General features: G+C 41.7%; 2 protein-coding genes and 1 pseudogene across 4 annotated transcripts; 2 read left to right on the top strand and 1 right to left on the bottom strand.

The window, feature by feature from the left end:
* The first annotated feature begins 21,019 nt into the window (after positions 1-21,019).
* On the top strand, positions 21,020-95,107 carry HIBCH (3-hydroxyisobutyryl-CoA hydrolase). 3 transcript variants are annotated; one of them, XM_055121858.1, is made up of 15 exons: positions 21,020-21,149; positions 29,239-29,281; positions 35,572-35,715; positions 37,703-37,787; positions 44,001-44,081; positions 46,737-46,789; positions 57,835-57,913; positions 66,536-66,681; positions 69,283-69,369; positions 71,225-71,283; positions 72,082-72,163; positions 86,483-86,602; positions 88,015-88,048; positions 90,962-91,078; positions 93,067-95,107. In XM_055121858.1, the coding sequence occupies exons 1-14, from the start codon at positions 21,115-21,117 to the stop codon at positions 91,075-91,077; spliced, it is 1,164 nt and encodes a 387-aa protein (XP_054977833.1). In that variant the 5' UTR covers positions 21,020-21,114; the 3' UTR covers position 91,078; positions 93,067-95,107. The 3 variants fall into 3 exon arrangements, with proteins under 3 accessions (XP_054977833.1, XP_054977834.1, XP_054977832.1); XM_055121859.1 differs by lacking the exon at positions 93,067-95,107 and having other exon boundaries at positions 35,575-35,715; positions 90,962-92,148; XM_055121857.1 differs by lacking the exon at positions 93,067-95,107 and having other exon boundaries at positions 21,022-21,149; positions 90,962-92,148.
* On the top strand, positions 46,934-47,036 carry LOC129400209 (U6atac minor spliceosomal RNA; annotated as a pseudogene).
* Positions 95,108-96,760: 1,653 nt separating the features above from the next.
* Positions 96,761-116,114, bottom strand: CXH2orf88 (chromosome X C2orf88 homolog). Its single transcript, XM_055121860.1, has 2 exons — positions 115,727-116,114; positions 96,761-97,520 (listed from the first exon to the last, which is right to left on the bottom strand). The coding sequence occupies exon 2, from the start codon at positions 97,366-97,368 to the stop codon at positions 97,081-97,083; it is 288 nt and encodes a 95-aa protein (XP_054977835.1). The 5' UTR covers positions 97,369-97,520; positions 115,727-116,114; the 3' UTR covers positions 96,761-97,080.
* Between the last annotated feature and the right edge of the window lie 24,551 nt (positions 116,115-140,665).

The following is a 140,665-nucleotide window of genomic DNA, read 5'->3' as shown; positions in this document are numbered from 1 at the left end:
TCTGTGTGTGTCTATGTGTCTGTGTCTGTATGTGTGTCTGTGTGTTTCTGTGTGTTTCTGTGTGTGTCTATAGTGTGTCTGTGTTTCTGTGTTTCTGTGTGTGCTGTGTCTGTGTTTGTGAGTCTGTGTGTGTGATCAGGCCTGCATAGCCAGGCTGGGTATAATCTGGAGTCACCCCAGACCCCCTGAGCATTGCTTGAGAGCCCAACACCCCCTCAAAAAAAATCCCATCTTCGTCTTCCTACTGTGGGGTGGAGGTATGAGTCTGACAGGCTTGGCCACTGTAAGATGGACTCCAGCCTGCGCCGCTGGCCCCCTTGTTCTCAGTGACATGCCTCTACTGTGTGTCCTGGTCTAAGGAGACTGTGACCTCAGCTCCCCTTGACAGGCTTATGGGGAGCAGGGAAAGCCTCTCTGGGCCTCTAAAATGGGTGGGATCTGATGGGGTGATGTCAGAGAGTAAGGTGGACATTGTAGGGTTCGGGGAGTGGTTTTTAGCATCAATTCAGCTGAGCTCGGGCCTTACTCCTGGTTGTGTGCTCCAGGATCACGCTTGGTTATTCAGGGAACCATGTAGGGTGCTGGGGATAGGAATCTGGCAGGGCTGCCCGCAAGGCACTATCTCTCCACCCAGAGATGTGTTTTCCAAAGGCAAATAAAGTTTTGGATAGAAGGGGCATGGCAGCTGACTATCGGTTCTTAGAGGAACTTGGGTTCTCTAAGCTCCCTAAAGACAAGATTTACTGAACTGACATAAAATTACCAAAGCCTGCTGGGTCCCTCAGATTCTCCTGAGGTCACTACCATAGCTGTGTTCTGGGCTTCAACTATGTATCAGGAGTTTTAGAATGACATGAGAAATTTTAAATGCTCTCTAGATGATTCAAATGAGAAAGAAAAATGGGCAGGAGAAAGCATACAGGAAGTAAGTCACTTGCCTTGCATGTGGACCAGAAGTCCACCAAAGTCTTTTGATCCCAGGGCTGACACTGGGTCCCTCAGCGCTGAATCAGTAGTAAGCTCTAACAGTAATAAACTCTGAGCATCTCCGAGTGTGACCCCAAGCAAACAAACAACAAAGAAAGGAAGATAGGAGGAAAGAAAGAAAGAAAGAAAGAAAGAAAGAAAGAAAGAAAGAAAGAAAGAAAGAAAGAAAGAAAGAAAGAAAGAAAGAAAGAAAGAAAGAAAGGAAAGAAGGAAGGAAGGAAGGAAGGAAGGAAGGAAGGAAGGAAGGAAGGAAGGAAGGAAGGAAGGAAGGAAGGAAGGAAGGAGGGAAGGAAGGAAGGAAGGGAAGGAAGGAAGGAAGGAGAGAAAGAAAGGAGAGAAAGAAAAAGGAAGGAAGGAAAGAAGGAAGGAAGGAAGGAAGGAAGGAAGGAAGGAAGGAAGGAAGGAAGGAAGGAAGGAAGGGAGGAAGGAGAAAAAAGAAAAAGAGAAAGAAAAGAAAGAGAAAGAAGAAAGAAAGAAAGAAAGAAAGAAAGAAAGAAAGAAAGAAAGAAAGAAAGAAAGAAAGAAAGAAAGAAGGAGGGAAAGAAAGGAGAGAAAGAAAAAGGAAGGAAGGAAGGAAGGAAGGAAGGAAGGAAGGAAGGAAGGAAGGAAGGAGAAAAAAGAGAAAGAAAAAGAGAAAGAAGAAAGAAAGAAAGAAAGAAAGAAAGAAAGAAAGAAAGAAAGAAAGAAAGAAAGAAAGAAAGAAAGAAAGAAAGAAAGAAAGGAGAGAAAGAAAGGAGAGAAAGAAAAAGGAAGGAAGGAAGGAAGGAAGGAAGGAAGGAAGGAAGGAAGGAGAAAAAAGAGAAAGAAAAAGAGAAAGAAGAAAGAAAGAAAGAAAGAAAGAAAGAAAGAAAGAAAGAAAGAAAGAAAGAAAGAAAGAAAGAAAGAAAGAAAGAAAGAAAGAAGGAAAGAAGGAAGAAAGGAGGAACGAAAAGGAAGAAAGGAAAGCTGAGAGCCTTTGTGCTAAAGCAGTGCCTCACACATCTCATTCCTCCTGGCACCCCTGGGAAATGATCCCTCTACAAGGCCCAGTCGGGTGTTCAGAACAGGCAGTGCAGGCTGACAGTGCTTTATTCGGGAAGACTGGCGAGAGGGTATCTAGGTTCCGGCAATGCAGCCCATCGCTCAAGGGAGGGAAACATTTCAAGTCCCAGCTGCTGGCTTTCTTATCTGCACTTCCCAGACCATCCCAGAAGTCTCCTGAACAAATGACACTTGGTCCTGGAGCAGCAGGGCTTAGAAAGAAGAAACAGGAGCCTGGGGGCAGTACTGGACTTTGATCTTCGTATCTTCTGACTGAACTTCTTGCTTATCCTTCCCAGCCTGCTCCTGAGATCTCTAATCAGTTACAGCTTTCCCACCCACCTACCCATACTCCAGCTTTCACTCACTGACCAGTGCAATTGATTCTTTTCCCTTGCTCAGACCCATCTTGTGAATACATCAAACTGGGATTCCTCTAGGTCTATCTCCTTTATTTTTAATTAGTTTTAGCCATAATGACAGGATGGAGTAATCATTTCAACTTTGGCGGGGAGGAGAGCTGTTTGTCTTTGGACCCCAACCAGTGATGCTCAGAGGCTACTTCAGTCTCTGTGCTTGAGGGACAATGTGGTGCCGGGGATGGAACCTGGGCCTCCAGCATGTAACATCTGCACTCCAGCCCTTTGCTCAATCTCTCTAAACTCGGTGTTAGAAGAAGTAGATACCAGCATAGTTAGAAGGTAAAGGAATTTGATTCTAGAGAGCTGGAATTTGGGGAGGGGAAGATAGAACCAGTAATTACTGGTTTCAAGACACTACTGCTACAGAGACAGTGCTCTTGACCTCACATCTCCATGGAGTTTCACTTGTTCAAAACCCTTCACTGGCTGCCTCACTCTCATAGTATTAAGAGTAAACTCTTAGGTGTGGTATTCAAAGCTCCCCTCCCCTCTCCTCTGCCAACACTTGACCCTCATACTTGACACCTCACTTTTTCATGCCACATCTAGTTTCCTGGTTGCACAAACTTATTTTATACCTTTGCACATTATACATGTTATTCTTTTTGTCTGGAATATTTGTGGTGCTATAATCACTGTATCACTGTAGCACTGTCATCCCGTTACTCATTGATTTGCTCGAGCGGGCACCAGTAGTGTCTCCATTGTGAGACTTGTTACTGTTTTTGGATATCAAATATGCCACAGGTAGCTTGCCAGGCTCTGCCGTGCAGGCAAGATGCTCTCGGTAGCTTGCCAGGCTCTCCAAGAGGGACAGAAGAGTCAAACCCGGGTAACATTGCTAATATTTAATAAAATCTATTTGTATGTTATAATGCAACAATAATACTATAGTATAATGAAATGTTCCACTAGGAAAAAATCTGTCCATTTATTGCATTTTATCTTTATGTATCTATATGAGGCAATAGATGTCAACTAAATTTATTGTCGTAACCCTTTCACAATATGTCTAGGAACAGCATTGCAATACATATCATTTTTATATTTAATCATACAAGACATTTTTAAAGAAATCCAGCTTCAATTTTGTGAATACTCAATACTTTTATTTTCTATAACAATATAATAACTAGTAGTTATTATACACTTTATATCTGTTGTGAGTGTTCATTTCTGTGTTAACTCTTTGGTCTTCTCTCCCTTTAAGATAGAATTAAAATTGGCAGGAAGCTTGCCACAAAGTGGGGATGGGGTGAGGGTGGGGAGTTGTGGGAGTGCAATTAGGACAGAGAAGGGACTGCTATGACAATGATAGTTGGAAGTGATCACTCTGGACAAAAACTGAATGCTGAAAAGGGGCTAAAATGGATATACTTGATAACCTTACAGTAACAGGTGAATTGGAACATTGTATGACAAACTCAGTCAGGAACAACTTTGTAACTGTGTGTCTCATGGTGATTCAATTAAAAATGTTTTCTAAAAAAAATGAGCAAAATTGTGACTTAGGTTAGATAAACTACTCAAACATAAAGTGAATGGATGCCAAATTTGAACATGGCAATAGAAATTAGGCTCAAATTATAATGCCCGCTTAAGTCTTCAAATTTTCTTAGATACAAAAGTTCATCAGGGTTAAAAGAATTTTAAAAGTTGAAAGGATTTGATCACCAACTACATTGTAGTCGAAGGCCATGTGGGGGAAGGGAGTTGCGGGCTGAATGAGGGCTAGAGACTGAGCACAGCGGCCACTCAACACCTTTATTGCAAACCACAACAGCTAATTAGAGAGAGAAAACAGAAGGGAATGCCTTGCCACAGTGGCAGGGTGGGGTGGGGGGGAGATGGGTTTGGGGAGGGTGGGAGGGACACTGGGTTTACGGGTGGTGGAGAATGGGCACTGGTGAAGGGATGGGTTCCCAAACTTTGTATGAGGGAAGTGTGAGCATGGAAGTGTGTAGATCTGTAACTGTACCCTCACGGTGATTCTCTAATTAAAAATAAATAAATTTAAAAATAAATAAATAAATAAAAAGTTGAAAGGATTTAAGATGCAAATATAAGTGAACTGCTTCTTATTTTTTTTTTAATTCAAAACAACTTTGAAACAAGGAAATTCCTTATAAAATTTCTATTCTTTAACTATTTTTAACTTTTCATCAAAGAGGCCCATAAAGAAAAGTTAAAAGACAAATAAATATTGGGCCAGTGAGGTGACTTCATGCAGGAGCTCCAGGTCCAATTCCTGGACCTCATGGCCCCCAGAACTGCTGGGATGACTCTTGAGCAGTGCCTGGAGAAGCCTCTGAGCATCACTTGATGTGGCCCCTAAACAAGAAAACAATCAAACTAAGTAAAAGACAAGTAAAATTATCCCCCTAAATTTCAATATATGAAAGATTTTTTTAAAATCCTCATTTAATAGGGCTCATATAAAAATATAAATATCCTATTTCTTAATGGCAAAATGTAAATTAAGTTGTGAAAACTGTAACTGGACCAACATTTTTGGGGAAGTGAAAACTTATAATGATAATGTACCATCAAATTAAGAACAAGAGAATATTCAGTTGGCAATTAGGACCAGCAACCCTGGAGGCAAAATGCATGACAAATGACCAAACTCGGTACTGAGAAGAACATAAATTGGTTCAATGTTTCCGGAGACAATTTGGCAGAATGTAGTAAAAGCCTCAAAATTCCTTTTGACTCAAAAATTGCATTTCTGGGAATTCATAATAAAGAGGTTGGCAGGTGTTCTGTAAAATCCAGGTAGCAAATACTTTAGACTCCGAGACCACAAATGTCTCTGTTGTCTTTCTTCCTGCACTGATTTTTGAACCACCTCTTTAAAGTAGGAAAGCTATTAACTTGATCCCTATAGAAATATAAAAAGAATGTGACCAAAAAATGCCCTAAGAGCAGTAAAGTACATAAAGAAAAGACTGCAAGAAACTACCTCACAGTGCACTTAGGAATAGTGCAAGGAGAAACCAAACTGAGAGCCATTAGTTACAGTTACAAGGAAAACTTTTTGAAAGTTGTTTAAAGTTTCAAAATGTTAGTCATTTCACAGCATTCGTGGCTATTAACTAGAGAAATACTTTGACAGAGATATTCCCTAATGCTAAGTTATTATCTCTGTCTCTGCATAGAAAATAAAAATCTGAAAAGATATCAACACACTACGTGTGCATTGTGGTTTGGGGGTAAGCATGAGACCAGCTTTTTGATTTTTCATGATGGGTGTACATATGGTAGTTTCCTATTGCTAATATGTATTATTTTTCAATAATGATAAAAGAAAGTTTACTTGGGTGACAAGAAAATGCCTTACTTTTCCATTTTCAATAAGAAAATCCTCCCTCAAACCCCCAGATGTAGTTGTAATCTTTCTGGTGCTTCCTGAATACATAATGGTTTTTTGAATTCCATTGTTTGCATAATTGAAGAATCATCATCATCATCATCATCATCCCGTTGATCATCGATAGAGCAGTCTCAGTAATGTCTCCATTCGTCTTAGCCCTGAGATTTTAGAAGCCTCTCTACATGTCCTTTCCAATGGTGCCTCACTGGAGGCTCTTTCAGGGTCAGGGGAATGAGACCCAGCATAGTTACTGGTTTTGGCATATGAATACACCATGGGGAGTTTGTGAGGCTCTCCCATGCAGGCAGGAAATTCTCAGTAGCTTGCCAGGTTCTCCCAGAGGGAGAAGTAGGCTATAAGATGTCTTCCGAGAGCTTGGTTTTATAGTCTCTGGATGTTGGCCGTTGGTGGGACTACACAGCACCCGGGGAAGTCCCTGGGTATGAACGCCTAGCTACTGGAAAATGGGGGATCTGGGTGGAAGAGACCCAGTCCCGATCTGAGCAGCCTTGGAAATCTCAGCCCCGGGTCCCACACACCTGGGTTCCTCTGCTAGTTCCTTCATTCCTCACATCATGGCAGTGAAATTTCTGGTAAGTAACAGAGCTACCAGTCCTAAATCTGACCCACCTTGTGGATAAAGAAAGACCTGAATATAGACCTTCTCCAGTGGCCAACAAGACTGGACCCCTCCCTACAGAAAGGGCCTGAAGGAAATTACTTGGAAACTCCTCAATTCCTTCCTTTAATCTGATTAACTCTCAGCTAGTCCAGACAGTGATGTAGGCAGGTAGATAGGGAAAGGCCCTTGGCGATGAAATTTAGGTCAATATAAGTTCTGGGAGGAAAATCCCAAGACTGATACGCCCTGTGCGTACAGAAAACAGACCTAATAAGACCTTGAGCTGAAAAATCTATTTTTCAGCCTTCTAACTACACTCTGTGCCTTGGTAAAGCTTCCAAAAGCTAGTCATTCTCTCTGGGCTCTTCCACCGTCTGCTGGGTGGAAGAAACCAATGGGTGACAGCAATAGGTTGTTAGGGTAGAAAGGAGAACCATGGGGTATTTCCTCCCACTTCCTTTCCTGCTTTGGGACAGGGTTCAGTCACGGTTCTTTTCCTCTAAGAGTTCTTCTGGACAGTTCCTTCTGCAATGTTCTGCTAACATGGTCAGCTCCCTTTCCCATTTCATTCATAGAAAGAATAACAGTGTTTTCTTAATCTAAGGGTCTGGGATCTTCAATGTTTCTTACCATTTCCACCTCATTTCTACCTCATCAACTCACAACTGAACCTAACCTCTGACATTTGCAAATTGTTGCTTCAACAAAACCTCTTAGGTTGAAAACTCTGAGTGAAAGTTGGCTCCTTTTAGGGCAGCCTAAGTAATGAAGGAATGCTGGTGAATGCCATATGACACAATTCTCTCATTTCATCTGCATGTTTTCATCTGCACTTTTGGATATTTGCAAGGTAAAAAGAATTTACAAGTTCCTGGGACTGGAGTGATAGCTCAGGGTGGAGGGCATTTGCCTTGACCCGGGTTCGATTCCTCCATCCCTCTCAGAGAGCCCGGCAAGCTACCGAGAGTATCCCGCTCACACAGCAGAGCCTGGCAAGCTACCCGTGGCATATTTGATATGCCAAAAATGTAACAGCAAGTCTTACAATGGAGACATTACTGGTGCCTGCTCAAGCAAATCAATGAACAATAGGACAACTGTGCTATAGTGCTATAAGTTCCTGAAGCAGGAAGTTGCCGTCTCACTGTGAGACTAATCTTTGGGAATGTAACACTATTATTCTCCCCTTCTCCCTTTTTATTTGTTTGTTTGTTTGCAGGGCTGGTGACGGAACCCAGGACATCATATAAGCAAGGGAAGTATTCAAATGTTGATGAGCTATACCCTAGTCTATCTTTATTAGTTTTTGAGAATGCCCCAGTGTATTATTTTGAAGAAACTGGACTGGAGCAATAGTACAGTGGGTAGGGTGTTTGCCTTGCATATGGCCAACCTATGTTCAATTCCTCCGTCCCTCTCAGAGAGCCCGGCAAGCTACCGAGAGTATCCCGCTTGCATGGCAGAGCCTGGCAAGCTACCCGTGGTATATTTGATATGCCAAAAATAGTAACAACAAGTCTCACAATGGAGACATTACTGGTGCCTGCTGAAGCAAATTGATGAACAATGGGACAACAGTGCTACAGATGTAGGCTGTTAGACAAGAAAGGTCCCCATGGCAATGGAATTCCTAGGGTGTAGTAAAACCACCAGGATTAAGGTCATCAGGACCTGTCTTTTGAGCTAAGGGGCCTGATAAGATTTTCACCTGGTGCCAATAGACCCAGAGGAGGCTGGAGCCTCCCTCCAAGAGAAACTCAGCAGGAACAAAGTCCAGGAAAGGAATTTCAAATAGCATGATGGACCACTCTCAACTCTACTCACTTGGCAACCACCCTACCAACAAACTTTTACCTAGGCAGAAGCCTCACGTGGGGGCAGTTTGGAGAAACCCTATAAAGGCCACCTTGAACAAAGGAAGCGTGCGCGTATGCTGCCTGAGCCCCTGTGCTGCTTGTGCCATGCGCCTGAGTACTTGTGGTGGCAAAAGGACTCTTGAGATGTGTATTGGGTCTCTCCCCATCTCTGGAAAAATCCACTTTCTCCCTTGAGCACTTAACTCTCTCCTTTGCTCTCCATCCTTCTCCTTCCTAAAAGCTGCCAAATAAAATCTGTATTTACTTCACTAATCGTCTACTCCTGAAATTCCTTTCTGTGAGAAAGACAAGGACCAGGAAACCCTGGGTAAGGCCTAGGAGTGACTTTCCTTTCCTGCAAAGAGCAATTCCTTGCTCAAGTCTGAGTCCGCAGCTCCCTGAGGGATCAGGTGGTAGGAATCAATTCCTGTGCTGAGTAAGACCAAGTGGACATCAGGTGTGGCTTGGCAGCTACCACATTGGGCAGGGCTGGTGGGACTCCAGCTCCATGCTATGCAGGGGCTCATCACAGACTTTATCTGTCCTAGTCTTCCCAGCTGGGATTGGGTGGCAGAGGAGGATCAGGAGAAAGGGACCGTCTCTCTTCTCCTTGCCTCACATAAGCCACCCATGGGGCCTACTGACTTCAAAATCATAAACTCTAGTGTATAAATATTCAAAACTTGATGGTTTTTGAACCCTTAAGGAAAATAAAAAGCTTATAAGAAGCTTATATGGAGTCTAACATCTAAATGAGATGAAAGTAGGTTCCAGGAATTATAGCTTAAGTGGCGAGGCTTGTACTTAACATGTGTGAGTTCCAGAGTTTTGCAATGATCACTATATCATGTATTACAGTCCTTGATTATACACTTCTGGATTACTGTGCAATTGGCATAGCTTTTTAAATAGCAGCACAGTAGCTGTACACCAAAATTAATTTTTTCAAGGTATTTTAAATAGTTTTTAAAGTTTGTGAAAAACTTGAAGAGTGTGAAAAACAAACTGGAAATGGAACTAGAGGGCCTCATGTTAGAGAAGTAGATTGTAGGGAAAAGGACAAATAGGGCATCATTTCACTTATCAGTGGCATGTGGAGAATAAAGACAAAAGACAACATAACAACAAATGATGGCAAACTGTTGTCCTTGAATTACAAAACTGACATTACTAAGCCATGGGGAGAAGGTGGGAAGGGATAGAAGAGGTAGACTGGAAGTAACATAAGGACATTGGTGGAAAGTATTGAACTTTGGTGATGATGAGGTGCAGTAACAGTAAATGCAGTAAATGTAAACTGCATTTACATCAAAACTGTAAATGCAGGGGTGGGTAGAAGAGTTAGCACAGTGTGTAGAAAACTTGTTCATGAGGCCAGTCTCGTTCAATCCCCAGCATTCCATACAATCCCTCGAGCCTGCCTGCCAGGAGTGATCCCTGAGCGTAGAACTAAGAGTAAGTTTTGAACATCTCAGGGTATGGCCCAAAAACAAAATATAAAGAAAAAAAAAGAAGGGGAGGGAGGGAGGTAAGGGAAGTGAAGGGATGGGATAAACGTGGGATCAGAAAGGGAAAGAGAGTGAGAGAAAGAGAAAGGAAGAGAGAGAGAGAAAGAGAGAGCACAAAGTTTAAGTCACTTGCCTTACACGTGGCCAACCATGGTTTGGTGCCCAGAACCAACAGGAATGACCCTTGACCCAGGGTAAGAATAGCCCCTTAGTACTGCTGTGTGGTGCCCAAAATGTCCCCTCCCTCAGTAAAAGATCATATGCTTTAATAATATTGAAATCATGTTACCTTAACAACAATAAAAAAATTTAAATAAAGGCAAGCATATGTATGTATGTATGTATATGTATATATATATATGTATATATATGTACTTTAATGGCATCACACTCTTTCCGATTTCTGCCTTTAGGATGTGCTTTGCTTGGGAGCAGTAGCACTGCTATAAAACTATTTTAGTCTCTCTCCCCCCACCCTCTCCCTTCCCCTGCAAGACTCTCTCCTCTCTCCGCTTCTCTCTCTCTCTCTCTCTCTCTCTCTCTCTCTCTCTCTCTCTCTCTCTTTTCCCCCCAGTTTTTGTGTCACAAGAGTGGAGCAATAGCACAGAGGATAGGGCGTTTGCCTTGCATGTGGCCAACCCAGGTTCGATTCCTCCGTCTCTCTCAGAGAGCCTAGCAAGCTACCGAGAGTATCCCGTCCGCATGGCAGAGCCTGGCAAGCTACCCGTGGTGTATTCGATATGCCAAAAACATTAACAAGTCTTACAATGGAGACATTAATGGTGCCCACTCGAGCAAATCCATGAACAACAGGACAATAGTGCTACAGTGCTACTTGTATAAAACCAACTATAAATGCTATAACCATTAAGACTTTGGAGCATAATTTTCCATTTCCTGTGTGCTTGTGAACTTTATAAATATTGCCTAACATTGTTCTATAAACTGTTGCTTAATCATCATAAAGGAACATTTCACCAATATAATTAAACATTCCTTTGAAAAATTATTTCAATAGTTACAGTACTATGGTTTAGTAGAAAGATACAATTGATCTTAGTCTACAAATTTTGGGTCATAGCTGCCTAAATCCTTAGGTCTCCTTAGCAATAAGAGTAGTAGGTATCTTCTGTCATGTTAGATTTCCTTTTTTGTATGTTTGGATGGTTTTTGGAATTTTGGGGTCATGCCTGGTGGAACTAGAGCTTACTCCTGACTGTGCTCTAGGATCATTTCTGACACGGCTCCAGGGACCACATGGGGTCAAATCCCATATGATAAAACCCAGGTTGGCTGCATGCAAGGCAAGCACCTTACCCATTGTACTTACTCCAGCCCCATGTTAGATGCCTTTTGGATCCCACCTAAGGATGGTTTGTTAAAGTGGAGTCACCACATTGTTAATGTTGAAACTCTTGGTCACACTCTTCTGATCTGAAACTGGAGGTAAAATAGCTGTACCAATGGCCAGTGATATAATCAAGTATACCTGTAAAATGATGTTTCCATAACCCCTCACCTCCAAAGGACAAGGTGGTGTGAGTTTCTGACTTGGTAAACATAGATGACACAGGAAGAATAACCTGCTTAAAGTGGGCAGGGAAGTCCTACACCCTTTCCTAGACCCTTTCCCTTTTGCTTCTCTTGGAACTGGCTCTTCATGAATTGTATCCTTTTATAATCAACTGGTGGTCTGGTAAGTGCAACGTTTCTATTAACTCTGGGAGCCAGGTAGTAAATTAATCAACTGAGAAGGAAGTTGTAGGAATTTGAGGTTTATGGGGAGTCAGTGAGGAGCACAGGTAACCTTAAACTTGGGACTGGCCTCTGCAGTGTCGGGAACAGACAGGAGTACAGATAGGAGTGAGAAGGCAGTCTCTCGGGCTAAAAGTTTAATGTTGGCCTTGTGAACAGTGCTGAAGTGACATTAGGAGAGCAACACTTCTTTGCTATCTTGTTTTCATTCACTCCTTCCATTTTGATGCTCTGCTATGATTCTACTATCATTGGCAATGTTCAATACAGCTTACCACCATTATTATGCTCTAAAGAACAGGATAGGGGCCGGAGCGATAGCACAGCGGGTAGGGCATTTGCCTTGCACGCGGCCGACCCGGGCTCGATCCCCGGCATCCCATATGGTCCCCCAAGCACTGCTAGGAGCAATTCCTGAGTGCAGAGCCAGGAGTAACCCCTGAGCATTGCTGGGTGTGACCCAAAAAGCAAAAAAAAAAAAAAAAAAAAAAGAACAGGATAGAGGAACACAAAGAAAAATTTACATCCTTTCCTCTAAGGATATAATCCAGAAATTATGCAATCTACTTCCTCTGCTATCACAATGACAGATTATAGTCAAAGGGCTACTTGTTTGGGGGAGAAGGGGCATTTGGGGCCACATCCAGGAGTGCTCAGGGTAATTCCTGGCCTTATAATTAGGGGTGACTCTTGGTAGTGCTAAGAATACCATATGTGGTACTTGGGATCAAACTGGAACCATTTGCGTGCCAGGCAAACTCTTTAAACCATGTACTATCTCTCCAGCCTGTCAAAGGGATTTTAATACAAATTTAAAATGTGTAATTTAGTTTTTATTATGCCTGGTCAAATGTTGACCTAAACATAATACTCAAGAATGAGGGCTGGAGCAATAGCACAGTGGGTAGGGCGTTTGCCTTGCACGCAGCCAACCCAGGTTTGATTCCCAGCATCCCATATGGTCCCCTGAGCACCACCAGGAGTAATTCTTGAGTGCAGAGCCGGGAGTAACCCCTGTGCATCACAGGGTGTGACCCAAAAAGTAAAAAAAAAAAGTGAGTGAGGGGATGAATATTAAGGAGACTACTAGATAATTAGTTTCTGCACATTAATTCTCGGAAAATCAGACTGCCTTCAACTCAAATCCAAATTCCTATCTTTTTCTTTTGTTTATGGTTGGGTTGTTGTGTTGTTTCCAACTCTTAATGATTATAGATATACAATCAGAAAATGAATTCTTAGCAAGTTTTGAACAAAGATTCAGAAAATTACAACATGATCACTGAAGTTCTACACCCACCAAAGTGAGACCACTGTAAAACCTTTTCAATGAACTAAAAATAAAAATGCATCTTTGTGTAAAGGAGAAAAGTCTTCAGATACATAATGGCAGAACTGAGGTGAACTGTAGGATCCCCTAGCTAGTAACAGAACATAGCTTGTGGGATGTGTGGGAAAATGTCCTCCCCACTCCCAACACATTGCAATTGGGTCCAGGAACCTTGAAGAGACATTAGCCAAAACCTCTAGAATGAAGTTAATAGTGCTGTAATAGTTGGCAGCTCTCAACTCTCTAGACTCTCTAGTCAACTTCTTTACTAAGTTTAATCAAACTACGTTGAATTTAGCAATTATCACACATTTCCTGCCACTGTCATCTCATGAACTTGGAATTGATTGAGACTCTAGCTTGTTGCACTATGGGGAGTTTTTCAGCATTTGCCACTTAAATTTCTTTTATTAGGTATATGTAAAAATGAAAACAGCAGGCCATTCAGTGGTTAGCAAATGAGGAAATGTAGGTCACCCATAAAAGACTAGATTTGAATTATTTTCCCTGCGAGAGATTCTTATCACCATATTATGCAATCTCATTTTTGTGTTCCCTTTAAATGATTAACTAATGAAAACAATCTATACTTGCCTTAGGAAATAAATGCATTCAAATGAAAACAAAGCATATCTATAATTCTTTTTTAAATGTAGGGAATAAATGTTCAATATTTACAATAAAATATTTAAAATTCTTAGTTTAGTTTTGATTTTTTATGGTTTGGGGGCAACACCAGGTGATGCCCAGGGCTTCCTTCTCCGGGCTCTACATAAAGAATCACTCCTGGTGGTGCTCAGGGGAATCACATGGGATTCCAGGGATTGAACACTGGTCAGCTCTCTTGCAAGGCAAGCACCCACCTTCTGTACTTCTCAGGCCCTAAATCCTTAGCTTCTCTTTTTTGAAAAGACAGTGCATATTTACTAAACTATATAACCAAGAAAGGGATGAATGTGATGTGTGAACTACACATAGCTGACATGTACATAGATACAAAAGATTCCTTTCTAGAACATTTCAGACGGATCTATTTATAGCTATTTGCAAATACAGGATATGACAGGCTTTTCTCTAGCAAGTCTTCACTGGCATTGGTATCTATTTTTTTTTAATTTTTAAAATTTCATTGAATCACCGTGAGAATAGTTACAAGCTTTCATGTTTGGGTTACAATCTCACAATGATCAAACACCCATCCCTCCACCAGTGCACATTCCCCACCACCGAGTATCTATATTCTATCATAACACGTACAAATCACTCACACTTTATATATGTAAAATTCATGAAATGAAAAGCATGGATTTTTTTTAAACATACCTTTCTACAGAAGTATTGCTTACTGAAGTCCCAGACATACAATTTTGTAAATCCAAGTGTTAAAGTAAATGGACCCTTAGATCTGAGTTCCCCTCTGTCTCATGGGAATAAAACCTGGAATCTGAAAGCAATAGGTTCAGGGAAGGGGCACTGAATTGCCTTGCCCTGCTTTTCATCTGAACATTCCTTCTAAACTGCTTGGCCCAAACCCTGCTGATTAGGTGTAAAGTCCTCTGCGGTTTAGTACAAAGGTTACCCTCTGCACAAGCATACTATCAGTGAGTCATTTCCTTCCATTCTTAAACTTTCTAGAATATTTCTTGTTTACTTTAGCCATCCAGAGAAGACCCAAAATTGAATGTATTTTTGTATCCTACCATAAAGGCTTAAGACTGTAAAATCATTTTATGGCATACTTTGTTATCTTGACCATTTAAATCCTGATTGTTTATTCCTTTTGTGTATTTTATTTTGTGATAAATTTGCCTGGCTTTATTTTTAGAATGGTTAACAATATCATAATCTGTCTCTTGGATATTATGTGACAAGTATGAACATGATTAATTTTATAGGGAATGGTTATGAAGAGTCTTTTAATTTCTCAAACATTTCAAAAATAGAATTTTAAGAGCCTTCTTCAAAATGTCTAATACACATAATCAAATTCTTTTTCTAAACCACACCCATTATATCGCCCCCACATCTTTTATTACCAAATCACTCTGGTAAAAATCCAACAAAAAACTAGAAAGGCAAGAAGAGACAAGAAACAGATCTCTCATATGATGATTAATATCATTTTCAATTTGTTAAGTAACTTCTTTCACTATTTAAGTAATATTTGAAGACCTTAAATATATTTGGGTATTTGGAACTAAATTGCTACTTCCAACACCTTACAATTTAAAAGCAATTGTAGCTTTTCCAATCCCTCACACATATGAAACATTGGACCCTAAATGTTGTAACAAGGTTTTTCTTTCGAATAGAGTACACTAAATGTTAATGCTTACCAATTGCGATTCTTTTTGAGTATTCACAAATGAAATATTATCAATGCAAAGAAAACACTGGAACATTGCCAAAAACATACACTTGGTTCTTTCTATTTTTTTTAATACTTCACTTTTTTTTTCCTTTCAAGCACATTTTTCCCTTATAGAATTTTTTTAGAGTGGTGAGACTTCCAAGCGAGTCTTCACCAACACCACAGGAGTTTCAATGCAAGGGCTTGAAGATATGGTGCTGCTCTGCCCTGAGATGCTACAGGTTACTTGGGCCCCCTGCTAGTGCTGGGGGGTCTCTAAGGCCATAGCCAGTAGTGCTTGGAAGACCTCAAATGCTGGCAATAGGGAATTGAACCAGGTCAGATGCTTGGTTGACACACACTGTAACTGCCATACTGTCTCCTGGGCCCCTGTAGAATTTTTGGACTTTTAAAATAGTTAAATATGGAGCAGAGTGATAGTACAGCAGGGAAGGCACTTGCCTTGCACATAGTTCAGTGCCCAGCCCAGCCCCCCCCCCACCCCCATACTGAGCGCTGCCGGGAGAAATTCCTGAGTGCAGAGCCAGAAATAACCCCTGAGTAATGTCAGATGTGCCCCCTCCCCCAAACAAAAGCAAAACCAAAAACACCCACAAAAGTTCAATATATTACATGCCATACAGTTTTAATTTGGGAATGGCTAGTGTGTAGTAAGCAGATGCTTCTCTAAGGACTATCAAGGTACAGAACTTGCAGACCATGGTTTGACACTGCAAGATGTGGGAAAGAAAGCATAATTTCTAGTCACCCTTCATTTCCCCAAGACATGTCTTGTCTCCTGTTCCCTGTGACTTTAGATAGCCTTTTTGAGTGGGGCAGAGCCTTTGATCTTGACATACTTGACTGCCTCAGAGATCAGCACCTTTTGTACATGTCTATAATACGTTCTCCTTGAAGCCAACACTTAAAACCTTGAGAGAAGGCATCTTTGTAATAATTTACCATACATTTTTAATCAGCAGTAAATGACTTACACTTTTATTCACTGTGAGTCTTAAAAGTCATATATCAGGGCCTTAAGGAATAACACATGAGCTTAGAGTACCTGCCTTGTAAGCAAAATGGTCATGAGTTTAAATCCTCAGTGCCCCACATGTGCTAAGCATGATTTTCACTCTTTTTTAAAGCAATACACTTGCCACCTATGGTAACTCACTAGAGTTATATAGTAGTGTATACTGCGTATACAAAGTTGCAATTTTCTTTAAAGAAATATGCAGTAAGTTTTGTGAGACAGTTGTTTATTCTTAAAAATTATTATTTATTATTACTAATAATACGAGTGGGTTTGGGGAAGTGCTCAGGATTTACTTCTGAGTATGTACTCATGAATCATTCCTGGCAGGGCTCAGGAACCATATGTACCAAATCAGAGTTGGCAGTGTGAAAGACAAGTGCCTGACAACCCCCTTGCTATATTTCCAGATGAGTGACTTTATTTTTAGTTCTTTAAAAAAGTCACTTTTATTTTTTGTTATGCAAATGTTAAGAAAGACTATTGAATAATTGTGGAAACTGAGTCATCTATATTTCCATCATCACCCAATTGTGACTTATGTTGTCGATTGGATATTACTCTCTAGGTTGTTTCTGTGTATACGAATGCAGATATTTTTTCAACAGAAAACATCTTTGTTTTGAAATATTTCTTTTTTTATTAATGCTATCTTTATCAGCTACTATCAGAAGCAATTATCTGGGATTGGATGCTGGTTAATGATCTAAGAAATAAGCCTCCATTGCCAGTCCAAATACACAGAATTTTGGAATACATGTACATTCTCAGCATCACCGAACAGTTGATTAAATCTCAAGGCCTCTTTTATTTTGGGGTCTTGGGACTTTACCTGGGACTCCTCCTGACTTAGTATTCTGGGGTTACTCCTGGCAGTGAGTGGGGGAAATGTGGTGCCAGATATAAAGCCTGGGGGTTCCTTCATGCAAAGCACGTGCTACAGCCCTTGGAGCCATCTTTCAGGTTCCTAAACTTCATGTCCTCTTTTTTTTTTTTTTTGCTTTTTGGGTCATATCTGGCAATGCACAGGGGTTACTTCTGGCTCTGCACTCAGGAGTTACCCCTGGCAGTGCCCAGGGAACCATATGGGATGCTGGGAATCAAACCTGGGTTGGCTGCATGCAAGGCAAATGCCCCACCCACTGTGCTATCACTCCAGCCCCCTTCCCCCCTGCCATGTCCTCTTGATCAAAGGTGGTCCTTTCATAACTTAATAATAAAAACTAAGTTAATCAGTTTGCTCTGCTGAGTTCTGAAAGCAAGAAGCAACTTTGCCACAAAACTGAAATAAATGCCTGATTATTTAAACACTAAGTTGTGAAATTTTATCAAGTAAATTGGAGTCAGGCAAGCCAAGGCAAGTCAAAAATCTCTTGCAAGGCAAGTTAATATGAAGGTGCAGAAAAGGCTCAGAAGAGGTGTGGTTTTCCTCTTTTCTGATCTGATTTACAGACCATGCTTCTAAGTTATCCTGATTGAATTAAAATCTGATCCTATCCTATTTCTGTGTAATTACCCTCAATTAACTGCATCAGCCCTTTGAAGTCTGTTCCTGCCTTCCCTCTCTATTCATTACCACGACTGGAATTCTGGACACCCATGTTTGGTATCATCTGTGAAGTTTTCTATACCTAAAACCATTACTTCTGAAAAGCCTTCTCTGATTTATAGATTATTGTTTGGGGGAGACTTCTACCCAGCCCCCAAGCCAGGAAAAATTGGTAGAGGCAGGCAGGTGGCACAGTGGAGGCCTGATGGAACATAGAAGAGACCTGATCAGAAGTCCTTCCAGAAATGGATGCTGGGATGAATAAGCTGACTGTTCCTGGCTTTGGCAGCGATCTTTAGGGTGGTAGAGTATGGGAAAGGCTTGGTGGGCTGAGGACCTTCAAGGCAAACAGAACCCCTTATTGATGCCTAGTATTGATTTCCAACAAGGGAAAATAAGAGGGAGTTGTTTCCCTTGATATTGGCTTCTAGATATCTTTTGCTTGTTTTGGGTACTTAATTCTGGGAGCATCTGTATTATGACACATTTTACAACCTGACTTTTTTCAGTCTAATGCCAGGTTTATGCTGATTAAGATACACATTGTTATTTGTATGCAAAATATCTTTCCTAATTAGTTAATTAGTATATCAAATTTTATTTGTTGCATTCTTAGCTCTATGTTTTATGAAAGATTCCAGCAACATGTAAATTTCTATTTCTACATATGGAGATCTCCCAAAAATAAAAATAGAACTACCAGATGATCTAGCAATTCCATCCCTCAGTGTCTATCCCAAGAATACAAAATCTCAGTTTTGAAAAGATAAATTGAATACCTTATGCTTATTGCAGCACAACTTATAATAGCCAAGATTTGGGAACAACTCAGGCACTCACTGACATATGTGTAGATAAAGATGTGGTATAAATTTACAATAGGATACTACTCAGTTATTAGAAAAGAGGGAATCTTGCCTTTAGTTATAATGTGGAGGGAACTGGTGTGTGTGTTTGTGTGTGTCTTGCTAAGTAAAATATGTCAGAAGCAGACATATCCAGCAAAATACTGGATTATCTTACTTGTGTGGTATATAAAAATCAAAGTGAGAGAACATACAATGCCCAAGCAAATAATAATAATAATGATAATAATCTTTAGACTTTGGGGGCCGGAGCGAGTACAAGAGTTTATGTGCTTGCCTTGAGTGTGGTTGGCTTTATTTTGAATCCAGGAACCACAGTCCTTACCCCTTCTGCACATCCAGGATCAGTCCTGGAGACCCCCAATACTGCAGGGTTAGCCAGGTTGTGGAGAATCATTGGAAGGAACCCTTAGACCTCCGGCACACTGTTTGGGAAACCCCCCACCCCAGAAAAAACAAACAACCTTGGACTGACCACAGTATTGACATTCAAAATTGCAAGTGGTGGTGTTGGGGGGAAAGAGGCTGAAAGAGTCCAGTCTGTGGTGGAGGAATATTGGCACTTTAGTTATGGATGTGGTCAGGCAACATTGTACCTCTAGTGTGTATAAACCAATGCTACTTATTCAGAAGGAAAATAAAGAGATGCTGTTTTTAGCATTAAGGAACAAGAGAAAACTAGCATTTAGGAAACAATTCTAACAAGGACTCTGATTAGAAGTGTGATTTGAAGGGAAGGATTGGAAGAAAATAATTCAAAAGGTTAAACTACAGATAAATGTATCTTTCTATTTCTTTATGTATATCTTTATATTTCCCTTGCCCTTCTCTTTCTGTTACCTTGTATGATAACCTCAGCCTCACAATGGAATTTGGCACTTTCTAGGATCACACACTTTAATTGTGGTTTAGGGTATAGCAACTGACGTGTGTGTCTCTGTGTGTGTGTGTGTGTGTGTGTGTGTGTGTGTGTGAGGGGGTACCAGGGACTGAACTGAGACCTCCCAACTGCAAGCTGTTTTGGTGCAAACCACATCCAAGAAGACCTTTAAAATGTATTAAGAAACCAGAAAGATAGGACAGCGGGTGGGCATTCACCTTGCATGAAGCCCACCAGGGTTCGCTCTTCAATACCCCATATGGTCCCCTGAGCCCCACCAGAAATGATTCCTAAGTACAGAGTGAGATGTAAGCCCTGAGCACAGCCATATGTCACCCAACTCACCAAAAATAAATACATATTTAAGATGCATCAAGAGTAATGCAGGGCTCTTCCAGGCTTGGACTTGTGCATCACTAGTCGAACTACGGAAGCTAGGGGGAAACAGGAGCTCTGAATCCAGGAAAGCTTTCTAACAGGAAGTTCTATTTCCTTTCTAGTAAACCATGCTGGGTCAGGGGCCCCGTTTGTGCGTGCAGAGTGAGACCTAGGTGATGTCAGATGGTGGTGCTCAACAGCCAAGTCCTCTAGGCAGTTAAACAATGCAATAGCAGGTGGAACTTTTGCAATGCTCGCTGTTTGTCTGCTCATTGGGTGTTCAGTGAGTAAGTCAAAAAAAGTAAATTTTGGTCAAAGTTTTGACCTCATTGTCTAAAATGTCAGGGAGGTCAAATCAAAACTAACTTCTCTTTCAAATTTTTCCATAAACTTTTTTTTCTTGATGAAAGGGTCCTTACTGATGATAAAATATTTGCTCCCCAACTCTGAATGTAGTGGAACACTCTTCCGAATCAACTTAACAGTGATTCTTAGAGATCAAGTTAAATCTGCTTCATTTGAGTAAACTACTTTTTGAATGTAATCTCGCTTTTATTGATAACAGTAACTGTTAGTTTAACTGACAGAGACAACTTTTTTTTTAAAAGCTGGAGACGTTCAATACTGCTTTGAAAATTCTGCTCTGTTGGTTCAGGAATAAATGACAATGTTATACTGTTATCGTGTGTTTCAAACTCAAGATTGCAGTTTTAAACTAAAAATATGAATATTGCAGCAAAGTCTTTCGGTCAGTCTTGGCTAGAAACAGGTCAAGCCTGGACTGTTAGAGCTATTCCCAAGAGAACCTTTGGAGCACAATCTCTTCCCTTGCCAAGAGCCCGCGCATGCTCTCTGCTGGCCCCTGAACCCGGAGGCAGCTCGTCCCCCACTTCGCCCCGCCCCGCCCCGCCCCGCCCCGCCCCGCCCCAGCCAGTCCCTAGGCCACGCCCTATTTTCCATTGCTTTTCCTCCTCCAATCCTTTTCTAGCGTTTATTCTGACCCCGCCCCCTAGTGTCGCGTAGCGGGAAAAACAACAACACATCCTCAAGACCGCTCTGGCCGTTTGGAGGACTTATCATCTATGACCTGTGGCGTAGAGCGGCGGTGGGCGGGTCTGACGTGAGGTGTAAGGAGCCAATGGGATTCGTCGGCCGGCTGCTGTCGCCTGGCGTGTTTTGGCGATGGGGTTGCAGGCGGTGTGCAGGCTCATGTCGAGGTGAGTGAGTGAGCGAGCACCGGAGGGCAGGCTCGTCAGCTGAGCTCGCCAAGGTGGAAAAAAGGTCGGGGGTACCCTGGCCTTTAAGTTTCGAGTGGTCCCCAGAGGCGTCGCCCTTGCCTTGGAGCCCCCCGCCCCCAGTGCCTTTCTTACTCGCCGCTCCTTCTGGGTTTCCTGCTGCTCCGGCTGCTTAACCTTTCCCCCTGCAAAACTTTGTTTTCTTTCCATCTCCGTCCCTTCCCTTTCTTCAGAGTCGACTGTAGTTTGGGGCACACGTCGGGTTTTAAGTTAGAGGAATAACAGGCATCTTTTGTGCAGCCAACAAACGCTCGCGCGTCGCCCCTGCTTGCAGCTATGCTCGTGGAGCGACTTTTTTCGTTTTTTATTTTTTCCAAAAGACTCCAACTTAAGGTCTGGCGGGACACTATGGCACGGTGGAGTCTTTGTGTCAACGATGTGCTAGGCTTTTGAAAGTGCTAGTGATTACATTTTAAGTCTAGCTCAGGAACTTTGATAATCGTCGTTTATTTTTTAAAAAAATAAGTTAGGATGCGTCATTGTTACCTCTATACAGTAGCAGGAAGCAGCTGGGATCATTTGAAGGGAGAAGCATCCTACTCAACCTCTTCTCCTCTTACCCCAAAGTTAAAATTGCTGCCGCCTTTGACCTCTTTGCGTTTGCTCTGAAGCAGAGGGATGGAAGTGCTGCTTTGACTTAACAATCTTAGTGCTTTAGCGGGACGTATCTAACTGTTGAACAGTGTATCATGGTTCTCAGCGATTACTTAATGGGAATTGAAGGGTACTTTTCTTTCTTTCTTTCTTTCTTTCTTTCTTTCTTTCTTTCTTTCTTTCTTTCTTTCTTTCTTTCTTTCTTTCTTTCTTTCTTTCTTTCTTTCTTTCTTTCTTTCTTTCTTTTATCCTTAGTTGTCTTGGAGAAGCAGAAGCAGTGAAATAAAAAAAAAATAGTACTTAGTACTTTTGGGGCCAGAGCGATAGCACAAAGGGTAGGGCGTTTGCCTTGCATGCAGCTGACCCAGGTTCGATCCCCTGTATCCCATATGGTCCCCCGAACACTGCCAGGAGTAATTCCTGAGTACATGAGCCAGGAGTGACCCCTGAGCATCGCCGGGTGTGGACCCCCGCCCCCAAATTAGTTCCTTTAATTTCTTTGGTTTGGTGACTACCATAGGAGGTGCTCAGGGTAGTTTTCTGTGTCTGACAGGTGACTCCCATCAGGGCCAAACCGCAGGCTGCTATTGACCAGATTCCCATGGCCTGCTTTTTTGGGGAAATTGTCAGTAAATAACCAAGCTCTATGCGAGACAAATTGGGTAGACAGATGGGGAAAGCATCTCATTCCCAGAATTCAGAGGAGCTTTATTTAGTCTCACCCACTCTTCAAGCCACAGGCTGACTGGATTGCCCTGTACGAGTTTGGGGCTTGGGTCAGACAGGCCTTCTCCAGTGTCAGCCCTGAACAGATACTGCCTTAGCAGAGTGGATTTAAGGTTGGTCAGTATATGAAGACACACCCCACAGGTGAATTAAGGCACTGGGTGTTGCACAGAGTGATTCTGAGAAGAAGTGGGGCCATGGAACTGTGGCGCTGTTGGGAAACCCTTGAACTCCAGCCTTCCTTGGCTTCCCTTGGCCTTGTGGCATTGTTCTTGCTCTCTACCGGTTACTTCTTAGTGCTAGCGCCAATGCAGCTTTTGTGCATTTCCTCCCAGTCAAACGCCCTGTGCTGAAGATAACTCTCGCGTGTGTGTCTGACCTTGATTTATGTTGAACTTCAGTCTTCATCACAACCACTTAGCTCTCTCATTTGCATTTTACATAAACACTTGCTGGAAACATCTGTATGTAAATTTATAAATATAATAGGAAAGCTACCTTTAGTCCTCACCAGTACTTTCAGCTTGCTGGCACCGTCCTTTATGCAGATTTCTGACGTTATTTTCAGTTCTGCCATTCTTAACTCTTTTCCTGTTGGCTTGATTTTGAAAAGTTCTGATTCATCGTTTGTTCACTTTACGGAAAGTTGGTGCATTTACCGTTCCCCTGTTCAGATATGTTCTTCAGCACATGACCTACCTCCAGATTAATCTTGCTGGAGTTGACTTCAGTGCCTGTTCTTTCTGTGCTCAGAACTTCTCAGAAGGGCGTTCCTACTGCTGGAAGTCCCTGAGAATGTCTCTACCTGGGCTTGGTTTAAATTTACAGTACTTGGGGCTGAGGCTATAGTACAGTGAGTAGGGCATCTCAGTCTTGCACATAGCCTACTGGGTTGGATCCCTGGCAACCCTGAGCATTGTTAACAAGTGATCTCTCAGTGATACCTGAGTGAATCCCTGAGCCCAGAGCCAGGAGTAAGCCCTAAGCACAGACCCCCCACCCCCAAAACAAGCAAACAAAGTTTACAATATTTAATTATGTCCTTGCCTCTAGGGTGTATGTGGGGGAGAGAGGGGGGATCTGCTTCAAGTGCTTAATGAATTAGCCTGGGGGCCAGTTGGTCCACTTTATCTTTTTATTGTTTCCTGAAGCCTTTGAAATAGCAAGAAAGGAGAGCCAACTTGAAATAAATATTTAAACAAAGTTACACTTAGTTACTTTAGCTTTCTCTATCTGCTCTTGTACTCTGCTGAGATACATTGATTGTTGCTTACTCCAGCCCCACTTGAAGTTTCGGAGGAGTTTGGATTCTTTGTTGGTTATTCTTCCAGGCTAGGAGTACAAAACCCAGGGTGAAGAGGCTAAATAATAATAGAGTGGGGTTGTCTAGAGCCAAGATTTTCAGCTGCAGCCCACGGAGTGGAGAGGTCAGATCCCACATCTGGATGCCAGCGGTGGGCAAGTGAGTTAGAACCACTGCTCTGAATCAAGGGGCAGCTCTTAGCCCAAGCCTTGCATTGTTGCCTTGTTAGAGTACAGGGCGAAGGCTCCTGTAACAACCCTTATTTTGTAAAGTGGAAAACTTCACTTTCAGATAGAATATCTGGATTTTTCTCCCCTTTGTTGTTTTGTTGTAGCTGCGCTGATGGGAATCAAACATCAAGGTGCAGGGCTCGCTGCACAGCCTTGGTGCTCACCTAGGGTTGCTTGCAAGGATCGCCAAGGTGCTCTCACACATGCACAGGAATCGTGGTGCTTGCAGATCCCGTAATGGGGCTCACTTATTGTGGGTTGTACCCCAGGGACTGTGATGTAAGTGCAAGTCATTTGTGGTTCGGGGATCACAGACCCCGTGTTTGATGGGGTCAAACAGGGATCCTACCTCTTGGGCTTGCCTGTGTAGCAGTGCTGGGGACTGAAATCGTGACATCACACATGCAGGTGGTGTTCTAAATCCAAATCACTGATCCAGTCCCCTGGGCCATCCCCCAACTTTTAGATGTGTTTGTTGATTTTGTTGAACAAAAACAGACAAAACATTTGTGGACCTAGGCAACCTTGAGGCTGCTCACTTTTAAGTCTAGATTCTCATCTATGCCTCAGCGCTAAGAGGATCTTATACCTCAGTGATTGTGTATGTGGCTTCCTGACTATCTTCAGTCCTAACTTTGCTCTCAGCCTTGTCTCTTTTCTTTTCTTTTCTTTTTGCTTTTTTGGGTCACACCTGGTGATGCACAGGGGTTACTCTTGGTTCTGCACTCAGGAATTACCCCTGGTGGTGCTCAGTGGACCATATGGGATGCTGGGAATCGAACCCGGGTCAGCTGCGTTCAAGGCAAACGACCTACCCGCTGTGCTATTGCTCCAGCCCCCTCAGCCTTGTCTCTTTTTTTCACATGGCTGTAGACTATTTCTACTTTTGTTTGTAGAAATTCAAGTTTAAAAGGGAATTCCTATTTCATTCTACAAGCCAGTGAATTTCCTTCTCAAACTTTCATTACCTGTATCCTAGCCATCCAGTTTTGGAGTAATTGCAGATACAATTATTTTCCTTTTCCTTTTCAATATATACTTTTTAACTTTATGACAACTTTTTTGGTTTTTGTGGTTGTTGTTATTGTTGTTGTTGGGCCTGTGGTGTTTATGGGTCACCCCTGGTTCTATACTCAGCTCTTGCTCCCTAACAGTACTTAGAGATCCATGTGTTGGGTGGGTTGGACCCGGGTTTCCTGCATGCAAGGCATGTAGTCAGCTGTTGTGCTCCCGAGCTAGTCATCCTAACTCCTCAGAATCGTTCCTTTTTGTTTTCACACTTGGTTTAATCAGTTCCATAATTCATTACTGGGCCATGGCCTTGAGTTTCTGCCCTGTCCACTTTCTTACCTTGCCCATGTCTTTTTTATTTTTATTTTTTGTGAAGCAGGATAGCTTTTATTGAATGAAACTTAAACTTAGAAAGATGTTAGGGAGGTGGAAGTAGATACATGTTCAAGAGAGAATTTGGGCTTGAAGAGTAAGCTTACCTTGCCTGCTTTTGTTAGTAATAAATAAAATATTTATTATTATTTTTATTATGTAATTTTTCTTTATTTTCTTTTCCTTCTTGCTATGACTGTTCCACCTGGTGATGCTCAAAGTCCTTTATGGCAGTCACTCCAGGTAGTATTTGGTGCTCCGGGCCCGGTACTATGGGTGATGTTGTGGGGTGGGGCTGTACCATACCAGGGGTCAGACTTCACCTCGGATACACCAGGCATGTTCTCTTCCACTTGTGCCATACAATCTTAAGCCTGCATTATACATCTTTCACAGTTTCATGAAAAGTTAATTTTGTGACCCCCTGTGCTGTTGTATACTTTCCAAACTCTTAACAATAAGACTGTCATCCTTCTTAGTCAATCCTTGATAGCCTAAGCCTGTATCCCAGCAGAGGTTCTGTTAAAAACAGGTTTCTGAGTCTCATGCTAATTTCTGATTCAGTCAATCTGAATGTGCATTTCCGAACCAGGCGATAAGTTCCCAGGGTTAATGATGGTGCTGGTCTGGGTGCCACATTTCCAGAACAGTTGCCCATGGAACTCTGCCTGGTCTGGCACTAGCTGGCACATACCCATACTCATCTCTTCCACCAGAGGGCAGTGTGGGGCCTGATGGGAAGGAAGGAGAAGCCCTTCAGTTCTGAATTTCTTGATGATTGTAATTGTCAAACTCCATTTTCAAGAAAGAAAGTTTGTTTCTATTAAAAGTAACTGAGAATTGAGCTGTTATGAACAAATAAAATATTACTGCAAATCTAACTATAAACTTAATTGCACCTCGTTTGGTTGGTTTTCTGTTACAGGCTTTGTGGTGAATGGTCTGGGAGCCCCCTGCCCTCCCCCTTCCCCGTGGTTGTGTTGATGGGTGGGGATTCCACACAGTCCTGGCTGTAGTGCTTTCCAGGGGCACATGTGCTGCTGGGGTTATGCTTCTTTAGCGCAGATGCTCTCGTCCCAGGTTCCCTGTGGTGCTCATGCACGTATTTGCTAGGGCTCACATGTCTTTGTAGTTGCATTTCCTAGCTGGGGTCACACCCCTTCAGTCTGGGTGCTCATATGCACCTGGCTGTGTATGTCCAGAAATTCCTCGTGACCTGGGGATGTTGCAGCCCTTCAGGCCAGTGCTTCATGAATGGCATGTGGTGGTGCCAGGGAGCAGACTCCTGGGGCAGACTCTGTCACTGAGCTTGCCCTGGAATCGCAAGTCCTGAGGTTTCTTGACCCCACAGTGCTATTCTTAGTCCTTCCCTCTTGTTTTTGGTAGGTTTTCGTTATAGTGGAATAAAATGATCCTTCAAATAAATTGGGACTTGAAGTAAGCCTGAATTCCTCTCTGTTTACTCTTTATGCCACGGGCTGCCCTTCCTTATGTAAGACTTGCCAATCTGGCTTCCCTACCTTTAACCTTGAACTGGCATTTGGATACTTGCCTCATTAAGAATTCTTAGTTATTCTGGAAAAGAAAGTAATTTTTTAAAAAACTGTTGCTGTTTTTCACTGGTACTGGGGGGAGGGGTGGGAGGTTTCTCCGAGTGGTGCTCAGGAGCCTTGGGGTTCCCTCATGACAGTTCTTGGCAGTTGCGGGCCCAACAATGCAGTTCTTCTCTGGCCCTGGGGTGTCAGGGAGTACTTGGCCACAAGGGGGTACTTGGGGGCCACCAGGGAAGCACCTACATGCTCCGGGAGCCGTGTGATTCTGAGGATATAACTGGGTCAGCTGCATGCAGGTGTGTCCTCAACCCACTCTTTCAAGCTCCTCCTCCTCCTTCTTCCCTCTAAAAAGAAAAAAAAAATGTTTTTGGTTGGGAAAGTTTTAGAAGTGGTGCCTCTTAGAAGCTGTCACTCACATACTAAGTCATTGTGAAAATCTTCTATACAAAAATGCCTCTGAATAGGCAAGGACCTGTCACTTCAGATTATTGTTGGGAAACAGGATCTTGAGAGCTACAAGTACAGCTAGGCAAAGTGTTTGCACTTTGGGATCATTTTGGGAATTTCAGACAGGACACCTATGTCCATGTTTTACCTCCACATTTGAACTGTTCTTGTGTCTTTGGGATATTTCCAAGAGGTCATGGGTGATTCTAATGGACAGACAAGTTGTGGAACCACTGGGCTGGGATAAGAATATTTTTGAACATCTCCTAGTGTGGGTCAAAATGACCACCCCTGGGACCATTGAGATTACTTATGGATATTTTTATTTCAATAGTTTTGTCTTTTATTCAGAAGTCTCGTTAGAATTGGCTTCATATAGCTTGCGGTCTTTTCATATTGACTTTTTTCTCTTTTTTGCTTAGAAATAATATATTTAAGTTTCTACTATGTCTTCTTATGGAATGCTATATCATTTTTTATTGTTGTTGAATAATACTACATTGTATAAATGTGTCACAGTTTGTTTATTCACCTAACAAAGGGCATTTTAGTTACTTCCACATTTTGGCTGTAATGAATAAAGCTATAGTACACACATGTGTCAGGTTTTGTGTGTTTGTGTGTGCACATACTTTTTCAGCTAATTTGGATAAGTATCAGGGAGCACAATTGCTTGACTATACAGTAAGGATGTGTTTAATTTGATCAAAAAACAAGAAACTGCCAAACTGACTTTCAGTGTAGTGTAATTTTTTTCATTTCCTCTGGCAACGAGTGAGAGTTAAATACTTTTTTGGAGGCTGGAGAGACATACAGCAGGTATGGAAGGTGTTTGCCTTGCCTGCAGATGGACTGGGTTCAATGCCTGGCACCACTGGCGGTCTCTTGAGTATTGCTGGGAGTGATCTCTGAGCACAGAAGTAGGAGTAAGCCCTGAGTACAGCCAAATATGGCCCTGAAACTCAAAATTCAAAGCAAAACAGAACAAAATTCTGTGTTGTTGTTGATAACTTTTGGTTGATGCTATTGGTTGGGCCCACTAACATACGCCTTGGAGTCCTGGGCCCTCTGAAAACAGGGTGAGAACATTATTTGGGTATCCCAAAGTGGAATTAAAAGAGCTATGCTTGGAATATCACATTTCACTCAAATGAGAGAAGGAATCCAGAGTTCTGACCTCTGTCGACAATCAAGAATCAGGGACACCATCTCGTTTGCCAAGGCATCACCATCAGATGGGCATGTAATGCCATTCAGAGACAACCGCTGGACTAGAGCTGTTACTGACTGGATTCCACGGGATGTCAAAAGACTGTGTGGCCGCCCACCAATGAGACGGTCAGACTTCTTCATCAAAACCCTGAATGAAGGGTTTGAGGCTCTTTGTGTTCCTGGAACGAGCAGGTATCATTGGGCTACACTAGCACATGACAGGGATGAATGGAGACATTACTGGCACCCGCTCGAGCAAATTGAAGATCAACGCGATGACAAGTGACAAGTGACAAATTGGTTGGGCAACATATGGCGGTGCTCAGAGGCTGCTCCCAGTTGGGTGCTCCACCGTCACTTCCGGTGGTATTTGAGGGACCACTCAGTGCCAGGGGTCAGAGGCAGGGCTTCTGCACGCAGAGCAAGTGCTCCAGCCCTTTGCGCCATCTCCCGGCCCTGTTGTCTGAAGCTTTTTAGAAGAGGCTAAAGTGAAAGGGAAAATATACTTAGACATTGAGACGTGACTAACATTACTATTTTCATGGTATTCTCATTTGTTTCAGGTTTAATTCTGCCAGAAGGACTGATATCATTCTGCAACACTTGGTAAGTTTGACTTCACTGTCATTTAGATTGTGAAGTGTAACTAATTGTGTCACTGTTAAGGAAATAGAGAAATAGTGGTAAATTTTGTGGATGTTGGCATGCCATGGTTCCTAATTTTTAGTTCTAAGACTTGATTCATAGACTCTGCAGGTGTCATAAGGTTATTAATATAAGCAAGGGACCTTTAAGTCAATGCCTGGGCTGAAATAATAGGTCTGTTACTTACTCTTGCTCTCTCTTAACTTTCTTTTTGACAAATATAAAATGGGGAAAATAGTATCTACCTTAAGTGCTTGTGGGAATAAGTTACTTAAAAATATATCTTTTAAAAATTTATATATATTAGAAGGATAGTACAATGGGAAGGGCACTAGCCTTGCATGCGGCCTAATTGGGTTAGATCCATATGGTTTCCCAAGCCCCATCAGGAGTGATTCCTGAGTGCAGAGCCAGGAGTAACCCCTGAGCATTGTCGAGAGTGCCCCTCCCACAATGTTTTTAAAGTTAAAAAAACACCTTTTAAAATCTGGTATTAGAATATGATAATCATTTTATTCATGATATCACTATCATATCCTTGCAAAGCTTGGATCTTGTTCATTGATCCCATTGCAAGAAATGAATGGCTGAATGTGTCCACCTCCCACCCCCTAGTAATCAGTGTAATGGTGCTTGGAGTGGGGTCTTTGGGGAGTGGGTAATTAGATGAGGAAGTTGGAACAGGATAAGGTCCTTCTGAAAGGGATCTTGGGAGTACTTCCTTGCCCCTTCTCTCTTCGGATGAAGGACATAGAAGATAGTAATTCAGCTGGAGTCCCGAGGTAGAGCTGGCATTCTGTGTCAGAATCCCCTGATATCCTGGCAGATATTTGAAAACAACAACCTATGCTTTTTAGGGGCCAGGACTGAAGGTGCGAGGGGTGTGCACTTTGTAAGCAGGGGACCTGGTTTGATCCTGCTGTATTATAGCCCCTCTCTCATGTCCTCACCCAGAGCACCTCCAGCATTGTCACTTGTAGCCCTGGAGGCTCCCAGGACTTGGCTGCCGCCAGTAATGCAGAGGTGGCCCTGGTGGTCCCTGGCACTGCAGAACTGTTGCAGCACTGCTCAATTGAACCCATTCGTCTAGCTTGGTTGTCCAAGTCACCAGTATTGCCAGCTGTGGCCCAGGTGCTCTCCTTCCCCCAGGGCCTATGAGGCGCCTTCTGCCCCCGAGTCTTCATACACAAAGTTTGGTCTTTACATTTTAATGGTTTTGCTAGATGTGTAAGTCATGCACCCGTGGTACAGACAGAGCAGTCCCACCACCTGAGACTCCTTGTACTTCTCTTTCTGTAGTCAGCCATTCTCTCACCACCACCCTTTATGCTTCCTGGAATTTTGTCCTTTCACAGAATGACACATTGAAGAGGGTTATATAATAGCCTTTTGGATCAAGATTTTTTCACTTGGGTAAAACGCATCTGCATTGTTGGGTGAACCAACCCTGACTAGGATTCCCATGTGTGTATATACAACAGTTAATGCATTTTCTTGTCGAAGAGCACCTTGGTTGCTTTCAGGTTTTAGAGATTGGGGGACGAGGGGGAAAGCTGTTCCACGTCGACCTACATTTGTGTGAATGTAAGTTTTTCATTCACTTGGGTAAATACCGAGGGGCAAGATTGTTGGGTTGCATGGTAAATCTAAATATAACTTTATGAGTCTCCCAAATTATCTACCAGTATAACTGTCATTTCTCGTTCCCACTACAGTGTCCCTTTCACTCTGCATCTTTGAAGACATGTTACTGTTTGTTTTAAGGTGTTGGTAGTTTTTGGGTTTTTTTTTTTATTTTTAACTGAATGTCCAATGAAATTGACCATCATAAAGCTGTTCATGATTGGGATTCAGTCATACAGTGATCCAACAGCCATCCACTGTACATTACCAGCCACCAATGTCCCCTTTTCCCTCCCACCACCTCCCCCCCACTTTCCCCTCCATGGAAGGCACTTCTTTCCCTCACTTGTTTTGTGCATTATGGTTTGCAATACAGGTACTAAGAGGTCATCGTGTTTGTTCAGGGCATTCAGAACAAATAGCCTTTATCAAGACTATAAGGATGGAGTAGCTTTTTTAACTGGATGGCAGCTTTGGGGTGTGGGTGTGACTGCTGAGGCTTCCAGAAGTACAAGGGAGGTGGGGGGAGGTGGCCCATCCCAACCCTGAGAAAGCCTGGAGATTTTAGTCGCATAACCTGAATATCTGAATTTTCAACAGGTTATTATCTCGGTAAGGTCTGTCCTGAGAGAGTGGAATCCGGCAGGGGTCATGGGGGTGACTTTGGATTGTGGGAGCAAGCAGCTGCCAGGGGCTCTGCTTTGGGCGGGCACCAGGCTGGCGCATCTCTCCCGTCCCCCCCACACTCCTACTTACCCTGGTGTATTCAGCCTTGTGCATATTCGAGATTAACTGCGGCTTTTGATCTTTTTCGAGATTTATTTATGGGTCTGAAAAAAGGCTGATAAATGAGCTTGTGTAGCTGAGCTGGAGGTGGTATGTGGGCATGGCTCCCACATACCTGACTCTTGGCTGTTTAATTTCTCGCAACTTGGCCCTGAGTTGTTGGGGTCTGGCCAGAGGCGCAGCAGCAATTTTGGGGTATCAGGAAGCCTGAAGGCACCATCAGGCTGCAGATGCACTCTCCCCGTGGTTACAGATGGACCTGCTGGCGGCAGGTCAACCCCTGTCTTAAGATTTTAGTTCTTTTAAGGTTTTTTTTTTTTAAGTGATGGCTCCATGACTTGTTTCCTCTGGCTTACTTTTCACATATTTATTTTTTAATTTAAAAGGCACATTGCTTCATAATACAAATTTCAGGCTTGTGCCATTAAAAGATCAACACTTCTGAATACTCCCACTAAATTCATTACTAAGACTTCCCATACTTATTACAGATTCAGACCCTTTTGTTAATGACTTCACAGATTTCCTTAATATAAAGTGAGGTCAAGGAAAGATTTAGGCTGCATTTCATGTAGTTTTAGCCTGAGCATCTGGGAGACTGTCAGGGACAATGTATCTTAACTGACTTGGGAAAGGAAGGAGTGATGCGAGCATGTAGTGCTGGGGAGATACAGCATATGCAGGTACAGTGGGTCAAGCTTCTTGCTGAGCCCCATGCCTCATTAGCATATTAAAGTTCTACTGTGGTGCAATTTTTAGTACTAAAACCAAAAGGATAGTCAGTGAAGGGCCAGTGCTGGATTAGTCCACTGCCTTGTGTTGATTCTCCTTCTGGTGCATCCTCCCCCTTGACTTCTCTGAGTTACGTTGCTCCAGGATGTCGAGCGCAGCCTTTTCTTTTGAGCATGAAATGGGTTTCATGGCTGTGAGGATGCTGAGTCCTAAATATAGCTCCTGTTCTGTCTGATATAGAGGGCTGTTCTCCGGCCTTTTCCCCGCGGGTAGTCACTGATTTGATTTTAGTGACTAACGGTATTTTAAAGAGATTATTTTGGGAAGATGTTATATATTTTTTGGAGCACACCTGGTGGTGCTTAAGCAGTACACCTGGCTGTGTGCTCAGGGATCACTCCTGAGCACTCAGGGGACCATCTGCTGTGCCAGTAGTTGAACCCAGGAGGTGACCTCCAACCCTGGTTTTTAATTTGATGTACATAAAGCCATTCATTTTTTTCCCTCTGACTGTGTATATATTAAAAACACAGGTTATACTTAAATATTACACTTAATTTCTGTTTCTTGCATAAGACTATGTTTCTAGAGTATTTTTTTTTCAATGTAAGGACACTTAAACAACTCTTGTAAGTTACTTTCCATTTACAGATGGCTTGAACACCAGTTCTATTTAGGGTCCCTCCGCATCACTGGGAGTGATTCTTGAGCACTGAACTAGGAGTCAACTGTGAACACAGCTGGGGTAATCCAAATTTGCCTTGCCCCCTCCCTCCCACCAAATAGTATCTGAAAGCATCGTTTGAGTGGGTAGTGAATACATATGGCACAACATTAGAGGAACCATTCAGTAAAAAACTTTTCCATCCTGGGCCAGAGTGATACAGTACAGCAGGTAGGGCACTTGGCTTGCACTGGCCAGTTTAGGTTTGATCTCCAGCTTCCTATATGGTCTCCTGAGCACGAGCCAGGGGTGATCCCTGAGTTCAGAGCCAGGCATAAGCCAAGTGTGATCTTAAAAAAAGGTTTGTCGTTCCTGTCCATGAGATACCCAGGTTTCTTTCCTAGAAGAATAATTTCACATTATCCTGTGAATGCAGCTAGAGATAGTTTGTAAATGCAAGTTTAGGTTTGTGTGTAAGTGAGTAAGTGAAACGCTATTTGCCCTTGAGATTGTTCTAACAGTATATGGAGAAATAATCTATTCTCTTGTCTTAGGGGGGTGGATGGAGGTGGTGCACACCCAACTGTGTTCAGGGCTTACTCCTGGCTCTGCACTCAAGAATCATGCCTGATGGGCTGGGGGGGGGGGGGCGCATATGGGAGGCTGGGGATTGAATCCAGGTCAGCTGCATGCAAGGCCAGAGCCCTCGACCCGCTGGGCTTGCTCCAGCCCCAGCTTGCCTCATTCTTGTGAAAGGCTTCGTAGGATGCATATTTGTCTGAGTATAATATGCAGAACTAATTTTCTACTGATAATACTTTCCACTTTCAGTCATTTTCCATTAAAGAGGCAACTGTAGTATCTGTCCTTATGTGTATTTCATCTTAACCATATGTAAAAATAACCGTGCTGTAGTTTCCTAGGACAGGAATTACTCTTTAGTGTGAATGCTTTTAAACAAGTGTTGGAGTTTTTTTTCCTAGACTCTGTAATAGCGTGTTTCAACAGTATGTCTGTTTCCTTACTTTAAAGACATCACAGGATAGCAGTCTTTGTGATAGCCATCAATTGGCCAAAGATATTTTATTAGTTTTTAGAATTAGTTTTTAGTACTTAGTATAAGATACCATCTATTGTGTTGTTTAACATATAACCATTTTAAGTGACTATAAATCAGTTTTTATTTGATAATAATTTGTAATAGAAAATAAACTCCATCATGGAAATGTTTTTATAAAGGAGAACTTAAGCATTGTGGAGTTAAAGTATGAACTTTCAGATGTCATTATATTTTAGCTAATGGGTGTCCTGCTTAGTTTTCGCTGGCATGCGCCAGATAAATTTTTCTAAGTTAGGCTGACTTTGAATTTCATGTTGTACATTGTCCTCACGGCATGTGAGGATTCAAGAGAGAATTATTTTCCTCCCTTTTTGGGGGTAGCCTGAGTGCTTGGGGAGTCACTGGCTGTAGTACTCAAGAAACCGGAGGATTTGAATTATCTCTCTGGCTCCCCCCCACCAAAAAAAATAAAAGAAATATGTGGTTCTATTAGCCAAAAATACAAATTTCTGGGAAATTTCTATGTAGTTTGTACCTTCTAAGTGTATAAATCAGGACTCATGATCTGTGAAACATGAGATTGCTATGGTATGTGTCCCTCCACAATTATATTGCAAGCATGTTGTCTTTTTTTTTACAACACCCTGACATGTGAGTCTCACATTTTTATAATCTAGATTGGAATGACTTTCTCTGCCTTCTTTCCCACCCCATATTTCTGCAGCTAGATGTCATTCCACTCTTTTAACATCTTAACACTTCCCAATCCATTGCTTTGCCTTTAGCATGTACCATTGTCTTTATGATTCTCATCTCCCTTTTTTAAAAGAATACATCAAGGCCAAGCTTAAATACGGCCTTTTCCTCCAAATTATTGGTGGCTACGACAGTCAGAATGATTTTCCCTCTCTATCGTTTCTCTTCAAAATATATCCTAGATCTTGGTATACTGTAATAAACCAAGAGATGTAAGAGTATTTTACAGGGGGCCGGAGTGAGAGTACAGTGAGAGTCAGTTGCAACTGACCCGGGTTTGATTCCTGACACCCCATTTGGTCCCTGGATCCTGCTAGGAATGATTCCTGAGTGCAGAGCCAGAAGTAAGCTCTGAACACTGCTGGTATGGCCAAAAACCAAAAAAGAAGAAAAAAGAGAGTTTAATAGTTCAAGCAAGTAATTCTTGGTCTGGGTTCTATTCTAAATCAGTTCGTGCAAATAAAAATGAAAAGATTTAAGAATTATGTGTCATTTACTTTGAAATTTTCTATCTGTAACAATATAACTTGTCCATAGTCCTAACACCATATGAGATCTTTGTTTGATGTAACCTGTTATAAAAATCCTGCGAATTTTACCCTAAAATTACTTTTTTTTTCTTTTTTAAAGCAGAGAATGACCAAGCACACAGATGCAGCAGCAGAAGTGCTACTGGAAAAAAGAGGTTGTGCTGGAGTGATCACATTGAACAGACCAAAATTCCTGAATGCTCTGAATCTTAGCATGATCCGGCAGATTTATCCACAGCTAAAGGTTTGTACTAGCTTTAGAGCAATTATAATTATTTCGAGGGCTACATGGCCCCATTTCATGGTCTTGATGGGGATTAGGGAGAGTGGGGGGATATCTGACCAGGGCCTCAATCTGCAGGTCATGAGCCATAGCACTCAAAATATTTAATAGGACACTTCTCTCACTTACCCATGGAATCATGGGATTCTCCAGGATCAGTGTCCATATTTCCATGAATTTGGAACCTCCATTAATTTTTTTCCTTCTCTAGGCTGTTCTTCTGTAATCCTCTTAGCCAGAGGAATTTCTCTATTCCTTTAATCTAATAACTGGAATCAACATAGTTACAAAGTTGTTCATGATTGGGTTTTCCCCATACAATTTTCCAACATCCATCCCTCCAGTGTACATTTCCCACCAGTTTCACTTCTCCCATCCCCTATCCCCCTGAGAGAGAGAAGAAAAACCCACCTCTCTTTCTCTCCCTCTCTCTCTTTCCCTCCCTCTCTCTCTCCCCTCTCTCTCCTCTCTCTCTCCTCCCTCTCCCCCCTCTTTTTCCTCTCTCTCTCTCTCTTCTCTCTCTCCTCCCTCTCCCCCCCTCTCTCTCCTCTCTCTCTCCACCCTCCCCCCCCATTCCTTTGGGTATTAAGACTTTCAGTAAAGGTACTGAAAGGTCATCATGCGTATCCCTTTACCAACGTTCAGTATTCAATTCTTATCCAAAGTGATGATTTCCAACTATCATTGTCATAGTGGTCCCTTCTCTACTCTGACTATCCTCTCTCCTGCCCTCTGCCCTGCCCCCGACTTGTGGCAAGCTTCCAACCATGGACCAGTCCTCCTGACTCTCAATTCTACTGTCCTTGGGGAATAGACTCATACTCTGCTTTTTTAAACCCCACAGATGAGAGCAGTCATCCTATGACTGTCCCTCTCCTTTTGACTCATTTCACTCAGCATGACATTCTCCATGCCCACCCATTTATAAGCAGAAATTTCATCACATCACTAGATAACACTTCTACTTTCACAGAGCTCTAAGTTCCTGATTGTGTTCCCCCTCTTTATTTAACCTAACAAATGGCTCTAATTCTGCCTCTGGGGTATGCATGCGCCTGCATGATCTAATCTGCTTTCACACAGTAGTTTTTGGGTTTGAAACTATTTTGGTTTGTATTTCTAATATTTTGTGGGAAGTGGGTGGAAAGTAGGGGATGGTGTGTAGGCAAAATGGTGCATAGAACATCACAGGGCCCCTTCTTAGCAATTCTTGGCTACTGACTTGCACTGCAGTGAGGGATAGGTTGGTGCAGTTCCACAAGGGCCTTACGGTGATGTGCGTGAGATTCCCTAGGTGAGCCTGTCAGTAATTGGGGGTTCCAGACTCACCCATTGGAGCTCAGGAGGCACCTCCTAGGTGGTACTCTGTGATGCATGGGGGAACTACGCGGTGCCAGGAATTGAACCTGGGGATGGCTGCATGCAAGGCACCTTCACCTCAACCCCTGGATCAATATTTTCCTTAATGAAAGCCTTAGTCTTTTTCTGAGTGAACTGCATGCTACTGTGGAAAGGCATGACTTAAAGCCAGACTCACTTGTGTTTGATACTTAGCTTTGGTTTATTAGCACTTCCTCATACTATGAAATTTTAGCTTTCCTCATACTATGTTATTTTATGTTCCACAAGTGAGTTATTCAGTCCATTTTTAAAAAAGAACTGTGATCTCAGATTCATCACGGCTATTATTCCAGATGCCATTATGAAATCTGAATTGGAGAATTCTCATCTAGCAATACTTTAGAATAACCTCAATTTATGTCAGAAAGGGAAATAGAGTTATGGTCCATTCTTCTGGTTGTGGGTATTCTAAAGCATATACCTTATGTATATCCACATACATTTGCATATATATTCTAACATAATACGTTTATATGTGCATATGTTTATGTCTTCGATGAGTTTGCTTTTGTGATATGTTCATGGCATCTTCTTTCACATTGGATAGAAATGGGAACAAGATCCTGAAACGTTCCTGATCATTATAAAGGGAACCGGAGAAAAAGCTTTCTGTGCTGGAGGTGATATTAGAGGTAAAAATAAAATTTCACTTTTTATCAAAGAGCTTTTTTTTTTAAATCATACTAGAATAAATAAAATATTAGCAAATATTATAATTCTTTGATTTGCTTTACTGTTTAGAAGTTTTTTGTTATGAAGTTATGCATTTTTATGTTGTTAAATTAGAAAAAAAGGGAAAAATTAGAGATCTTTTACAGTTAATATTAAAAAGAGAAAATAACATTTTATTTAAGAAAAAGAATAAGCTACATGTGTGCTTCTGAAATTGAGATATCTTGTTCCTGTCCCTGAGCCACCATAAGCAGAATGTTTAGTTAGGCCATGAGAGTATACTTTCCTGTGAGAACAGATGATACCAAATAGTTTGCTTGTCATATGACTTGAAAGTCTGGCCGTGGTGTGTGCCTTGCTGTTCTTCAAGTGTGACATGTCCTCATGTGTTTCCAGATTGCTTACCATGTTGTCCTATGCTTTGTAATTCCAGTGTGAACATGGACTTAATTAGAGAGTTTATCTAACATTGTCAATATAATGTTCCATATGTTTGAAAAAGCATGCTGAAGGCTGGAGAGGGAGTTCAGTGGACGGGCGCTGGCCTTGGACGCTGCCATTTTAGGTTCAGTCTTTGGAACTACATATGGTCTCCTGATCCCAGTAGGATCCCTGAGTGCAGAGCCAGGACTAAGCCCTAAGAACCATGAGGTGTGACCCAAACCAACAAAATCAAAAGGAAACAAAAAGTAAAATATTCCAAAATGAATAAAAAGGTTGATTGTCCTTTTTTTCTAATTTCAAAGGGCAAATTGGACACATTTAATATTAACGACAAAAGCTGAGTATCAAAGTCATGTATTCTCAGTATTTTATATATATATATATATATATATATATATATATATATATATATATATATATTCAAACCTGTTTTGGTCTTTTGTTTTTATATCTGAAAGTTTGTCCATTTGTTCCTTCCTTCCTTCCTTCCATTGCCCCATACCCCTACCAAAGTTGGTATGGTTCATGGATGCTGTTTGCCTTATATTCTTAGAGGTTTTAAGTTTTAAATAATTGACATTTTTTTGCATTGTGTTATACAATAAATAGTGTCTGCAGTTGATTTTTCAGAATCATAAGATTTTATAAATTGCATTTGGATTAGGAGGAAACAAGCTTGATTTAGGGTGTCACTTAAGTCCTTAGGGTCGGAGAGATGATGGGGAGCATGCTCAGCTGCGGGTGAAGCCAGTGGAACACATGGTTTGCATGTGGGGGCATGAGTTGAATACTTGGAAACACCTGGTCCCCCTGATACCACTGGGAGCAATCCCTAAGCACAGAGCCCTTGATCTCTTCCAGGTATGGCCCCAGACAAGCAAACAGAATACCTGGTAGGGACCCAGAATGTTACTCAGTAGTATAGCTCACGCCTTGCATGCATGAGGCCCTAGGTTTGGTCTCTAGTGCCACCCCCTCAACAATTAAATAGCTCTTAGGATGTGGCTCAGTGATAAGAGCACCTGCTTTGCATTCATGAGACCACAGATTTTGTCCCTTGCACCACCCTACGTTGTACCCATTTGATCCCATGCACAGTTAGTACAGCCTTTGGTAACTGCAGCCAAGTGTGTGTGAGTAATGCAAACCAGCATGAGACACTGAATATCATAGTGCCCATAAAGGGAAGGGCAGGAGAAAATAAAATTCATATTAAACTTAAAGTGGATTTAAAAGTTTTATTAGCTTGATTCACTTGTTGATGGAATTATTTTTAAACTGTTTTGCCCACAGTATGAATAGTTATAAAGCATTATTTTTTAATCTGTAATGAAATTTCTCCTTGGAGTTGGTCTAGTCTTGTCAACATACAGATGGTAAAAGCTAAGTATTGATTTTATCTTCTTTGACTGTGAGCTATTTTCTACATGTAGTCTTAATATTATATTCATGTTTATAACTCAGTAGCACATTGTAGAATTATTCTAGTATACATGTATAGAACATTGTAGTTAAACTATGGGAAATTCATAGATTCTTTAAAAATTACAGGCCGGGGGCCAGAGCGATAGTATAGTGGGCAGGGCATTTGCCTTGCACCATGTGGCTGACCCAGGTTCAATACCAGGCATTCCTTAGCCAAGCCAGCCAGGAGTGATCCCTGAGCATAAAGCTAGGAGTAAACCTTGACTACTGTCGGATGTGGCCCCCAAATCAAAACAATAATAAGAATATAAAGTACAGTCCATTCAATAAGTGAAAGATATCAAGGGTGTGCACATACACACTATATATATATATGTATATTTACATATATATGTCACTGTCACTGTCATCCTGTTGCTCATCAATTTGTTCGAGTGGGCACGAGTAACATATCTCATTGAGAGACTTATTGTTACTCTTTTTGGCATATCCAATACACACGGGTAGCTTGCCAGGCTCTGCCGCGCAGGCTTGATACTCTCGGTAGCTGCCGGGCTTTCCAAGAGGGGCGAAGGAATCGAACTCGGTTCAGCCACGTGAAAGGCAAACGCCCAACCGCTGTGCTATCGCTCCAGCCCATATATATCTCTCTCTATATATAACATATATAGATATATATTTAATGATATGGTGGCTTAAAGTTCTGGAATGCTTGCTTTATGTGCAGGAGCTGCAGGTTTGAATCCCGGCACTGCATTCTACCCTTAGTGGGGAGCAACCCAGATGCTGGTAGTTGTAGCCCTAACTCTTATCCCCCCTGCCCCCCCAAAAAAAATTATGATTCTGAGGTCCCAGGAGATGGCTCAAGGGGCTGGAGCACATGCTTGGCATGCAGGAGACCCAGCTTCCATTCTCTGCACTGCATGGTCCCCACCACCCTTTAGGGGCCAACCTCGAGTCCTTGAGGTGTGCCCCCCCCCAGCAAAAACAAAACAGTACATGAACATTAATTAATTTACATGGAACTGGATTAGAATAAGATCAGAAAGAAAAGAAACAACAACGAAGATTCTTGAGGTAGAGAACGTCACTGCACCAGACAATATTCTTCACTGCTTTGCTTTCAGACTAGGTCAGCATTGGTGAGGCCTCAGTGAAGGACAGTAGATGAGAGTTGGAGGGGCCTGTGCTGGAGGGCTTCAGAATGATAGACTGGGTTACGGGTTTTTTCTCAGAAAGACTAGAAAGGTGCTAGGCTATGACTCAGGTAAAGTGCATGCCTGACATGCATGAGACTGGGGTGGAAGTCCTACAACCATGATACAGACAGGAGCAGAGAAGAAGACTGTGGGTTTTTTTTTCATAGTGTTTACCTGGCACTTTTTATTCACTATTTTTCTTTTCTTTTTTTTTTTTTTACATTTTTTATTGAATCACCATGAGAACAGTTACAAAGCTTTTAGGCTTAAGTCTCAGTCATACAGTGATCAAACACCCATTTCTTCACCAGTGCATGTGTTCCACCACCAAGAACCCCAGTATACCTCCCATCCCACCCACCCCGCACCTGTGTAGCTGATGATTTTCACTTTACTTTCTCTTTACTTTGATTACATTCAATATTTCAACAGAAAACTCACTATTATTATTTGGAATTTTCCCCCCAAAATCAGACCTGCCAAAAAGGCAGCATTTGATAATTTGTTTTCCATTGCTGAGAATGAAGAGCATATGAGGTTTTGGATTTCTGGTATTTTAGTAAGTAAGTCCAGAGAAATTTCTGCCAGAACTTGCATCATTGTAAGCTCGTACCTCTGTTTAGTGGGCCTTATAAGATGGTGGTCACCATGCTGCCACTGGGGAAAGGAAAGGCCAAGAGAGAAGAACCTTTCCCCTCCCGGGGTGGCATGGGGCCATAGCTTAGTTCACAATCTGGAGGCATTTCTGCAAGAAGCTGCTGGTGCTGAAAGTAGTTAGTTGGCCTCTGGGATCAAGGGTGTTCAGCAATGGAGGGGCCGCACATATGCAGCCACTCTGGTCACATCTGGGTGGAAAGCCGAAGACTGTGTTTTGAAGGAAGATAAATCACAGTTCTTGAATGAATCTAGTATCTTTGGTCATTTTTACAAGTAACTCTTACAAAAGGAGAAACACACAACAAATACATGTAATTTAGCCTGTTTTCTCATAGGACTTAAAGCCAGAAAAGGCGTATGAAATAGCACTGGGTGAAAAAGATGTGTTAATTGTCTTAATGTCTGAGGAGCTGTTGATATCAGGGAACTTTAGTTCCCAGGGAATGGTAACAAATAAAGTAATTGACTAGTATCCATTATTTGGATGTTTGCTTTGCAACTGTCTGCCTACTAAACCAAGCAGTCACCCTCTCTTTAAGAAGCTACATTTCTATGACTATTAAAAGATACTGCAACCTTATTTTTCTTCTCTGGTCTCACCTTTTACCATTGTTATATATATATATTTTATATATTATATATATTTTATATATAAAATATTTATATATTTTATATCTATATCTATCTATATATATATGTATATTTTAGTTAACTCTTGATTTTGGGACTGGAGGCATGGCCCAGAGGTAGAGTTCATTTGTGGAGGCCAGCAGGGAAGGAAGGAAGGAAGGGAGGGAGGAAGGGAAGGGAAGGGAAGAAAAGTGGAAGGGAGGAAAGGGAAGGGAACTTGTTTTCCATTGTTTCTGCATGTGATTCTTTGCTCTGACTGAGACAGGGAACCCCCCCACCCCACCCCCCGCATTTTCTAGGAAATGCCTCACTGTCGTTTAAACTGGGCTCAGGCCTCCCTCTCTGGGAACTGTTTTCTAATTGCATCGCTCCCACAGGCACAGCGCCTGTCCTCTCTGGTGTCTGGCCCAGGGGAGGGAGAGGTAGTAGCTTCTTTCTCTCATTCAGCTGAGTCTTTTCTGTTGCTGTCTTACTGTGTGCAGCACCTCACCTTGTATGTGCTTGGTACCTCGTGGTATAAGAAGAATGTAGCTGAACTACTGAACTCAGTAGAACAAGCTTTAGTCTTGTGTGCACAGCTCACAAGCATCGATTTGTGAGTCTGTGTCTAGAATGTGCTGTTAGAATCTTGTGTTAAGGTACACTGTATCACTACTGAATGTTTAACTCAGAAGCAGTCAGAAGAAAGGCAATTTTGTGGCAATGTCTAATTTTAAATTAAGTTTTATTCCTCTCTTCTGCCCCTTTTTTCTTTGTTGCCGCTGATGTTCTGATAACTGGGGGTTGCCATGGGCTCACATCTGTGTGGCCTTGGTGCTTGCCAGGGGTTGTGTTTCAGACCATGCTGCATGTGTAGGCAGCTGTTCTGCTTCCTGAGGTCTGCACTCCTTAATTGGTCTTGCAATCATGCTTGCCGGGAGCCCACAGCTATGGTTGACTTGCCTGGTGGTCACTGCAGCAGTCACTACATACCCACCAGATGTGGCACTTCCAGGGTGCTAGTACATCTTTTGTTGAGTCGGGGTGCCCCCTTCCCCTCCCAGGAGTCATACCCCTCAGTGATGCTTGCACATACCTGGCTGACACACCTGTGAGATTGTTTGCAGACAGAAAGAGCTGTCAGGTTCACACAGTAGACTGACTTGATTGTGTTTATTGTGCATAAAGCACTGGGGATTTGAACTCGACTGTATTCGTGCCAGCGGGCACTGTAAGCCACTGCACTGCTTTTTGGGCTCTCTACTGTTTAATTTACGCAGAGATATTTATAAGAAATTATTAGGAAGTATAGCGTTATAGTTTTGCTTTATGCTATGGATCTGAGGGTAACTAAAATGTTTGTGCCAAAGGGAATGTTATTTTATTCTTTATTGATTGAGGGTCTGTGATGTACAGTCCTGTTAATGATGATTTCCCCTTAATTCCAACCCCTTACCAGTTGCACATAATTCCAACCCCTTACCAGTGTGCACATTTCCTGTTCCCAAGGGCTCCAGTGTCCCTTTCAAGCCCCCCTACCCCCAAACCCAGTCGTGCAGGTCAGTTCTCCCATTGTGCCAAAGCCAACTTTAAAACTTTAAAAAGTCACTCTAGAATTTCCCTTCAGTATTTGGGAAAGACAAGTGAAGAGAGGCTGCTAAAATCTCAGGGCTGAGTTAATAGAGATGTTACTTGTGCCCACTCCAGTAAATCTATGAACAACGGCATGACAGTGATACAGTGACAGTGATTTGATATCATGATTTTTAAAGTAATTTTTGTTGCTGTATTGACTAAAAAACACATTACATTTTTTATTGTTGTTTTCTTTTTTTGTAGCTGTCTCAGAAGCTGGAAAGGCAAAACAGCAATTAGCTAAAGACTTCTTCAGAGAAGAGTATATACTGAACAATGCGATAGGTATGTATGTTCTATTGAGTGCTTTGAAAACTGAGTCAAAGAACCTGCACAGAAAGAATTATTAAAAATGTAATCAATAGGCACTTATTTACTCTTTTATATACCATTTTCCAGACATAAAGCTGATTGAATTATTCTGACCATACATCCCAAAATAATTTATTCTTCAATATCGGCAGGCTATACTAACAGTATATTTGTTATAAAATTGCTATGTTATAAAATCGAAAAGAATGTATTCTAATCATATGTACTTTCTTGGAAAAGGAAAAACTGAAGTCCTAGTTTACCGTATTAAATGAAATAGAATTTCCTAATCCTAAAGGAACTCTGGAAGAGAAATTGACCTTCCATGTTCTATTGGTAGTGGAGCAGAAACATACTTCTCTTTAATGCTGTTTTTTTAAAATTTTTTGTTGTTGTTATTGTTTTTCTTGTGTGCCATGGATTATTTCCAGAGCCTTATAGACAGATGCAAGGCACCCACTTGGTTCTGTTCCATTACCTGAGTCTGTCTTTATTCCACTGCCACACAGTCTTGTTTATAACTACAGCTTTTTAGAGTAATTTAACGTTGGGAAGAGAAAAGCCTCTCTCATTTTCATTTTTCCCCAGGATGGCTTTGACTATTCAGGTAGTTTTATTACTCCATATGAATTTTAGTGGTATTTGGTTCATGTCCTCAAAAAGTGCCTTGGCAATAGTATAGCAGGTAGGGTGCTTGCCTTAAATGTGGCTGACCTGGATTTGATCCCTGACACCCGGTATAGTCCCCTGAGTCTTCCAGGAGTGATCCCTGAGTGCAGAGCCAGGGGGTATAACCAGATGTGGCTCCCAAACAAAAATAAAACCGGGGGAAAAAAAGTGCCTTGAAGATTTTTACGGGGACTGCTTCTCATCCTATCAATCCATAAGCAGGGGATGTGTTTCCATTTTCTTGTGTCTTCTCTTTCTTTCAATAGAGATTTTTAGTTTTCTCTGTATAAGTCTTTCACCTCTTTATGGAGTTTGATTTTCAGGTACTTGATTTTTGGGAGAACAATAGTGAACAAAAATTTTCTTTCTTTTCTTTCCATTGTTTGCATATAGAAATGCCATGGATTTCTGCATTTTGATTTTATAACCTTTACTGTGTGCATGCGTTGTTTCTAGGGAGAGAGAGGGAGAGAGAGAGAGAGAGAGAGAGAGAGAGAGAGAGAGAGAGAGAGAGAGAGAGAGAGAGAGAGAGAGAGAGAGAGGAAGGAGGAAGGGAGGGAGGGGGGAGGGAGGGAGAAAGGGGCTTTTCAAGTATAAATATTATACAATCCACAAATAGTCTTCTTGCCTAGTTGCTGTCATAGGGACTTCCAATAATTTGTTGAATTATACTTGTAAGAGTGGACAACCTTGTCTAGTGCTTGATCTTCGGGGAAAAAAACTTTTAGTTTTTCTCCGAAAAATTTTTTTTCGGGGCTGGAGTGATAGTGCAGTGGGTAGAGCGTTTGCCTTGTTTGCGGCCGACCCAGGTTCGATTCCCAGCATCCCATATGGTCCCCTGAGCACCACCAGGAGTAATTCCTGAGTGCAGAGCCAGGAGTGACCCCTGTGCATCGCCAGGTGTGACCCAAAAAAAGCAAAAAAAAAAAATGTTCTTTTTTTCAGTTGAGTTCATAATGTTAGCTGTGGTTTATGGAAAGTTCCCTTTTATTCTCATTTGTTTCTAGGAATTTTTTTATTTCTTCTGATTGCATATGGTCCCCTGAGCACCACCAGGAGTAATTCCTGAGTGCAGAGCCAGGAGTGACCCCTGTGCATCGCCAGGTGTGACCCAAAAAAGCAAAAAAAAAAAATGTTCTTTTTTTCAGTTGAGTTCATAATGTTAGCTGTGGTTTATGGAAAGTTCCCTTTTATTCTCATTTGTTTCTAGGAATTTTTTTATTTCTTCTGATTGCATTTTTACCTACTGGTTGTTCATTAACAATCTGTTTAGTTGTGAGTTTTACCCTACTTTCTGTTTTGGATTAATTTCCTCTTCCAAAGTGTTGTAGTCTGAGAAGACACTTGATATGATTTTTGTCTTCTTGATTTTACGGAGACTTGTTTTGTGTCCCACCATATGGTCATTTTTTGTCTTGGAGAATGTCCCGTGTGCATTGCAGAAGAATACATATTTGAATTTTGGGGGTGGAAAGTTTTAATGCCTGTCTACTAGGCTCATCTCTCCCATTTCTTCCTTGAAGGTCAATTTTTTATTTATTGATTTTTTTTGCCTAGTTGATCTATCTATGGTGAGAAGTGGGTATTAAAATCATTTATTTTTATAAAATATAAAATTAAGCATTTTAATCAATAAAGAATTTTGCAGATTTTGGTTTTTTATATCTAAAAAACTTCCAATATTTTATATCTAAATATATATATGAAAATTATTTATGTGTGTATGTGTTAAGTGATAATAATGAGTAGATGAACGGGATGGGATTGTTTATAGATTGACATTTCAAAAATGACACATTAATGGAAAATGATGTTTTACAAATTGTGCTTTAAATCTACTTTATTTCATGCAAAAATTTTAAGAAGATAGTTCTATTACATGCAATATGGCTTTCAGAAAAAGTAAAATACTATGTTTCAAACATTTGAAACTAATTACAGCCTTATTCTTTTTTTCAGATTCTTGCAAGAAACCATATGTTGCATTTATTCATGGAATTACAATGGGTGGGGTAAGTGGATCCACTGATAGGAGATGTATTAAAAATAAGTTAATAATTATTAAATGTAAGTGAAGTGATTAAAAGATTTGGAATATACTGTTTGTTCATAGCACTTCTAGACCATCTCAGTCCAAGCAAATTTGTTTTTGTTACATGTTCTTAAATGAGAGAAGGTTAGCACTCCCCTTGACAAGGATGGAAGAGGCTTCGGCCTGCAACACACTCTTTTACCCTTATCTAATTATCAAGTGTTTTAAAACAACAGAACTGTGTATGTGTGTATATTATGGAGATGGAAGAGAGAGAGAATTCATGCTTTTTCTGCTCATATTGAAAATGATGGCTTCTAACAGCCTCAGGAAAGAAACTGCTGTGGAGTTATTTTAATACTGATTAGTGGGGATGTGGTTACCTAAATTGTACCTATTACACAAATATTTGCTCAGTAAAGGCATTTGAATTCCTTGTTTCAGTGTTTGTTTTATGAGTTATTTGTTGGTGCCAAAGATTCAGCACACGGCTTCATGCATTTGAGGTTTGAGCTCTATTGCTGAGTCATACCCCAGCCCATCATTTGGATTCTTTAGTAGTTTTCTAGTATTGCATTTCTATCAATTGACATTTTTTTTGGTGTGTATTTGTACTATTACTAAGAATTATAAAATGTTACTGACATTGTATAACTTGATCTGGATTGGGGAAAAAAAGATATAAGAAATGACTGCAGAAAAATTGTTAAATTGTACAGCACTGCCTATTACACAGATAAGCCTTATTGAAAAAAAGAAAAAGAAAGTGAAAGGTGACAATGGGCTTTCATGACAGCGAGAGGTAGGCTTTACAGAGGTAGCAGGAGACCAGAGAGAAGAAATTGAAAAATTCTACATATTTAGTGTTTCATAGATTAAGTCACTGGAGATGTAAGAAGACAGTCCCCGCTTCTTTAGCAGGACTATACAAAATAATCCTCTTAGACACCAGAAAATTCTTCGATCTTACACATTGTTTTGGGATGTGATTTTACTTGCAGGATCAAAAGCAGTCTATACCTTCCTGCTAGCTGGCAGGTACTGAGCATACGTTGATTTTGCTTTTTTTGGTCAAGAAGTGTTAGAACAGGGAAAGTAGAAGCTCTGTGAAAAATGAAAATTACTGCAGAGTAAGAGGAAGGAAAAGAAGCAGGAATTGGAGGAAGAGCTGCAGTATGACTATGACTACAACCAAGAAAAAGAATAAAAATGAAAATTGGCGTATTTAATCAGATGTACAAAGACATGGCACTGCTGAAATATTGACGCCCTAGGGAATCAGTGAGCTCAGATGAAAGGATAACAGATTTATAAGGAGAATGGGTAACGGAGGGATGGCTGGCAACTAAAACGTAATAGTGGGATTCACATTTTATACCTTTGAAGGTATAGATTTTGGAACCAAATTGAATATTACAGATAAGAAAGTTGTATTCTGTGGAGGATAGACTTGAGAAGCTGGGGCCAGAGAGATAGTACAAGTGAGGTGCTCACTTGCCTTGCACAAGTCCTGACCCTATATGTGTTTCCCTGAGCCCTGCTAGGAGTGATCCTGAACCCTGCTAGGAGTGATCTTAAATGCAGAGCCAGGAGTAAGCCCTGAGTGAGGCTGAGTGTGACCCTAAGACCAAACCAAACCAGACTAATTTGAGAAGCTCTCACCAAAGAACAAGGATACAAATGATGAGAATAAGTGTTTTTTTTTTTTCTTTTTGGGTCACACCTGGCTATGCTCAGGGGTTACTTTTGGCTTTGCACTCAGGAATTAGACCTGGCGGTGCTCGGGGAACCATATGGAATGCTGGGAATCGAACCCAGGTGGTCGTGTGCAAGTCAAACGCCCTACCCGCTGTACTATTTTGCTCTAGCCCCCAAGAATAGGTCTTTCGAGGAATGGATGGGAAAAATTTTGGGAGCCCAGTAAAAGAATGCTAAGTAATTCTGTTAGAGTAAATCAGACACTTGAAAAAGAAGTGATGGTCAGATATAATCAGAAATGACTTTATTTTTTTTAATTTTATTTTTATAAAGTTGTTCACAATTATTTATTGCATTCAGTCTTCCAGCTCCAGTCCCACCACTATTACACCTTCCTATCACCATTATTTTGAATTTTCCTACCATCACCCAAACCTGCTTTAAAGGCAGAACCTAAATAATTTATTTTGTATTGCTTGTTATGAATAATCTGCTAAAAATGATCCCAAAAGTTTTCCTTAAAGGATGGTGTGTGAAAATTGTTGCATCATACCTTGGAGCCATTAGGCCCTTATATAAGAGATTACTAACATGTTGTTACAGGTTCAGCCTCATGTGCTAATATGTATTTCTTTTTTTCACCAAGATTGATTTCTACTTTACACCCCATCAAATGTGGGGTGCTACTCTTGATACATTAGTGGTATACATTCATGGCCATGTGCTCCATGAATTCTAAAATTTTAAATAGGATGATAGAACTGGAGTCAAATTTTTAACTGGAAGGTGACTTTGGGGTCCAGAGGCATGTCTGCAGCTTGTTGCTCTCTTTTGAGATTTATTTGTGTGTCTCTGGATCCTGGCTGTTAATGAGCTTATGTGATAACAGAGGCAGTTCGTGGGCATGACTGCCAGGCTCCTGGAAGAACAGGGAGATGGGGGATGTTACCCATTCCTGACTCCCTGCAAGCCTAGAGATTTCAGTCACAAACACATACCAGGGATTTTTAGCAGATTCATTCTCGTGTGTTGAAAAATTCTACATGTGTTGGGGGCTGGTCCTGAGCCTGTGGAAGTCGACTGCGAGCATGGTGGTAATTGGGTTATGGAGGTTTTTGGCTGCCAGGGCTCTGTTGGGGCAGGTGGTGTGCTCATCCCCTCACCTCCAAGGTGCCCCTGATGAACTTACCCTGGCATGGGGTGTGGAGGCCTAGAAATGACTTTCTATTATATAATAGAACAATTTTTGTTTGTTTTGTTTTTGAGTCACACTCCTGGCTCTGAGTTCAGAAATCACTCCAGATGGGCTTAAACCCCAGTCAGCCATATGCAAGGCAAGTGCCCCACCCTCTGCATTGTCTCGCTGGCCCTATAATAAAACAATTGAAAAAAAAACCTTCAAGCCTGAGATTTGTGTAGTTAATGGTAATACAGCATTTTAGATATACTGGTGAGAAGAGAACTTCACCCATATAAAACCCACATGTGGGCTGCACTCAGCAGTAAAGAATCCTGGCCGGCGGGCACCATAATGCCGGATAATACTCCGGACCCCAAATCGAGCCAATAACACTGGGATGCCCCTGATGGAGCAGGTGCAGTCTCCCCATCTTCTCCAGAATGAATCCCAGCGACTGTGAGCTTCTACAAACATTGCTCCGGTATGTGGGGACCAGGACTATTTCTTTGAACCGCACAGCCTCGTCTCCTGATATACAAAGTGAGCAATGGAAAATAGATGATCTAGCATCTGCCCCTAGAAGGCAGGCTTTTATAGTGGTGGGAATAGCCAAGTGAAATATAATGCCCCAAACTATAGAGTATCTGAACAATTGTCTGCTGTAGAGGCAGGGTAAGGACTGACATGGAAAAGGAGGGGATAATGGGGATATTGGTAGTGAAAAGTTTGCACTGGTGGAGGGATGGGTGGTCGATTATTGTATTGCTGAGTATCAAACATGCGGCTTTGAGCAGAAATGCGCCTGGTTTCAGGAGCCAGACCACCCCAGGTGGGAATGGGTTTTGTGCCTTGGCCTATTTCCCCTGGTGGCTCAGTTGTTGCTGCCACCTTCCAGAGGCCTAGTGACAGCCAGGGAGGGGCCTGCAGTGATGAGGAATTCAGGGCATCACGGCATGGGGGCATAGCCAGCCCTTCCCCCTCTTCCCTTCTTCCCCCCTTCCCCCCCACCCCCCGACCCCTCCTATAAGACCCTGAGTTGCCACCCATGAATGAGCCCTCTGGCTGCTGATCGAGCTGCCTATAGCCATGATCCCAGAGACTCAGAAATGAACTACATTCATATGCTTATTTTATTTTTGGTATTTATGTTTGTCTATATTGTCATTTTTATAGTAGCTTATAAATATTGATCAAATTAATTATCTATAAATGTCAGCATAATGTTGCAAAAATGATTGTTTTGCAATAATGTGAGTGAAAACAATGTCAGAATGCTTAATACACTATAAATATAAGGCATGGTTCAATGTAAAAGAAAAGAAAAATATTCCATACCAGCATTAACTAAAAAAAACTATATGATAGTTTCAATGTCAAATTTAGCATATCTTATTGCAAACATTTTAATTTGAAATAGTATGCTTTATAAATTATAAAATAGATATAACAAAAATTATTGTATGTTTCTAATTAGAGCATTTTCTGTGGCTTTAGTGATGTGGCTTTTTTCTTACGCCTGTTTGTTTTTGAATATTATTATTTCTAAATGAGTATTATTGAGCCCAGGGGTGACATTATTTTCCTCCCCAAAATGGATGACTTTTGTTTTCAATAGACATAGGCAAAGAAAGTAGTATTTCTAGATCATCTCAATCCAGTTAGGAATGGGAGGACTTGCAGGCAAACTTCACTCTGGTTGAGGGCTGGTTTGCATCCAGGCCCTTCTTACTTGAAGATGGAGTCTCTAGTGACCCACTCATGTATCGGATTCTATTTTTTTTAAATTTATTTTATTGAATCACCATGTGGAAAGTTACAAAGTTCTCAGACTTATGTCTCAGTTATACAATGCTCAAACACCTGTCCCTTCACCAGTGCCCATATTTCACCACCAAAAACCCCAGTATAGTTCCCACCCCCAGCCCCCCACCCCCACCTGCGTAACTGATAAATTTCACTTTTCTCTTTACCTTGATTACATTCCATATTTCAACACAAAACTCACTATTATTGTTGGAGTTTCAACACAGACTCACTATTTTTGTTGGAATTTATCCCCCAAGAATACAGCCCTATTGACAAGGAAATATTTGATAATTAGTTTTCCACTCATGAGAATGAAGAGATAAAAAGTCATGTGGCCGCGGTAGTGGTTTACAATTTCTGTATTTTAGTAATTAAGTCCAGGGAGAGTTAAGTTGGAAATTGAATCATTTCCCTTCCTGGAGCAGCATGGAGCAAAAGCTTAGTTCACAGTCTGGATACATGGTGGCAAGCACTCGCTGGAACCCCAAGTCATATAGCTCGCTCTGGCTCCTGCTCGTTCGGCAGCCACACGGCTGTGCAAAGGCATGGCCACCCGGGTCGAATCTCGGCCGGAGCCCAATCTCTGGCCCTGGCCCGAGACTGCCCAGGCGTCCTGCTGTTTCAAGTTCAAAGCACATTTTTTTTTCCGCGCCACAAAGTTCATACCTGCTGAAAGGACCCATAAAATGTCTGACACCATGCCTCCTCCGGGAGGGAAGAGAGACCAAGGAAGAAGGATATTTCCTCCATTAGCCGGCGTGGGGTGTAGCAGATTCTAAATTCCAAGCATTCCCTCACTTTAAAACTTAGCAACTTTTTACCCCTTTAGCATCACTGTCAGATTCTGAAAATAACGTTAGCTACTAGTAATCTATAGGGAGAAGATATTTTATAAATACACTTTAGAAACAACCAGTTTAAAACAGAATTTGAGGTTGAACTGGATTATTTAATGAGTTCCTAGCATATAGTATGAAAATGAAGCTAAAACTGAAAAATGATGGGAATAAGCTGCTGAGTATCTGAAATAACTCTACTGCTATGATATTTTCAAACATTAAAGTATGTTGTGGACCTAGGGATGTGTTTTACATTTGTCTGGGTGCACTCTACGCTCCTAGCCCCTCGAACCAGCATGTCTGGCAACCCTGAGCACCACAACAGTGAAAGTCAGGTCCACATTCTTGGAACATAATAAAGACATGCTCCCCACCCGCCTTTGTTAAGGGAAAGGCTTCCCTTTCTCTGGAATCCTTTAGCACTACCCTGCATGCCTTTCCTTTCCCTTCTCTTAAAGTCTTTTCTGAATTCCGAAAAAGAAAAAAGAAAAGAACTTTCCTTTTTTTTTTTTCCGAAGGGAAAGAAAGTTGTGTCTTGCAAAAACAGTGGAAAGCCCTTGTGTGGAAATAAACAAAGCAGTCCCCAAAAATTTGAGCACACTTATTTTGTTTGTTTTGAGGCCACACCCAGAGTGTTCAGGGCTCATTCCTGGCCCTGTGTTTAGATTCACTCCTGGAAGGGCTCAGGGTCCTTATGGGATGCAAGGGAAGAACCTGTCCACATTCAAGGCAAGCGTCCTACCCCCTATGCTTTCATCCTAACCTCTTGAACACACTTTGTACAGTATTTGATGATAGAGACATTTAATGAACATGTATACACATATATTTGACATGTATGCATATGATTTGAATATTTCAAAGTAAACTATTCAACCAGTATGAACTCAGTAACAGCAGATCTTATGTGCATCGATTATTTACCATAATTGGCCATAGAATAGTCTTCTCAACATTATTGGTGGATTTAGCTTATGGAATGTGTTGTCTGCCTCTAGCAGAATTAAACTAGCATCTAGTCATGAAAAGGTAATTGGAAAATTCCAAGTTTTTGAAATATAAGCAATATGTCTTGAGGGTGGGAAAGAACTCTAAATACTAAGTATATTGCATGCACAAATAAAAACAGATTAGATTTAAAATTAAGAATTTATGCTTATTCCAAGAAACCAGGAGGAGACAAAAAAAGGAAAGTCACAGGCTTAAAAACGGATGATTGGTAGACTTATGGCTTAGAAAAGAATTATCTCGGGGCTGGAGCACAGTGGGTCGGGTGTTTACCTTGCATGCCGCTGACCCAGATTTGATTCCCAGGTTCCCATATGGTCTCCCAGCATCTCCAGGAGTAATTACTGAGTGCAGAGCCAGGAGTAACCCCTGAGCATCGCTGGGTGTGACCCAAAAACAGAGAGGAAAGAAAAAAGAATTCTCTAAAAAAGTTTATATGTATTTTGTTTTATATGAAGAAAATCTGTTAAGACCAGGGATGTAGCTTAGCAGTACATCCCTTACAAGTAGGTAAAACACTTGACCTACATTTTTTTTTTTTGCCTTTTTTGGGTCACACCTGGCAATGCACAGGGGTTATTCCTGGCTCTGCACTCAGGAACCATCCCTGGCGGTGCTCAGGGGACCATATGGGATGCTGGGAATCGAACCCGGGTTGGCCGCATGCAAGGCAAACGCCCTACCCACTGTGCTATTGCTCCAGCCCCTGACCTGCATTTTTAATGCCCTGGGATAGTTGCCTACCACTCAAAGAAAAATTTTTTCTATCAGTATGTCAACTTAGTGGAAAGTGAACAACATTGACTAGACATTCCACAAAGAGAATGCCCAGATAGCTAACAAACTGAAACAAAAAACAAATCAATCATCAAGGAAATGCAAATTGAAAACACACTGAAATGCAATGTATGTTTCGTAGAATGACTAAGATGTTAGACAATTCCAAATATTGTTAAGAATGTGGAATAACAAACTTGTGCTGCTGATGCCTTATAAATTGAAACTATAGTTTTTGAAAAATGTTAATATGTTAATTTTCAACGAATTAAAATAGTTGATGTGACAATTTTATATATGTGTATATATATGTATATATACATATACTGACTATCAAAATGTGTGCACTTATGCAGCAAAAGATTAAACATTAGAATAATGGTTTAATTATTATTTGTAATAGACTCAAGCTGGAATACTAAGTATCTATTTAGAGTAGAATATATTAATAGATTATTATTTAGGGGTCAGAAAGATACTGCAGCTAGTAGGGTGCTTGCCTGGCATGAGACTCTCTGGGTTTAATGTTTAATTCCCACATCCCCATTGGTTGTGACACCCAAACAAAAAAAGAGCCATGACTTATTGTTTATTTATACAAAGGAATTTGTACAATGAAAAATATCACTATAAACATAAACATGAATTGATTAACAGACTAAAGTTTACACAGCAATTCCTTAATGTAAATCGGTTCTTGAGAACTGACTTTATTATTTTTATTTTGTTTTTTTGATTTTGGGTTACATCTCTGATGCTCAGGGCTTATTCCTGGCTCTGCACTCTGGGATCACTCCTAGTGAGACTTGGGGGACAATATTGGGTGCCGGCCATAAAAACATCACTAATGTTCTGGATAAAGAACCCAAACACTTCTAATATTAGTTTCTATTTATTATTGTCATCAACTCAGCTATTCTAGTCTAGGTTCATGAGTGAATTTAACTGATTTTGGCAACTCAGGGCTCAAAGAAGGAACCAACACTCTACAGGAAAGCCCTCAGTCCTCCCATGACAGGACACACACACACAACACACACACATACTCCCCCCACACACACTCCCATACTAACTCATGTTAGGACATGCCAGTAAACCCAATCTGCACATCTTTATTTTGGAATGTGAGAGTAAACCAGAACACTCACAGAAAATCCACATAGACATGGGGGAACACGCAAACTCCCCACAAATAGTGGCCCTAGGAGGGAATCTTTTTTTTTCTCATCCATAAATGATGTTGAATGAAAAATGATAACTTGGTGCAGTTTATATATCAAGATTAAAACAAGCACAATATTAATTTTATTAGAAGTCAGTTATCTGAAAGATGAACAGAGTAGTGACTAATAAATAGGGTACATAAAATAATTTCTGATAACTATTAAGTGCATTTTGGTTCATATGAGTAGTGGTGATAATCATTATGTTTATACACATCTTACTAATTGTATGTGCATAATATGTATCATGTATCCCTGTAGCTATGTATCACTGTCATCCCATTGCTCAATAACAACAAGTCTCACAATGGAGACGTTACTGGTGCCTGCTTGAGCAAATAGCTATGTATACGACGTGTTAATTAAGAAAGTTTGGATCTGATATGTTCAATGACCAAAGTAAAGGTGAGGAAGGCTGAGGACGGCAGATCCTAAAGATCAGGGAAATAAGAGAGGGAGCTGATCATGTAGGATATTGTCAGTCACAGGGAAAAATTTCATACTACTACTACATGATGGAAAGTCACTGGAGATTTGGGGGCAGGAAAATGACATGACACAATTTTAAAAGTTTACTTTCACTGGTGTGTAGAGGATAGATCTTGGCAAGAAGGAAGAGATTAGCATTGGCAACAGATGATAGTGATTTGAGTTAGAATTATAATGGTGAGGATGGTAAAAGGTAACCGGGCCCAAGATACATCTTCAGATTAAAGCTGCCAAAATGGGGTTGAAGATTATATTTGAAGTAAGAGAAAAGTGGGGAATGATTTTAAGTCTGTGATGTCAAAAATGGAATGCATTCCTTAAAAAGGATTGAGCACTAAAATGATCTAATAGGAAGTTCTATGTAAAATAAATAAACTTAATAGAAAATATATGTTAGAATGTGATCTTGACATAAACTTTGTCATACATATATTTTTCTAATTCGGATATGTTTGTTTACTCAAATGTTTATTTAAAGATGACTGTGAGGGTTGGAGTGATAGTACAGTAGGTAGGGCATTTGCCTTGCACGTGGCTGACCTGAGTTCAATCCCCAGCATCCCATATGGTCCCCCAAGCACCACCAGGAGAGTAATTCATTCTTTCTTTCCTTCTTTCCTCTTCTTTCTTTCTTTCTTTCTTTCTTTCTTTCTTTCTTTCTTTCTTTCTTTCTTTCTTTCTTTCTTTCTTTCTTTCTTTCTTTCTTTCTTTCTTTCTTTCTTCTCTCTTTCTTACTTTCTTCTTTTTATTATTTATTTATTTAATTTATTTATTTTAAAAATTTTATTGAATCACTGTAAGATAGTTACAAGCTTTCATGTTTGGGTTACAATCACAAAATGATCAAACACCCATCCCTCCACCAGTGCACATTCCCCACCACCAATATCCCTGGTATACCCCCCTTTCCCACCGTCCCTTTGCTTCCATGGCAGACAATATTCCCCATACTCTCTCTCTGCTTTGGGGCATTATGGCTTGCAACACAGACACTGAGAGGTCATCATGTTTGGTCCGTTATCTACTTTCGGCACACATCTCCCATCCCTATTGATTCCTCTAGCCATCATTTTCTTAGTGGTCCCTTCTCTATTCCATCTGCCTTTGGCCAGGAGTAATTCTTGAGTGCAGAGCCAGGAGTAACCCCTGAGCATCGCTAGGTATGACCTCCCCCCAAAAAAGCAAAATAATAATAGTAATAATAATAATAATAATAAAAATAAACGACTATGAGGTGGTCCTTTTTGGTGATATTCAAGAAGTCAGAGATACATTTTCAGTCAAATATTTATTTTCTAAAATGTGTTTAGTAATCAGTTTTAATTTTTACTTAGTTCTGTTTTGGGTCACACCTGGTGGCGCTCAGGTGCTATTCCTCCTCTGTGCTCAGGAGTCACCCTAGCATTGCTCAAGGAACACGTACAGTGCAGCAGATTCTACTGGGTTGATGGTGTGCAAGGCAGATACTTTACGCCCTGTACTATCTCCTGAGCCCAGTAACCAGTTTCTAATAGTTATATGGTTGCTTCTGTTAAATGGATCTGAGAAAATGATGTTGTTGTTTTACTTGATGAACTATATGAATTCAAAAGTGTGTTCTGTTAATACAGATACTGATTTTTTCTATAATAGCTTATTTGTGTATTTTGATTACTGGTTTTACTCACAGTACTCAGAGGTTCTGGGAAGAATCAGTATTCTGTAATGCTTCATCTAGTTGAAATGAAAGGGAATTGAAGACAAGGACATAAACCACAACATAGAATATTAGTCAAAAAATCTTTGCTATAACAAATCTATTCCACAACAGAGATACTCTTGTATTTTGTTGTTGCTCAGTATGTTCTTCAGAAATTATGTGATTTAGGCTTTACCTCAGTCTCTCCTGAAACCATTTCCTGTGGGATACGAAGATAATTTATTTGATTTATGTCTGTGCATGTGTTGAACTGATTTTTATGTTTTACAGTATTTTGAAACAATTTGCCTTTTCTTTCCCCCCTAGGGCGTTGGTCTCTCAGTTCATGGGCAATTCCGAGTGGCTACTGAAAAGTCTCTTTTTGCCATGCCAGAAACAGCAATAGGTAACAAAAACAAAAACAAAACCAAACAACACCCCCCCCTTTGAAAGCCCCATATTTTAATTTTTATTCATGTCTTGTTTGTTCTTATTATTACTGTAGGAGCAACACCTGGTGGGGTGGGATGGGGACTGGGACTGTGTTGGTTTTGGGGTCGAAATGCCTGTGTCTACCACTTGCTCCACATCCTTAGCCCAGAACCCATCTTCTTTTTGTGTAAACACACAAAAGAGGAGGGGGCCAGCCGGGGGCTCTGTCTCTCCCACTACCTGCATTCGGTAGTCTCACGCCCTTCCCCCACCCCGGGGGAGGTTGATGGTGATGATGAGGCAGGCGAAGGAAGGAACGAGGGCCAGGCTGGTTGGTCTCAGTTGCAGTTTATTCAAATCTCTGTTCCCGTTCTGCTTCTCTCTCTTGCCCCTGCTCACTCTCACTTCTTTTGCATTGAGCTCTGCTTCGATGTCTCCCCTGCTTCTGTCTGTCTCTCATCTCTGTCTCTATAGTCTCTCCTCTGGTCTCTTCCGACTGCTCTGTCTCTGCTTCTGTGTCTTATCTGTCTGTGTTGTCTCCTTTGCTTCTGTGTCTTCCCGTGTGTCTTCTGTGTCTTCTCTTGTGTCGTCTTCTTCTGTCTCCCCTGTCTTCTTCCTCTGTCTCGTTCTTTTTTCTCGTTCTTCTGTCTCCTTCTTCTGTCTTTTTCTTCTGTCTCCTTCTTCGGTCTCCTTCCTCGGTCTCCTTCTTCCTCTGTCTCCCTTGTCTTCTTCCTCTCCCCCTCAGTGCCCCACAGTCTTAGTTTATATAGCAAATTACATAGAGTGGTGACACAAAGGTGGGTTGAACATTAACAAATCAACGAAGAAGGGTAAAATCATTTCTTGAGATTAACAAAAATCTCATCTAAGGAAATCTCATCTAAGGAGATCCGCTCAAGAGTGGGGTCCAAACAAGGGTGTGTCAGGGTGTCAGCTAGTAATCTGCTTAAATAGTTATAGTAAATTTACTTCTAATATTTCTAGCAATGTCATTCTGTATGAGCACAGTAAGAGTTTTATCAGACTTAAAGTTTGGTTCTTCCTGAGGACATCTCATGATATATTCCAGACCACAGTCCTCAGGCCAGGTTAGTCTTCTTAACCCCAGAAGGGTCCTAGTCTCATCGTTACTTTTGGATCATGACAGCATTGTCCATGATCATGCTCTCAACTTACAGTTGAGTACTGTGGCACTTTGGCCTGGCCCCTTTCGATGCCAGGGTAGCTCAGAGCTTGCCCTGGGTCCATTCTGTCCCTCGTCGGGACCCTGCTTTTGCGGTGCTAGGAACTAAGGGAAACTGAGTTGAGAAAGCAGATGCCCAGGAGTAAATATTATTGGAGTCAATCAACTCCCAAGTTACAAAGCATATTATTAACTGTCTTCCTGTGTCCATACAGAAAGGCCATTGCTCTAAGGTAAACTAAGTTCCCTGCAGCAAGGCTAAAAGGACAAACCCCATGTTCTCCTACACTTTTGATACATTTCAGATTATACTATTAAAGGAATGAATGGAATCTGTGTGATATACTGCACTAAAAGACCTTTAAATAAGTGAATTAGGATAAGAAGATTCCTAAGTATATTTGAAAATATATAAGAGCAAAACTAACGGGAGATACTAGCACATTGAAGTAATTTTAGGTAGAAGATTATGAGGGGTAAATATACTTCTATTCAAATCTACGGTCTATTTTGAGTTAACTTTTATATATGACATGACATATAGAACAAAGGTGTAGATTGATGTTTATTATTTTGCATGTAGAGGAACAGTGGTTTCTGTTCCCATACCATTTATTGAAAATGCTGTTCTTTCTTCCCTCATTGTCTTTGCACCTTTGCCTATATATGTTGATCTTGGCACCAACAATCCAGTCTTGATTACTGTGCTTCCTAGTAAGTTGTGGAGTCGGGTCGTGCTAAACCTCTGCTTTTTACTCTAAGTTTTTTGACTGTCAAGATCCATCTATTTCTGTGGTTTGTACAGTAAGTTGGTCAGTTTGTGTATGTTTGTGGTTGGTGGTGTCTCGGGAGTAGTTAGGTCACGCTAGTTAGGTCACACCCTAGGGTACCCAGAGCTTTCTCCAGGCTCTGTACTCAGAGGTCACTACTGGCTGTGCCACTTTATGAGATGCTGGGGATCAAACCTGGGTCAAACATGTGCTGGGCAAGCACCCTACCTGCCGTACTGTCTCTCCAGCCCAGCACTCTTCAAAGCTCTGAGCAAGGTACATTTCTCCAATTAATTATCTTCCTCAATTTTACTCAGCCCAGTTTTTAGTTTAGTTCAGCATTAGTTCTTATTGTTTCTCTCAACACTAGTTTTTACACATCCTTTGTCAGATTTATCTTACGTACTTTCTTTTTTTTTTTTCTTTTTCTTTTTGGGTCACACCCGGCGATGCACAGGGGTTACTCCTGGCTCTGCACTCAGGAATTACCCCTGGTGGTGCTCAGGGGACCATATGGGATGCTGGGAATCGAACCCGGGTTGGCTGCGTGCAAGGCAAATGCCCTACCCGCTATGCTATCACTCCAGCTCCCTATCTTACATACTTTCTGTTGTATAATGCTAATATAAGTGGTAGTTAAAAATTTTAGCTTATATTTTTAAAATTTAATCCTTAGATTAGACAACCTCTTATTGTCTAGTTCTCCATCTTGGAGAACCCAGCAAGCTACAGAGAGCATCCTGCCCACATGGCAGAGCCTGGCAAGCTCCCTGTGGAGTATTCGATATGCCAAAAACAGTAACAATGCTGGGTCTCATTCCCCTGACCCTGAAAGAGCCTCCAACGCGGCACATTGGAAAGGATGAGTAAAGAGAGGCTGCTAAAATCTCAGGCTAAGATAAATGGAGATGTTACTGGCACCCGCTCAAGCAAATCAATGAATAACAGGATGACAGTGATACAGTGAATCCTTAGATTTTAGTTATCAGTATCTAGCAGTGCATCTTTTTTTGGGTGTGAGTCTATATACTGCATACTCGCTAACATCACTTATTAGTCCTAGCAGATTTTTTCCCCTCTAGATTGCTTTGCATTTTCCAAATAGATAATTTTGTCATTTACCAAGAAATTCAGTTTTACACTTTCATTTCTAAATGGTTACTTTTACTTTCTTTTTTATTGCCTTATTGTACTGGTAGAATGAACCCTCAGTATAATGTTGAATGCAAATGTTGAGAGTAAATAGTGTTAGCTTGTTGATGTTAGGGGAAAACTTTCAATCCTGTTGAGTTTGATGTTTGATGTAGGTCTTTTATAGGTTCCCTTTATCGGAGTGAGAACTGATTTCATTTTATTCCCATATTGCTGTATCACTTGTCACTTGTCATCCTGTTGATCTTTGATTTGCTCGAGCGGGTGCCAGTAACGTCTCCATTTATCCTTGTCGAGTGCTAGTGTAGCCAATGGTATCTGCTCGCTCCAGGAACACGAAGAGCCTCAAACCGTTTGTTCAGGGTTTTGATGAAGAAGTCTGACCATCTCGTAGGTGGGCGACCATGCGGTCTTTTGACTTCCCGTGGAATCCAGTTGGCAACAGCTCTAGTCCAGTGGTCGTCTCTAAATTGCATTATGTGTCCAGCCCATCTTTTTGACGCGTTGGCAAACGAGACAGCATCCCTGATTCTTGATTGTCAACAGAGGTTGGAACTCCAAATTCCTTCTCTCACTTGAGTGAAATGTGATATTCCAAGCATAGCTCCTTTAATTCCTCTTTGAACCTGAATAGCGTTCTCATCCTGTTTGTGTAGGGCCCAGGTCTCTGAGGCGTATGTTGGTGCAGGAAGAATGGTGGAGTCAAAAAGATGTGCTCAAAGCCGGAGACCCATATTGCTGAGGATTTTTAAAAAGTAGATTTTGGATTTTGTCTGTGTGTGTGTGTGTGTGTGTGTGTGTGTGTGTGTGTGTGTGTGTGTGTGTAAAATTAATGACATAGTTGTAGATTTTCTTCCTTAATTACTTAATGATATTTTACTTGAATTGTTTTCTAAACATTAAAACTAAGTCTATATTGCTGAGCTAAATCTCATTCTGGTATATCCTAGTTGTTGTTGTGTTTTTTAAATGTTGGGACTCTGGTATAATGCAGTTTTATTTGGAACTTTTGATTTGTATTCATTTATGGTACTGTTATATGATTTTCTTATAACATCCTTACTTTATTTTGGTAGCAAGGTAATACTGGCTTAATTTTCTGGAAGAATTTGTTTAGAATTTCTACCTATACCTTTTTTTCCCCTTCTGTTTGATAGAATTCCATCTAGACATTGAATTTTCTCAGTGGGCAGTTTCTGTCTATAAATTCCAACTATTAACTTTATTTTATTTGCTGCTTTCTTTATTTAAACACTGTGCTCTACAAAGTTGTTCATAATACAGTTGTTTCAGGCATTCAGTGTTCTAACACCAACCCCTCCACCACTGTGACCTGCCATTCCATTGTCCCTAGTTTTCCATTCACCCCCCCCCCAGTCTAAATTCTAAGCAGATACAAATTTACTTCATACTGATTGTTACAACACAATGACAAATGGATTTATCAGAAAGTAATAAAAGTCAGTTTGTGATCATTGTCCTCTCTCACCATGGTGTTACTACAGTCATTGTCTGAGGAGTTACTAAGGCGGTTGGTGCTGTGTGAGCTTTCTTTGTTACTGTTTTCACTCATTGAGCTTAGTGAGCGTCCACACAACTTCCTTATACCATTAGCTGTGCTTCCATTGGAATGTCAGCACTATGAAATTTGGAGATGTCAGGCAGTTGCACATGCAGTCACACATGCAGCCTCATGCTCCAGACTTGTAAAGCTGGGCCGCTTAGATGTCTGAGGATGTGAGGTGTGGGGGCTGCTGGGGCTCTCTGGAAGGGAGGGCCATGGAGTTTTCCGCCCAGTGAGCCATCTACCTTGGATCATTTGACAGTGTAGTGGCTTGTTGAGCTCTAAAACTATTAAATTTGTATGTTTGTTTTTGTTCAAGTTTTGATACTTTTGGTTTTTTAAGCAGTTTGTCTAATTTATTACTATAAAGTAGTTCATAACAGTCCCTCCTTTTATATATATATAGCTTTTGGGCCATATATATATGTATATATATATGTATATATATATATATATGGTTTTGGGCCACACCTGGTGATACTCAGGGGTTATTCCTGGCTATGCACTCATGGATCTAGCCTGATGGGCTCATAGGACTGTAGGGGGTGCCAGTAACTGAATCTAGGTCATGTGCAAAGAAAATGCCCTTTCCACTGTACTTTCGCTCTGGCCCCATATATTTTTCATCTCTAGAATATAGAGTGATGCTGGCTTTTCACTGTTGCTGTAGGTAAAATGTAGCCTCTCTTTTTTGGGTGTTGGAATATTGTGTGACTGAAACCCAGTCATGAACAACTTTGTAACTGTGTATCTCACAGTGATTCAATATTATAGAAAAAAAGAAGTGTCCTCTTTTTGGGGTTCTGTCTAAATAGAGGTTTATTTTTCTCACAAAAGCAATTGGGGGCACTGGAGCAATAGCACAGCAGGTAGGGCGTTTGCCTTGCACGTGGCCAACCCAGGTTCAATTCCCAGCATCCCATATGGTCCCCTGAGCACTGCCAGGGGTAATTCCTGAGTGCAGAGCCAGGAGTAACCCCTGTGCATTGCTGGTTGTGACCCAAAAAGAAAAAAAGCAATTGGTGTTCTATTTTATGCTTTGGTATTTAATTTTGAAATCTTATTGACACACCATTGCACTATAAGTTTCTGTATAGTGGAAATCAACATCCATATATATTATTTCATTCCTAAAAGTCCCATTCTACCCTTCACTTTAGAGTTGACTCATTTTACCTGATTTATACACCACCTTTTCCTTCTGGTAACCAAAATATGCTATTATAATCTAAAAGTTCCTCTTTTGTTCACATATGTAACTCATATAAGTGAAATCATATGGATTCTTTTCTCTCTTATTTATTTCACTTAATGTATTACCGTTTGGGTTCTATCATGTTGCTGCAAGTGGCAGGATTTTGCCTTTTTGTTTTAATAGCCGAGTAATATTTATTCCATTGTGTATATATGCTACCTCTGGTATATGCAGTCATTTGTTCGTGGGCCACTGGGTTGTTTCAAGTTTTTGTTTAATGTAAATAATGTTCCAGTGAGTGTGGTAGTGCATGTATCTGTCTGATTTAGTGTTTTCCATATTTCTTTCTATAATAACTGAATCATTTTATGTTCCCACCAGCAAAGGTTAACTTCTCCCCATGTTCTCCCCAACACTTGTATTTTTTGTGTTATGAATAATATCCTTTCTCAGAAATGTGAGGTGATATCTCATTGTTCATTTTCCTAAAAATAAGAAATGAGTATTTTTTTGTATTTGATCGTCATCTATATGTCATCTTTGGAAGCATCTCTATTCAGACACGTTGTCTGCTTTCAATGGCAAATTATTTTTGATCTTTTGGTCAAGATTGGTAATACTCAGGGGCTGCTCCTGGCACAGTGCTCTGAGAGAGGTCACTCCTGGCATTGCTGAAAGACCACAAGTTTTTTTTTTAATTTATTTATTTTTAATTAGTGAATCACCGTGAGGGTACAATTACAGATTTATACATTTTTGTGCTCATGTTTCCCCCATACAAAGTTCGAGAACCCATCCCTTCACCAGTGCCCATTCTCCACCACCAGTAAACCCAGCATCCCTCCCACCCTCCCCAGTCCTGTCTCCCCCCACCCCACACTGCCTCTATGGCAGGGTATTCCCTTTTGTTCTCTCTCTCTGATTCAGTGTTGTGGTCTGCAATAAAGGTGTTGCGTGGCCATTGAAAGACCACAAGTTACTGGGGATCAAACCTGAGTCCCCTATGCTATCTCTCCAGTCCTGAGTTTTTTTTTTATTTGCTGTTGTTGAGTTTTATGAGGTTTTTTTTGTGTATGTTGAGTATTATTTGCAAATACATGCTCTTATTTTGATCATAGTGTTTCACTATGCAACTTTCAAATGTTATTTTCCCTTTCCTTCATTTTTATTGGGAGTTGAGATTCGAAACATATTTATAAGGTTGATGTCAAGGAGAGTATCACTTACGAGTTCCTCAGTTTATTTATAGTAATCCATTAATTGATTTCTGGGATTGGTGTTAGTGGTCTAGTTTCATTCCTTTGCATTTGGCTACCCATATTTCCCAGCACTGTTGAGGCAGAAATTTTTCCTTGCACATTGTGGCTCTTGACACTTTTGTCATATATCGATTGTCCATGTATGTGTGGGTTTATTTCTGGGCTGTCAGTTCTATTCCCTTGACTTTTGTGCCTGGCTTTATTACAGTACCTTGCCATTTTAATTTACTTTTGCTTTGTAGTATAATTTGAAGCCAGGGAGCATGATACTTCCATTTTTATTCTTTTCTTGTGGGTTGTTTTGTTATTCAGAATGTCTTGAATTTCCAAGTAAATGTCTTTGTTTACTTGGATAGATGAAATCTATTGTAGTAGGAGAAATGGGGATCAAGAATTGTGTTTTTGCCAGGTGGATATCCCAGATGCCTACAATTCATGTGTTCATGTTTAGAATTAAGATCTAAGCTCTTGATATTCAATGGAAAAATGTAAGTAAATATATCATTTGGGAGTGTATTAGTCTGTTAGGCCTGCCATAATCAAATACCACAAATGAGGTGGTTAAGACATGTATTTCACACAGTTCCAGAGACTGATGTCCAGGATCAAGTCATTAGCATGTTTGGTTTCTCCTGTTACTACTTCGATATTTGCATTCTAGCGAGAGAACATCAGGCCTTATTCATTCAAGGCACTTATCTACTGCCCAACTACTGCCCTGGCATGGCTGGGCTTCTCATGAGGTTGTATCCTGGCATGGCCTTTCTTCTGTGTGTGCCCCTGAGTTCTCCTTTCTTATAAAGATGCAAGATCTGATTTAAATGGTCTCACTGAGGGTTAGGACTTTCAGCATGGAAAACTAGAGGGGACACAGTTCTGTCCATAGCAGGGATGAACATTGATTCCTAAAGCCACAGGAGCTAAGGAAATGTAAAATAAAATTTCCCACAGTAGCCTTGGTGTTTTCCATTAAATGTTATTTGGAAAGAAATTTATTTTAGTTTTTACTTGTTTCAGAGATAGCTAAAAACTAAATTAGTTATATTTACATTAGCCTATGAAAGAAGAATATCAAAGTTAATACCTTGTTGTCTTGTATAGGAATGAAACAAAAAATTTTTGAAGGGGCCAGAGCGATAGCACAGCAGGTAGGGCGTTTGCCTTGCACGCGGCCGACCCGGGTTCGATCCCCGGCTTCCCATATGGTCCCCCAAGCACCGCCAGGAGTAATTCCTGAGTGCAAAGCCAGGAGTAACCCCTGAGCATCGCTGGGTGTGACCCCCAAAAAATTTTTGAAATATACCCCAGTTAAAACTGTTTATTGATACTGACTGAATTATACTTTATTTTATACTATTTTTAATTAAATTTTAACTCCAGTGAGAAATGACCATCTGATCTAAAAACACAGTGAATTATATTTATCCCTTTGATTATATTCATTGTTATATCTTTTTCACTTTTTAAACACAGGATTATTCCCTGATGTGGGTGGAGGTTATTTCTTGCCACGACTTCAAGGAAAACTCGGTTACTTCCTTGCATTAACGGGATTCAGGCTAAAAGGAAGAGATGTCTTAAAAGCAGGAATCGCTACACACTTTGTAGATTTTGAAAAGGTAATTCAATACAATTTAATGCTTGTATTACATATAGTTGGAATAATTCACATTCCCTGCACAAGAGATAGTGTGAATGGTTGTGATTATAGGGTTATTTTGGTAGACATGGGTTTGAATCCTGGATTTGAATCAAGCTGTGTGATCTTGGGGAAGGTGCTAAAGCTCTTCAGTTCCCCTTTTCATCATATGTAAAATTATAATAATGATACTTGGTTTTAAGGCTTTTATGTAACAGAAAGCCCAACTCAAGGTGATTTTACCTTATAGTTCCTATCAGGAGACATAGAATATATTCTGTTTCACCTGGCTTACATCACTCTGATTGAACTGGTTTATATCATGGCTCCTTAAACTTTTTCCACTATAGCAACCCTTGCCCAAGATTCACAACCTCAGTTTTTCAAGTACATACATTTTATACATAGTAAGTAATTTATTATCTATATTTAATTTATATAGCTGGTACAATGGGCTGGAGTGATAGCACGGCGGCAGGGCGTTTGCCTTGCACGAAGCCAACCCGGGTTTGATTCCTCCGTCCCTCTCGGAGAGCCTGGCAAGCTACTGAGAGTATCTTACCCGCATGGCAGAACCTGGCTAGCTACCTGTGGCATATTCGACAGGCCAAAAAGAGTAACCACAAGTCTCCCAATGGAGATGTTACTGGTGCCCACTCGAGCAAATCCATGAGCAACAGGATGACAGCGATGCTGGTATAATAACTTGTATAGATAGAAGTAAATATTAGATCTATTTAAAAAATCATTTATATTTATGTTTTTTATTTTAGTATAGTTTTGGTAACATGTCTATGATTGTGTTAAAGTTTATGGTATTGATAGTCAAAGCTCCTTCATCCCCCTACAACTAGGACCTTTTTCTAATGTTCTTATGCTACTTCCAGCTCCTCATTTCCCCACCCCACCCCACTGCTTCGTAATCTGAGCTTTGTAGTCCTAGGACCAGGGTTTGTCATTGATTCTGTCTTATTTCCTGGTTTGTTTTTTTGTTTTGGGGTCGTAGCTGGTAGTGCTCAGGGCTTACTCCTGGCTCTGTGCTGAGGGATGACTCCTGGTGGGGCTCAGGGAACCGTATGTAGTGCCGGAGATTGAACCTGGATAAGCCATCTGCAAGGCAAGTGGTCTACCCACTGTACTATCTTGCTGATCCATACACTACGCATATACTACAACTTCTTGATTCATTAATCTGTCCTTAAAAATGTGTTGTTTCCTCATCCCCACCTCTCCCCATATCATCCCTATTGTACTAATCACTGCAATGAACACAGATATGCATGTATCTTTTTCAATTAATGGTTTTGTGGTTTGGGGGTAGATGCCAGTAAGTGTTGGGTCATAAACTTGCTCTGTTATTATTATTATTTTTTTATTTTCAGGAATGTTCATACTGTTTTCCGTAGCAGTTTTCACTAGTATGAGATGGTAATTGTTGCTCTCATTAGCATTTCCTTACAATAGCTTATGAAGAATAAGTTTCAGATATTTCTTTGTATTTGGGACATTTTCAGATCTATCAAGTAGGTGATTATGTCTTTGTTCCCTTGATTTGTAGTGGGAAGTAAACATAAGTACTCCATGATCTGGAGCAGACACCTTTGATTGTGGTAGAAGGGGTTAAGGATGGGAGAAAGTGATTCATAACATTCTTCTGTCTTTGTCAGCTTTTCCAGTAATAGCATATGAAGTATATAGACTGTACATATTCACCAGCCTTCGTAGGGAATAACAGAGATGAGTAATACATCAGTGAGGATGCATGGGGTAGAGGAAAGTCCAAAGATGCACTGTCTTGGGGCCAGAGCAATAGCACAGTGGATAGGGTATTTGCCCTGCATGCGGCCAACCTCGGTTCAATCCCTGGCATCCCATATGGCCCCCAAGCACTTCCAGGAGTAATTCATGAGTGCAGAGCCAGGAATAACCCCTGAGCATTGCTTGGGCGTGACCCAAAAGGCAAAGATGCACTGTCTTATCTACTAGAGTACGTGTGATAGATGAGAAAACAGAATACAAAGATATGATTGGATAAGAAGAACTCATTTGTAAGAAAGGACAGGAAGTTTTCTTAAAGGTTGCAACTGTAGAAAGTAGTGTCAGGAAAAGGCATCTGGATAGAAGAAATATTTAATGAGAAGACCACAGGGGCAGCAAAGTATTACTTGCGTTTGGAAAGAAGTTCCATTTAACTAAGCATAGGGATAGGTATATGCAGGATGTAGACAAGGAAGTACATGTGGATATATGTATTATAGTGCTATGCACAGACTATAACTTAATTAAGATCTATAATTCATATATTTGATTCCAGTATTACATTTCAGGTTCTCAGTAGCCAGAGCAAAACAGAAATGAGGATAGATCCTCATTAGTTGCTTTCATTTTTCTTCCTTAAGTCAGCCTTTAGAGAATTTCCTTTAAAGAATTTTCCCTAAGGTATACACATTCAACTTCAGTGAAACTTACTTTAGTGATTCAACTACATAGGAAGCTTTAAAGATTAAAAAATTTCTAAGATTATGCATTTCTAGAATATTTCTCATCTTTTCTTTCTTCTTCCTTTTTTTTTCTCCTTTAGCTGGGTAAGTTAGAGGAAGATTTGTTAGCCCTGAAATCTCCTTCTAAAGAAAATATTGCGGGTGTCTTAGAAACATACCATTCGAAGGTAATTTTTAAATTTTCTACTTCAGTTTAATTTATGGGGACGGGCAAGTGATTGAAAAACTAGAAGTTGGTGAGTATAGCTTGTGGGTGTTAAGTGGATTAGAAGTTATTTACTGTTGATTCCCAAGTGTTAGAACAGCTATCTAAGAAACTGATATGGGGAAACTGGACAGCTTATCTGCTTACTGCTGGTGCATTCAGGGCCTTGTCCTATGCTTGTTTGATACTTTCAAAGGCTTTTTATGATACCCTGACATTTTTATAAAGAAGGTCCAGCGTTGATGCTATTTATGGTCCAGTAGTTGATGCTACTAACGGGAAATTCTAGTGCATATGTGTGTGGTATATTGCAAGCTTTACTGTAGTAATCCTTAGTTTTGTTGTCTAGATTTTCTTGTAAGAGTCATGGATCTATAAAAGTGCTCTATGACTTCTAATTAAACATGATGGATTTACTATATGTTCCCCTCACCAAACCTCATTAAAATTGCAGTAAAGGAATAAAAAAGACATAAAAGTCAGTAGAGTAAAAGAGGAGAAAGTGGCAGGTATGTGATGTCAGGGTTTTGGAAGTTTTAAAGCAGAAAGTTGAGAGCAGCTACTTAGTATCTGAGAACTCTGAAAGCTTAACCTGAAGAAGGGGAAGCCAATACTGAAAAGATAGAACAGCCAGTAAGGCGCTTGTCTTTCATGCAGTTAATCCATCTTTGATCCCTAGCCCCACTTATGGTCTCCTAAGCCCAGGAGTGATCCCTGAGCACAGAGCTAGGAGTAAGCCACGAGCACTGGTAGGTGTGGCTTAAAATGCAAAAAATAGTGGCTAGTGCAGTAGTACAGTGGGTAGGGCATTTGCCTTGAAAACAGCCAACCAGGGCTTGATACCTGACACCCCATAGGGATAGACATCAATCCTGTTCCCTGGTTGTTTCCGGAACTGGCACATGCAATCTCTCTTAGTCAGTTTGGTCAGCTGTCACAAAAATACCATAGACTTTGTGGCTTAAGTAGCAGAAAATGTAACTTCTATAATTCCCAGAGGCTAAAAAGTTTAAGATTAAGGAGGCAGCTGATATCATTACAGTTAAGGCCCTCATAAGAATTCTGACAAATTCTTCCATGCTTTTCCTCCCTCACAGTGAGCAGAGGAGGGAAGTTCCCCTGTGTCTCTTCCATTAGGGGTCACTAATCCTATCATGGGGCTCCTCTCTCGGCGAATATACCTTCCAAAGCCTCCATTCCACTTCCACATATCATCACCTTAGAGATAAGGGTTTCAACATGATATTCCTTGGTGAGAGGACTAATTTTGGGTCCAGAATCTCCTTTCACAGTTGTTCATGTGTCCTTGAGCTCCTGTGTGAAGTAGTGTTTCTGCATCCTGTAGTCCAGGCATTGGGGATAGCAGGGGGTACAGTCGTGGAAAAGTAGGCTTCTCAGGACCCAGTTCAATTCACTGACATACTATAATAATAATGTATCACATATCATGGTACATCAGTGGAAATACAAAAATTTTACTTTTATAGGGCCACACCTGTCATAGCTGGTGGTGTGGGACATGCAGTGCCAGGGAGGGGGCCTGGGGTCTCACATGTGTCAGGCATGTGCTCTGCCACTTGAGCCACAGCCTCAGCCCCATGAGAACATTTTTTGCCTTTGGCATTTTGAGGAGTGAGCCTGGAATAATACACCCTTGTCTGAATTTTGAACATATGGTGGTAGTTATTTATGAGACTGTTGGATGTAATTTCAAAGTGATAATCTGTCACAAAGTGTATCATTAAAATGAGAATTTTAAGGAAGCTAAAAAGGTTTGTTACTTCAAATTAATTAAAGTTTTTTTTCTTTCTGAACAGTCCAAAATTGATCAAGACAAGCCTTTTATACTTGAAGAACACATGGACAAAATAAACAGGTAATTAAGGAGAGCTCTCAATTATATCTATTCCGTTGGAAGGGCTATTCATTTGAATTTGCTAACATAATGCTCACATTGGGTTTGCTAACACACCATATTCTAGAATCAGATTTTATCATGTTTTTATTTGCTCTTATCTTTGAAAGTTATTTCTTGCCCACTCTTTGAAGGAGAAATAAATTGGTTGTATTTAAGTAAACATGCTGATTCATGTTAGTGCAAAACATGTTTTTCTTTCGGTGCCAGGGATTTAACTCAGGACATAATTTATAGGAAGCATGTGTCCTATCCTAGACATACACTCTCACCCTTTAAAATGTCATTTTTTAAAAATAAAAGGGAGAAAGACTCTAATGTGATAATAGAATTATTCTCTATATTTGTAAAATCATCTTCTCTGAAAGGTTATCAAATTTGTCAGCAAAAAGACTTCATGCGGTAATTTGGCAGATGGACACACTCACTAGCTTAAGGAAACAGGAAGAAAACTGTTGAAAAATAAACCAGCTCTCTGCGATTTTAGAATTAACTGTTTTTCACAGATACCATTGATTCATATATAGAAGACATAAGGAAGCAAATGGAAAAATTTAGGTTATGTTTTGCATTTGTGAAACTACTCTTCATACACTGAGCCAGGGAAATAACGTGTTATTTCATCATCCAGTAAAATAAGTTGAGAAAATTGTCATTATTGAAATGGGGCTCGGGGAAGCTGACGTTCAGATTCATTGCTCTCCTGAAAAGAAGAAATCACTTGTACAATGATGAAATTACTTGTTTGCTCTTTTCTAGTTGTTTTTCGGCCAATACTGTGGAACAAGTTATTGAAAACTTACGAAAAGATGGTTCGCCTTTTGCCTTAGAGCAGTTGAAGGTAGTATTTGCATGGTTCCTGCCCTAAGCCTGGTGAAGTTATGTGACAGGGTGCATCTCTGTATCATGTAGGAGCTTCCACACTGGTTTCTCCTAAATCCGGTTGAGCCTTAGAAAGCAGTTCCAGTATTCTATCACAAAAATCCAAGCGCTCCATTTGCCTGCTTGGATATTGACAGCTAAGCCAAACTCTTTAAGGACTTAGAAGAGAACAACTTAGTCTCCGTGCTTCATCTCCTATAGTTATCCTTGTCCAGTGGAAGAAGCAGCTGAGGACATTTTTGGGCCCCCAGGGTGTATTCCCAGAAGTGGTATTGCTGGGTCAAATGGGAACTCAATTTCTAGTTTTTTGAGGAATGTCCATCTTGTTTTCCAAAAAGACTGGACCAGTCAGCTTTCCCACCAACAATGAAGGAGAGTCCCTTTCTCCTCTTGTTCTTTTGGATGTGTTAGGCTATCATTTTATAGATCAAGAATTTTTACTTAAATTCTTTTCTGTAATCATACAGAACAGTACTTCCTAAGGTATCAGATATTACTTCAAAGCAGTATAGATGTTACCATATATATATGTACATATATATACACATACACATGTATACATACATATATGTACATGTATACACACATGTGTAATAATTGTTTTAGGTACTGGGAATTGAACCCATGTCTCACGTCTGCTCAGGGGTATGAGCCACATTCTTGCTCTATCTCTCTGTTTTGTATGTGCATAGCATCAGGGATAAACTTAGGACCTTATACACATAAAGTATGTTCTCCATTGATCCATATCCCTGGACCCTATTTTATATTTTTAGTTCAGGCACCATGATTTTATAGTAGTGTTAGTGCTAGTGTTTCAGGAGTATGATGTTGCTGTGTCACACTGGCCCCCAGAGTACCAGTATCCATCCACCACTCATCACCTCCCCACATTTAGCCAGCTCATGATCTTGTTATCATTGGCATTGTTTATTCCCATGTGCATATATGTATATGTTCATATATATATATATAATATATTTCTCGCTTCCTTTATATGTGTGGGTGTGGGGTGAGTGTGGGGAAAGTACGGGGGAGGGTCTCACCTGGCAGTGCTCAGCAGCTGTTCCTGACTTTGTGCTCAGGAGTCCCTGCACTAGGGATTTGCACTGTGGTTGGCAAAGTGCCTTATCTCCTGTACTGTCTTTCTGATCCCTTTGTAGATATTTTACTGTACATATATGTGAGATCATTTGGCATCTATTCCATTTGACTTACTTTGCTCAGCTTAATAGTTTCCAGTTCCTTCCAAGGTACAGTGAACTGCAAGATTTCATCTCATATCTGTGTAGTTTTCGATACCACATTTGTGTATACTGTACCACTTTTTTTTTTAATTTGCTCATTTTTTTTGGGGGGGGAACCTTTTGTTTCTAGATTGTGTCTATGGTGAATAGCACTTCAGTGAAAAAAGGAGTACAAATATCTTTTTAAAATAATGCTTTTACTCTCTTCGAGTAGAGGCCAAGAAGTGAAGTTGCTGGGTCATGTGAAAACTCTACTCCTAGTTTTTTTGAGAAGTTTTTGCATTGTTTTCTATAAGCAATGGTTGATGGTTCCTTTTCCCTCATCTCCCCTTCCAGCACTAGTGATTTCTGTTCTCTTTGGTTTATGGTCTGTCTGGTGTGAGGTGATATCTGTCTCATTTTGATTTGCCCTTCCCTGATAATGAATGATGCAGAACACTTTCACATATTGGTGATCCCAGAGCCGAGGGATAGGACTGAGGGAGTGATCCAGTGTTTGCTCTAGTCCTCTGGAAGTGTCATTAGTTTCCATTCAGAAAAAAATCCTTCCTAGGGTAGAGAAAGATAGATAGTACAGAAAAAAAGGGCAGTTTTCTTGCACCCAGCTGACCCTGACATCCCCCTTGGCTGCCCAAGCCCCGCCAGGAGTAATTCCTGAGCCTGAGCCAAGAGCAGCCCCTGAGCAGACTGGATGTGGCACAAAAACATAAAAAGAAAAAAGTTCTTACTGAGTCGCCTATCGTGGTAGGCACAACACACTCTCTCAATGGAAGGATAGATTCTCTTTTTTTCATTAATTCCATCTACAACTCTGGTGATTGATGTAGCTCCAGGATGTTAGTATATACCGAGAATAACGTGGTGTGAGGTTCCAAAATCTCCCACCTGAGACATCTTGACCGATTTTAGAGACAGGACTTCTTTTCATTATGTTAACTAGAAATACCAAAAGGGGAAGATAGAGATTAATATCAGGAGAATATTTGCTGGTATTCTTCACAAAATGTTGAGAGCTGAGGTCTGAACACATTTGGAGGAAGATTCTCACCCTAAGGAGTGAGTCTCTGGGGAAACTCCCAAGCCCAGTGGCTCCTCAGAGCTTCCTTTCTTTTTTCTGCAAATCCCAAGGACCTGTTTCGTTTATGTTCAAAGTTGCAATCATCTGTTCTTGAGTCTTTGGGGCTCCTTTTCTCCCAAAGATTGTCTGTAGACAATGGCACAGTCTTTTCTATGTACTTGCTAATTGTTTAACATGTTAACACAGGAGCTGTAATTTATGTTATGCACTCATGTCAACATGTCCATACAAATGGAGTATTTATACCTTAAATTTTTAATGTTTTATTTATTTTCTTCACCTCTGCTCTTTTTCTTCCCTATATTGTCATTGTAAAGGCTGAGGTTTGCACACACACTTGCAAAACAGACACTTCATCCCTATCATGACCCTCCATTCCCTCCCCCCACACCTACCCCTCCCCCCACTATAGCTCCTGGCAACCATAGTTTTACTTTCTCTTTCTCTCTGAATTAGAATGTTCTAGGTACTTCCCCTAAGTTGAATCAGATAGTGTGGATCCTCATGTATTTGGATTATGTTGTTGAATATGTTTTAAGTTTCACCCATGTTGCAGTTTGTGTCCAGTTATTTTTAAAGCAGAACAATACATGTTTCATTGTGTGTATTTATCATATTTTGTCCAGTTATTGTTAATAGGCACTTGGCTTGTGTCTATATTTTGTTTCTTGTACATAATGCTGCTTAGACCCATTTATGCATGGGTCATAAATATGTCTTTGATGTCCTTCAATTCTTTGGAATATATACCCAGAAGTGTAATTATTTCATTAAGTTTTATATGCATATATATATATACTATTTCAAACTAGAGTCAGACATGACCAATTAAATACTACAGGAGTGCTCTGCTGTGACCAATTATAAAACTGGTTGAAACTTTGATACATGTGTTTTAGGATTTGGACAATGAAGACAGCTCAGGACTGTTATTTTTAAAGGAAACAAAAAATAAGAGAGTAGGAAAATTGCCTTAGCTCTCTTTTTTGGGAATTCCAAGATAATTGATCAGTATATGTTTGGGTAATTCACCAAGACCAGAGACAAAAGCTCAGGAAAGCTGAACAGTTAACAAGGCCCTGAAAGCAGGGAAAAGTCTGTGTTTCTGTGCCAGAGGCTATGTATATGGGGGTGACATGAGGGGAGGGAGGGATAACTAGTGTAGAGACAGCTTGAACCACCAAGTAAATTCAGTGGGAAAATGCGTAGTCGTCTTAGCAAGTGGTTCCAGAACAACTGGAACAATAATACAAGGGAAGAGTTGACTCTGTACTTATAAATTCTCCTCTACCTTCTTAGGGTCTGCATACTCTGCATACATGCAGAGTCACGGGATAAACAATAAATCTTTTAAAATTGTTACATGTACCTGAAAGCCTTAGTAAGAGAATGAAGACTCAAGAGAGCGGTAAGAGTTTGGTAGAAACAGTAAGTTAGTGAAGAAAGAGCCAAGAAGAGTATGAACTAGGGAGAGTAGATGGCAAGAAGAAAGTTAACTGGAAAGATAAAGGTTGGAAGCAAGATTTGTATCATTTCTTGGCCCCCATTTTCTTGCTTCTGGTTAGAAAATCTATATCCTTTCTTCCTGATATTGTAAGGTGTGCCTTGTGCGTTCAGGAAGAAAGCATGATCAGGGCATCCCGCTATAACTATTGCCTTCCCCACGGCCTTTAACTCAAAATAATCCCTAATCCAAGGTGGCATAATTTGAGGTCATATCCTGTGAACTTCTTCACACTGTATACAGTTCAAAATGGATTTTGTACCTAAAGCTAACACTTTAATGTCTCTAAAAGAAAATAGGAGAAAATCTTTGTGTCTTTACATCTTGTTTCTGTTTTTCAAATAAAATAGTTGTGTTTTAAGAAATAGGAGAAGGGATAGAGAACAAGAGAATGAGAATGAAATAATGGAAGAAAGAGAGGGAGAGAGAGAGAAGAGGAGAGGGGAGAGGAGAGGAAGACACTTGTTTCTCTAGAAGGAACAGAGCCACAGCTGAGCTGCTGGCAACCCTCAGGACAAAAAATGAGCTTCTAGGTTGTATTTTAAGGTAAAACCACAGACTACAAAAAAAATCAATATATTTTTTTTAACTTTTTATTAAATCACCATGTGGGAAGTTACAAAGTTCTCAGGTTTATATGTCAGTTATACAATATTCAAATACCCATCCCTTCACCAGTGCCCATATTCCACCACCCAAAACCCCAGTATACCCCCCGCCCCCACCCCCTACCCCCTACTGTATAACTAATGAATTTCACTTCATTTTTTCTTTACCTTGATTACATTCCATAATTCAACACAAAACTCACTATAGTTGTTGGAATTTCCACCCAATAGAGACAGACCTACTACATTTGAAAATTAGTTTTCCATTGCTGGAAAAGAAGAGATAAGTAGCCCCACTGCTACAAGTACATAACTCTCTCTCTCTTTTTTTTTTCCTTTTTCCTTTTCCCTTTTTTTTTTTCCTTTTCACCCTCATCCACCTTCCCGCGCCTCATAGTATGGTGTACGCCATGCCGCGTTGGCCAGCGTGGGGCTTTTGCTTAGTTCACAGTCCAGAGAGGTGGCTGCTACATTAAAAACCTTCAATATTTCAACAAAAACTTACTGTTATTATTTGGAGTTCCCCCCCCCAAGTCAGACCTGTTCAAAAGGAACCGTTTCACATTGCTGACAATAATAAATATTATTGGATTTCTGTATAAAGTCCAGGGAAAATTCTGCCAGAAATTACATAGCCCAGCTCACAGTCCCAGTGCATTGCTGTAAGAAGTCTCTGAATTCAAAGTCTTTAGGCGCAGAGGGTCCGATTCGCGCTCAGCGGCTCCGGATTTATCTGGGCCGAGGGCGTGCTGGTTACGCCCCCTTCCCATGAGTTCCTGGGAACCCCAAAAGTAAAAACCGAATACCTCTGGGTTTGGAGTCTAGAAGATGGCGCCTGCCACATGGGTGCTGCCAGCCCGCCACATTCCGTGCAGGAAGACAGGGTGGGGAGGAAAAAAAATCCACCCCCGGCAGTACAGAATTGTAGCCCAATTCGCAGTCCCAGTGCATTGCTATCGGATGCTGCGCTGGATGCCCGAATGTGTTAGATCTCTGGAATCAAAGTCTTTAGGCACAGAGGGTCCGATTCGCGCTCAGCGGCTCCGGATTTATCTGGAAAAAAAATCAATATATTTATGTTTCTTAATAAAATCAAACACTTTTCCTCTTTGAAAGACTGTCAAGAAAATGAGAAAGATATGTGTGTAGGGGAAATATTTACAAAAGATCTGTCATAAGAGGACTTATAAAATAATATCTACAGAATTTTTGCAACTTCATAATAAATCAGACAATGTCTGATTGGCCAGGAAGCACATGAAAACCTGTCAACAGGTTTTCTTTATCAGGAAAATACAAATTAAAGTCACAGTTGTCATTGTATACACAGTAACTAATATGTTCCATAAAGGTGGAGCATATCAAGGCCATGTAATGGTAGAGCCCGTAGAGAACTCACACTGGGAGCAGGAAAGCTGCTTGGCGACTTTGTATAAAGTTAAATATGCAACTGCTATAAGACCCAACAATCCCATTCCTATGTACTTACCACGGGCTGGAGCCATAGCACAGCCGGTAGGGTATTTGCCTTGCACGCGCTGACCAGGGTTCGATTCCTCCGTCCCTCTTGGAGAGCCCGGCAAGCTACCGAGAGTATACCACCTGCATGGTAGAGCCTGGCAAGCTACCCATGGTGTATTTGATATGCCAAAAACAGTAACAACAAGTCTCATAATGGAGATGTTACTGGTGCCCGCTCGAGCAATTCAATGAGCAACAGGATAACAGTGATACAGTGATGTATTTACCATGGAAAAAAGAAAACAGGTCTACACAGATGCATGTATTCACATATTCATAGTAACTTTATAATAGTCTGCTACTAGAAACAGTCCAATCCCTGTTAGCCACAGAATGAGTGAGGAGATCGTGATATACTTACTTGTGAAACACTGTTCAGCTACTCAATGAGACTAGGGACTGATACACAAGTAACTTGGATGAATATGCTACTTGGATGAGAAGTAGCCTCGCAAAAGAGGGGCGGTAGAAAGCACCACCTGCTCTGTGCTTGTATTTTTATGAGATTCTAGAAAAGGCACATGAGAAAAAAAATATGAGCAAAATACAGAGCAGTTGTCTGTGGGTAGAGTTGAAGAAAGAACATGTCAAGGTAATGGAAATGTCCTCTGTCTTGATTGCAGAAGTAGTTACCTAGCTGGATATATCTATCAGCTTGCAGAATTGTGCACTGAAAGTGAATTTTGTAGAATGACATTCCATAATTTCATGAGAGAACAAATTGTACCCCAGCAAAATGAACTATTTGAAAAATGAAATAATATACCAAATTATATTTAAAGTGAGTTTAAAGACTGGGGAGCCAGTTAATCTTTGGCACCACGCCATTACATTATTAAGGTAAGTTCATGACAGTGTTGATTAACACAGTGAGCCCTTGGGGAGAAGGGGAAGGGGGGAAGTGAAATGTACAAATTCAGGATACCATGGTGGAGAATCATTTTTCTGCATGATCTATTGAAATATTTCTAACATAGTTTTCAAGTCTGTCCCTCATGTAATAGGACCGGATGTATATATAGATATATAGAAAGAAACAATTTTGTAGTTTATATTTGACCTTGGTGACCCTTTAGTGACTTTAGTGACTGATGTATATATAGATATATAGAGAGAAACAATATTGTAGCTTATATTTGACCTTGGTGACCCTTTAGTGACTGTTAGTGACTGTTTTTTCAGCACTGTTCAGTGCTGAAAAAAACAGCACTTGCTTCTTTAGATACTGTCTTTTTGTTTTACTTAAATTGTAGATGCCTTTAAGAAATTATCAGAAGTTCTTAAGATAAAAGCTTCAGACAGCATTCTTTTGTATCGACTCTGAGTCTTATCTACAAGGAAAAAAAAGTGCTATTTGGTTATTAAGTAATACTTTCCTCTAAATAGTGCAAGTATATTTAGAAGTAAATATTTTTGTGGAGCTGCAGTAGTTTAGTGAGGTAGACTTTGCTATTCTGATTTAGGTATTTTGCATTTCTATTGGATTACTGTTTGAAAATTCTTAAAAATATTTCCAAATATAAATTTATAATGTATAAAATGATTATACTTAAATTGCAGTTATAGCAAAACATACTCTTTAACTATGGTTAAACTATTTTAAAATTTTTAATCAAGCAACTATTTTAACAAGCAAGATACTGCAGTGTCTTACATGATGTATTTAAAAATAACATGATGTGACTTATTATGGATGAAATTTTACCTACTACTTAATTTTATTTGACTCCAATGACAAATACTGAGATATTTCCCAAATAGAAGCCTTACAGCTTCAAACTTTAAGGCTTGAGATAGCTTCAAACCTTCAGCAGCAATGTTGTTTTAGAAATGGAATTAAAAATAGCAGTGTTTCTTTAACCAGTGGAGGATTGCCCCATAGCTGGAAGCCTGCTTCATGAGCGGAGGGGAGAAGGCAGATGAAATAGAGAATGGATCACTAAGAAAATGATGGCTGGAGGAACCAGTTGGGATGGGAGATGCATGCTGAAAGTAGATAATGGACCAAACATGACGACCTCTCAATGTCTGTGTTGCAAGCTATAATGCCCAAAAGTAGAGAGAGAGTATGGGGAATATTGTCTGCCATGGAGGCAGGGGGAGGGTGGGAAAGGGGGGGTATACCTGGGATATCAGTGGTGAGGAATGTGCACTGGTGGAGGGATGGGTGTTTGATCATTGTGAGATTGTAACCCAAACATGAAAGCTTGTAACTATCTCACGGTGATTCAATACAATTAAAAAAAAGAAAAAATAAATGACAATGTTGTGGCCTGAGATGGTACAGGGATGCAGGTGCATGCCGATCACTGAGGGGCCTGAGCAGCACCACATCCTTGGACCCGAGCATTGAAGCTCTGACTGGTTGATTAAGAATTCCTAGAGGTGGTCTTGGGCTCCATGAGCACTTCTTGGAGCCTCCAGACTCCCACAATGGCCGTGTCATTACATAAAGACCTGTGCCCCTCGCTGCTTAGCCTCATCCTGTGGTGTATACCTGTCTTGTTCCTCTGTCTCTTGACTTTATTGAGTGCTGTCTGGCAGACCATAGTTTCTGAGAAACTTGCCCACTCATGTCTCTCTAGGCAGCTTTCACACACAGCGTGTCATGGCAAGTCAGCGGAATGAGTGACTGAGTGGGTAGGGGGCTGCCCTGTTCTGGAGGCGTGAAGATGAAGCTCTGGTAACTGAGAGGGAGGGGGCAGTTCAGTCTCGTGGACTAGGCAGCTAACGAGCCATTTATAGTACCATATCACAAGTGCTACTGAGATGGAGTCTTGCACCAGTGGTGTCCACAGTTCCTAAAATGACAGTGGGATTGGGAGAGGCGGCATTTGCCTCGCTTGTAGTCAATTCCAGTTTGAACCCTGGTACTGCATATGGTCTCCCAGCTCTGTCATGAATGAATGCAGAGTCAGGAGTAAGCCCTGAGCTCAACCAGATGTCGCCCTCAAAGAAACTAAAAGTGAGGGAGGGATGGAATGGAAAAAGTTCAGAGGACAGGGCTGCAGAGACAGAACAGGGGTTCGGGTGCCTTGCATGCCGCTAACCCTGGTTTGTTCCCTGGCCTCTGTGGTCCCTCTTGCGCCACTAGGGATGACTCTTTGAACCCAGAGCTGGGAGTAGCCTCTGAATACCACCAGGTTCAGCCCAAACTGTCCCCCCCCCGCCCCCCCATGAAGTGTTGTTGTCACAGCCAGGTTCTTATTTACCTTTCAACAGCTGCTGGGTCATCAGCAGGGCAAGAAGTAACATTTTTATTGAAGGCAAAGTAAGACTAGAAAATTCCCACTCTGTAGTGGTAGGGATCCTGGTAAGGAACAGCCACCTCCCCCGTTTATACTGCCCCAAGGAGGCGAGCCAGAAACTTTCCATTTCTTTGTGCTGGTATCTCTGTGCTGTCGGCTCCCTTCCTGGCAGCAGCGCCTCCTCCCTTATCTCTGCACTGCACTGACAGACCAGACCCTGTGACAGGCTTCCTGTGTCTCTGCTGGACCCTTTATGTGCTCTCTCCTTTAGCTCTGTTTCCCAGAGGATTCATCTAATTACCGTCTAAAAGATGGGATGAGTTGCCAAGTGGTAAAAAAGGTATTTTATACAGAACAAAACATGCGGGCACAGGACAAACATTTGGAGAATGCAGAAGAGAGCAAAAGCAGAGTCTCGGGAAACAGGGCCACGGAGATGGGAACCAGACTGGCCTTATAATTATACTTGAGAACTTAAATTTAGTGAGTCTGTTCTGAGTGTGGGTATATTTAAAGAATTTATTTTTGAAGTAGAGGAAAATATAGATATCATAAACGTGGAGCTCAGATTTTATTTTTTTAAACAGGATGAACAGAACACCCAGGATGAATTTGGAGCATCCCAGATGTCCCACTGGGTCTCTTTGTCTTTCCCCCTCCCCCTGGGCTGGGTATCTAGCTGCTTTGTTCTCTGCATTTGTGAGACTCTTTCATGTATGTAGCTGTCTGTCTCCAATGCTATAATTCATTATATGACAGACCATGAATATTTTTATTCATACAGTTGATACATAGGAGTATTTGTTGGTTTTTACTGCTGCATATTGTGCTGCTGTGAACATTCTTGCCCATTTCATTTGGTAACACAGATACACATTTTTCTGTATACTCAGAAGTAGTCTTGTATACTTATTTGGAATGTTGTCAGAAGAGAAAGCCTAAGCCTAATTAGAAACAGGAAGTATTGGAGCAAAAATCAATTCACACTGGGCAAAAGAGAAGGGATTGGGTGCTTTCCACCAGCAGAATCTATTTATTAAGTAGAAATACTCTGGAATCATTTGAGGTACTACATAATAGAAAAATAATATATTATCATATAATCATATTATGAAGAATTGATCATGTTTGCAATGAAATTTTTAAAAATTATTTTATTTTATTTTATTTTATTGTTTGCTTGTTGTGTCACACCCAGTGATGCACAGGGATTACTCCTGACTCTACACTCAGGAATTACTCCTGGAGGTGCTGGGGGACAATATGGGATGTTGGGAATTGAACCCGGGTCCGCCTTGTGCAAGGTAAATGCACTACTCACTGTGCTATCACTCCAGCCCCATGCAATGAATTTTGATGACAAAAAAAATCCCCCAACTCTTGGCGCTGGAGTGATAGGACAGTGGGGAGGGCGCTTGCTGTACACACAACCAACTCAGGCTCCTTCCCCAGCATCCCACATGGCCCCCTGAGCACTGCCAGGAGTAATTCCTGAGCACAGAGCCAGGAGTAATCTCTGAGCATCACAAGTCTGACCCTAAATGCAAAAACAAAACAAAACAAAACAAAAAACCCTACTCCTTATATTATTCAACTTGATATAATGCAACATTTCTTTAGTAGGGATCTTTTATATTTGTTGATTTAACTGGGGTTTTTTCCAAACTTGAAAATTAGTTAGATATTTTAGATCTTCTTTTAAAACCCCCTGCCAACACCAACCATAAAGGGTGTGGTTTATTTCCAGTTGTTCGGGGCCCCCTCCTGGAGCGGGTGCTTATGCCAGCAGGGCCACCCCTGGTGGTCTCTTGGGGTCTATGTGTGTCCATGTTCCCTTGTCACTTGAGCCACATCCCCAGCCCTTATGAGGTGCATTTTAACAGTAGTATTCTGCCATTTATTTTATGTTTTATTTTGTTTCCTACGCCCCATTTGTCCTCAGAGAAAGCAAATGTTTGTTTGTGCTCTAAAAACTTCCTGTAGCATTGTCTTCACTTAACATTATCAGAAATTGCGTTTAAGGCCCATGCCATACAACCAATTCACCAGAGGCTAGTTGAGATCAACAACAGTTTCTTACAATATGTTGCTAGTCATAAAAGCATCACTAAACTTAGGAAGCCTGCCCCCAACATCTTTGCTGTTAAGCAGTATTAATTATGTGTTCATTCATCTTTGATTTGTTCCTTCCAATTTAGTTTCAGGGGCGGCTAGAGCCTAACCAGACTGCCCTGGGTGCAGGGGAGCCAGGCCATGATGGGACAAGCACCCTCTCGTGGCGGGCACACTTGCCTCTCACCCACAAGTCCCCCATACTGGGACAGTTTAGATATGCCCATGACCCAAATGTGCACACCGCTGGGTGTGGGAGGAGCAGCAGAGAAAACCCAGCTCAGGGGGACCTCACTCTGCACACAGCTTCCCCCAGCCTCTCCTCACTCATGACCCCTAATCAGTATGGTGACGGTGTTGAATGACACCAGGCTCTTCGAGGTCCTCTTGAACTTCAAGGAGTGTGTGTTGTGGTGTAACTTGTTTGGCACCGATTTCTCATGTGCCTTGCAAAAACCTTTTAATTAAGTGCACTTTAAACCACGTCTGCAGTGTAATAGGAACAAATGATTTGTCCTTCCTCTCTGATCTCTATAATGTAGAAACTACATCAGCTCAGACAGTTAAGTGGCTACTCAGTGGCTGGAACAAACTTTTTCTTTTCTTTCTTTTTTTTAAATTGGTAACAAGTGTTTAGTAATAGCAACTTTGGTCTCTTACTGGAAGGATTGAAAAGTTGTCTCATGGCATGTTCATAGATTTGATACATGCTGTGGCCTCTTTTTTACACTGTACCACTGTCATCCCATTGGGTAACATCTCTATTCATCCCAGCCTTAAGATTTTAGCAGCCTCTTCTTTCTTGTTTTCCCAATGATTGGAGGCTCTTTTCAGGGTCAGGGAAATGAGACCTGTTACTGTTACTGTATTTGCCATATCGAATACGCCACAGGGAGCTTGCCAGGCTCTTCTGTGCAGGCAGGATACTCTCGATAGCTTGCCGGGCTCTCCGCGAGGATATATATATATATATATGTATATATATATATATACACACACATATATATATGTTTATTTTTCCCTTTATGATGTTGTGTCTTTTTTTAGAAAGTAAAATTACATCCATTTATTTTTTTTTTATCTTATACCCTATTCCTTTATACCTCTATTCCTTTGAATATGGTAAGGAACAAGTCAGGTTTTTTTGTTTGTTTGTTTCTTATGCCGTCATTTTCTGTTCATTGTCTCTACCCTCTAAGTTGGTATCAGCTCTGTTTCTACTACCTGTTTTTTTAAAAAATAAAATGATAGTGAATATATGTGAACTTCTACTGGTAAGGGATTAAATTTGGCAGAACATAGGTTTTAGAAAATACTACAAATGACAGCTTTTATTTGAGAAAAAACTCAAAAATTTATTTCCTAAGATCACCTAATGAATCAGAGATCTAGGGTTTACCTGTATATTCTTAAAACCTTCTAATTTCTATATATCCTAACCTGAGCCCTCCTCTTCCATTGGTCTGTTTGTATTTATGTTATTTATGTTATAATTATGTTACAATTACTATCGCCTTGTAGTAGCTTGAAGTTGGGAAGCATCACACTTCTATTTCTTGTTGTTTTCCTTAGGAGTGTTTTTATTACTTGAGTTTGTGCAGTTCCAGTAAAACATTTTTTCTTTCTCTGGTCGTATCCAGTGGTTCGCAGAGAGTATTTCCAGCCATGTGCTTAGGGGGATCGTGCAGTTCCAGCAATAGAACCTGTGTGCACTACAGCCCATTGAATTATCTCCTCTGGACATTCTTAGATGAAGCCCCCATCCCCATCCTGTCTTTTCTAGTATGTGTGGAGGTGTGACATAAGCTTAGACCACATAAGTGGAATTAATCACCAACCAGCAAAGGAATCTTAGCAAGAGACCAGTTTTTATGTTTTGAGATGTCGTAATGGCATTACATTATCAAACCAAGAAACAGAGGCATCAGCACTTAGCCGTGTCTGAGACCCTGAGGGTTGGGTATGGAATTGCACCAGCAGTACTGTGGGGAAGAGGTCATAGTTTCACTAGTCACTAGACTAGAAAAGCATAATCATGGCCGTGTCTGTCCCATTATTGTATCTTTTAGCATTGTGAATGAAGTTCTTCGGGTGTTCCCTGTGGCAATATGGACGTGGTAATATGGCTAGAAAAAAAATGGTGGGGATTTTTTTTTCCCCCTCATCAAAATGGAACCATTGTCTGCTTGGCTACAGAAGGGGAAAATCTCTTCCAATTGTATACAGTCTTTTGCAGTAGCGCCATCCTCCACATGGCTTGCAACCAGATAAACTTAAACAGAATTGTTATCAGGGCATTCAGGGGACTATTTTCAAATAGTACTGGAGAGAGAATAAATTCCTATGAAGAACCAGATTCATCACCATTCCCTCCTCCTCATCTTAGCTTTTCTCCAGCAGCTGCTGGGCTTTGATCTCCCCTGACTGCTTCCTGTACAGCCATCATTTGTTTATGCTCTGGAATTTGCTAAGTAAGGTCCTGTTCAAGCAGTCTGTTTTCTGAATTTCTGTGCCAGATTTGAGGGTGCTTAAAGAGGCTGGAATTTTGATGTGGTGAATTCACTCAAAAAGTGAATTTTGCACCTTTCAGACAGCCATCGGACATGTGTGAAAATGTCGGACATGTGTGTTTTAGTTTTAAAGGAAAAGGCAAGTGTCAGACTTATGAACCTTGTAATTTGTGACCCTTACACATATAACAGTAGCAGTACTATTTCTAAATGCAAAAGGAAGTGTTTTTTGCAACTGCTCTTGCAGTTAAGTGAGGCCTAGCATTCTTATTTTATTCGGGAATGCAAGTGACTTTCAAGTTGTCATCCCTCCTTATTCCCAAGGTAAGTGGATAAAAGTACTGGTAAGGGGCATATTTAAATATTATTTATATCAATGCTCAGCCCAGCTGGTTTATTCTAAACAATAAGTTGATCCAAAATTAGTAAAATAATATTTTTTCCCAATAGGTAATTAATAAAATGTCTCCAACATCACTAAAGATCACACTGAGGCAACTCATAGAGGGGTCTTCGAAGACCTTGCAAGAAGTATTAACAATGGAATATCGGCTGAGTCAAGCTTGTATGGTAAGAATTTTAAAATGTCATTTTCTAGTGGTTAAAGTAATGTTCATTGTAGAACATGTGAAAATCAGAAAACTATAAATAAGAATACCCAGACTACCTGCAAATCTATTCTGTGAAAACTTAGCATGGAATTGGCTTAAGATGTATAGCAATATGAAAGTAGATAAAGGACCAAACATGATGGCCTCTCATTATCTGTATTGCAAACCATTAATACCCATATGTAGAGAGAGATTAAGAGGGAAATTGTCTGACAGAGGCAGACAAAATAGAGGCAGGGGGAGGGGTGGGACGGGGCAGTGGGGTTTGGGGGGGAGTGATACTGGGGACATTGGTGGTGGAAAATGTACGCTGGTAGAAAGATGGTTGTTTGATCATTGTATGACTGAAACTCAAACTCAAACATGAAGGTTTTATAATTGTAGCTCACGGTGATATAATAATAGAAAGATATATAGCAATATTGCTTCCCTAAGGCTTTGTGAAACAACAGTTGATTTCTAGCATTTAAGCATAAGAATCCCTCTATCTCATGTGGCATTCAAGGCAGAATGTAATCCTTTCAAGACACCATCTTTGTGACTGTACTATAAGCAGACATGTAGAAAAATAAATGTACGCTGCAAGTTGCAAGTCTTTACATTTTCTTTATGAACTTAGCATTGAAAATAGTATTGTAAATACACAAAGAATTTTATGGAACATTTGAGAGTCATGATGATTTCTTCTCTCAGCTCTTGAACAAAAATGCCTTCTCTTTTTATGTGCAGAGCACCCGTAGATTAGTTGGCAACGTGGAAGTTGTGGGTGAATCTGCCAAATCATTTCAGAAGGGGCAGATCATTAGGGCTGAGAATACATGAGAATTAAGTTTGCCAGGGGTAGAGGCTGAGGAGGCAGGATTCAGTTGGACTGTCTCGGAATGAGAAAGGGAACAGGATTGTTGGGTAGTATTCCATGTCTGTGTGAGCTTTGTGATCATTGGTTTTCAGTGAAACCACTCAAAATTGTATGGTGGGTATTTTTTTTTCCTGCAGATTTAGCAGCCTGAATGTCAGTAGAGGTAGTAGCAGGGCTCCACTGGTGCTGGAGTTTTTAAATTTTTTTTCCAGCCCAGAGATAAAAAGGCTTGGAGGAGATGAGCATATTTTCAAAGAAAAGTGACAACATTTCATGGGCTGGGAAAAGTGGGGCAGCTGAAAAGCAAAGTTGCAACCATAGACAGTGGGGCGGGGGGGGGGGGTGGAGGGAGCCTCAGTGGAGCTCAGCAGGGAAGCAGGAATGGGCAGCAGAGGAGAACAAAGGTAGTGAGCAAGTGTGGCTCTCAGAGGGGTTCACTCTGAATGGCACAGTCCAGATTGGGACCAGTGAGACGCTGGGAAATCCACCATCTAACCTCTGTTTTCTTACAGGGAGGCCATGACTTTCACGAAGGGGTTAGAGCAGGTGAGTGACAAACGGCCTTTTCCTTCCTGTGGAGGACTTGTGAGCGTCTGCTATTAACCCAAGATGAGTTATTTTATTAGTCAATATTACATTCTTGTAAAGATTGCAAAGTTTTTTGTTTTCATGTTGTCAATGGACATAAAAAAGGAGGACCAGTGTTTGAAACCATAGAGATTTATCTAATCTTGTTATATGTTGGGCGGTCGCGCTGCCCTCTCAGCCACCTGGCCTGCCTCTGGGGCCACAGAGCATGTGAGCACTCTCTGCTGCTTTGGCCATTGGAAGCTGTGCTTAGTTTTTGCCTGGAAACCTCTCAAGTCCCCTACAGGTTCCCTCTTCTACTGACTGGGCCATGGTCTAGCAATGCTGAAGCCTCTAAATGTCCAGCTCCTTGCTTGCACCAGAGCAGCTGAACACTGCTGGAAAAAATATATACAACATAATCAGTGTTGTCTGCTTACATAGTTGAGATTAATATTTTCTACCTTGTCTTAAATTATCTCATGGCTGATTCTGTTTCTAGCAAATGTGCACAGTTACTTTTTAATGTATAAGTCCTCATCCCTACAATCACTGTTTATTTCGCATGAGTTCTTTTCCCTCTGTTTATTTTTGCATCTCTAATTTTCCTGTCTCATTGATCAACATAGTCTGGATTCCGAGTAGACATTTAGACATCTGAATGAAAGGTTATATAAATACCATTCACTGCTCTAGAATTCATTGCTCTTAATTTCTAGGGTGATTTTTATCATCACGTGATGTAAGCATTGAGCTCACCTTCTCTAAGAGGACAGAGAGTTAGTCAGAGGAGGTGACTGTGTGTTTTACAGAAACCAGTACTCATTTAATTTTTATTATTTTTTGGTTTGGGGCCATGTCCAGTGCTGCTCAGCTGCCTGGGGACCATGTGGTACTGGTGTGGTACTGGGGACTGAACCCAGGCCTCTTGCATGCTAAGCATGTATGCTCACCCTAGATGTTTGGATGTATCAGCCTGGCTCAATAATGGGCCTCCCCCAACCCCGACAAGCTCTCTCTCTCTCTCTCTCTCTCTCTCTCTCTCTCTCTCTCTCTCTCTCACACACACACACACACACACACACACACCCACACACACACTCTCTCTCTCTCTCTCTCTCTCTCTCTCACACACACACACACACACACACACACCCTCTTTCTCTCTCTCTCTCTCTCTCACACACACACGCACACACACACACACACCCTCTTTCTCTCTCTCTCTCTCTCTCACACACACACGCACACACACACACACCCTCTTTCTCTCTCTCTCTCTCTCACACACACACGCGCGCACACACACACACACACACACCCTCTTTCTCTCTCTCTCTCTCTCACACACACGCGCGCGCACACACACACACACACACACCCTCTTTCTCTCTCTCTCTCTCTCTCTCTCTCTCTCTCTCACACACACGCGCACACACACACACACACACACACACACACACACACAGTATATTCTTACTCTGTGTGTGCCAGAGTCTAGACCCCTTATTTTAGGAGAACCTGAGTGTTTCTTTAGCTATGTTGCTGAAAGAGTCACTCTGTGTTACAGCAGTCCCTCTCAAACGTAAAGAAATAATGTTTTCCAATGCAAAGTTGTTTTAAGGAGAAAGGGACGAAGCCAGGTTGTCTCAAAGTTCTGATTCACAGTGAGGTGCTTTTTCTGCTATTTTCCAATGAAGAGTATGCGTTGTCTCACTTTTCAGCATAGCCCTGATTTGATCCCCAGCACCACCACGTCCCCCAAACACTTCCGGGTGTGATCACAATCCCATCCTAACACACCATTCAGTATCAGCACTTACCCAATGCTGGAGTTGGGTTGGCCGGCAGCCGAACACCGCACACCTGTAATTCTGCAGAAAGCCACTTTCCCCTCTGCTTCTGGAGACAGCCTACCTCTTAGATTTCCAGATTGTTTTTTTTTTCCATTGCAATGCTAAATTTGTTCTTTAGCTTCACGCTAGAGCTTGCATGTCTAGACATTTTATACTTCACAAGAACCATGTGCTTTTTTATGCGTGAGTCTGTGTCCGTTCCACAGCCACACTCAGCCTAGACCCTGTTCCCCCGTTGTTTTTTTTTTTTTTTTTTTAGCTTGGTGAGAGTAATCGATGCACATGCACTGGGAAGACATTACACAGAAGCTCTGCATACTTCCTGCCCAGCTTCCCTAATGGCGATATTTGTAGAACTATAAAATAGTGTCACAACCAGGATATTGATATTTGCTTCCCTTCTTAAAGGAAAGGTTACAGATTACCTCATACTCATAAATCCTGTGGGGATACTCTGTGGCTATTGAGTGATGACTGTGTGAAATTAGAGGAGGAGGGTTTCATGGTTACCTGAAGAAAAGTCTGGAACTTTAAATTCAGAGCTGTGTGAACTAGGGGAATCAGCAAAACTATAGAATTCACATTTAGTTATGCATAAGGTCCCCTTCCCCCCACCTGAAATTCAGTGTGGAGGAGGTTATGAGGCTGGTCTGGGCCTTGCATTCACTCCTGTTTTCCTTGTACAATACACTGACTTGAGTTTTAGCAATTTTATGACATGGAGTTTCAGTTTTCATTTTGTTGAAGAAAAAAGTTCTGGATCAGTTCACATGACTTTATTTAAACTAGAGACATGAGGCTTAGAAGGTTAAAAATATAACCTTGAGATCATTATACTAATGACTAGTATGTTGATATCCATCTAAATTCTAGGGGAGCTTAATTTAGCAGAAAAATTTAAATGTACAAAATTTAACATTGCAGAATATACTCATGCTGTTAAAAAATATGCCTAATGCAAGGTTGTTCTGTCAGTTCAGTAATTAAACTCTGGCAATATCAGAAATGTGCTAACATCTATTTCTTTTCTCGATAGTGTTAATAGATAAAGACCAAAGTCCAAAGTGGAAACCAGCTGATCTAAAAGAAGTTACTGATGAAGATTTGAAACATCTTTTTAAATCTCTGGGAAGCAATGATTTAAAATTTTAAGGTGACTCTATTTTTAAGGTATTTTGGAGCAGAATTTGGCAAATTCTGGCCCACAAATTGAATCTGGAGTTATTTTTCTTTTCAGTGTTTGGGGAAAGAAATCAAAGACTAATCAAAGACTAATATTTCATGATGTGAGAATTATATGAAATTCACATATCAGTGTCCATAAATAAAGCTTTATTGGCCTATAACTGTACTCTTTGTTTTACATAATAGCTCTTTTGCAATAGAGATTATAAGGCTTTCAAAGCCTGAAATATTTACCTTGGTTTAACAGAAAACTTTGTCAGTTCCTATTTTTGAAAGCCATTAAAGCTTCTGAAGTAAGTAGGAACTTCATGTTTTAAACTTTGATTTTATTTATTAATTAAACTTACACGTGTACTATATAAAATAAGAACCCTGAAGTTTTTTCTCTAGTTTCAGAACCATCATAAGGGTTGAAAGACACTTCAGTGGGAGTCCACAGGTTTGATTACTGGATTGATTCTGGGTTGATTCTGGTTGATTTGGTTTGGGGATCACACCCAGCCATGCTTAGGGGTCACTCATGGTGGAGCTTGTGGAACCATGCAGTGCCAGGAATAGAACCTAGGCCTCCTACTTGCAAAGCATGTGCACCAATCCATTGTGCTGAATTTCTGGCCCTCCTGTTTATTCTTAAAACTCCTCATTTTGGGGGCTACGCAAAGAGTAGAGTGGTAGGGGCACTTGCCCCAGTTTAATCTCCTGCACAGCATATGGTACCCTGAGCCCGTCAAGGGTGACCCCTGAGTACAGAACCAGGAGCAGTCCCTGAGCAGTACCAGGTGTGGCCCGAAAAACAACACAGAAACAACAAAATCCCTCCTAAATGGATCTACATGGTCTGATAAATTATTTGTATAAAAGAATTTTTATTCACTTATTTGATACAAATGTGGAAAATAGGGACTGGAGAGGGAGTACCAGGATTAAGATGCGTGCCTTGCAGGTGGCCAATCCCAGTTCCATTCCGTGAATCATATGGTCTCTCGGGTATCAGGGTGCTACAGCCCTGGAGGACCCCAGGAGTCTCCGTGATGGCAGGTAACCCTCCCACCCCACCTTGAACAGTAGCTGGTTAGCTAAAAACTGTGGGGAGGAACCCACAGGCCTCCTAAGGTCCCTGTGGGATGCCCCAAAATAAATGCATCAAACACATTAAATCTTTGCTGTGAGAGTTCGAGTGTAACACAAAACATCATATTGACAAGCATTGGCTTACTTCAGTTAGAACTCATAGTTTCAGCGAAGCTTTTATTGTACAGTTACAAAAATGTTTTCACAGAGCTATTTGGAAAAAAAAATAGACTATATCATAGTTCAGTCTTACAGTGAAGAGAATTTGGTAACGAAACTGTGTTCTGCAAATGAAGTGGGGAGCGCTTCTGAACTCAGGCCTGCTGCTCCAGGAAGTCCTGTTTGGTCACACCAACCTCAGGTGAGGGCACTGGGATTCAGCTGGTAATCTGTTACAACTTCATTTTTGCTGGTCCTTGAGTTCATGTAGTGTGTTGTCTTGAACTTTTAATTTCTAAAACTGGAACACAGAAGTCTGCTTCCCCATAACCCAGAAATGCCAACAAAACTGAGTAAGGGCTGATAAATTTCACCTCTGTGGTTACTTCACCACTGTGTCTGTTTTGGTACTAATAAGGCAATTTGACAAAAGGGGTTCCTTTGGGAGTAAGATCGTCTTATTCCTGATTCCCTTCGAATTTGTGCTTTATGTGCTAATAACTAGAAGTAGTTTGCAAAGAACTCATAAGGCAACTGAAAGTAGTGACTTCTTGGATCAAAGGCCTGTAACTGGAAAAGAGTACCCAGCCGACAGTGCTATGGGAGGGCAGGGCAGCCATCTGTGGCACGTTTCCTACACAGTTGCTACCTGCAGGTTCTTTGTTGCACTGGTAGCACTTAGCTGCCCTTGTCCTGGTGTTCTTTTCTTTTTTTTTTGCTTTTTAGGTCACACCCAGTGATGCACAGGGGTTCCTCCTGGCTCTGCACTCAGAAATTAGCCCCTGACGGTGCTCAGGGGACCATATGGAATGCTGGGAATCGCACCCAGGTCGGCCGCGTGTAAGGCAAACACCCTACCCGCTGTACTATCACTCCAGCCCGTCCTGGCATTCTTGAGGAGAAAGATACAGTGGCCGGGCACAGCTCAGCCTAGTGAAGGAAGATGCCACCTTGCCCCTTCCTCCAGCTGCAAACACTGGAAATCTGGTTTTAGAGTGCTGCTTCCGACGAAGCCTGACCTGAGTGCCATTGCTTGGGCCCTCCTATTCCTACACTTTTACATAATAATTTGGCCACTGGTTTTTGGTTAGTTTTGGTGGGTTCCCCTGCCCCTCCATGGTAAAAACAGCTTTATTTGTGGCAGTTACAGTATTTATAATAAATGCTGATCCCCCAAAACTCCACTAGTCCGCTGAACCAGCTGATTGCTGGGATATCAACTGAAGCTAATCCCACTTCTTGGGATGGAAGCCATGAACAGGTTGTTGTATGGTACAAGCTGTTCCACCAACTGTAAGAATCTCTCCAGAGGGGCGCAGCCTCCCCAGCTTGTAGATGCACTGGCAGTTTGTTAACATCCTCGGAGAGCCTTTGTGGCCCTGGAACTTCATTGCCGGTGTGAAGCAGTACTTATGTTCCTCTGGACATTCTGACAAAGCGCCAGCAAAGTTCGCAGCATCTTGGCTCAGTTCCTGCTCAAGATTGTGACAGCCAAACAGATCCGGCCACTCACTGCTCTGATCTCCTCTGTGGTTTCAGTTAGAGCCAGTATTTTTTTTTCTTTCTAGTAGCTAACAATTCTTTCAGTCTTTTGTTTACACCTCAGCTTCCTTCCAAACAGCCTCTGTATTCTGACAATGTTCACCAAAGACATTCAGAAGAAGCCAGTATTTAAGGTATTGAAATAAAAGTGTCCTATCAAAGATGTCCCCATACCACAGTCTATAATCAGCCCTTGTATCTGCAGGGGATAAGCTCCAGTCCCACCCCCGAGATACCAGAACCCAAAGATGCTCAAGTTCTTTTTGTAAAATGTGCAATACTTTAAATCATCTCTAGATTACTTGCACCTATTACTCTTTTAGTGCTTTGTAACTAGTTGTTACACTATATTGTTTAGGAAAAAAGACCAAAAATGTCTGTATATGTCCAGAAAAAAAGCCTGACTACATTCTTTCTTTCCCATGCACACATACCGTCTGACTCCACACCCCAGGGAATGGTGATTGGGAAGGATAGATACAGAGGATTGTGTATCTTGTTAACTGTCACATGCAGTACAGGTTGTGTATCCAGCTCTTTCTTCTTCCCAGCTTGGTTTATCTGCTAATTCACTGTTTATGAGTCTTGTAGTTCTTGGTCCATGGTTTGATGTATAACATAGCTTTTATTACCAAGATAAAGCCCTATATGTTCTATCATACTCTACTAAATGACCCAGGGACGCCAGGGTAGTGCTTGATAACAAAACTACCAGCCAGTGTCAGAGAGGGAACAGAGATTAGACTTCTAGCTATATATGGGTCTGGCAGAAATCCCTGTTATATTCCTGGGAAATAGGGCCCCAGAGCAAAGGAGGAACCTGAGGTTAAAATAATTTAGACTTAACCAAATGCCACCAATCTACAATTCTATGTGTGCTAAAAAAATAAAGCTGCTGACATGCTACTTTATATGGCTTTTCAGTTCTTGCCATGATATTTTTTATATATATACATATATAATTAAATCTTTTATTTTTCTTATGGGGGGTGGGCCACACCCAGTAGTGCTCCTGAGTGACCCCTGGTGGTACTTTAAGGAACCAGATGGGTGTTGACTGAATGCAGTCAGCAGGTGCCCTAACTTATACTTCTTCAGTCCTAATTAAATTCTTAAAACAGCAAATTACTTGTTTAAAAAAATGTCCTGATGTCTGATATAAAATTGATAAAATATGACTAGGGCTTTGAGTTACTAGGTTAAGTTTTATTTAAACCCCCCCTTTTTTTTTGCTCTGGATTTAACTCCAGTGCCACCAAAACAAACACACAACCCCCCAGACTCCGCCAAAAAAAATGTTTTTTTCTTAATGATATATAAATAGGTTTGAATTTTGGAGACTCTGTTCCTAGCATTAAAACTCGATGTATGAGCTCCATTTGTTTTATAAGTTTGCTTAATTGTGCAAATACATTGGATAGCACAGATTCTGAGATTAGGTGAAATGAAAGTTGATCAAGTATTCCAAGACAACTGAAAAATTGCATACTACTCAAAGTAGCTTCCCCTCCCCGCCCCCCAGGTAACTTGTACATGTCACCCATTTAAATTGAGTTTCAAGTATTTCTGCCTTGCTATGTATACATACATATATGTGTGTGTATATAATTTAAAAGGTCAGATGTTTTCTTGCCTTCCTTTTGATTTTAATCACAAAACTAAAAGGGATTTAATGCTCATGACCTTCAGTAAAACTCCAGTGATACTCAGTATGTGCGAATCTTGATGAAGATTAAAGACTTCCACTTTTTCCTATTCAAAATGGTAACAAAATGTGCTAGTCCTTTTTTTCAAATGAGATATGTACTGACAACTTTCCCAAATTGGGATTTGGGGTGGGGGGAAGATGGCTGTTCTTAAAATAGTACATAGCTGTTAGCTGCCCCATGGGTATCATTATCATCAAATGTGTACTTTGGAGTAGTGCTGATATTTTATAAAACAACTATAACTCCTCAGGTATGATTTTTGTCTCATAGTAATAAGATTTGGTGACCAGCCATCTAGTCAGTTTTTTCAAAAGTATGTGAGCTCTGTATCTCTGAGACTGTACAGTTGACACATTCGGTACTAAAAGCAAACAGGACTTGGTTTCTATATGTGGCCTGTAGGACTTGTATATCATGGGGCTTCTTACTTCAAAACAATAATCATCACTGTCACGATTTCTGCAAAACTCTTATCTGAGATACAAAGTCATAGAGGAGCAGCTGTGGTTAGTCGGAGGTTCAAAGTAATTGTTATGCTTTTTTATCTGACAGGGGCAAAGGTATCTTTTGGATAGACTCACATAGACCTGGGCCGCTTTCTAATGCTGGGTCATTTGTGAAGTAGGGATCCTTGGCACATGGTTTTTGGACACAAACAGGATTGCCGCTTATTAGTACCATGACTTGAGTGCCATTCCCTTGCATTTCAAGAAAATTTCATTTCATGTCTTAATTTTGGGGTATAAATGAACATGGGCTGGAGTGATAGCACAGCAGTAGGGCATTCGCCTTGCACTCGGCTGACCTGGGTTCGATTCCTCCGTCCCTCTCGGAGAGCCCGCAAGCTACCGAGAGTATCTCACCCACATGGCAGAGCCTGGCAAGCTACCTGTGGCATATTTGATATGCCAAAAACAGTAACAAGTCTCAAAATGGAGACATTACTGGTGCCCGCTTGAGCAAATCGATGAGCAATGGGATGACAGTGATACAGTGATCAATGAACATAGCTATTTTACAGATACTTTTTCAGAAATAGGGTCTGTAGCTTTAGTGGTAGTGCACATACTTCATATGTGTATGGTCCAGGCTTTGGTCACACACACACACACACACACACACACACACACACACACACACACACACACACACACCCTGCAGCCTCCCTCTCCACCCCCCACCATAGATGTCTTTAAAATAACCACTTGGAAATGTGTGGCTCTTTAAATTTCTTTGGTAATAATTCTAATTCCTCAGGGAGAACATGATAGGACATGTAGCCGATTCCTGTGGTGCCACAGGACCTACAGTTAACCCTTTGAAAGACCAAAATTCAAAACTAAGCATTTAAAAATTGCTCCTAATACAGAATTAGTAGAACAGATGAAGTTACTTGTATTTATTCACACCAGTTTTTGCTTTAGTTCCCCCTGTGGAAACTAGCACCGACTCTCTGTACAGGTCAAGAAAGTGCCATTCTCCTAGAGCATCACTGCCCGTCACTCTCAATGTATGGAATGTCTTGGTACTTGATGTTGTTGCTTGCCCACTGTTGCATGGCATCGCTGAGGATTTTCTGGGACAGATGGTCTGCGAAATTGGTGATTGCCACACTGGCCACTGGGGGTTCCTTCACGTCCTCCTTGAAACTAGATGAAGAAGGCTTCCTGGGTAGAAATCTGTCATCTGGTATACAGCTTTCTTTACTTGCATTCTGCTTCCCGTTATCAAACGTGTTAGGAAATGGGAAAGTCTGCTTTGATTTCATGCAGCCCATGTTATGAAGAGGGATGGAAAGCAGCAGCAAGGACTATTTCAGCAGCATCTTTGAAAGAAAACCCTGAGTATCCACGTGACGTTGGCTAGCACGTTCCCTCTCCAGGCCACTTCAGGAAAGTCCTCTCACCACTCTCCACAGGTAGTGTGTATCTGTCAAGAGAAGGGATGTTTCATTTTGAAGTCACAGAATGCAGAGTACCGGGTAAGCAGGTAGCATGTGGGAAGGGGCCTTTTTTACCACCACGTTGGTCCCTGGGAGGAAATGTTGAGGTAACATTTTTATCTGTTAATAGAAAAGATAATTACTAAATAATAAATGGTAATTGATAAGCTATTGGAATTTTGCTGGATTATGTTCATGTAAACTTTTCCAGCCTTAATGCCAAATTCCAGCTAGATGGAATTTGTCACAAAAATTTATGCAGATACAGGTAGGCTTATTTATTTATAAATCATTTATTTTCAACTTGTTTGTATTTCATGCTACAGTGGCACAGTTGAGTAGTTATGATCTGGGGACTTGCAAAGCTTAGAGTATTTACTGATTTGCTAACCTTGATCTATATACTGGCATAAGAAACTAGCATATTAAAAATGGTTCCTAGTTCCAACTTCAAGAGTTTATCCATCTTAGGTTGCTATTAGTCAGACTTTATTGCTGGCTGTATGTTTACCAACAACTCAAAAGAGTTGTATAATGAATAACCACTTTTAAAAGAAACAAAGAGGGCCTGAGAGAGTGTTCCAGGAGTCATGCACTTACGTGGCATGCAGCCAACCCTAGTTTGATTCCCAGCACCACATATGATTCTCCAAGCACTGCTGGGAGTGATTCCTGGATACAGATCAAGAGTAAGCACTAAGCATCACTGGATATAACCCCCAAACTACCCTCCCTCAAAATGAACCAAGACTATACATAGACCCAGAACCTATACAAAAAGCTGGCGTTCAAGTGTTATATTTGAATAATTTTAATGTCAGTGGCAGTGAAAGGGCACGGAGTGGCTAAAGGGATCAGAAAATTGAATTCTACCGCCTTCTGCTTACAAGAGACACTCTTGAACTTCCACAATAAACACAGGCTCAAAGTAAAAGACTGGGATGCTGTACTTATATTAGACAAAGTAGGCTATTAAACTAAAAGTGGTATGAAAAAGAAAGCTGGCCATCACATAAACAAAGGACCTATAAATCAAGAAGACTTAACCAGCATGAATATGTATGTGCCAAATGAGGGAGTATCAAAATACAATCTACAGCTGAGAGACCAGGAGGATGATATAGACAGTGCCACATTAGGAAGAAGAGATCTTAATACCACCACTGAGTAGATTATCCGGAGACACAGTAAGAAAAGAACATTACAGGATGAAATGGAAGTGCTTGTCTTAACAGATATTTATTTGGCTCTCCCTCCCCAAAAAGCTGAGCACATACTCATACTTCTCTCCACTGGCCATTCTCTAGGACAGACCGTATGTGGGGAAGCAGAACAAGCCTGCAAGCAAGAAAACAGAAATCAGATCAAGGCTCTGCAAATGAGGCTTTGGTCCTTACTTATTTCTGGACCAAATAATAGCTCCTAAAAAGTCATAAAAGTCACTCATTTGTGAAATGACGTGCTTTAAGGTAAAAATTATTGAGAACTTTCTGTAATTAAGTCTAGATATCTGTAAATTTTACCCATTTCCCCCATAATTTGTTCCCCACTGAATAAGGATGATGTAGTGGGGTTTAGGAAATCCAACCTGCTTTTATCTGTTGGCAATTCTGTACGCCTGCTACACACTCTAGACATGCTACTTCAAAGGGGAACAAGATAGATGTGTGACATTTGTCTTATTTACAAGATTAAACTCTCTCTGAAGGTCGGAATCTCATTGGTTGTGCATCTTCACCATGTATTGCTCTATGGCTTATCTATTATATGTTATGAGGTTATAGGAAATGACTGGACATTTCAGATTAATCTGAAGATGATTACTTATTTGATGAATTTCAGGTGGAGACCCTCAGCAGAATTATCAGAATATTATGTTCCCTAGGATCTTTGATTTTACAAAAGTAGCATTAAGTTACTATAAATAACCAAGTAATTAATGCCAGATATATGTACCCTCTTACCCCAAACAGTAAAATAGGGGGCAGGTATTTTCAGACGTTGCAAAAAGACTTATCTTTGAGAACATTCTGTTAATCCCACAATGGATCATCCTGACCTCCAGCATGGAGCATCTCCCATCATTAGCATCAGCAAGGTCGCACCCTGGTCATAGGAGCAACTAGAGTCATTAAGACAGAGGTCAGAGAGCCATGGGAGAAAGTACTTGCTCATCAATCATCTGACAAAGGGTTACTACCAAGATATAGGACTAGTAAAACTTAATAACAAAAATTACTTACCCGTATTTGGGGGGCCTGTTTTTGAACTGGTCCTCATTTTTATTTTATTCTTTATTTTATTTTGGACTGGGCCTCTTTCACCCAGATCCCCCATTTTCCAGTAGTCACACCCAGAGACTGCCCCTGGTGCCATGTAATCCTATCAACAGCCAACATCCAGAGACTATAAAACCAAGCTCCCGGAAGCATCACATTGCGGCCATGAGACATCTAATAGCCTAGTTCTCTCTCTTGGAGAGCCTGACAAGCTACTGAGAGTCTATTGCCCACTTGGGAGAGCCTGGCAAGCTCCCCGTGGCATATTCATATCCAAAATACAGTAACAGATATATACATACCTCTCAGTGATCCCAGCAAGCTATCGAGAGTATCCCGCCTGCAGGGCAGAGCCTGGCAAGCTACCTGTGGCATATTCAATATGCCCAAAACAGTAACAATAGGTCTTATTCCCCTGACCCTATAAGAACCTCCAATCGTTGGGAAAGACGAGTAAGGAGAGGCTGCTAAAATCTCAGGGCTGAGTGTAATAGAGATGTTACTGGTGCCCACTCAAGTAAATTGACGAACAACGGATGACAGTGATACAGTGAGTATTTTGCCCATTAAAAAAAGACTTCCACAGACTTGTGTCTGGCCTCTTGCCAACATAGTGTTGTCTTTGTCTGCTTGGTTTTGGACCACACACAGCTGTGCTCAGGAACCATGAGGTGCTGGGGACTGAACCTGGTTAGTCATGTACAAGGCAAGTGCTCCATTCCCCCTCCTTCCTGTACTATCTGGCCCCAAGACTAATCATATTTACATTAATTTCAAGAATGGACAATAATAAGGCCAGGAATAGAAATCTTAGGAGTGGTTCTCATTGAAGATGAAGTGACAGGTCTGCCTGGAAAGGGTCATAAAGAATTTTCTGGGTGACCGAAATGCTTTCTATCTTGGAGTGCTGATTACATGGATGTATACATCTGTCAGAACTTGTAGCATCTGCTTACTTCATTGTCATCTTCCTTAATATCCACAAAATCTACAAAACCACTTTTGAGATGTTCTGGAAGACCTAAGTCCAGGGCACTGGTCTATTTATAAATGCATCAGCCTGGACAAGGGCTGCCTGCTGGAATTAGTCACGCCAGGGTTTCAAACCAGTCCACAATCCCAGCCCTTAGAGTCAGGGGCAGCAGCCGTGCCCAGCTCTGTAAGAGGTGTGCTTCTTTGTTCTGCTCAGGCCTAAAATCAGCCCCGCTCAGGGGTCCATTCTTCTGGACCTCAGCAAGAAGCTGCCGATTGAAGGCTTTCAGTGTCTCACTTCCGTTGAGAACGTGAAGAGTGCTTTGATTTGGAATAATGGCAGTTTAAAAAAAGAAATCGCTTTGGAAATGGAATGTGAAAGTACTTCGTTCTTAGCAGTATTGTTCCTAAACTAATTCCTGAGTAGAGGGAGGGAGTAGGAGCGTGTAGTAGAGAGCACAATATATAACCTCATGCAGAGAACTAGGTTAGCAGTGCCCCATTCTCCACAGTGCTCTGAATCTGGGCATGTCTCAGTACTGTCCATGGCACCGCAGAATACCTAGATAGTAAACTTTTCTGCCATCTACCTTCAGCTAGTTTAGCTTCTAAAATAACCTAAAATGATTGTTCCACAGATTTCATCACTTTAGTTCCCTAATTCGTGTGTGTGTGTGTGTGTGTATGTGTATGTGTGTGTGTGTGTACCATCCTTCCTATAACCAAGAAATGAGATAGGTAGACCTGACTTGTTCCTCTTGCAGAGAAAACATCCTGAGAGAGCTTGTGGCAAGCAAGAGTGAGCTGTGCTCATTTTAGCCCCTCTTCTTAGATTAGGGGGGAGAGAGAGAGAGAAGGAGGAACACTTGTACTGGTGGGAAGTGTACACTGGTGGGAAGTGTACACTGGTGGAGGGATGGGTGTTGGAACACTGTACGACTGAAACCTAATTATGAACAGCTTTGTAAGAATCTACCTCACAATGGTTCAATTAAAAAATCTTTTTTAAAAAATGCTACTCAGTCATGGCCTGTTTATGAGTACTCAGCGGCACTCCTCTCTTGACTATGCATAACTTCCCCTAATCCTAGCTTTGAAGTTCATTTTCTCCTCCCCAGAGTCTCATACTCTTCTACTCAGTGCTCCTGCTCCTGGCCTGGTTTCCACCAGCAGGTCATTAGGACCCAGGCCCTCCCCTGCTCCAGAATAGGGCACTGCCTAGGAGTAACTGTCAGACCTGGCATTGTGGCTTCGTCTGGGTGGAATCCCACAGATGTACTCATGTCAGTAGGTGACGAGCTGGTCTAATGCTCTCAGGAACTTGCCATCACAAGCTCAGAGAAGGTGCCAGCTGCCAGCGATTGGGAACCTGCTGCAAAGACATGTTAGATTGCAAGTCTGTGAGTTTTACCCCACAAAAGATGCTGGACCTTTATTATGAATAAGGAAGGATGATCCTTAAAGAAAAATCAGAGCCAAAATGAGCAAAGCATTGATACTGTGAATGACAGTTTCACCCTGTATACCACTACAGAAAAGAACTTTGTAGAATTCCAGTCTTCCCTAGAAGATAGTTTTCATAACAAGGAAATAAAATGGTACATGCATCATCATCATCATCATCATCATCATTATTATATCCTCACAGCAGAGCCTGGCAAGCTACCCATGGCATATTTGATATGCCAAAAACAGTACCAAGTCTTGCAAACGGAGATGTTACTGGTGCCCACTCGAGCAAACTGATGAGCAACGGGATGACAGTGATACAGCGATACACTGATGATTATTACTATTGGGGTGAAGGCAGATTTGGGCCACACCTGGCAGTGCTCAGGGGATAAAACTAGGGTAAGCCACATGCAACACAATGTACTTACTAAACCCCCATGTACTTTCTCTCTGGCCCTTGGTTGGGAGGGGCACACACCCTGCTCTGCTCAGGCCTTACTCCTGGGTCTGTACTCAGGGTTGACTCCTGGTGGTGGTCAGGGATTGAACACTGGTTGACTGCATGCAAGGCAAGCATTTTACCTGCTGTGCTATCTCTCTGGTACCCTGTATGTGTTTTTGATGCAAGTCAATATATTATGGTGTGGGGGGGGTCCTCTTAGACCTGAGCTTACTTAGATTTTATGAGATCTCTGGCTTGCAAATTAGCACAGCCACCAATTGAAGGCAAAGTACATTAAATGGTTCATATGAACTACAAATATAAAACTATTTTGACTCTTGAGACCAGAGTGATAGTACAGTAGTTGGGCATTTGCCTTGCACCTGGCTGAACCGGGTTTGATGCCTGGCTTCCTAGATGGGCCCTTGATCATCGCTGCATGTGGTCTGAAAACAATTTATATATATATACATATATATATAAATATATATATGTGTGTGTATATATATATACACACACTTATATTTGGGTTTTTGTTGGTTTATATATATATATATATAAATATTTTATCCCACCCACACAGCAGAGCCTGGCAAGCTACCTGTGGTGTATTTGATATGCCAAAAAAAACCAAGTTTCACAATAGAGACGTTACTGGTGCTCACTTGAGCAAATCGATGAACAATGGGATGACAGTGCTACAGTGCTTGTCATTTTAACTGATCATACAAAATACAATTGTTTTTAAAACAAAAAATTTTAAATACTGAAAATCAATTTTGTCTACTTTCAGACATAATCTGAAGTTACATAAAGCCTTGTCAGTGAGACCATTACTTTACCCACCAGCCAGTCTTTATGGAGCCTCCACTTTGCGTTTAGGACCAATATCCACCAGTGTAAGTGCTTTCAAAACTCACTTAGCAAAGATCAAAGGTAGATAATAGAGTGCAAATAGAACCACTTAACTCAAGCTACAAGTAGTTTAGATTCCCAGAGAGGCCCTTTGCTTGTCTTGCCCTGATGGGTAAACTGGCCACTGTTCATGCCATTGTCGCCCCCCAAATCTAAGAATACTTCTCCTCCCACCCACCCTTCTTCTCGAGAGAAACACAAGGGAAGTCCTTTTTGCGTGAGTCCCCTGAAGTCTCAAAGTACTTAGGATCCAAAGAAAACCCTGGCACTTTCCTCAGGATTGGGCCCAGCAGCCACCACTGAGTCTTCTGTTGGGTCCCAAACTGCAGCCCACGCCGTGGCTGTTCCTGATGGAGCTGGCGTCCTCCATCCAGGTGCTGTGTTACCAGACTTGGCCTGGTGGTAAAGCCCAGGGAAATGCCTAAGGAGTCACAGAAAAGCCAGAACCTGAATATGATTCAGACTTGAAGCTCTAGCCAGAAACACAAGAACTTCAAAAGTATGCTCTCGCAACACTCAGGCCACTAAATTCCCAGAAGTTCACCTTAAATACTAAATGGTTTCTCTGGAGGAGGAGGTGGTGTGCTGAAAAGTGGTCAAGTATTAGGTATGGAGCCCTATAAGCAACAGTTCTGTAAACCACGGTGCAAAAACTTACATATATACATAGGTGCACGCGTACGTGTGTGTGTGTGTGTGTGTGTGTGTAAGTGCTCCTCTTAAGGCAGACTGGGGTGTGCAGGGAGGCAAATGGGCAGGGAGGAATTGGTCGAGGGAAGTGGTAAAGCAATAGATGTTGAAACAAAGTATGCCTGACACCAAATCATAAATAACTTCAAGTTATAGGGTGACTAAATAAAAAATAAGTATACAATCTGAATTCAGGAAAAAATCAAGATGGTTTCTTCTTATTGTCCTACTTTGGATCATATTCTAAACCTTTTAGCAAATTTAGGGGAGTGTGGAGGGAGATGGTACAGGGCCTGTTAGTTAGGGCATTTTCCTCACAGGCTGCCAAACCTGGTTCAATCCCCAGCACTACATATATTCTCCCTGAGCACCGACAGGACCAGTCCTTGAGGACTGCCAAATGTAGTCCAAAAACTAAACAAAATTTTAAACTAAAAAGAAAACAAGAAGGAAAACACAGTCATGAAATTTGCTTATAAATGGATGGACATGGAGAGTATCCTACTGAGTGAAATGAGTCAGAAGGAATATATATAGACAGATATAGAACGACTGCAATCATTTGTGAGATATTAAAAAAATTAGTATGAGACTCATATCCAAGGCCAGGAAAAACAAAGGCCACAAAGACTGGTCAATGGTTGGAAGGTTGCCACAGGTCTGTGGGTGTGGGGGGGAACGGAGGACATAGGGCAGTTAGGATAGAGAAGGGGCCAGTATGACAATAATAGAAATCATCACTCTGGACAAGAACTGAGTGTTGAAAGTAGGCAAAGGGATATACGTGATAACATTTCAGTATCTGTAATGCAAACCATAATGCCCAAAAGAGGAGAGGGAGTGGAGGTGTGTGTGTTTGGGGGGTGGGGGATGTGTGCCCCTCATAGAGGCAGGTGGGGGGTGGGGAGGGAAACTACACTGGTGAAGGGATATGTGCTGGAACATTATGTAACTTAAAAAACAGAAGCCAGTTTCTACTATGCGTTATACTTAATGATGAGATTGGCTCAGTTCAGAATTAACACAAATCTCCATAGACTAAAAACCACATGGTAGGGATTGGAGCCACACTACATCAGGCCTCACCGGGTGTGGGCAAAAAACAAAACAAAAAATAAATAAAAAGCCACACGGTAGTCTTGTCTTTTTTTTTTTCTTAGTATCTTTCAAATTTCAATGTAGAAACAATAATAAAAATGCCAGTGCAAGTCTAGGCATATAGCTCCAGTGGGAGAGAATATGCCTAGCATATGTGAGGCCCTAAGTTTGATCCCTGGCCCTATAGGGCCTTCCTACCCCATGTCCCCAGCACTGCTGGCAATTCCAAAGCACCAAATGATCCCCACAGCACCTTTACTTACTTTTTAAAGCTAAGTCATTGGGGGAAAAAAAAAGCTGTGGGCCAGAGCATTAATACAGCGGGTAGGGCATTTGCCTTGCATGTGGCTGATCTGGGTTTGATCCCCGCCATCCCATATGGTCCACTGAGCTCCGCTAGGAATAATTCCTGAGTGCAGAGCCAGGAGTAACCCCTGAGCATCACTGGGTATGACCCAAAAAGCCAAAATAAATTTTTTTAAAGCTGAGTCCCGAAAATCATTTGGTTTTCATTTTTTTCCCTAATAATGGGTACCACAAGCATATTTTCTTGTGTGCCATGTGTTTTTTGGGGTACCACAAGCATATTTCCTGAAGCTTGGATGTTCAACAGAGGACTGTAATGAGAATCACTGACAGACTATAACTTCACACCTGGATCAAATGACATTTAAACTGGTAAAGGGAGTGGGGGTGGGGGATGGGGAAGCGGGCAGCGGCTGCATTTAAAGGTAATACTCAAAAGGAAAAAGCTAGAAAATACAGGAGCTAGTACTCTGGTCATTCTGAAGGTCGCCTCAAGAGCGCCACTGCAGTGCTGGGAAATGAGCAGCTGGCTTCCTCCTCAGGCGAGCAGCAGCAGGCTCAAGGGGCTCCCCACGGGGCGGATCTGGGGCCAGGATCTCTCAGTGGAGAGGCAGAGAAAGTAACAGTGTTCTGTGAAAGGACGGTTGGCAACTGTGGTGACCTGGTGGATTCTGATGTTATCTGGAACCTGGGAATCTTCCCCAGCCGAGCCTCACAGAAATGAAGGGCGCTGCCTGGAGAACTGCTTTAGAGCATGAAACATGTTCAGCAAGGGTTGTTCTCCTTCTTAAATTGTCCCCCCAAGTCTGTGAACATCAAAGTACTTACTTTAAGTGCTTTTCATTATTTTTAATTAAGGAGAGAATGATGCCTTAATAATGTTGACGGTCCTGTGGGAGTCTGCGCTGAGCTGGGAGAGTTCAGTCAGGTGGCGGTGCCTCTTCTCATTGATGGGAGGCTTGCAGAGGAAGAGACCAGCCTCTCCTCAGAGCCTCCCAGCTTACTCGGTGCTGTCTGGCTTCACCCTGATTTATTACTGTGAACGGTGAGCCCCAGTCTGCAGCAATTCCTCCTGCAGGTATTCTAAATCTTTGCAGGAAAATGAAGATCGGTTTCAGATCAACCAGTTGGAAAAAACAAACAGTTGAAAGAAAGCATCCAGGCAGGTTACCAGCAAGGCTGTAAAGCACGGAGACCTTCCACTCTACACTCATTCCTTAGCCATGTTCAAGTGATACGTCTGCATTCCTGACACGTGACTTGAGCTCTATAAAATCTGAAAGTTACATCCCTAAGCTACAGTTGTTAAGTGGTAAGTGGAGGGAGGGGGGAAAAGAAGAACTGGGTAACATGAGAACACTGTCTTTGGTTTGCTGCCATGGAAATGTTCTTCAGATCAGAGGTTCCCAAACTTGATGCGACTCCCTTTATAGAAGAAAAAGTTCAATGTCCCCAGAAATCTCCCTTCTTTAACCAACAAACAGAAAGTGTCCCCCAACCCCAATCACACCTAAGGCTTTACTTATTTATGTTTTGATAATGGTGCCAGGGTTCTAACCCCAAGCAAGGTAAAGCTGAATGGCATCTCTATTTCCCTACGCCCAACTGTCATTACTAAAAGGTCAAATGAAGGACTGGAGCAATAGTACAGTGGCTAGGGTGCTTGTCTTACACAAGGTCACCTTGGGTTTGATTCCTGGCATCCCACATGGTGTCCCAAGCACCACCAGGAGTAAATCCTGAGTGCAGAGCCAGGAGTATCCCCTGAGCATTCTGGGGTCTGGCACAAAAACAACAAGAAAAACAAAATGTCAAATGGGATCAGAGAAACAACTCAAAGGACCGGGGCACATGTTTTGCATGTGGGAGCCCTAGGTTCAGTCCCCAGTACCACTCGATCCCCACCAAGCTCTGCAGAGGACAACTCCAAGCACCAAGCTGGAAGCAATCCCTCAGCACCTTTGGGTGTGCCCCCAATTTTATTTTAAATAAAAACCCAATTGAAAATTTGACGTAATACTTTTAAGCTACTTCAAATCCAGATTTAATGCTGATCTGAGGCTCAATCATTTTATGAGGAGAGGGGCAGCACTGGGTCTATATCAAGTGGGCAGACTCCTTCCAGGATGTGGAGACAGTCGGTGGGGCCAAATTTAAAAACAAACACAAAAGCCATCAGTGCTGAGATGGATGCGAGGGTTGAGCTAGTGCAGGATTGACCATCAGAATCAAGAACAAGTTGATGAGAAGTATGATGCCCTTCATGTGCCACTCCCGAGAGACCAAGGTCAATACTCTGGGCCCTCCTCAGATGGTATAAATCGTTCTCCTTTTACCAAAGGATCAAGGTCCATGCAGGAAAAGAATACTAAAAAGCTGAGCAACCTGGGATCTTTCTTAAATTCAGCATTTGCCATCTGTGATGTAGCAAATATACTTGGAAATGACATTCCAGCCTCTATCAGTCTGGGGGCAGCATTCTCCATGTGCAAGGTCAAGTGTGCTTTTCATTCATCTTAAAGTTGAATATACAGAAGAGGAAAGTTGTTTACATTTTAGGATTTGATAAGGTTATTGTCCAATCATTTCTTTGGGTGCAGCTTGGCAATTTACCCAAGGTTTTAACCAAAAGGTCTTACAAACAAAAACAAAAAATAAAAACTCTTTGATTTCAGAAGATACAAAATCTTAAAAATTCCATTAAACAAATGACTTTATGCACAAAATCAGTGCATAAAATCTGTCTACTTCCCATGAAGTTTCCTTTGAACGTCACTGGGCCAATGGAGAAAAAATATACAACAGACTTGTCTCAGACCTAAGGAAAGCCAGAAAGACCAACAGATTCTACATAGAAAGTTTTTCAAGTAGCTCATAACTAGATTAAGGGAGGGGAATTTCAAAAAACTATTTGTAGGTCACTCCCAGGCCAGAGTGGCCAGCCCTGGAACCCATCAAACCAACTCCCTGGGGAAGTTCATGGGCCATGTCATTGACCACAGGCAATTTTCTTGTCTTCTCAGAGATTGTTTCATCTTCTAAATTAGAACTGTGAGCTGGAGTGATAGCACGGCAGATAAGGCACTTGCCCTGCACAGGGCCAATGCAGGTTCTACTCAGCATTTCATCTGGTTCCCCAAGCACTGCCAGGAGTAATTCCTAAGTGCAGAGCCAGGAGTGAGCCCCCCGAAACCAAAAATAAAATTAGAACCAGGATATAGTTCAGTGTTAGAGAACTTGTCTTTATGTGCTAAGGCCCTTGGTTCAAGCCCTGGCATGGAAAAATAAGAGTTTAATTGTTGGAAAGGAAATGATGATGTTGGACAAGAATTGTGTGTTAAAAGTAAAGGGTTATACATGAAAACCTTTAAGTATGTATATTGCAAGCCACAATGCCCAAAAGGAGAGAGAGGGAGAGAGAAAGAGGGAGAGAGGGAAAGAGAGAAAGGACGGGAGGGAGAGAAAGGAAGGGAGGGAGAGAGAGAGAGAGAAGTGCCTGCCATAGAGGTGGGGTAGAGGGGTGATGGGAGGGAACCTGGGGACACTGGTGCTAGGAAATGTACACTGGTGGAGAGATGAAGGGTGGAATACTATATGACTGAAACCTAATCATGAACTAGGTTCATAAGGGTCTATCATAAGGGTCTATCTCACAGTGATTAAAATATATATATGAAAATTTAAAAAAGAAAAAATAAGTTTCCTGGGGGCTGGGAATGTGGCTCATTAGCAAAGCACATACTTTGGATGCATGAGACCTGACTTTGGTTGCTAGCACACAGAAACAGGCACACAAAACACACACAGGCACAGACACATACATAATACTACTACCAATAATAAAGTGCTCACTTAATTAAGAGTGCTAGTTCCTGCTCCAAATTCCTCCATGAACAATGACAAGGAAAGTCACAAAGAGCATTAAAAATGCAGCTGCTGCTGGGGCTGGACAGACAGTGCAGCGAGTAAGGCTCTTGCCTTGAATACAGCCAACCTGAGTTCAATCCCCAGCACCACATGTAGTTTCCTGAGCACCGTCAGGAGTGATCTGGGAGCACAGAGCCAGGAGTAAGCCCTGGGCACTGTCAGGCATAGCCCCCAAACCGAAAATGATCAAACAAAAAAGAAATGCAGCTGCTATTCTAACATTATCACTAAACTTGACTTGTGACTGTTTTGGAGAGTTCTCACTCTCTGCTTCTGAACAGTGCTCCCATTGCCCCTTTCAAAGGTCACAGATACACAGGTATCCCATCTCAAAGTCTTCCTCAAAGGTGAAAGCAAATACTCCTGACAATTATAGGTCCTTGAGGTGATTGTATCGGGAATCATGGTGCGTACCACTGAGAGGTTGCTGTCCGTCTCCTGGCAGAGAGGGATGGCTTCTCTCAACGTTAGTAATTTATTAGTGTCTAGTGAAAGGCTGCTCATTTTAATTGATCAACTGATTATAACTAACATTTCTTCTGAGACTATAAGCTTGTTCCACTTTTAAGAATCGTGAAGAAATTGGAAGGAAATCAGAGTTTGTACTCCCACATATGCCATATTAGCATATTAATTGTTTTGAGGGCCCAAGAGATAGGACAGGGGTTAAGGTGCTTGCCTTGCAGAGAGTGACACTGATCCAACTTGTCCCCTGAGCACTGCCACAAGTGAACTATGAGTGCAGCTGAATGTGGCCCGAAAACAAAAAAAGTGAAATAATTGTTTTGGGCCAAAGGCCAAAGAGTCTGCAATCTCCTCTTTCTCTTCAAAAATAGGACAGGTATATAAGTCCCTCTGAAAAAGTATTTCCCGCTCCTGTATCTGGAGATAATTCTTAACCATCTGAGAACTTTCATCTACTTAATGAATCTTACCAGACAGCCCTTATTTATCATAATTTCCCCTAGTTAACTTTCCATAATATACTCTCAACTCAGGTGCTCTAATTACTTTCCCTTAGTCTAGCTTCTTATGTATCACCATTTGGTAAGATGTTAAGATATGGATTTATAAATATAGAGATTCTCCAAGGCTAGCCATCTATTTGAATCACATTTCTTTATTTTTTTTTCTTTTTGGGTCACACCCGGCGATGCACAGGGGTTACTCCTGGCTCTGCACTCAGGAATTACCCCTGGCAGTGCTCAGGGGACCATATGGGATGCTGGGGATCAAACTCGGTTGGCTGTGTGCAAGGCAAACACGCTACCTGCTATGCCATTGCTCCAGTCCCTGAATCACATTTCTTAGTGAAATCCTTTATGTACATAGAAGCATAAATCTTTTTTCTCTGTTCACATAATAGCAGTTTAATTCACGGCCCCAGTCAGAAACTGAGGGTAGAGTTCTTTTTCCCCCTACAAATTCTAGATTCACTGTATCACTGTATCACTGTAATCCCATTGCTCATCGTTTTGCTTGAGCGGGCACCAGTAACGTCTTCATTGTGAGACTTGTTACTATTTTTGGCATATGGAATATGCCATGGGTAGCTTGCCAGGCTCTGCTGTGCGGGCGGGATACTCTCGGTAGCTTTCCAGGCTCTGTGGGAGGGACAGAGGAATTGAACCCGGGTCAGCTGCATGCAAGGCAAACACCCTACCTGCTTAGCTATCGCTCCAGTCCATATTCTAGATTAGTCTTTACAATTCAGAACTCCTAGGAATAAGGTCTATATAATAGATTGTTTATGTGCTTTAATTTTCAAGCAAAGTAGTCTGCATAATTTTGGATACTTACAATACCATTATTACAAACATGGGAAAACATGTCCAAATATGCTTGAACTCTAGCTCAAAGGGCCAAGAACCCAGAAAGTGTTTCTATTTTTAGTTTAACAGTATTGGGTGAGGGGGGGCTGGAGACTCACACCGTTCAGTGCTCAGGAGTGACCCCTGGCAGTGCTTGGCAACCATGTGGTAACTGGTGATTCAGACCAGCGTTGACAGCATGCCAGGCAGATGCTCTAGCCCCTGGGACTGACTTCTTTCCTGATACACTGACCACACTCCAAAAGAGTCTTTACAGAATTCCTGTGAAGCTGAAAGTAGATCAGGGATTGCGGGTACATTTAAATCTTTTTTCAAAAACACCCATTTTTTAAACTATTAAATTTCTTTTTTTTTTTTTTTTGCTTTTTTGGTCACACCCGGCAGTGCACAGGGGTCACTCCTGGCTCTACACTCAGGAATTACCCCTGGTGGTGCTCAGGGGACTATAAGGGATGCTGGGAATCGAACCCGGGTCGGTCACGTACAAGGCAAATGCCCTACCGGCTGTGCTATCACTCCAGCCCCTAGATTTCGTTTTTAACCCAAAAATATTTTCTCTCCCATCAAGCAGTTCTCCTCACTGCACACCCTATGACAATGATCTCCTAGCTTTCTCTTCTTTGTTAAAACATTTCCCCTCACTCCCCCTTTCTCTTCCTGTCCACCGATTTCCCTTCTTTCTGCTTAAACTAGATTGGGGTACAGGGAGGCTGGGGAAGGTTCATCTCCTTCCATCAGAGTTCCTAAATTTTTCCCATCCTTACTCAGAATTCTCTTGAACTTATTTACTTCATACTTTTCTTCCCCCATAAAATGAAATTATCCTAGAGCGCAATCTCTTCTCCTTTTGCTATGCTGCAAAGAACCGTTTTCCACATCTAGTCATGTAATGAAAGTTACAGTATGGCTATCCATAAACTTCACCTTGTGTTACACATGGATGAGAGAGCAACAAACTACACATAGCTTTGTCTCCTTCAGGACACTTCCAAGCAAGGTCCCAGAGTGGCAGCAGAGTTTGGGATCGGAACCTGTGTTTTGTTTGGCCCAGACTGTGTTTGAACTGCTCTAAGCCGGATATTTCATTCCACTTCATTGCACTCTGGCATATCTTATCTCACTTCACTAATTTATCCTACCTGTAGTCTCTTGCAAAACATCCTTAATTTCATAACTCTTAATTGAAAAAGAATAAATTACTTCTTAAAGTATGCCAACAATCAGGCTCTTCCCATTCTGTACACTAGAACCAGTTAATGCATCCCAAACTTTCAACATCATGATACACCACTCATTTATTGCATGTTGTCCATGCTATGAAAAATAGGCTCATTTTTAAAAAAAATCCAAACATTGAAGACAGATGGTATATTAGTTGAAGAAAAATAATTGCACCAATGGTCTTTGCTTTCTTTAAGCAAAGGAGAAGACAGAAGAAACCGCTTTAAAAGAGAACCAAACTACAAACAGCAGAGACTACTTTGAAAGAATCAAAGAATCCATGTCTTTTTGTGTTGGTGACTTACAGACATTCCAGTAAGAGCCAGCAGACATGAGCAGAGAAATATTCTGACTCCACCTGTAGGAGGAGGGCATTCTCTAGAGGCTAGAGACCCAAACGCTTCAGTCCCACTGTTTTAGCTGTCACAAACCAGTTAGTGTGATAACAATCTGACAAAATCCAAGACTTAATCAGTGAATAAGGAACACTGAGGTTGGGGGGATTAGGGATTTCTAGGAACTAGCACTTCACTAACAACCAGATCTTTTTCAAATCATTGCTTACTTTTGTGATACATGTGGTAATGCTTGGGGCTTTATTTTTAGAAAAGCACTTGGTTAATTTTTTTCCCCTTGCAGGTGCCCCTATGAAAAACAATGATTCAACTGGCTAGGATAGTCTAGAATTAGTCTGGTAAGTAAGGAGGACAGGGCTGAGTTCAGCTGATTCATCAGTTCGTCTTAGCAGAATCTACTGAGGATCATCTGGGGATTCTTAGCCATCACCATGCACTTGGTTCATTGCGTTCATTATTCTGACTTTAAACAAGAACCATGAGAGGCAGATGATGCTACTCATTGATTTGGATAAGAAGTTTCTCAAGGTCACAACGTGAGTAGGGGTCAAAACCACGGTGTAAAATCCAGTCCCTAACCCTACCCCTCAAGCCCAGGAATACCACAGAAGCATCTGGATAGGCCAGCGTGACAAAAATAACTGTTTCATATATCACCTGTGACTTGGCTAATGGATAGAGTCACCAAATGTGCAGGCAACACTCAAACAAAGGACAAAATTAACACACTGAATGCATACTTCCAGGATCAACCCACATTGACCAAATTGTGAGCTGTCTAGGGGCATCAAGTTAGGATGGGAAACATTCCTATTTAAAAAGTTTAACTGCATAATTAAACAATGTAAAGACTATCTTGACAAAAATGTATGCTTATTGGGTGGGGGGAAATATAAGGTCTTTTTTTTTTTTTTTTTTTTTGCTTTTTGGGTCACACCCAGCGATGCTCAGGGGTTACTCCTGGCTTTGCACTCAGGAATTGCTCCTGGCAGTGCTATCGCTCCAGCCCCGGCAATGTAAGGTCTTTAGTCAATGCAGATGTGTTCAGTAGAAATGCCAATTGGTAGACAATTTGTGGAAGAGAGGAATTCATTGCACTCTTTTCTGACTAGGCTGAATTACTAAACTCAGGCTTAAGAATTTTAGCACAGAGAAGGGTCTGAGGTAAAGAAGGAAATGAAAGTGATTATTATTTATCCAAAGATAACTTGGTTGACTTTGAGGTAACTATACTAAATTCACTTCGAAGATTTATCTCATTGAATGCTCACAGTTTCTCTATGTAAATAAGAGCGCACTTCCATTCCCATCTCACAGGTGAAGAAATTGAGACCCTGGAGTCTAAAAGGCTGTCAAGTAAAAGGATTCCAGGCTTACTCTATGCCTTTTTCGATCTTTCCTTTCTCTCTCTTCCATTTTCTTTTTCAAGTTGGAACCACTATGATTTACCATACTGTTTATGATAGATTTAAGCAACACCTCACTCTCCTACAGTGTCTGCTTCCCGAAGTCTGAGACCTTTCATTTCTTAACTTTTCATTGCTTGTGTGTGAGTGTGTTGTGTGTGTGTGCGTGTGTGCCAGAGGGGGGGCAAGGACTCCTTTCATCCAGATGAGTTCTGGATTTTCCCTGTTGAAAATTCTGCATATAATTACGCACGGTGGAGGGTTACTTGGCAAAAGCAGAATTAATGAGCAGCACGTCTGAAGACGCAAGCAAGTGCAGCAACAAGGCTTGGTAACAGAAAGGCGGGTTACCCCCCACCAAGTGCAGCCACCCGCACTCCTTGCCACAGGCCCATTTCCTCGAAGCAGGGGCTATTCGCTGGGCGTGCTAGGGAGAGAGAACAGCTGGACGGGAGGATGGTCTAAAGGAACACGCTGCTAAGGTCGTGGACCTAAATAAGCAACTTTCGTCCGATGGGCAAACCGAAGTGACTGCGTTCCCAGGCCGTTCTTCTTGGCACGTACGGTCAAGCCTACCTGAATAACGCTCTGTCCCTTTCGCAAACCAGAGTCCGAGATCAGGTACTTGAGAATGAGGTTGTCCGCCTCAGAACCCCAGCTCTTGCTATTGCTTTGTGCTTGGTCAGAATAAAAGATTTCTCGGCTGAATGCTTAAACGCATTCCCCTCGGAGCCTACGTGAAACCCGCCCGGGTCCCCCCACCCCGCAAAGACGCAGACTTCGATAAGGGCATAACTGACGCCCGGGAATAACAGTCTCCCCTGCCCAGGCCGGGGAGGCGTGCGACTAGAAATAGTTGCAGTCCTTCTGCCTTTGCTCCTGAGATCCCGTGCCTCCGGGCTGGAGCTCCTCGCCCTGCGAGCCCCAGCATGCACTCCAGATCCAGCTCGCTGCGGTTCCGAGGAGCATCCGAGCTACTTTGCTCTTCCCAAGCCACTTTGGAACCCACGGCTGGCAGCGGGGGGAGCACAGAAACGCGCGGTTCCGACGCGAGCCTTTAAAAAAAAATTTTTTTTTCTTTTAAATTTTGGTTTGTTTTTAACCTGGAAGCCTGCGGTCAGGCTGGGGCAGGCAGGAGCAGCGCGGGCGCGGGTGCAAGTCCCAAAGCCCAGGAGCCGCGGGGCCGAGCGGGGTGCACGGGCGGGGCGCGCGGCCCTGCAGGCTCGGTGCTCGGACTCCCGCCTCCTGCCGCCCGGGAGCCCGCGGGGCAGACCTGGGGTCGCAGGGGTGCACTTACCCGGCACGTCCCCGGGGAGCCGCGGGCCATCGCCCCTCGGGGCTGCGGGGGTCCGGGCGGCCGCGGGCGCTCGCCGAGCTCGGGCGCCCCGAGGCTCGGGCGGGCGCGGAGGCCGAGGCTCGGGCGAGCGGCGGCGCAGCCGGGATCCGGGATCCGGCGTCCGGTGGCCGCGCTCGGGGCTCGGGCCCCTCCTCCCGCGCCGCGCCGCCCTCCGCGACCTCCTCGCGGGTTCGCGCCCCGCGCCCGCCAGGGGCCGCAGGTGCAGCCGCGCGGAGCCGGGCGGCGGGCGCGCCCTCTGCGGGCCGAGCTCGACCCGGGCCGGGGAAGGGCAGGGGCGCGCAGGGGTCTCTGGCGCGGGGGTGCTGGGGGAAAGCGGCCGCCGCTCTCACGCTCCCCTCACCGACGGCTCAGAGCTTGGCCCCTTCCTCGGGCGCAGGAATTAAGACCCCCCCCCCCCAATTCATCCCCAAAGTTGCAAGAAAACCGACGCGGCCCTTACGCACGCATCAACCCTGCGCCCCGCCGCGCCCAGCTGCAGGCGATGTCCCAGCAGCTTCCCCCAGGCCTCCAGGGCCCAAGGTTCGAGCCCCCCCACCCCGTTTTCACCCTCAAATCCTACACGTCCCCCCACACGAGGCCCTCATCCTACGCGCCCGGGTCCGGAATCTGCGAAACAGGAGTGGCTCAAGCGTTTGCACGTAAACAAACAAAACCCCTATTTTCTCCTATCCGCAAATACTCGACAGCAGTTTCCAAAGCCTGCTGCTTCCGAGGACAAAACACCTTTTATGAAACCTGGAAGTCACCTCCCGCAAACAAGGTCCTGATTCAGTCCAGCTTGGCCTTTGTGAAGGCCCCAGCCCAGCGCGATCCCCAGCAAGAGCCAAAGCCCGAACAGTCAGAGCATACAAAAGAACCTTTATTGGGGTTTTGTGTCCCACAATGGATTACTCATGCCTAGTGATGGCTTCACCTGACTCAAGAAACAGCTGGAGATCAGCCACCATCCGGATCACACGGCTGCTTCTCCCGGAAGGGAGCGTAACATGAGGCCCCCATAGCCATGCCACCGGACTCCGTGTCAGGCTGCTTCACTCAGGGCGCTCCGGAAGGGACCCAGTCCCAGCAGTGACCTCCACAACCCAACCACCGCCATGCTCAAGGCCACGCCCCACATGCTCTGGCAGAGCTTCACACATGAGCGAACATACTCCTGGACTGCACAGATACAAAAGCGGCTCCGGGGCACATCATAAGACACTCTCTACCCATTCTCCATGATTACCACACTATATTCGATGGGGTTCAGACAGTAGGCAACAAATCACATAAAGGGAAATATATATATGCCTGTAGATATAGGGCATTTGCCTTGCACGCGGCCGACCTGGGTTCGATTCCTCCATCCCTCTCAGAGATCCCGGCAAGCTGCCGAGAGTATCTCAGCCGCATGTCAGAGCCTGGCAAGCTACCCGTGTTGTATTCAATATACCAAAAACAGTAACAAGTCTCACAATGGAGATGTTACTGGTGCCCGCTTGAGCAAATCGATGAACAATGGGATGACAATGCTATATACATATTTTCAGGTATATATGCCAAAATAGAACAATCTTCACACTGTTTCCTATATGAACACTTTTTTTTTTTTAGCTTTTTGGGTCACACCCAGTGATGCACAGAGGTTACTCCTGGCGGTGCTCAGGGGACCATATGGGAGGCTGGGAATCGAACCCGGGTTGGCCGTGTGCAAGGCAAACGCCCTACCCGCTATGCTATCACTCCAGCCCCATTCTATACAAACACTTTTTTTGTAAGCATGTTCAGCAGTTCTTCATAACAGACAATACAAAATATATTCTTTCAGTTGTGTTTTGGGACAGGGATTGGAGCTTGGAATGGAAACATCCCGAATTTGGTGATGGGAAGGTGTAATGGTGGTGGGATTGGTTTTTGAATATTAAATGTAATCAAATATTGTGAACTATCTTATAAGAAAAAACAGCTGGAGAAAGACTGACCCTACAAGGCTCAGATCTGAGGATAATGAGGTTTAGCTACCTTCAGGTTTGACAAAGAATAGGGGCTGGAGAGATAGGACAGTGGTTTAAGCACTTGCTTTGCACCCAGTCAAGCAGGCTTTCATCCCAGCACCATATGTGGTCCCCTGAGTCCATTGAGTATTGAATATTGCCGGGTGTGTCCCCTCCCCCTGCAAAAATAACAAAAAAGACAAGAAAACAGGTATGACAAAGAATCAATATAGACCAGGGTCTGGGGGCACAAACTATACAAAACCTAGCAGGGATCTTTTAGCCTCCACATGAACCAAGCACTCTTACTTGTAACTAAACCTTAAATGAAGGTAACATTACATTAGCCCTGAAATGTAATCTTTCTTCAAGACATAATAGGATTGGAATGGGTACACTCTGACAATGTGAAGCTACTAATAGTCATAGGGTTTGTCAGATCTAAGTCTTTATAATGCAAATTGATTATGGTATCATAAAAGAATGAGTTCTACATTTTTCAGGCATACAACGTAATCATTGAGCTTCTGCCTTTCACCCTAAATTCACCAATCTCGCTCAGAAATAACAGGTTAACAGATATCTATCTGGACTCCACAGGAGGAAATCAGTGTGAGTCCTTAGCCACTGGGGGTGAGACAGGAGAAACTAAAACATTTTCCAAAAGCCTTTTGCTCCCTAGTTAACCAGGGCAGAAGACTAGGGGGAAAGAGAGAGACTAGCCTTGGCAGAAGAGGAAAAACTGTATCTAGGCACATATTCCCCAACTGTGTGATGCACTGGGTCATCTTCCTGTTCTAGTTCCCCACGACACCTCTTGGAAGGTGTGGGGACCCCCAGGTGCATGGCCTAAACTGGCACATAAACGTAGTTCTGCAGTGCAGCTCTCGGGCAGTGGCCCCGTCACTGGGGCTGAGGCTCTGACTAGCCCAGGGCTCGCCCTCTCTCTACCACCCCAGGGGTTGGTTAAGACAGAGGACACTCCTATGGGGCAGTCCACGGAATGGCCAGTCTGGTGCTCTGCAGCTGGGGCACTGGTGCCTTGAGCAGTTCCTGGGCCACCGAAGACTCTGCTTCTACCCCCAAGCAGAGGTGGCCGGCGGCCAGTCTAATGACATCCAGAAGCAAATGGGACCTTGGTCTCCCCTATGGCCCGCTGGTCCGGTTTCTTTCTGGTCAAGACCAAGACTGCACGTAGATGTGCTCTTTCACGGTTGGTGGGAATGACGACTGGTCCAGCCTTTTTGGAAAACAATATGGACAGTACTTCAAAAACTAGAAATTGAGCTTCCATATGATCCCACAATACCTGTCCCTTTCACTGTCATCCCATTGCTCATCGATTTGCTCGAGCAGGCACCAGTAACATCTCCATTGTGAGACTTGTTACTGTTTTTGGCATATCAAATATGCCACGGGTAGCTTGCCAGGCTCTGCTGTGCAGGCGAGATACTCTCAGTAGCTTGCCAGGCTCACCGAGAGGGACAGAGAAATTGAACCAGGGTTAGCCACATGTAAGGCAAATGCCCTACCACTGTGCTATCGCTCCAACCCCACTTCTGGGAATATATCCCGAGGCTGCAAAAAAGCACAGTAGAAATGATATCTGTGCCCATATGTTTATTGCAGCACTGTTCACAATAGCTAAAATCTGGAAACAACCCGAGTGCCCAAGAACAGACGATTGGTTAAAGAAACTTTGGAGAATTTACACAATGGAATACTATGCAGCTGTTAGGAGATATGAAATCAAGAAATTTGCATATAAGTGGATAAAATGGAGAGTATCATGCTATGTGAAGTGAGTCAGAAAGAGAGGGACAGACACAGAAGGACTGCATTCATTTGTGGAGCATAGAATAACATAATACAAGACCAACACCCAAGGATAGTAGATAGAAGGGTCAGGAAGATTGTTCCATAGTTGGAAGCCTGCCTCACGAGCGGGCAGGGAGAGGACAGCTGGAATAGAGAAGGGATCACTAATAATATGATGGTTGGAGGCATCGGTCGGGATGGGAGATGTGTGCCGAAAGTAGATAAAGGACCAAACATAATAACCTCTCAGTATCTGTATTGCAAACCATAATGCCCCAAAGTAGAGTATGGGGAATATTGTCTGCTATGAAGGCAGTGGGAGGGTGGGAAAGGTGGGGGTACACTGGGGATACTGGTGGTGAGGAATGTGCACTGATGGAGGGATGGGTGTTTGTAACTTTGTGTTTGGTGATTGTAACTCAGACAAGAAAGCTTGTAACTATATCTCATGGTGAATCAATTAAAAAAAAGAAAAAAAAGACCAAGACTTCAGAAGCCTCTAAGGAAAATATACCTGTAGGGAGCTTGGCGCCCTCTACTGTTGGAATTGGGAAGGAGACTGACAGACGTCCGATCCGCAAGTCGGAGCCCCGGGTTTCCTTGCTCTCAGGGTTTGAACCCGAATAGAGAACAAGGGTTCTCACAAATTCCAACCACTCATGGCAGAAGCAAAATGAAGGATCATGAGCGTTTTAAGTGTAATTTGTTAAATGTTGGCGTAATATGTGTTGAGGAGAAAACCCCCTCAAAAATAATGTCTTACCCAAATGCAATAAGGGAGTCGACACAAGCTATCATAAGAGTTAAGTGAGTTTTGAGTTTCTTGTTTCCAGCATGTCATGGAAATTAAAATAGTGGTTGTGGTAGTAATAATAATAGTAGTAGTAGTAGTAGTAATGATAGTCATAATGAAGTGCTAGAACTTAAACCCAAGCAAATTGGCCCCAGAGAGAGCCCGGTGGGTGATGGAAGGAGGATAACGTTTTTATCCACAGAATACCCAACCTAAAACTTGCTGAACAGAAAGCTCACAATCTATATATAGCCTTCAGTCGAAAGACCCCATAGCCTTTTCCTTACAAAGCGGTCCCATTTCTCTTTTTATTTCATCCTTTTATTCTTTTCCCTTCCCTTTCTTCCCCTCCCTCCCTCCCTCCCTCCCTCCCTCCCTCCCTCCCTCCCTCCCTCCCTCCCTTCCTTCCTTCCTTCCTTCCTTCCTTCCTTCCTTCCTTCCTTCCTTCCTTCCTTCCTTCCTTCCTTCCTTCCTTCCTTCTTTCTCACACCTGATGATACTCAAGGGCTTACTTCTGACTCTGTGCTCAGGGATCACTCCTAGTGAAGGTTGGGGAACCATAGAGGGTGCCCAGGATCAAACTAAGCTTGGCCATGTGCAAGACAAGCGCATTACCCACTGTGCTATCACTAGGGCCCCACACAAGTCCTGTTTCTATCCCAATCCTCTTCCACACCCAGCGCAGACTCATAGCAGAGACGCGAGAAGCACACCACATTCCAACTCCAGCTCCTGTGTCTGCTTCAGACCAGGCCAGCAGACTCACATTTGTGCAAGCAGTGGGAGGGGGCACGTCATTATCCAGGCAGACAGAAATATGATGTGAAGTGAGGAGCCCCCGGTCATGGGGTTCCCTCTTGGCTACCACCGTGGCGCCAGCCAGCATATCTGAGGGTCAAACATTTGCGTTTATTATCTGATTATATAGCAATAAGGATTGTAGAAGCAGAGAGAAGTCTGGGAGATTCACAGAGAGAAAGAACTTGCAGTGTAAATTAGAAAATGAGGAATGGCACAGAAAAGTCTGCCTAGGTGCCAGGCAGTGGCTCAGAGGTAGTGCCTGGACAGGTCACGGAGAGTTTGATCCCCATATTGTCAGTTGTGACCTCTGGCACAGCAACCAAGTGTGTGGGCATTGTATTCAGGTAGGAGAGACAAACAAAAGGCAGGATTGTGTCCTACCAGTAGGGAGTAAGAATTCTAATAGAATAGCATCTAGGTACAAATTACAAGAAACAAATTTTTTACTTCCAGAGATATAAATGATAATAGAGAAATGAAATAAGACTTTTGCTTCATGCCCACACCACAGCTCCCGCCTGACTTTTGCTTACTGATCCACCATCCCATGTGAATCAGCTCTGGGCCTATTCCAGAAGGGAGACCCCCTTCCTCCTGGGTGGGTCCCAGCAGCCTCCATACCCGACCTTTGCCATGCTAAGGGCCCCACCACAGCTCCTGAAGCACATGGCTGTTCATGCAGCTGCGTGATATATCTACTTATTCTTCCTGTCATTCTGTGAGGAAGGGTAGAGAAGACAGAGAGCAACCTTCCGCTTAATCCCTCGGTACCAGCCAGAGGGGGCAACTATAAAGAATCACCTCCAGCAGAACAAAAACACTAGAAGACCAATGGGGAAAGCACATGATGGCCCACCAAGTTTAATGAGCGAAAATGACATCACTGAAGACATAAGCCACACCAGTAGATCCTTAGTGTCTTAGTGACACTATGATGGGGACATTCAATGAGTTCAAAGAAATGATAACACAGGTAGTCATCAAAGCACAGAAAGTATGAGTAGCAATGAAATAACAGAAATAACAGAAATGAAGAATATGGTTGGTGATATAAAAAAGTTAATCGAATCTCTGAACAACAGAATAACAGAAGCTGAGCCAAAGATCAAGGCGCTCCAAAAATGAGAAACTGAAAACAGCAGATGCTGGAAAATATCTTGAAAAGAAATGGACACCAGAGAACTATGGGGTGAGTTCAAGAGGAACAATATAAGAAATTTTAGAATCTCTGGAGAACAGGAAGGCAAATGTGATGAAGAAACATTAAAGAAATTATAAATAAGAACTTTCCAGAGTTGAGGATTTCAGGCACTGATATCCGAGAGGACTGCATGGTCCCAGTGGAAGGAGACCGAGTTAGGAAAACTCCACATGTTACACAAAAATGACAACAGCTAAATAGAAACAGAATATTGGAAGAAGCAAGATCCAAAGTGGAACTGATATGTAAAGGAAAGCCTGTAAGATGTAGCAAACTGGTCAAATGAAACTGTGAGCCAGATAATATGGAAGAAAAAACTCAACATCATGAACACCTCACCAAGAATATTCTAGCTAGCTAGATCATCATTTAGACTTGAAGGACTGCACATATCTTCATGGACAGGAGACAGCATAGGGAATTTGTAGCCTTCAAACCAGTTTTGCAAGAAGTATTAAAAGAACTCCTTTAAATGGGAGGAGAAACTTCCCATCATGTGGCATTGAGTATGGCACCAACTAATAGTGCATCTGGTGGTCTTCTACTAGATTAAGGTTAAAAAAATTAGCAATTCGCAATTTGCGCTCTCCCACCCAGATGAGACCCCAAGCAGCCTCAGCTCCTAAAAGACCATGATCCCAGAGGCCAACTAACTACTTTTGGCACCCAGCGGCTTCTTGCAGAAATGCCTCTAGGCTATGAATTAAACTATGGCCCCATGCCGCCCAGGGAGGGGAAAGGTTTTTCTCTCTCGGCCCTTCCTTTCAGCGGCAGCGTGGCGACCACCATCTTCTAAGGCCCACTTACCGGAGGTACGAGCTTGCAGCGACTCGACTTCTGCCAGAAATCTCTCTGGACTTAATTACTAAAATACCAGAAATCCAAAACCGCGCAACCTCATATGCTCTTCATTCTCAGCAATGAAAAACAAATTATCAAATGATGCCTTTTCGGCAGGTCTGATTGTTGGGGGGAAATTCCAAATAATAATAGTGAGTTTTCTGTTGAAATATTGAATGTAATCAAAGTAAAGAGAGATAAAGTGAAAATCATCAGCCACACAGGCAGGGGGTGGGGGGTGGGATGGGAGGTATACTGGGGTTCTTGGTGGTGGAACATGTGCACTGGTGAAGGGATGGGTGTTTGATCATTGTATGACTGAGACTTAAACCTGAAAGATTTGTAACTTTTCTCATGGTGATAAAAAAAAATTAGCAATTAGTCATCACAAATTAGTGTTTTATTTGTTTTCTAATAAGTTTTATTGGACCAAGTAATAGGAAATAAATTTGTTACATGCCTGCCAAGGGGGCAGGCTGGGGGGTGAGAGGGAACTTGGGGATATTGGTGGAAGGAAGGGGACATTGGTGGTGGGACTGGTGTTGGAATGTTGCATGCCTGAAACAACTCTATTATAAACAACTTTGTAAGTAATGGTGTCTCAATAAACATTCCTGAAAAATAAAAAAATATAAAATTAAAAAGAATTTTGTTTCATGCATAAAAATTGGAATTCTATCTTCTAGTTTCAGTTTATAAGCTAGAACAGAACTTTTAGTGTTTACTGAAAAACCTTGTATTTGCCCAATACACATATTTTATTGATTCATTTGGGGTGTTATATTTTTTTAATTTTTAAAAATTTTTACATGAATCACCGTGAGGTACAGTTACAGACTTACAAACTTTCGTGCTTATATTTCAGTCATACAGTGACCTATCCCTCCACCAATGCCCATTCTCCACCACCAACGATCCCAGTATCCCTCCCACCATCCCCACCCCTCCCCCTCCACCCCACCCTGCCATTGTGGCAGGGTATTCTCTTTTGCTCTCACTCTCTCCTTTTGGGTGTTGTGGTTTGCAATATAGGTAATGAGTGGCCATCATGTTTGGTCTATAGTCTACTTTCAGCTCGAATCTCCCATCCCGAGTGGGCCCTCCAAGCACCCTTCACTTGGTGGTCCCTTCTCTATCTGAGCTGCCTTTTCCGGGGGGATTATATTTTTGACTGATAGTCTATCCTGATCAGAGTTTTTCTATGTGCTTAAACTGTATTTAGATTTGGCTGGAAAATAGTCAAATAATCTCCATGGAGTAGGTGATACGTACATTTTTATGTCAGACCCTAGTCTATAGTTTTCAGATGGTTCATATTGATCAAAACTTATTTAGAAAGATCTGAGAGGAGGAAAAGAGAGGTAGTACATGTTTGAGAGAGAACCTGGGCTTCTCTGGAGTGGATTAAAAAAATAAAAATAGAGACAAATAAGCAAGATACATGTCAAGTGAGAACATGAGCTTGAAGAGCAAGCCAGAATGCAAAGATTTAAAAATCAGGTAACAACAGAAAATGCCACGTGTTTCCCTACGGCCCTGCTCTATTGACTCACAACTCAATCTCCAAGGAGATACAAGCAAAGCAGCTAAACTTTATGAACACACTGGTCTCCCCACTGAAAACTATAGGACACTCTTGAGAGGGGGACAGGTCAAGTTCCCGCCCTCCCGAAGCCCCAGCAGCTGCACCCATATGCCACCACTGCAGCCATGCCAATGGCTAAACTCCACTACTTCACTAAGATTCTCTGCAGATATAACCAAACTACAAAAAATTTCAGGTACTCCAATATCCAGGCTGAGAACTCTGGGATCTTCTTAAAGTGAGAGTGAGCAGCCTCCCCACTGCCCCTCCGCCCCTTCGTCCAGAAGCCCTGGCAACAACACCTACCTTCCACAGCCACCACCTGGTCAATTCATTGACCCAGACTACAGATCCTGAAGTCTCTGGACATCTTCAAATTCCACAATGCAGAAATTCCAGTAGGAGCACATCAAATTATATGGAAATTAGCATTCAAGTCAACTAAACTCAAAGAACTATAACACAGAAGTCTCAACTGGTAACAAACAACTTAGTAAATCTTTTTTTTTGGGGGGGGTGGATCACACCCGGCAATGAACAGGGGTTACTCCTGCTCATACACTCAGGAATTACCCCTGGCGGTGCTCAGGGGACCATATGGGATGCTGGGAATCAAACCTGGGTTGGTTGCGTGCAAGGCAAATGCCCTACCCGTTGTGCTATCACTCCAGGCCCCGGCTTTGTAAATCTTTAGACAAGGACTAAGACCTCCAATGGTAGATATAAAGATTTTCACAAATTTTCTTTTGCTTAAGTACCTTCAATAATTTCATTAGCCATTTCATTGTAACAAACAATATAAAATAAATTATTGTGTGCTTGCTAAGGGGGCAAGCTGGGGGTGTGTGGGAAAATTGGGACAGTGTGGTAGAAGGTCACTCTGGTGGTGGAATGGGTGTTGGAACAAGAAAAGCCCATAAAACTGTGTTATAGACAACTTTGTAAACCAGGGTGTTTAAATAAAGTATTTATTTTAAAAAATCTAGTAGGAGAAATGTCAAGCTTATTTTTAAATATTCTAGAGTGCAAGAACATTTAAAAAGTTTCCTCAAACCCAGAAGTGCTCAGGGACTTTGCCCAAACTGATGCATGGGGGACACCCCGGCAGTGCTCGGAGCCACGTGGTGATAAGGATAGAATATATGCAAAGCCTGCACTCCAGCCTGATGAACTGTTGGCCCTGTCATAACAATGTTTCTTGATATAAAGCTATAGATATCTGGGGGCCGGAGAGATAGTACAGTGTTTATCTTGCATGCAGTCAACCCAGATTAGATCTCCGGCACTCCATATGGTCTCTGAGCCCCTCCAGGAGTGATCCCTGATTACTGCCAGGTGTGGCTTCCAAAAACAAAACAAAAAAGGTTGTATTATAATAAAAATATATTCAGATTATTCCTCAGATTATCAAAGAAAATGGCTTCTCTATTTCCTACAGCTGATTTTAATTAATCATTCAACTAGGCCTTGGAAACAGAAAGACAGGGGTGGGGTTCTGACAGTAAACAGGTGGGCTCAGTCAGCCGTCATGATTCAGAGGAACGCCCTGGGTTGGAATCTCAAGTTCTCTGCACTAGAAGGGTCATACTGGGCAGCAGTGAGTTTCCTGAACTTGATTAGTAGAGACTGTTAACTTCATCCAAGGAAAATATGTGTCAGAAGTAAAAACAGCCTTGAACCATTTCATTTTTTACTCTCAGTGATGGACTGGAGTGATAGCACAGCAGGTAGGGCATTTGCCTTGCACGTGGTCGACCCGGGTTCGATTCCTCCATCCCTCTCCAAGAGCCCGGCTAGATACCGAGAGTATCCCGCCCGCACAGCAGAGCCTGCCTGGCAAGCTACCCGTGGTGTATTCGATATGCCAAAAACAGTAACAAGTCTCACAGTGGAGACATTACTGGTACCCGCTCAAGCAAATCGATGAACAACAAGATGACTCTCAGTGATGAGAGAATAGAACCAATAATAGTCTTCTAAGGTCAGTCCTAATTCTTGATAATACATGCACATTATCTGATATAGGTGGTTTCTTTTTTGCTGGGAGAGAGAGTGTGGGTGGGGTGGCTATAACCTGTTTCTCCCCAAGTTAGTCCAGAACCCATTACTGGTTTCATTTATGGCAATTTTTTTCTTCTGAAGCAAAAGAATAGATTTGCTTCTACTTGAGCATCTCTAAGAAGGAAGGGAAAGTCTATTGGCTGCTGTATTTGAGCTTAGCACTGATATCTGCCCTGAAGCCAAAGGCTGATGAAAGCTGACAAAATTAACAATGAATATAGTTATCTAGTGAGAGTAATTGCTCTTACAAGATAACATAAAAATGGGCCTGGGGGGTGGAAACAATATTATGTCTAGAGTCCCAAAACAACTTGTTTAAGCAGGTAGGCCTGAGAGGTCCAGAGATGTTTAAAGAACGTAGATATAGCGCCATTTTAGACAGAATGCCTATTATGTTAAAAGGTACATGACTTAACAGATTAAACAAATGCTTTTAAAAGACTATCATAAAGGACACTCTGGGTCCAACTATATTAAATTATCCATGTGGGATAATGAAGGCAAAAAAAATCACAAGATGGTAAGTCTCTGTAGGAAGGATTATTAATCATTTTTGGTTTCATGACAGTTTTCCTTTTAGCACCACGACCATGACCAAACTGAGGGACAATTCTTTCTCAAGAACAGCTGACATGTAGTTTCTCCCACATAGCTGACTCCCTCCTGTTAGAGCAACTGAAAACGCTGGCGGCAGTTTTAGGTATCTGGATAGATGCTCATCAATTTAGCAAGAGTAAAAAGAAGTAGGGCATGAGCCCTGTTTTCAAAAGATCCGTGGTGGTAAGGAGCAGTCTCAGAAAGCTATCCTAGAAATAGAAGACAGTCTGAGAACTTAGAAGGCTACTGTTGATGAAATAAGTTGTTTGTCTTTCATATGTGCCTTTACCCTTTGGCTACATCCAGAATATTGGGGGGATACTGTCAGTAAGCTGTCTGGGAACACTCCTGGTGGTGCTTATGGGACCATGGGATGCAAGGGAATGAACGCTGACCTCCTGCAAACAAAGCAAGTGCATGAGTTCTTTGGGTTGGCAGGGGTCACTGTATATAAAAAAGTTTCTTCAAAGCTACTAGCGCAGCTCAGGGACTTTTCTCAGATTGGTGCTTGGGGGTTGCCTCTGGCAGTGCTCAGGAACCATGCAATGAAAGGGACAGAATATATATTTAATTTTTTAAAGCTTTTTCTCCTAGGGAAAAAATCAAAGTAAAAAAATATCTTAGGTAAAGAAAGCATTTTGCCACTATATCATGTTGCTTGCCTGTCATGACAGGTCAAACACAGAAGCCTAGTCCAACTCGCATGAAATTAGAAATATATTCTAATACTCCAACTTGCTTCCCATGTTCCCATGTGTCAATACTTAAGTACCATTTAGTTATGTTTTGCAAATATTAGCAGAAGAAATGAATTTATATATATACACATATATATTCTCCATTTAGCATGGGATATGGTAATTCAAGCCAATTTTTACAAGACCTAGATGTAAAAGTGAAGACATTAATATTTGGAATTTGGTGTTTTGAGGCAGAAAATTTTTTTTCTTTTCTTTTAATTTTTTTTTTTGCTTTTTGGGTAACACCCAACTATGCTCAGGGGTTACTCCTGGCTTTGCACTCAGGAATTACTCCTGGCAGTGCTTGGGGTGCATATGGGATGCCGGGGATCGAACCCGGGTTGGCCGCGTGCAAGGCAAATGCCCTACCTGCTGTGCTATCGCTCCGGCCCCCTTTCTTTTCTTTTTTTTAATTTCATTGAATCACTGTGAGTTAATTACAAGCTTTCATGTTTGGGTTACAATCACACAATGATCAAACACCCACCCTCTTTTTCACCCTACCACTGCCTCCATGGCAGACAATATTCCCCATACTCTCTCTCTACTTTTGGGCATTATGGCTTGCAACACAGATATTGAGAGGTCATAATGTTTGGTCCATTATCTACTTTCAGCATCTCTTATCCCGACTGATTCCTCCAGCCATCATTTTCTTAGTGATCCCTTCTCTATTCCATCTGCTTTCTCCTCTCCGCTCATGAAGCAGGTTTCCAGTTATGGGGCAATCCTCCAGGCCCTTTTATCTACTGTCCTTAGGTGTCAGCCTCATGTGATGTTATTCTATACTCCACAAATGAGTGCAGTCCTTCTATGTCTGTTCCTCTTTCTGACTCATTTCACTTAGCATGATACTCTAATGCTAAGGCAGAGATTCTCTTGCCTGCGCGCCTGGCTGTCTTCCCTGGGGCCTCTCGGAGGGGATGGGCTCCAGCTTCCCTCCCTGCCCTGAGCAGAGCTCAGGCAGCCGAAGACCTCTGGAACCTAGCCACAGCCATGCTCAAGAGCCCTCTCCATATGTTCGGACGAGCCTCAAGCATGAAGGTACTGGCAGAGGAACCCAGGTGTGAGGGACCTGGGGCTGAGACCCCTAAGGCTGCTTGGATCGGGACTGGGATTGTTCCACCCAGATTTCTCATTTCCCAGTAGCTAGGCGGTCACACCCAGGGACTGCCCCCAGCGCAGTGTAATTCCATCCACCACCAGCATCAAAGACTTAAAAGCAAGCTCCCTCAAAGCAGCCGCGGGATATCTTATAGCCTACTTCTCCTCTGGGAGAACCTGGAAAACTACTGGCAGTTTCCTGCCCACGTGGGAGAGCTTCACAATGTTGCCATGGTGTATTAATATGCCCAAACCAGTAACAAGCTGGGTCTCATTCTCCTGACCCTGAAAGAGCCTCCAACGCAGCATTGTTGGGAAAGACGAGTAAAGAGAGTCTTCTAAAATCTCAGGCCTAGGACAAATGGAAACATTACTGAGACCACTCGAGAAATTCAACCATCAATGGGATGATGATGATGATGATGATGATGATACTCTCCATGTCTATCCATTTATAAGCAAATTTCATGTCTTCATCCCTCCTAACAGCTGCATAGTATTCCATTGTGTAGATGTACCAAAGTTTCTTTAACCAGTCATCTGTTCTAAGGTACTTGGGTTGTTTCCAGATTTTGCCTATTGTGAACAGTGCTGCAATGAACATATAGGTACAGATGTCATTTCTACTGTGCTGTTTTGCATCCTTGGGATATATTCCTAAGAGGCAGGAAATTTTTCAAAGGCGAACAAGAACCGACATGGCTGTGAGCATGACTTAATCAAAGCAATCCCAGGTCAGATAGAGCTGGGTCAGATGAGCACGCAGGATCATGTTTAATCCCAGTCACAGTGTAGGGCTGGATGCCTCCCACCAACATCACAGGGTGTGGCCCCTGTTGAAAAGGAAAACTCTTTTCTAGGATTAGGTCAATTAATGTTAGTAGAAGAAACTAGGTAGGAGTAAACCTGGGATAATGTATCTGAGACTAACAGATCTTCACAAATTATTGCATTATCAACTCACTCTGTGGCCTTGAAACAGATATCTCTAATATTTTAGTCATTTGCAGAGAAAATTCATTTTTTAAAAAACAGGTGCCCCAAAACGCAAAGTACATTGGTGTGGAAGATAATATCAAAACTTGGTACGTGAAAAGGTGAACTTTCCAGATTTTTACCCTTCTTAAAGGGTAAAAGTTTATAAGTAGGGACTTGAGTCATAGTACAGCGGGTAGGACATTTATTTGCTTTGCATTTGGCTGACCTGGGTTTGACTCCAAGCATCCCAATTGGTCCCCTGAGCACCACCAGGAGTGATTCATAAGTGCAGAGCCAGGAGTAACCCATGAGCATCACCAGATGTGGCCCCAAACCCCAAACCAAAAAAGTGGTTTATAACTATCTTCTTTAAAACATGAGGCTCTTGCCCCATGTAACTAAAACAATGCCTCAAACCCTAAACTGGAAGCAAACTGTTCAATAAAACTTTACTTGCAATTAAATTACGAATTCATAAATTACATAATTTTACACTTGCAACTTCTAGTTCTTTATAGCTTGCTGCTTTTAGTTAAAGACAGCATTCTCAAAGACAAGCTTACAATGGGCCAGAAGCTCTTAAGAATTATTTGCTGAAGGGCCAGAGAAGTCAGGAATCAAGGCAATTGCCTCATATGTGGCTGCCCTAGGTTCAATTCCTAGCACCACATGGCCACTGAGCATCATCAGTTGTAACCCCTGAGCACCAACATGTGTGTGTGTTGGCATACACACACGTGTACACATCTGCACACACATAAATTGATTACAAGTTGAACCTTTTGCATTTTTTCTTCATTGACTTCTGGTTTCCTTCGATAGTTTCTCCTCTCATATAAGCCTCAGAGGCAAGATTTTGTGAGTTACCTAATTAGCCTTTTTTCTTTAATATCTCAGTCTGAACATTTTTTAGCAAGCTCTATTACTTTACGCCATGTTGACCAGAGGAATGTGGTTGCAGAGTAGTCATCAGCTAAGGATTCAGACTAATGAGTCCCACTCACAGCTCCATATGCCAACTTCCAGAATCTCGCAGCCCTACTTCATGAATCAAAATAGGGGTTATGTCCTGACTTCAATTGAAAAAAACCCAGAACCAAAGATCTCCAGAAATTAAATCCAGCTTAGCTCAGATTTGGAAAAGAATAAACATTTTATAATCATAACAATACCATCATTAAGAATAATTTATGTACAAAAATCTGACAATGCAGCTGAACTACATGCTGTTCATCATCATCATCATCATCATCATCATCATCATCATCATCATCATCATCATCATCATCCTATTGGTCGTCGATTTTCTCGAGCGGTCTCAGTAATGTCTCCATTCGTCCCAGCCCTGAGATTTTAGAAGCCTCTTTTCACTCGTCCTTCCCAGCGGTGCCGCATTGAAGGCTCTTTCAGGGTCAGGGGAATGAGACACATCATTGTTATTGGTTTTGGTATATGAATACACCATGGAGAGTTTGCCAGGCTCTCCCATGCGGGCAGATAACATGCTGTTACCATCCTAGAACTCTCATGAGCTCATAGGAAAATCTTACCATTTGGTTTCAGAGCTGCCAGCAGTCCCATATTCACTAACATCCAAGGCTGACAGACTTGCCTGGGTTCCTCAGGCAGTCACAACATCTGTGGAATTTGTACCAGATTAGGAGGAGGTTGGTCATTGCTAATCACAACTCAAGTCTGAGGAGAAAGGCAAGTGACCAATTCCAATTAAGATCACTAACACCCTCTAGTTCTCTTCTGCCCTTTCTTCTCTCTTTCCTCAGCCCCAGAAAATTCCACTCTTTAAGGTTTTTGTATTTTATCCTTTTATTGACGTTACAGGATTTACAATGCTGTTGACTATATTTTTCATGCTCACATCATTCTATAACCACACCCAGCACTCTTCCCTCGCAAGACTCCAGTCATGTAAGCTCAGTTTCATAGACAAACTGTCTTGTCCCAATGATTTTGGCCAATAGTTGTTCCTTTACTATGGTTCTTTATATCCCACCCTTGTATTCTTTTAAATTTATTGTGGAGGTGGTGAAACTGACACACATATAGATGATTAAAGCTAAGCTACTGAAATTCCAAAACAATGTAAATCATAAAAGAATTGACAATTTTTTCAAAACCTGTATCTCTCTCATTTGTGGGCATATAAATTAAAAAGTTAATAGCTGAATAATTAATTCTATGCTAGTATATTCTAAATTGACATGAAACAGATATCTTACAAATGCAAATTTAGTAAGAGTGAGTATAGAAGCAGTAAGAAAATTTTGTTTGAGGAGTTGGAGCCATAGTACAGTGGGTAGGGCGTTTGCCTTGCATGTGGCCAACCTGGGTTCAATTCCCAGCATCCCATATGGTCCCCTGAGCACCGACAGGAGTAATTTCCAAGTGCAAAGCCAGGAGTAACCCCTGAGCATCACCAGGTGTTACCCAAAGAGAAAAAAAAAGAAAAAGAAGAAGAAAAGAAAGAAAAATTTTGTTTTAACTTTAACTTTTGGGTCCCACCCAATGGTGTTCAAGGTTTACTCTTGGGTTTGTGCTCAGGGATCATGGCAATGCTTGGGGGACCATATGTGGTGCTGGAGATCAAAACCTGGGTCAGCTGCATATAAGGCAAACATCCTACGTGCTGTTTTATCTCTCTGACCCTAATTGTCTCACATCTTTAGATGTATCTTCTTGCCAAATCACTGTGGGAAGAACGTACAATATTGTTATACAGTAACGGTGACAGTGGACATCCTTGTCTTTTGACTGACCCTAGAAAACTGGTCTTAGTTTTCTCTCACTAAGGATGATGTTAGCTGAGGAGTTACCACATATAGCTTTTGTAATTTGGAAACAAGTGCTTTCAACCCTCATTTTGCTGAGGGTTTTTTAAACGTAAACAAGAGTTGGGTACGGTCAATGCTTTCTCTGCATCTATGGAGACCATATTACCCAAAGTAATTCTATAGATGTAATGCAATTCCCATCAAAATCCCCATGGAAATTTTCAGTGACATAGAACAAATACTTCTAAAATATGCATGGAACCATAAGACTACCGAACAGTCAAAACATTCTAAGAAAAAAGAAGATGGGAAGCATTGCATTCTCAGACTTAATCATGACTACAAAGCCGTAGTAATAATAGTGCATGCTTCTGGTACAAACACACACTTTCAGATCAATGGAATAGAATTAAGAACTTAGAGATAAACCTTTATATATATATTAGTTAATTTATGACAAAGGAGCTAAGTGCCTGAGTTTCTGGTGAAGGAGAACCATTTTAATAAATGGCGTTGGTAAAACTGAATAACCACATGCAGAAAGAAGAAATTAGACCCCTAGTTCACCTTTTCACAAAGGTCCATTCAAAATGAAATTAAGACTGAAGTTGAACATGTTTTCATATAATACATTGAGGAAAACACAGGCATATTCTCTAAGACCTTGACCTCAGAGGAGTTTTCAATGACACAATCTCTTAGACAAAAAAAAGGACAATATCAAGCTAAAAAGTTTCAGCACTATATGATAAATAAGGCCTAAAATATGCCCCACTGAGAAAAATATTTGAATATCACACATCAGACATAGGGCTAATACCCAAGATATAAAATTTACTCTCAAAGTTCCACAACAACAACAAACAACCTTATCAAAAAAAGAGGGAGAGGAGGGTCAGGGTGATAGTACAGCAGGTAGGACATTTACCTTGCACATGGCCATCCCAGATACAATCCCTGCCTCCCATATGCTCTTCCGAGCATCACCAGGAATAATACCTGAGTGCAGAGTAAGGAGTAACCCCTGAGCATTGCCAGGCATGGCCCAAAAATGATTTAAAATAATGGGGAGAGGAGATGCACAGAAAATTCCTCAAACATGACAAGGATGGTCAACAGGCATATGAAAAATTGTTCCCTACCACTACCAAGGAAATGAAAATCAAAATTACAATAAGGTATTACTTCCCACTAGTGAATGATAATAATTTTTTTAAAAGTCCAGAAGCAAGAAGTGCTGGCAGGGATGTGTGGTGAGACAGGAACTCTCATTCATTACCAGTGGGACTGCTCTATTCAGCCTCTTTGAAACAGCTTCTCAAAATTCAAAGACAAGAGCTTCCAAATGACCCTGCAACCCTACTCCTGGACATCTACAACCAAACCACAGAAAGCATTCAACTGAAAGGATATGTGCAGTTCTATATTAATTTCAGTGTTATTTACAATGGCCAAGATCTGGAAACAACCCGAGTACCCAACCATAGATAAGTGCATAAAGAAACCGTGTTATTTATACACAATGGACAACTACTTAGTTATGAGAAAAGTGTAATTGTGCAGTTTGCTGAAACTTGGGTGGAACTGGGGGAAGTCATGCTAAGAGTCAGAAAGAGAAAAATAAACACAGATGATCAGAGTATAAGCAGAGTATAAAGAAACAAAGCAAATGATTAGACAATTCTCAATGGAAACCACCCTTAGATGTAGTCAACAAGACTATGATCAGTGTGTGTATGTGTGTGTATGTGTATGTGTGTGTGTGTGTGTGTGTGTGTGTGTGTGTTAGGATGAGAGAAAATCTTTGGAAAAGCTAGAGGGACCCAGGTTCTCTGGTGGTGGACATGGTGTAGCAATACTGCACATATATACCAACAATATTATATGATTGTAAAAAAAATCAAGTGAAGGAGAATTAAATTAAATTAAAAATATATGTAAGTCAGGGGGAAAAAGAACACCAAAGCCAAACAATGGTAATTGTTTGTAAGATAATTGTAAAATAACACTAAGCTTCTATGTAGGAATTGAGGGAAATACTAAAATATAGTTGCAAATTAATTCAATAAATTATTGCTTCTATGTGTAGCAAGTGATTAAAGGACAATCTAAAAAATTCTGATAAACACAATAAGATAACTACATCCTACCACTTATTTAATGTTATTATTGATCAATGATTGAAAGTATAAGATTGGCTTCTGAAAATGTAGATTAATGAAATAGAATAAAAAATAGATAGACTAATGCATATAAAAATTTAGTGTAAAGCCAGACGAGACCCTGAGCGGCTGCACACGAACGGCTCCTCTGTTCCTGAACGCCCATGATCCCGGAGGCCCACTAACTACTTTTGGAACCTACCGACTTCTTCCAGAAATGCATCTAGACTGTGAACTATGTTATGGCCCCATGCTGCTCTGGGAAGGGAAAGATTTTTCTCTCTCAGGCCTTTCTTTTCGGCGGCGGCGTGGCGACCGCCATCTTATAAGGCCCACTAAACAGAGGCACAAGCTTGCAGGGACGCGACTTTGCCAGAAATGTCTCTGGACATAATTGCTAAAATTCTAGAAATCCAAACATGCTCTTCATTCTCAGCAATGGAAAACAAATGATCAAATGATGCTTTTTCGGTAGGTCTGATTGTTGGGGGAAAATTCCAAATAATAATAGTGAGTTTTCTGTTGAAATATTGAATGTAATCAAAGTAAAGAGAGATAACGTGAAAATCATCAGGCACACAGGTGGGGCGAGGGGGCGCGGGGTGGGATGGGAGATATACTGGGGTTCTTGGTGGTGGAACATGTGCACTGGTGAAGGGATGGGTGTTTGATCATTGTATGACTGAGCTTAAACCTGAAAGCTTTGTAACTTTTCTCATGGTGATTCAACTGAAAAAAACTTAGTGTAAAATGAAGAGTGTATACCAAATAAAACATAAAATGTAAATAAATGAAATAAATAGGTAAATAAAAATAAAAAATAAATTAAATAAAATTTAAAAAAATAGTCCTGGGAAAAATACTTGGAAATCATTTTGAAAAAAAGCACAGAATCTATACTCATACTATTTAATAGATATTCAAATATGTCCAGTGGATCAATGATTTAATATAAAATATGAAATCATAGGATCTTATAAAAACAACAATAAATTAGGTGATTTTATTATAACTTTGGGAAGACCTTTCTAACTATGACTCAAATTCTAGGAAGACTAACAGTTAAAAGTGAGCATAAACAAAATAATTCACACCAGAAGCAGACAATTAGCAAAGTCAAAAGTAAAAACAAAATAGCAAAGACATTTGCAATTCACTTATTTGTACTTAGAGTCTACAGGTTTCCCCCACTATCTGAAAGTAGAGCATTCTATGAAATCTTTGATAATAAGACCAAGAAGTATCCTTAATTTAAATGGGAATTTTTAAAAGACATTGCCAGTACAAGAAAAAAGTAACCCACCAAATCATACTAAATACATATGAAATTATAATAACAATAATATATAATAAAACAGGAATGATATTATAAATACACAACCTGTACAATGTCCCGGCAAAGGAGCTTGACAAGGCCACTCTTGCTCTTGGCTTTTGTGTTGCCTCTACACCAGCCACTGCAAAACCAAAGCTGAATGTTAGTTTGGTGTATCACCTTCTGTCAGAAAAAAGAAAGTGCAGGGCCAGAGTGATATTACAGTGGGTAAGGCATTGGCCTTGCACATGGCTAATCCGGGTTCGGTCCCCGGCATCCTATATGGTTCCCTGAGCATCGTCAGAAGTGATCCCTGATGCAGAGCTGGGAGTAACCCCTGAGCATCACCAGGTGTATCCCCCAAAACAAAAAAATTCTTTTTCTTTTTGTTATCAAATACAGATACAAATATTTAGGCCTTTTTAAAGAGTTAAGTGGCATAACACAAACTTTTAAAGAGTGGGGATATCTGTATATGTAAAAACTTATAGAAATGGAAATGACAAAGACAGCCATAGAGAAAAGTGAGCCAGATATTGAAGGATGGAGGAATAAAAATTATAATACAGACAGTAGGGTGTTGCCTTGCATGTGGTCAACCTAGGTTGAATTCCTGGCACCCCATATGGTCCAAACCTGGAACTCCAAACCTACCAAGAGTCTAAGTCCTGAGAAATGAGACCCTCATAACCATGCCAACTGGACTCCGCACCAGGGGTGCCCCAGAGGGGGACAGGTGAAAGCCCTCCCTGCCCCAAGGGACCCAGCTCTGGCAACTGACCTCCACTACCCAACTGTCCCCATGCTCCAAGCCACTTTCCACACGCTTGGGCCAAGCGTGAGTGAACATATTCCTGGACTGCGCGGCCACTTTGCACCTTTATGACACATCATCATAAAGGGAAATATATATATGTATATATGTATACATATATACATATATATACTCCTCTTGGAGAGTTCGGCAAGCTACCGAGAGTATCCTACCTGCATGGAAGAGCCTGACAAGTTCACCGTGGCATATTTGATATACCAAATACAGTAACATTCCCCTCATTCCCCTGACCCTGAAAAGAGCCTCCAATCGTTGGGAAAAACGAGTGAGGAGAGGCTGCTAAAATCTCAGGGCTGGAACAAATGGAGACATTACTGGAGCCTGCTCAAGTAAATCAATGAACAGGATGACAGTGATACAGTGATACTGAGTTGTAAACATCTGCAGGATAAACTGTGAGGTTAAACAAGTAAAGAATAGAGGTCTGGAAGTATTTATAGCACAGGTGCTAGGGTTAGGTGCTTAATAACTGAGTAAGCTTAGAAGACGCTTCATGAAGTCTGTGGAGCATCTAAGCCAGGTGTCATTTGGCAATGGGAGGACAACTGGTAAGAAAGGGGAGTCAGAACCTAACATCTGAGAGTCCTGGTGCCACAAACCGTTTCTGGGTGCACCATAGTAAGGCGTGTGTAAGCACTACAGAAAGGATGGTGGCCCCCAGTGAGCACGGAGACATGTGGGAGCTCTGCTCAGGCAGGTCAATCTCAGCCCTGCCCCAAAAGCACAACTTATGTGTCTCATTCAAAAGCACAGTCCTGGTGGGCATTTGTGCAAGCAGCACAGCTAAAAGGAGAGCAGATCTTGGTGAGTACCGCGGGGGAGTGTGCAAACATCATAGTCAGGGAAATGTGCAGCTCTGTAAGTGTAACATCAGTTTCAACAATCGAGAGGAATAAAAAAAATAAAATAAATTTCAAGGAAAAATAAAACAGCATTTGTATCAGGTGATCTTTTAAGTAAGAGAGAAACTAAATCTATGTAAGGACCAGGAGGACTGAAGAAATGAATAAAAATGAGAAATTGATAGCAGCCAGGATAAAAGTGCAAAAGAGCAGGTAGGAATGAGATATCTATGTATTATTTTTAAAACAATTTGATATTTAAATAAAATATTAAAATTCATGAAAATGAAATGTTTTCTTGGAATTTGACAACAACTTTTAGAGCAAAGATACCTGGGCAATTTTTTTTCATATTGAATCACTGTGAGACACAGCTACAAAGCTTTCATGTTTGAGTTTCAGTCATACAATGATCGAACACCCATCCCTCCACCAGTGCACATTTTCCACCACCAATATCCCCAGTATTCCTTACCCCCATCCTAACCATCCCCCTGCCTCTATGGCAGACAACTTCTCCCATACTTTCTCTCTACTTTTGGGCATTATAGTCTGCAATACAGATACTGAAAGGCTATCACATTTAGTCCTTTAGCTATTTTCAGCACACATCTCCCATCACAAATGATCCCTCCAACCATCATTGACTTAGTGATCCTTTCTCTATTCCAGCTACCTTCTCCCCCAGCTAATGAGGCAGGCTTCCAACCATGGAGCAATATTCCTGGCCCTGTCTCCACTGTCCTTCGGTGTCAGTCTCATATTATTTTATATTCCATAAATGAGTGCAGTCATTCTATGTATGTTCCTCTCTTCCTGACTCATTAAACTTAGCATGATACTCTTCATGATCATCCACTTATAAGCGAACTTCATGACTTCATCTTTCTTAACAGCTTCGTAGTATTCCATTTTATAGATGTACTAAAGTTTCTTTTACCAGTCATCTGTTCTCAGGCACTCAGGTTGTTTCCAGATTCTAGCTATTGTGAACAGTGCTGCAATGAACATACAGGTGCAGATGTCATTTCTACTGTGCTTTTTTTGCACCCTGGGATATATTCCCAGAAGTGGTATTGTGGGGTCATATGGAATCTCAATTTCTAGTTTTTGAATGAACACCCATTTGTTTTCCAAAAAAGGCTGAACCTGTTGGCATTCCCACCAACAATGACAGAGAGTCCCTTTCTCCCCACATCTACACCAACACTGGTTGTTCTTGTTATTTTTGATATGTGCCAGTCTCTGTGGTGTGAGATGATATCTCATTTTTGGTTTGATTTTCATCTCACCTGGGTAAATTTCAAAGTGGTGCTATGCAATTAAAAAATACTGTGTTGAACTGGAGAGTTAGCATAGCTGGTAGGGCAAGTGTCTTGCATATGGTCAACCTGGGTTTCACCCTCAGTACTACATCTAGTCCCCCCATCTGTCAGGAGTGACCCCTGAGCAGAGAGTCAGAAAGAAGCTCTGAAAGATTGCACTAATTTGTGGAATATAAAGTAACAGAATGGGAGACTAACACCCAAGAATAGTAGAGATAAATACCAAGAAATGTACTCTGCAGCTTGGAAGCTGGCCTCACATGCTAGGTGAAGAACCAGCATTGATAGAGAAGGGATCACCAAGCAAAGGGTGCTAGGTGCACCCACTAGAGATGGGAGATACGGGCTGAAAATAGACTATAGACCAAACATGATGCCTACTTAATACCTCTGTAGCAAACCACAACACCCAAAAAGAGAGAGCGAGCAAGTGGGACTGCCCTGCCAGAGAGGCAGGGTGGGGTGAAGAGGACAGGCTGGGAGGGATGCTGGGACTATTGGTGGTAGAAAATGGGCACTGGTGGAGGGATGGGTACTCGATTATTGTATGACTGAAACGTAAGCATGAAGCCTGCAAGCCTGTAACTTTGTCTCATGGTGATTCACTAATTAAAAAAAAAGAGAGAGAAAAAAGTGCTCTGAGCACCACTGAGTGAGATGATACAGAGATCAAAGCACTTTCCTGACACTTGGATGACCCTGGATTGATCCCAGTCCTTCCAGGAGTGATGCCTGAGCACAGAATCAGGGGTGATCCTTGAGTACCTCCCAAAGTGGCTTCATCCCAAGAGACTGAAGAGAGTGAAAGGGATTGTGAGAGGAGGCATATCAAGCCCAGCGAACAGCACTACAAAAGTAATGCCGCTTTCATAAACACAGAGTGGTCTCACTTATCTGTGACATATAGAATAGCTGGATGTGGAAATGCAACGTAGTAAGGGGTGGGGGGTGCCTAGATCATCCTTGTCCCCAGGACTTAGAGAGGAGGAGAACAGAGAAGGAATGAAACCAAGAGGAAAAGGAAGATGATGAGAAAGGAAACAGAGGCAGAACTTTGTTTATACGGGTGGTGTGGGAGAGTGGTATAGCCATATATCCAAATCACAGACTCAACACACTG

The sequence above is a fragment of the Sorex araneus genome, chromosome X, assembly GCF_027595985.1.
Source record: "Sorex araneus isolate mSorAra2 chromosome X, mSorAra2.pri, whole genome shotgun sequence".
NCBI lineage: Eukaryota > Metazoa > Chordata > Mammalia > Eulipotyphla > Soricidae > Sorex > Sorex araneus.
This window is presented reverse-complemented; position numbering and strand designations above follow the sequence as displayed.

Coding starts and splice junctions, on each gene's coding strand:
- CXH2orf88 (XM_055121860.1), bottom strand. CDS start 97,368: ATGGGCTGCATGAAATCAAAGCAGACTTTCCCATTTCCTAACACGTTT.
- HIBCH (XM_055121858.1), top strand. CDS start 21,115: ATGGGGTTGCAGGCGGTGTGCAGGCTCATGTCGAG. Junction 35,716..37,702: donor AGATTTATCCACAGCTAAAG/GTTTGTACTAGC, acceptor CACATTGGATAG/AAATGGGAACAAGATCCTGA. Junction 86,603..88,014: donor GGCTGAGTCAAGCTTGTATG/GTAAGAATTTTA, acceptor GTTTTCTTACAG/GGAGGCCATGACTTTCACGA.